At 42.9% G+C, this 110,213-nt stretch overlaps 3 protein-coding genes across 3 annotated transcripts in view; all 3 read right to left on the bottom strand.

Annotated features, from left to right (window-relative positions):
• Positions 1-5,144: 5,144 nt before the first annotated feature.
• LOC140070280 (receptor-type tyrosine-protein phosphatase eta-like) lies at positions 5,145-11,417 on the bottom strand. Its single transcript, XM_072116633.1, has 5 exons — positions 11,402-11,417; positions 9,767-10,042; positions 7,393-7,647; positions 6,867-7,133; positions 5,145-5,446 (listed from the first exon to the last, which is right to left on the bottom strand). Exons 1-5 carry the CDS (start codon positions 11,415-11,417, stop codon positions 5,145-5,147), a joined length of 1,116 nt encoding a protein of 371 aa, XP_071972734.1.
• An 11,835-nt stretch (positions 11,418-23,252) lies between these two features.
• On the bottom strand, positions 23,253-72,994 carry LOC140070279 (receptor-type tyrosine-protein phosphatase eta-like). Its single transcript, XM_072116632.1, has 8 exons — positions 72,650-72,994; positions 33,491-33,509; positions 32,360-32,590; positions 27,160-27,435; positions 26,171-26,419; positions 25,786-26,052; positions 23,329-23,604; positions 23,253-23,266 (listed from the first exon to the last, which is right to left on the bottom strand). Exons 1-8 carry the CDS (start codon positions 72,713-72,715, stop codon positions 23,253-23,255), a joined length of 1,398 nt encoding a protein of 465 aa, XP_071972733.1. The 5' UTR covers positions 72,716-72,994.
• A 16,058-nt stretch (positions 72,995-89,052) lies between these two features.
• LOC140070278 (receptor-type tyrosine-protein phosphatase eta-like) overlaps positions 89,053-110,213 on the bottom strand; it is a 114,431-nt gene continuing 93,270 nt past the window's right edge. Inside the window, exons 13-17 of the mRNA XM_072116630.1 lie at positions 92,111-92,245; positions 91,626-91,745; positions 91,083-91,243; positions 90,217-90,352; positions 89,053-89,322 (exon numbers count right to left, since the gene is read on the bottom strand). Coding sequence (XP_071972731.1) covers positions 89,200-89,322; positions 90,217-90,352; positions 91,083-91,243; positions 91,626-91,745; positions 92,111-92,245 — 675 coding nt within the window. The 3' untranslated portion in view covers positions 89,053-89,199. The remainder of the gene's footprint in view (positions 89,323-90,216; positions 90,353-91,082; positions 91,244-91,625; positions 91,746-92,110; positions 92,246-110,213) is intronic.

The following is a 110,213-nucleotide window of genomic DNA, read 5'->3' as shown; positions in this document are numbered from 1 at the left end:
TGATGGTGTAATTAGTCCCTGATGTCAGGTCCTGGAGGCTGATACTTGTTGTGTTACTTGTCACAGTCCAAGTGCCTGAAGAATTCCCATAACTTATATTATATGACTTATCCACACCGGTCATATCTACTGGCTCCTTCCAGGATAATGTCAGGCCGTTTGTCCCAATTACATTTATTGCCAAGTTTCTTGGTGGAGTTGGATCTGTGTAAAACAAAATGCATGTAATTATTCTGAAATACAGAGCATGAATATACAGTGACACAAAATTTACTGTAACAGATCTATATGATGTGACACAGTTACAATAACCGTCCATTAGATTGTATAAGCCAGCACAGAGAGTTACTGAAATATTGCCTTCTGCTCTCAAAGATGTGTTATACAGTCCAGCATGTAATGCTCACTATGTTTTTAATACAGTTTCTGAAGCCAAAACCATTATTATAAAAAGATCCATTAATGAGCAGATCCTGGTGATACTCACATGTGGCCTGTGTCACTGGAGCAGATATCTGGCTGCAGGTCCCACTGTTTGTCTGTACAGTGACTGAATATTCTCTGCCTGGTAGTAATCCTGGGATAGTCACTTGTGTAGCAGTGGTTTGTGTTGTGTTAGTGACGGCTCCTGTTAGACTGACTGTATAATTAGTGACATTTCCTGAAGGTTTTATCCAACTGACTCCAAGAGAATCCACTGACTTGTTATTATACAGTGAGATGGAGGAAACTTGTCCAGGAACTAAGGAGGATATAACAAATATATCAAAGGACGTTTAGTCATACAATAGGTAGAGATTATGGTCATATAAGAACAATAATAGATATTTGGCAGTAACATGAACAGTCCTGCAATGTCTAGCTTTATTGATTTTTATGCTTTAGGCCCTTTCACAAATATTTTAGAAATTCTTTTACAGATTTTATCACATTTGAAACAGACAACATCACATATAATACTATTTTTCCTGTAAAACAAGGATGTCCTCATTATAAATTTAAAGTCACTTTATACAAATGGTATATGTTATCCATTTCTTCATTGTCCAATAGTGAACAAACATTCATTAGCTACTGAATGTATGTAGTGGTTTAAAGGAAACCTACATCTTAAAAGTGATAGGTTCTACACACATATACATGGCACCAGCTCAGGGTACATCTTGGGGTTCATTTAATTCATTAATCACATTTCATTGATTTCAGTCTGTACTCACCTGTGCAGGTTGTATATGACACCGGGTCTGATTCAGTGATGTTATCGGCAGCTCTTGTATATACCAGGAATGTATATGTCTCTCCTGGGGTCAGATTCATTATTGTAGCTGATTCACTTGTCACTATTGTATTATATAACATTGTGGCTGATGAGGAGACATTGGTCTGGACTCTGTAGCTGTAAGACGTCTTATACTCATCAGGTTTACTCCACATCACAGACACAGAAGAAGAGGTGACATTACTGGACTGCAGAGATTTTACTGACATTGGTTCTGAAAATAATAAAAAAATAAACAACTAAACAAAACGTGTATATATAATTATAGTGTAGGCTTCCTAATAGTCTACAGACTAAAATCTTTGAAATTTGGAATTGTAATGTGAGTGAAAAAAAATTTGGTAGTTCCTTTTGCAATTGCTGACCAATGACATCACAAAATTTATTGATATTAAGCTACAGACAATCCAGCTGATGGTAACACAATTAGGAAGCTCATGGTAAAATGAGCAACATACAGTCTGGTGTGGTGTTGTTGATGAACCACTCCTGGCAAGATTTTGACATGTTGTGTATTTGAAAGCCTCAGAAAAAAAAAGTGTCTAGGCTATAACCAATTGAGAAAAATTGAGAAACTGATAGAGATAAAGGCTTTTGCCTAGATCACTGCTCCATTACATGGATCAGACTGGATGCATGGAAGGTTCAGATGGAAAGGCAAACCTACAAATGTAACTACTTAGCCTAGAGCTTGAGTGTAAGATAAGGCCAAACAGAAGCAAATCCAACACTTTTCTAATCCATATTGCCAGTCTCCTTAAAATTGCTAAATTAAAAATAAGAAAAAATTTAATTAAAAGAAAAACTTTACAACTGTGGAATTTCATTTCTGTATGGAGATATTTTAAGCTGGAAGATACCAGGGTTTACAAGAGGAGATTGGGAACTCGTCAGGTACAATGTGAAAACATTATCTCATCTAGAACTTATTTTTTTATTTTCTAGGTGACACATGTGCATGAGAAACAAACAACCACATTACCAGTGATCCTCTGTCACCTCTAATAACCTCTATTTTTCATTAGAAAACTCTCAAAATCATTTCCTCTCATGAAAACTTTAAAAACAATGCAAAAAAAAAAACATCTGTCCCAATATGTTATTCGGACTTTGCAGTTATATTAAACAGTGAATGTAAACCTACTTGTATAGACAGATGTGGTTACAGCTGAGCTCTGATACCCCCGGACTCCGACTGTAACCACAGTGATGGTGTAATTAGTCCCTGATGTCAGGTTCTGGAGGCTGATACTTGTTGTGTTACTTGTCACAGTCCAAGTGCCTGAAGAATTCCCATAACTTATATTATATGTCTTATCCACACTGGCCATATCTACTGGCTCCATCCAGGATAATGTCAGGCTGTTTGTCCCAATTACATTTATTGTTAAGCTTCTTGGTGGAGTTGGATCTGTGTAAAACAAACTGCATGTAATTATTCTGAGATACAGAGCATGACTATACAGTGACAATTTTAAAATTTACTGTAACAGATCTATATGATGTGACATTGTTAAAACAACTGTCCATTAGATTGTATAAGCCAGCACAGAGAGTTACTGAAATATTGCCTTCTGCTCTAAAAGATGTGTTATACAGTCCAGCATGTAATGCTCACTATGTTTTTAAAACAGTTTCTGAAACCATTATTATAAAAAGGTCCATTAATGAGCAGATCCTGATGATACTCACATGTGGCCTGTGTCACTGGAGCAGATATCTGGCTGCAGGTCCCACTGTTTGTCTGTACAGTGACTGTATATTCTCTGCCTGGTAGTAATCCTGTGATAGTCACTTGTGTAGCAGTGGTTTGTGTTGTGTTAGTGACGGCTCCTGTTAGACTGACTGTATAATTAGTGACATTTCCTGAAGGTTTTATCCAACTGACTCCAAGAGAATCCACTGACTTGTTATTATACAGTGAGATGGAAGCAACTTGTCCAGGAACTAAGGAGGATATAACAAATATAAGGGCGTTTAGTCATACAATAGGTAGAGATTATGGTCATATAGGTACAATAATAGGTATTTGGCAATAACATAAACAGTCCTGCAATGTCTAGCTTTATTGATTTTTATGGTTTAGGCTCTTTCACAAATATTTTAGAATTTCTTTCACAGATTTTATCACATTTGAAAAAGACAACAATACATGTACCGTATATACTCGTGTATAAGCCGAGTTTTTCAGCACAAAAAATGTGCTGAAAAACGTCCCCTCGGCATAATACACGAGTCATACAGTCATAAAAAATCTTTAAAAAATAATAAACTTATATACTCACAATCCGGTGGCCCCGACCTGCAGCGCTGCTCCCCCGATATCCGCGCGGGTCCTCTTCTGGCTCCCGCGGCCGTCTTCACTAACTTCGTGCCGCCGCGTCATACTAGGCGCCGTCCAGGGGAGAACAATGGCGGCGCCCGGCACGAAGTTAGTGAAGACAGAAGACGGGCGCCGAAGCCAGAAGAGGACCCGCGTGGACATCGGGGAGCAGCGCTGCAGGTCGGGGCCACCGGAGGGTGAGTATATAAGTTTATTATTTTCTTTTAATGCTGGGCTGGCTGTATATTACTGGGGGCAGTGCTGTATACTACTGGGGGCAGTGCTGTATACTACTGGGGGCAGGCTGTATACTACTGGGGGCAGTGCTGTATACTACTGGGGGCAATGCTGTACACTACTGGGGGCAGTGCTGTACACTACTGGGGGCTGTGCTGTATACTACTGGGGGCAGTGCTGTATACTACTGGGGGCAGGCTGTATACTACTGGGGGCTGCTGTATACTACTGGGGGCTGCTGTATACTACTGGGGGCTGTGCTGTATACTACTGGGGGCAGTGCTGTATACTACTGGGGGCAGTGCTGTATACTACTGGGGGCAGGCTGTATACTACTGGGGGCAGTGCTGTATACTACTGGGGACAGTGCTGTATACTACTGGGGGCTGTGCTGTATACTACTGGGGGCAGTGCTGTATACTACTGGGGGCAGTGCTGTACACTACTGGGGGCTGTGCTGTATACTACTGGGGGCTGTGCTGTATACTACTGGGGGCTGTGCTGTATACTACTGGGGGCAGTGCTGTATACTACTGGGGGCTGTGCTGTATACTACTGGGGGCAAGCTGTATACTACAGGGGGCAAGCTGTATACTACTGGGGGCAGGCTGTATACTACTGGGGGCAGGCTGTATACTACTGGAGGCAGGCTGTATACATACTGGGGGGGGTCTGTGATTAATGCATTTCCCACCCTCGGCTTATACTCGAGTCAATAGGTTTTCCCAGTTTTTGATGGTAAAATTAGGGGTCTCGGCTTATACTCGGGTCGGCTTATACTCGAGTATATGCGGTAATATTGTTTTTACTGTAAAACAAGGATGTCCTCATTAGAAAATTTAAATTCACTTTATGGAAATGGTACATGGTATCCATTTCATCATTGTCCATTTGTGTACAAATATTCATTAGCTACTTAATGCATGTAGTGTTTTAAGTGGCCGTCTTTAACCCCTTAACGCTAAATCAAGGGGGGTGCCTTGGGAGAGGAGGGTTCCTGATCTTCTCGTCTTGGTAAATTTATTTGTTGGCATATGGAAAAAATAAAATTTATTTTTTTGTTGTGTATAAGCAAGTATTTTAAAAAAATCTTTTTCATTTGGGTTAACAATAAAAAAATGCAAAAAAAATTTCCCATGTGTTAGGTAAAAAATAAAGGTTCACATTTTTGATTTTGAAAATTGATGCAGATTTTTTAATAAGTTTAAAATCATTTTTAGTAGGTTGTGTAGATTCAGGTATAGAAAAGGTGCAGAAGTAGGTCTTTTACCCCTAGTATTTCATCTATGCAGCTTTACATTAACATTAACAATTTACAGTTGTAATCTCACCTGTGCAGGTCGTATATGACACGGGGTCTGATTCAGTGATGTTATCGGCAGCTCTTGTATACACCAGGAATGTATATGTCTCTCCTGCGGTCAGATTCATTATTGTAGCTGATTCACTTGTCACTGTTGTATTATATAACATTGTGGATGATGAGGAGACATTGATCTGGACTCTGTAGCTGTAAGACGTCTTATACTCATCAGGTTTACTCCACGTCAGAGATACAGAAGAAGAGGTGACACTGCTGGACTGCAGAGATTTTACTGACATTGGTCCTGAAATAGAAGCAAAACAAACATTCACTGCTGATACAGACTAGCGCTGCATGCAGTATTTTCTATTAAATATGGCAAAAATTCCAAACCTGAAATGTGTGCCCTATCAGTTATAAACCACTCGCCTCCATATCCAGTTTTTAAGTTCCTAGTGACTTTATGTCATAACTAGTGATGAGCAACCAAACATTGCAGGTTCAGTCTAAAATTTTGGGGTCGACTCACGCCCCATTCGTTTGGCACCAATTGCACATAAAGGGAACCAGACACCAAATCTTTCACAAATACAGCTTGTGGCAGGTTCCTATAGAACTCTAGTAACCATCAGACACTCTGATTTTGCGGGGATCTGATGGGCTTCTTTAAAGCGAGTTGAGGGGTGTGCCCTAATGACATGTGACCAAGGTGACATAATCACAGGTCCTTAAGGCTCTTAACATTAGCAAGCATATATTTGACCACATAAAAAAATCACAGCATGCCTGCATGGGTGTCTACTTCTCTCCATGCAGGCTGCTGTGATATTATGTGACATGATATGCAGTGTTTTCATGAGATATATGCTTGGTGTACAGCATTCTAATGTTAGAAGATTAAAGGGCCTACGATGATGTCACCCTGGTCACATGGCATTACTGCTGCATGTAGAGATAGCAAGGGGAGGAGCTGCTGGATTCAGGCGTAGGAGGCCAAGCCCACCTCAAATCGCTGTAGCCATGCTTAGATACCAGGAAGAATTATAAAGTTGAATATATGGGAATCTGAGGGGAACCATTTTTAGCTAAATGAAGGGTGTCAGTTAGTTACTAGGGTTTTATGTAAACCTGCCACTAGCTTTATTTGTTAATAATGTGGTGACAGGTTGCTTTAACTCTGAGATGACCCTTTAAAAACCCTTTTTTTTTATAGATGAAATAAATTGTTCTTCCTCATTTTGTTATGTCCATCCTAAAAAAACGGTCCTTTTTCTCATAATAGAGTTGTCCTTTAGATGTTGATTATTTTATAGATTAATAGAGAAATGTTCATGTACAGCATCCATTTTCAGACAGATGAGACAAATGATGGATCAATTGGCCACTTAAGCAAACGAATTTAGGCCACATTCACACAAAGGCATGCTCGCCGGGCTGTAGCCGGGTGGGCATGAGTTCGCCGTGATGGACAGGAGGGTTGACCCCTCCCCTCTCCAGAGAAATGCATGGCGCAGTAACACGGGGAAAGATAAGACATGTGCAGGACCATACCGCTCCGTTCACCCATTGCCCACATCACGCTTGTGGCTGTATCTATGTCCCCCAACTGTTGTGTGAATGCAGCCTTTACTGGAACTCCATCCCAATTTTGTCTCCAGCAATTCCTTCATCATTAGACATTTTATTGAAAAGATGCAAATACTCTCAGTCAAAGCAATACCTACTTGTATAGACAGATGTGCTCACAGCTGAGCTCTGATACCCCCGGACTCCGACTGTGACCACAGTGATGGTGTAATTAGTCCCTGATGTCAGGTTCTGAAGGGTGACACTTGTTGTGTTACTTGTCACAGTCCAAGTGCCTGAAGAATTCACATAACTTATATTATATGATTTATCCACACCGGTCATATTTACTGGCTCCATCCAGGATAATGTCAGGCTGTTTGTTGTAACTGTGTTTATGGAAAAGTTTCTTGGTGGGGTTGGATCTGCACAAACAGATATAGAATACAGATGGTAACATAAACAGTGCACAAGGTAAAGGTGCTAGTATGAATGTGTTCACATGTTTATTAGGTTTTTAGGTTTAGTTTTGGAAGTAAAAAATATATGTGAATCATGAAGAGAGGTAACATTTTAAATACACCTATGGTTTGGCTTAAAAATGATTAAAACATAACATGTAAACACAATAATGATATGATGATTATAAGGATTCATTATTGGTCAGATCCTGGTGATACTCACATGTGGCCTGTGTCACTGGAGCAGATATCTGACTGCAGGTCCCACTGTTTGTCTGTACAGTGACTGAATATTCTCTGCCTGGTAGTAATCCTGTGATAGTCACTTGTGTAGCAGTGGTTTGTGTTGTGTTAGTGACGCCTCCTGTTAGACTGACTGTATAATTAGTGACATTTCCTGAAGGTTTTGTCCATGTGACTCCAAGAGAATCCACTGATTTATTATTATACAGTGAGATGGAGGAAACTTGTCCAGGAACTAAGGAGGATATAACAAATATATCAAAGGGCGTTTAGCCATACATTAGGTATATTATGGTCATATAGGAACAAACAATAATAAGTATTTGGCAGTAGCATGAACAGTCCTGCAATGTCTAGCTTTATTGATTTTTATGCTTTAGGCCCTTTCACAAATATTTTAGAAATTCCTTCACAGTTTTATCACATATGAAAACGACAACAATACATGTAATACAATTTTTCCTGTAAAACAAGGAGGTCCTCATTAGAAAATTTAAATTCACTTTATAGAAATGGTATATGGTGTCCTTTTTATTATTATCCATTAGTGAACACATATTTCATTAGTTACTGAATGTAGGTAGTGCTTTAAGTGACCGTCTTTAACAACTTTATTTGTTTTTCTTTTTTGTAAAACACTTAATTTAATTTTTCAACAAATAAACAAGAAACAATTCGATTACATCAATTGTTGCATCGTCTTATTTACCGTATATACTCGTGTATAAGCCGAGTTTTTCAGCACAAAAAATGTGCTGAAAAACGTCCCCTCGGCTTATACACGAGTCTATAACAAAAAAATTACCCACTTAAAAAAAAAATAAACTTAAATACTCACCCTCCGATGTCAGCGCAGCTCCCCGATGTCGGCGCGGCTTACCGATGTCCCCGATGTCAGCGCGTCCCGTCTTCTTTCTTCTCCGCGGCTCCTCTTCTCTCTTCTATCTTCCGGCATGGAGGCGGCCATGGTTTCTTAGTGGCCGCGCATACTATGACGTCAGCAGCGGCCGCGTCATAGTATGTGCCTGCTAGAAGAAGAGATGGCCGCGTCCATGCCGGAAGAATGAAGAGGAGCCGCGGAGAAGAAAGAAGACGGGACGCGCTGACATCGGGGACATCGGTAAGTCGCGCCGACATCGGGGAGCCGCGCTGACATCAGAGGGTGAGTATATAAGTTTATTTTTTTAAGGGCCGTGGGGGCAGGCTGGCTGTAAACTACTAGGGGCTTGCTGTATACTACTAGGGGGCTGCTGTATACTACTAGGGGGCTGCTGTGTACTACTAGGGGGCTGCTGTATACTACTAGGGGGCTGCTGTATACTACTAGGGGGCTGCTGTATACTACTAGGGGCTTGCTGTATACTACTAAGGGCTTGCTGTATACTACTAAGGGCTTGCTGTATACTACTAAGGGCTTGCTGTATACTACTAAGGGCTTGCTGTATACTACTAAGGGCTTGCTGTATACTACTAGGGGGCTGCTGTATACTACTAGGGGCTGCTGTATACTACTAGGGGCTGCTGTATACTACTAGGGGCTTGCTGTATACTACTAGGGGCTGCTGTATACTACTAGGGGCTTGCTGTATACTACTAGGGGCTTGCTGTATACTACTAGGGGCTTGCTGTATACTACTAGGGGCTGCTGTATACTACTAGGGGCTGCTGTATACTACTAGGGGGCTGCTGTATACTACTGGGGGCTGGCAGGCTGTATACCACTGGGGGCTGGCAGTCTGTATACTACTGGGGGGGTTTGACCAATGCATTTCCCACCCTCGGCTTATACTCGAGTCAGTAGTTTTTTCCAGGTTTTGGTGGTAAAATTAGGGGTCTCGGCTTATACTCGGGTCGGCTTATACTCGAGTATATACGGTAGCCATTGCATTTTAAAGTTCCACTTTAGCATTTACAGTACAATTATAAATAAATCAAGGGGGGGGGGGGGGTTCCTGGGAGGGGGAGGGTCCCTGACCTACTTTTCTTGGCAACTTTATTTGTTGGTATATGGATAAAATAAATAGATTTTTGTTGTTGTGTATAAGCAAGTATTTTAAAATAATTGATCTTTTTAATAAGGGTAAACAATAAAAAAAATGCAAAAAAAAATATTCCCATGTTTTAAGTAAAAAATAAATGTTTACATTTTTGATTGATACAGATTTTTTTAATGGGTTTAAAATATTTATTAGTAGGTTGTGTAGAGTCAGGTGTTTAGTTTCAGATGAATGAGATGCCAAATGCCAAGGGAAGGTGCAGAAGTAGGTCTTTTACCCCTAACAGAGTTAAGATGATAAAGTATTTCATCTATCCAGCTTTACATTAACATTAACAATTTACTGTGGTAAACTCACCTGTGCAGGTCGTGTATGACACCGGGTCTGATTCAGTGATGTTATCGGCAGCTCTTGTATATATCAGGAATGTATATGTCTCTCCTGGGGTCAGAGTCATTATTGTAGCTGATTCACTTGTCACTATTGTATTATGTAACATTGTGGATGATGAGGAGACATTGGTCTGGACTCTGTAGCTGTAAAACGTCTTATACTCATCAGGTTTACTCCAGGTCAGAGACACAGAAGAAGAGGTGACATTATTGATCTGCAGAGATTTTACTGACATTGGTTCTGTAATAGAAACAATACAAACATTCACTGCTGATACAGAGTAGCGCTGCATCCAGTATTTTCTATTAAATAGGCCAAAAATTCCAAACCAGAAATTTGTGCCCTATCAGTTATAAACCACTTGTCTCCATATCCGTTTTTCAGTTCCTAGTGACTTTATGTCATAACTAGTGATGAACGACCAAACTGCAATGTTCCGTCCTGAACATTGCAGGTTCCGTCGGAAATTTTGGGGTCGGCTCACACCCCATTCGGTCTGCACCAATTGCAGATACTAAAGGGAACCAGACACCAAATCTTTCACAAATACAGCTAGTAGCAGGTTCCTGTAGAGCTCTAGTAACTATCTGACACCCTTCTTATAGCTAAAAATTATTCCCTTCAGATCCCCGCAAAATCAGAGTTATAGACTTGCCTGGTGTCTAGACTTCCTTAAAGCGAGTTGAGGGGCGTGGCCTAATGACATGTGACCAGGGTGACATCATCACAGGTCCTTTAGGCTCTTAACATTAGCAAGCTGTATCCCATGCATGTATTTGACCACACAAAAAATAACAGCATGCGTGCATGGACGTCTACTTCTCTCCATGTAGGCTGCTGTAATATTATGTGATATAATATGCTGTGATTTCATGAGATATATGCTTGGTGTACAGAATTTTGTTAGAAGGCTATAGGGCCGATGATGTCACCCTGGTCACATGACATTACTGCTGCATGTAGAGATAGCAAGGGGAGAAGCTGCTGGATTCAGCTCTAGGAGGCCATGCCTGTCTTAAAATCGCTATGGACATGCTTTGACACCAGGTAAAATTATAAAGTTGAATATATGGGAATCTGAGGGGAACAAGTTTTAGCTAAAAGAAGCGTGTCAGTTAGTTAGTTACTGTAGTTACTATGGTTTTATGGAAATCTGCCAATAACTGTATTTGTGAATAATGTGGTAAAAGTTTTCCTTTATCTCTGAGATGACCCTTTACAAAACCTTTTGTTTAGATTAAATAAATTGTTCTTCCTCATTTTGTTATGACCATCCTAAAGCAAAACTGTCCTAATTGTCATAATAGAGTAGTCTTGTAGATGCTGATTATTTTGGTATCTACAAAATATAGAGAAATAATAGAGAAATGTTTATATACATCATCCATTTTCAGACAGATGAGGTGAATGATGGATCAAATGGCTACTTGAGCAAACTAATTTATGCCACATTCACACGAACGCATGCCCACCGGGCTGTAGCCAGGAGGGCATGAGTTTGCCGCAATGGAGAGGAGGGTTGACCCCTCCAATCTCCATAGGGATGCATTGCGTGGTAACACAGGGAAAGATAGGACATGCACGTGTGTAGCTCCGTACCACTCCGTTCGCCCATTGCCGGCCTATGAGGGACTTATATATGGCCTCAACAGTCGTGTGAGTGCAGCCTTAAGTGGAACTCCATCCCAAATTTGTCTACAGCAATTCCTTCTTCATTAGATATTTTATTGAAAAGATGCAAATACTCTCAGTCATAGCAATACCTACTTGTATAGACAGATGTGCTCACAGCTGAGCTCTGATACCCCCGAACTCCGACTGTGACCACAGTGATGGTGTAATTAGTCCCTGATGTCAGGTCCTGGAGGCTGATACTTGTTGTGTTACTTGCCACAGTCCAAGTGCCTGAAGAATTCCCATAGCTTATATTATATGTCTTATCCACACCGGTCATATTTACTGGCTCCATCCAGGATAATGTCAGGCTGTTTGTTATAACTGTGTTTATGGAAACGATTCTTGGTGGGGTTGGATCTGCACAAACAGATAAACAATACAGATGGTAACATAAAAAGTTCATAAGGTAAAGATTCTGGTATGGATGTGTTCACATGTTTATTAGGTTTTTAGGTTACACATTTTAAATACACCTATAGTTTGGTTTCAAAAATGATTAAAACATGACATGTAAACACAACCCTGCAAAGATAAATGATGATTATAAGGGTTCATTATTTTCAGATCCTGATGATACTCACATGTGGCCTGTGTCACTGGAGCAGATATCTGGCTGCAGGTCCCGCTGTTTGTCTGTACAGTGACTGTATATTCTCTGCCTGGTAGTAATCCTGTGATAGTCACTTGTGTAGCAGTGGTTTGTGTTGTGTTAGTGACGCCTCCTGTTAGACTGACTGTATAATTAGTGACATTTCCTGATGGTTTTGTCCAACTAACTCCAAGAGTATCCACCAACTTGTTATTGTTCAGTGAGATGGAGGAAACTTGTTCAGGAACTAAGGAGGATATAACAAATATATCAAAGGACGTTTAGTCATACAATAGGTAGATTATGGTTACGTAGCAGTGGTGGCGGACCCATGGCACAGGTGCCAGAGGTGGCACTCCAAGTGCTCTCTGTGGGCACCCAGGCCATCACCTCTGCACACAGTTTCCAGACAGGACTCAAAGCCTTCTCCTGCAGTTCCTTGGCCACCCAGGATGTGCTTTGATCAGTGCTATTTTAAAGCTACACATAGTTAGCTGCTCTGGACTACAGGAGGAGCAAGGAGGTGCAGACAAGGCTGTGTTATTATTGGAGCTCCTGCTATGGGCCCCACAATTCTTCCTCTACAGGGTACCCTGGAAGGAAGCTACAATTATAATCTGAATTTCTCCACTTGCTTTCAACTAAATTGGTGTCCTCAAGATGCCAATACAATTAAAAACCATGACAAAACAGGTAGTAACATGTTACTGTTTAAATGGCCACATTGGCACTTTCTATTTAAATTAGTGGGTTTGATTGTAGTTTGGGCACTTGGTCTCAAAAAGGTTCTCCATCACTGTCATATAGGAACAATAATAGGTATCTGGCAGTAACATAAACAGTCCTGCAAAGTCTAGCTTGATTGATTGTTAAGCTTTAGACCCTGGTCACACATATTTTAGAAATTCTTTCACAGTTTTATCACATTTGAAAAAGACAACAAAACATATAACACTATTTTACTGCAAAACAAGGATGTCCTCATTAGAAAATTAAAGTTCACTTTATAGAAATGGTATATGGCAGCGATGGCGAACCTATGGCACGCGTGCCAGAGAGGGCACGCAGAGCCCTCACTGCTGGCACGCGCCCCATCCTCCTAACCACTGCCAGGTGCGGACAACCACTGTCCACACCTGGTTGTCATGGCTGTTAGCAGTATCGGAGCTGCGCTCCGATACTGCTAACAGCCATGACAGAGCAGGGTGCTGACACTTCCTGCTCTGTCACTACGATCACATCAGCGCACAGGACGGTAAGCGTCCCAGCGCTGGCAGCGAAATGATGTCATTACGCTGCCAGCGCTGGGCACCTTACTCCGTTTGCGCTGCAGTGATCAGCCGGAGGAACGAGGTGAGGTTTTTTTTTTTTTTAACTCGCGCATCCACGGGGCATAGATCAGCAGGAGGCTGATTTCCTGCCCACTCCCGCCCCTCCCCTCCCCTAAGCAACCGGCCCGAAACTTACTGCGCCGCTACCACAAGCCCCTGCGCCCGAACCCCAGCCGCTATCGCACCCCTACCCCCCCGCCCAAACTCCGCCCACTACTGCAATTTGCCTGCACGAACTCCGGCCGCTCTCACTAACCCCCCCCCCCTCAACTCCGGTCACTGCCCCGCATCACCCCCTCCCCTGGAACTCATGCCTCAAAACCCCATTGCCCCGAACTCCAGATGCTGCATTACCCCCCCCCCACCCTACTGACCCCCCGGAACAACAGACACCTGAACTTCTGCCTGCCAGCATGGCCGCCACCTTGGACAACCAAAGAGTAAGTAACATATGTATTTATATGTATGTATTTATGTATATGCATATTATATTATATATTTATACCTGTGTGAGGGCTTATTTTTTGCGTAACATATTTTACTTCTCATTTATTATTCCATGTCGTGTACTGGGAAGCTGGATTTTAATACTTTCGCTGTGCGCTCCAAATCATTTGTCTCCTTTATTCTTTGGTTCGGTAAACTCACAGAAAATACCCGATTTGTAGGTTTTATTGTGTTTTAATACTTTTTCAAAAATTAAAACAGTATACGAAAAAGAAAATAGTTTCGCCATCTTGTGACGCTGATAACTTTAGTGCACGGAGCTGGGGAGGTTTGGGTTTTTTTGCTTTATGAGCCGTTGTTTTCATTGCTACCATTTTGAGGACTGCGTGACCTTTTGATAACTTTTTATTACTCTTTTATGTGATGTAAAATGGTGTAAAAGTGGCGTTTCAGTGTGTATAGGACTGCTGGAATCCGAGCTCAGACAGTCCTGTGTAAATTGATTCTAAACTAAACCGTCAGTTTTCAGGTTAATTTGCCGTACTGGCACTTTGCGATAAGTCATTAGGTTTTGGGTTGCAGTTTGGGCACTCGGTCTCTAAAAGGTTCGCCATCACTGGTATATGGTATCCATTTCATCATTGTTGTTTCAGCATTTTTGTTGTGTATAAGCAAGTATTGTAAACATGTCAAAAAAAATTCCCATGTTTCAAGTAAAAAATAAAAGTTTACATTTTTGATTTTGCAAATCGAAACAGATTTTTTTTAATGAGTTTAAAATAATTTTTAGTAAGTTGTTTAGATAGTTTCGGGTGAATAAGATGCCAAAGACCAAGGGAAGATGCAGAAGTAGGTCCTTTACCCCTGACAGAGTTGAGATGATAAAGTATTTCATTTATCCAGCTTTACATTAATATTAGCAATTTACTGTTTCTCTATACTCACCTGTGCAGGTCGTATATGACACCGGGTCTGATTCAGTGATGTTATCGGCAGCTCTTGTATATACCAGGAATGTATATGTCTCTCCTGGGGTCAGAGCCATTATTGTAGCTGATTCAATTGTCACTGGTGTATTATATAACATTGTGGCTGATGAGGATACATTGGTCTGGACTCTGTAGCTGTAAGACGTCTTATACTCAACAGGTTTACTCCATGTCAGAGACACAGAAGAGGAGGTGACATTACTGATCTGCAGAGATTTTACTGACATTGGTCCTGAAATAAAATAAATACAAACATTCACTGCTGATACAGAGTAGTGCTGCATGCAGTGTTTTGTATTAAATCAGCCAAAAATTCCAAAAATGGAAATTTACGCCTTATCAGATATAAACCATTTGCCTCCATATCCGTTTTTTCAGTTCATAGTGACTTTATGTCATAACTAGTGATGAGCGACCAAACTGCAATGTTCCGTCCTGAACATTGCAGGTTCCGTCGGAAATTTGCCCCATGCAGTTGGCCCCAATCGCAGATTTTAAACGGAACCAGACACAAAATTTTTCTCAAATACAGCTAGTGGCAGGTTCCTATATAGCTCTAGTAGCTGACACCCTTCCTATAACTTAAAATTGTTCCCCTCAGATCCCCACTAAATCTGAGTTATAAACTTGCCTGGTGTCGATGCTTCTTTAAAGCAAGTCGAGAGGTGTGGCCTAATGGCATGTGACCAGGGTGACATCTTCACAGGTCCTTCAGGCTCTTAAAATTAGCAAACTGTACCCCATGAATATATTTGACCACATAAAAAAATCACAGCATGCCTGCATGGGCGTCTACTTCTCTCCTGCAGGCTGCTGTGAAATTATGTGACATGATATGATATACTGTGATTTCATGAGATATATGCTTGGTGTACAGTATTCTAATGTTAGAAGGCTAAAGAACCTGCGCTGATGTCCTCCTGCTCACATGACATTACTGCTGCATATAGAGATAGCAAGGGGGGGGGGAGTTGCGAGATTCAGCCCTAGGAGGCCACGCCCAGCTCGAATCGCTTTAGACATGCTTATGTACCAGGTAAAATTATAAAGTTAAATGTATGGGAATCTGAGGGGAACAATTTTAAGCTAAAAGAAGGGTGTCAGTCAGTTACTAGGGTTTTATGGAAACCACTAGCTGTATTTGTGAATAATGTGGTGACAGGTTCCCTTAACCTCTGAGATGACCCTTTTACAAACCCTTGTTCTTCCTTATTTTGTTATGACCATCCTAAAAAAAAAGCTGTCGTATTTCTCATAATAGAGTTGTCCTTTAGATGCTGATTATTTTGTAGATTAATAGAGAAATGTTTATGTACAACATCCATTTTCAGAAAGATGAGGCAAATGATGGATCGATTGGCTACTTAAGCAAACTATTTTAGGCCGCATTCACACAAACGTATGCCCCCTGGCCATAGCCGGGCGAGCATACGTTCGCCACAATGGAGAGGAAGGTTGACCCCTCCTCTCTCCATAGCGATGCATGGAGCGGTAACAGGGGGAAAGATAGGACATGTCCTATTTTTCCCCGAGTATGAAGCGGGACAGTGCTGCACGTGTGCCAGCCTAAGGGGGACGTATTTACGGCCTCAAGCTTGCGCCCATATATACTTCCCCCAACGGTTGTGTGAATGCAGCCCAACTGGAACTCCATCTCAATTTTGTCTACAGCAATTCCTTCTTCATTAGACATTTTATTTAAAAGATGCAAATACTCTCTGTCATAGCAATACCTACTTGTATAGACAGATGTGCTCACAGCTGAGCTCTGATACCCCCGGACTCCGACTGTGACCACAGTGATGGTGTAATTAGTCCCTGATGTCAGGTTCTGGAGGCTGATACTTGCTGTGTTACTTATCACAGTCCAAGTGCCTGAAGAATTCCCATATCTTATATTATATGACTTATCCACACCGGCCATATTTACTGGCTCCATCCAGGATAATGTCAGGCTGTTTGTTGTAAGTGTGTTTATGGAAAGGATTCTTGGTGGGGTTGGGTCTGCAAAAACAGATAAAAAATACAGATGGTAACATAAGAAGTGCATAAGGTAAAGGTGCAAGTATGGATGTATTCACATGTATAAGTAAGGTAAAATTTTAAATACACCTTTGGTTTGGCTTAAAAATGATTAAAAACATGTAAACACAACATTGCAAAGATAAATGATGATATGATAATTATAGGGATTCTTTATTTTTCAGATCCTGATGATACTTACATGTGGCCTGTGTCACTGGAGCAGATATCTGGCTGCAGGTCCCACTGTTTGTCTGTACAGTAACATTATATTCTCTGCCTGGTAGTAATCCTGGGATAGTCACTTGTGTAGCAGTGGTTTGTGTTGTGTTAGTGACGGCTCCTGTTAGACTGACTGTATAATTAGTGACATTTCCTGATGGTTTAATCCAAGTGATACCAAGAAAATCAACCAACTTGTAATTGTCCAGTGAGATGGAGGAAACTTGTCCAGGAACTGAAGATGATATACACAATAGTTCTGTTATAATATCACAGATCACAGACACAGAAGGGAGAGCTTAGCATGGCCTTTCAAAGGTAAAACAGGCAGAATTTTTTCCCCCCATGCATTGCCGTTTATGCCTTATTTATGCAGTGTTAATGCCACTATTCTGGTGGTTTTCTGACACACACGACTTCTTTTTTTAGGTGATAAATTGTGGTGCCACTTGTGAATTTGTTACTTTTCTGGCCCTTCTAGTTTATTGACTACTTTTGTGGTGCAGTTTTTGGTACAGCTAAAAGCTGGTCTCGGGAGTTTTATTTCACCTTCATGAATGTTAAGACATTCCTAATCCTTTTTGTTTGTTTGCCAAATCATTAATCCCTTATGCCACAAACTTATAGCACTCTTCCTGCACCACCCTGCGCACAAATTAATAAAGCCCCCCATCCTGTTACAGCTTAGTGACCTAGTGACAGGATAGTATTTTCAGGACAATATTACAAAAGAAACCTGAAACATGTTATAAATACAACTGAATAGGAAACTGACTAAATTGATAGCTCAAAAATATATCAATATTGATTTAACAAGAAATCAGTTATTTTGATTACTCTATAAAAACCTTTATTGTCTGGTTTATTTTGAGGGACAGATTCAAAGGGAAGCAGCTTCATTTCATTCATAAACCATTTCATTGATATCAGTCTGTACTCACCAGTGCAGGTCGTATATGATACCGGGTCTGATTCAGTGATGTTATCGGTAGCTCTTGTATATACCAGGAATGTATATGTCTCTCCTGGGGTCAGAGTCATTATTGTAGCTGATTCACTTGTCACTGGTGTATTATATAACATTGTGGCTGATGAGGAGACATTGGTCTGGACTCTGTAGCTGTAAGACGTCTTATACTCATCAGGTTTACTCCACGTCAGAGACACAGAAGAGGAGGTGACATTACTGATCTGCAGAGATTTTACTAACATTGGTTCTGAAATAGAAGTAAAATGTAGTGCCCATTCAGAATGAGAGTGCAGAATGTAGTATTTTCTTACAGGTAACCAATGGCAAAACCCCATAAATTAATTTTCAACATTATTTCACCTAGAATAGAAATCAAATAGAAATGTAAGCGGCTCTGCATAGATAGTCTATGCAGAGCACAGTGCAAAGCTGCGCAGCCACGGCTCCAAAGCCAGAATTACTGAGCATCCGCAGATCTCCGGCTTCGCAGACAAGTGCAGGAGGCAGCGTGCTGAAGAGAAGCTGGTTGTCTGCATTGACACAGGCTACTGGGAGGGGACTAGCCTTTACTCCCGCTTTATGGTGCAGCTATCCCATGCCCCAGTAGTCTCCGGTGGTAATTTGCATAAAATGGATTGGGGGGGGGTGTATGTTGTAGTAGCAACCTACCATGGGATGTACCTTATTAGGTAGATAACTGATGGTAGGTTTCCTTTAAACCGCCCCTGATAGTCACACTGTTTCTGTGTTTTTAAATCAGACGATTTTTTGCTTTTTTTTAAAACTTTTATTCAACTTAATTAAAAGTTATGTCTTAATCATTCTTAGACCAGATATGGGCATCTATTGACGGTATTTTGACTGTTTTTTGTAAATGATCAACCTAACACAACCCATTATCATCCAATGGGAAATATTAAGTAACATTAAACTAATATATAACCACCTAGCTGTTCTGAAATCATGACAAGGCATTTCTTTCTTTAACTCCCCATATGTCCCATGAACACTTCATCTATAGTGTTGAACCTAAATGATATCTGCATTCATACGAATACCTACTTGTATAGACAGATGTGGTCACAGCTGAGCTCTGATACCCCCGGACTCCGACTGTGACCACAGTGATGGTGTAATTAGTCCCTGATGTCAGGTTCTGGAGGCTGATACTTGTTGTGGTGCTTGTCACAGTCCAAGTGCCTGAAGAATTCCCATAACTTATATTATATGACTTATCCACACCGGTCATATTTACTGGCTCCATCCAGGATAATGTCAGGCTGTTTGTTGTAACTGTGTTTATGGCCAAGTTTCTTGGTGGGGTAGGATCTACACAAAAAGGCAAAAATAGAGGAGAACATATAAAGAATATGTTTAACAAAGGTTCATTTTGGCAATAATAGAGGTAAATGTATAAATGATCCTGATGATACTCACATGTGGCCTGTGTCACTGGAGCAGATATCTGGCTGCAGTTCCCACTGTTTGTCTGTACAGTGACTGTATATTCTCTGCCTGGTAGTAATCCTGGGATAGTCACTTGTGTAGCAGTGGTTTGTGTTGTGTTAGTGACGGCTCCTGTTAGACTGACTGTATAATTAGTGACATTTCCTGATGGTTTTGTCCAACTGACTCCAAGAGAATCCACCGAATTGTAATTGTTCAATGAGATGGAGGAAACTTGTCCAGGAACTGATTGAAATATTAAAGAACAGGTTATTTATATAACAGGTAAATGGTTATTGATACATAATACTACTGATACATGATAGGGACAAGGAGGTTGCTGTTCATAATTCCATTATTTTTACAGTGATGGGCTGCAAACTGCGCAGTCCTTACCCCTAAAGGCAGGTGCGGCTCAATGATTGTGGTCACAGGTGGAGCAACTGAGTTCAGGGGTGGAGGGGACCAGCAGGTCTATGAGCGGGGAAGACGATCAACTGTATGTGTGTAAGACACGCACACAATTGATTACGAGTGCGCACAGGCAGAGACACGTCTGTGCCCTCTGCCTGTGCGCAATTTTTGATGTCATCATGTAGGGGCAGCTCCTCGTGCTACAACAGATGTAGAGTGTTACACTGCTAGCGTTATCAGTCACTGCCGCATTGTACAATAGGAACGCCGGACCAAGCTCACAGCGGTCCGGCGTATTCATGAGGGGGTGGAACTAGGAGGCGGTGACTGCCAGGCTTCATGCGGCAGCCTATGTAGTGGGAGGGGCGGTGCGGAGGAGAAGCGGACCATCCCCTCATGAATACCCCAGACCGCTGTGAGCTTGGTCCGGGATTCCTATTGTACAGCACGGCAGTGCTACCTTTATAGGAGGGTTCTGATAAAGCTAGTAGTGTAAAACTGCTACATCTGTTAGTTTAGTAAGCAGCTCCTAGTGCCTTTTTTATGGGTGACAGGTCCTCTATAATGAGGATGGAAGGACGCTGGACAATTTATTAATGAGAGGAAGCTTTGCTGATATGTATATATTCGACTGCCTGAGGGTGATGGCACACGTGGCATTCTGAACGTGTTTTTGGCCCGTTTTTAAGCAGTCCGTCAAAAAACGCATGCGTTTTTGACCAGTTTGAATTAAGATAATTGGTCAAACCTGTCATAAACAGATGAGTTTTCAAAAAACGCATGGGTTTTTTTTTAAACGGACTGCTTACATACCCATACAGTATACAGCCAGCCCATATAGTATACAGCCAGCCAGCCCCATATAGTATACCAGCCAGCCAGCCCCCTTTTGTATACAGCCATCCAGCCCCATCGAGTATACAGCCAGCCAGCCCCCTTTTGTATACAGCCAGCCTGCCCCCTGTAGGTTAAGCACATAAAAAAAATAAACTTAATACTCACCTTCCGGCCCATATAATATACAGCCAGCCCCATGTAGTATACAGCCAGCCAGCCCCAAATAGTATACAGCCAGCCAGCCCCATGTAGTATACAGCCAGCCCCATGTAGTATAAAGGCTGCCCCAAATGGTATACAGCCAGCCTGCCCCATATAGTTTACAGCCATCCAGCCCCATATAGTATACAGCCATCCAGCCCCATATAGTATACCAGCCAGCCAGCCCCCTTTTGTATACAGCCATCCAGCCCCATCGAGTATACAGCCAGCCAGCCCCCTTTTGTATACAGCCAGCCTGCCCCCTGTAGGTTAAGCACATAAAAAAAATAAACTTAATACTCACCTTCCGGCCCATATAATATACAGCCAGCCCCATGTAGTATACAGCCAGCCAGCCCCAAATAGTATACAGCCAGCCAGCCCCATGTAGTATACAGCCAGCCAGCCCCAAATAGTATACAGCCAGCCAGCCCCATGTAGTATACAGCCAGCCAGCCCCAAATAGTATACAGCCAGCCAGCCCCATGTAGTATACAGCCAGCCCCATGTAATATAAAGGCTGCCCCAAATGGTATACAGCCAGCCTGCCCCATATAGTTTACAGCCAACCAGCCCCATATAGTATACAGCCATCCAGCCCCATATAGTATACAGCCATCCAGCCCCATATAGTATACAGCCAGCCGGCCCCATATAGTATACAGCCAGCCAGCCCCCTTTTGTATACAGCCAGCCAGCCCCATATAGTATACAGCCAGCCTGCCCCCTGTATGTTAAGCACATTAAAAATATAAACTTAATACTCATCTTCCGGCGATACTCACCCCCGATTCTCGGTGGTGGCTCCCGATCCCCGGAAGTGGCTCCCGGTGGCTTCTGTCTTCTTTTTTCTCTTGCCGGCGGAGTCGCGTCCATGCAATCTCCCCGCCGGTGCACACTGTGATGCGGCGGTGTCCCCACTGATGACGTCATCAGCGGCGACACCGCCGCATCATAGTGAGCGCTGGCCGGGAGATCGCATGGACGCGACTCCGCCGGCAAGAGAAAAAAAGAAGACAGAAGCCGCTGCCGGGGATCGGAAGCCAGTGCTGAGGATCAGGGGTGAGTATGGCCGGAAGGTGAGTATCAAGTTTATTTTTTTAATGGACTTAACATTGGGTTCGGGATCGGGGATCCGGGCACCGGAGGGTGAGCATTAAATTTTTTTTTAAAATTGACTCGGCTTATACACGAGTATATACGGTAATAGTTAAATAGAATGTTACAGGCAAAATATCTGATAATGTAAATGTAGTATAAAAAACATGCACTATAAAAATAAAAATGTCATTAATAAAATGTATCTGTATCCTGTAGCGAGCGATAAATACTGTTATCATCTCATAGATAAAATTCTCTTCCAATAGATACAATGACATTTCACTAACGAGTTAAAGGGGCAGTTTTTGAATGTTTATGTTTAATGCTTGCAAAAAATGAATGTGTTTTCATTCCATTTTACATAAGTACTGTATCCGCATCTGTTTTTTCATATCCGACGCGCATCTGTTTATTTCAAAACCACAAAAAAAAATTATTTGGCAAGACAAACCATTGATATCTGAGAAAAAATGGAAGACACGCAGATTTTTTTGTGAACTTCTATGGACGTGCTATTGCTGTCTATATTTGTAAAAAAAAGGAAAAAAAAATAGTGCATGCTTATATCTTCATAAGGTCAGTGACAAAAACTACATCCGAATTAGCACATAGAAAAAAATGGGTCAGCATGCCATTGATGAAAATCACTGCTAGCATACAGACATTAAAAAAATGCTCATATTAATCGTTCCTAGGGGGATCTTTCAAACTGCAAAAAGAACCCAGTGTAATGTTCAATACCTAATCACATTATTGGAATTGTTCAGTGGAGTGGAGACAACCTTTCTGTGAGACAGAGTATCATGGAAGCCAATGGGGCAAATTTACTTACCCGGTCCATTTGCAATCCAGCGGCGGGTTCTCCGACACTGATTCATGTCTTCCGGCGATTCACTAAGGTAGTGCGCCCGATGTCCACCAGGTGTTGCTGCTGCGCTGAGTTCACTGAAGTTCACCAAGCTATCCTGGGTCAAGCGACACATTTTTTAAAAAAAACCCGAATCCGACGCGTGCATGCCGGCACCAAAATCCAATCGTGTGCGCCAAAAACCCGGGCACAAAATGGTAAAATTCGGGTAACCCGACGGAAAAAGGCGATTCGGGCCCTTAGTAAATGACCCTCAATGTGTTATTGTTTTCATAGTAGCATCATATTAAAAAAAGGTTAGAAAAAGACATCAGTCCATCAAGTCCAACCTAAACATTATATCATTATATCTGCCCAAAGCAGAAAAGTGTCAGTCACAAATAGAAACACATGGTCACTCTCTCATACTCACCTGTGCAGGTCGTATATGACACCGGGTCTGATTCAGTGATGTTATCGGCAGCTCTTGTATATACCAGGAATGTATATGTCTCTCCTGGGGTCAGATCCATTAATGTAGCTGATTCACTTGTCACTATTGTATTATATAACATTGTGGCTGATGAGGAGACATTGGTCTGGACTCTATAGCTGTAAGACGTCTTATACTCATCAGGTTTACTCCACGTCACAGACACAGAAGAGGAGGTCACATTGCTTATCTGTAGAGATTTTGCAGACATAGGTTCTAAAAAAAAAAAAATATTTGCTGTCAATACAGATTGAGAGAGCATGATGTAAAAATCCATAGCTGTTATTTCAGCTGCATCATTTATCAAACCTTAATGGGAACCCCCTAAACAAAGGTCCCAAAAGGTACCAAAATTCCTTAGTGAGGAATATGAATGATATGTGCAATCATCATGCAGAGACACCCATTACTGAAAATGCGGTAGGACCCTTAGTTTGGCGGGCTAGATGTGCCTGACAGGTTCCCTTTAAGGCAGCTTCACTCTGCCACTTTTTAGTCCATGAACCACAGATGATGCCGAGTCCTCTGTCACAGACCAATAAACCTGCTGTAGACATTATTAAAACATTATTAGATACAATGGGCTATATTACCAAAGAAAGTCTATTAAGTTAAACAGTGCAAAATCAGACAAGCAAGGGGACATTTATCAGGGTGTCTTGTGTAGAACCATCAGGCATTGCGATTATTATCCACTTTATGCCAGCTCCACATCAAGGGGGCATTTAGAGGACGAAAAGGGGTGTGTCGGCAGAGAGTGGGCAGGCATGAGAGTTTTGCCCCATGCGAGCCCACTACCTAGACCATGCAAATGTTGGGAAAATATGCAAAGTATTGCAGGATGGGATACGGAAAATCATGCTTTTTTTTAGCTACCTTCTTAGGCAGCTACCCTGACATTAAGTATGACCTTCAGAAAGCCGAATGACATGATGTGGCATTACTACCAAGCCAGTATATCTATTCCAGAAGGAACAGACTCCCAACTGTAGGCACCGCTGTTTTGACCTGGTTGGGTCTCTTCAGTACAGTGTAGGGAACTGGTTTGGCTGAGTGAGAGGCTTGTGACAAGGGTCAGTGCCAATTAAGGCCACCGTGTGAAGTCTTAAAGCCAAGGATGCTCCACTAGGGGGATTCTGGGAAAATATGCAGTTTTCCAGGATGGTATAAGGAAAACCACGCCTCTTTTAGATATCATGTAAGGCAGCTCCATTGAGACCCAACCAGGTCTATAGTTTAGAGTCTGTTCCTTCTGGAATAGATATACTGGTTTGGATTTAATTCTGTGTCATGTCATAGGGCTTCCTGAAGGTCATGCTTCATGTCAAGGGAGCCTCCTTACAAGGTTACTAAAAGAAGCGTGGTTTTCCTAATCCCATCCTGAAAAACGTTGTATACTTTCCCAGCATCCATGGTTAGAAGACTCCACAGGCCTACACGGTGGCCTTGATTGGCAGTCTCCATAAAGGAGAACTCTTGCTTCCCATATCTTGAACGTTCACATTATGGCGTGTGACAAGTCCCCCACAAGTGTCAGATGCCAATGGTATACGTGTTGTACACTTGCACTTTGTTGGCTAAGTTTGCATGCCAACGAATAAATTTCTTGTACAAATGGTGAACATTGAAGGCCAAGTAATTCTGAATCATTAAAGATGTTTTCCCATCAGACAAGTTAGACTCTATTCACAATTTGCTGATCGGTAGGGGTCTTAATGATGAAAAATCCACATATCATTAGAGCAGGGGGTCCTACAGGGTACCGCCAGTGGACCCCTCATCGCTCCCCGAGATGAGTGGAGCAAACAGCCATGTATGTCCATTCTGCTTCATTTATCTCTATGGAGCTGAGGAAAATTGACAAGCGCTACTGCACTACTCAAGATAACAAAATAACACATTCTCTAATTCAATGTTATTAACAAAAATACAGCATTTCAGAGATGCAATTCCAAACTGTCTCCATCAGCCCTGGTGTTTACAATTTGGTGTTTACAATTGGTGTAAACAATGAGTAAAATTGTAAAGTAAGGGGGGTTAAAAATTATCTTCATTGTGTGAACATCCCTAGGGGATTAAAATTTGAGAACTTTCTTTCATGGGCAAACCTCTTTAAGATACAAAATGCATGGTCAAATAGCAGTAAGACCAAACTTGTTTCAAAATTGTACACTATGATACTTTGTGGGCATCAACTCCTACTCATATGCATTTGAACCTAAATGCTTGCATACTGGGAAGTAGCAACTGTTTACATTAACAGGAAAGCTTTTAATGAAAGATACTTTCCTCCCCCCTTTTCAATCACCATTTTATCTACAGCCTTCCTTCCATTATGTGCTTATGTTTTATTTTATGAAAAAAGGTGTTGTAACATACAATTTGGAAAAAACCTACTTGTATAGACAGATGTGGTCACAGCTGAGCTCTGATACCCCCGGACTCCGACTGTGACCACAGTGATGGTGTAATTGGTCCCTGATGTCAGGTCCTGGAGGGTGACACTTGTTGTGGTGCTTGTCACAGTCCAAGTGCCTGAAGAATTCCCATAACTTATATTATATGACTTATCCACACCGGTCAAATCTACTGGCTCCAACCAAGATAATGTCAGGCTGTTTGTCCCAATTGTATTTATTGTTACTTTTCCAGGTTGGGATGGATCTGCAAAAAAGTAGTACATACACAGCATGTATTTAATAAGGTAAATTGTCTTTATCAGGTGAATAATGATATGATAATAACAATGAGTCAAAACTGATCAGATCCTGATGATACTCACATGTGGCCTCTGTGACTGGAGCAAATATCTGGCTGCAGCTCCCACTGTTTGTCTGTACAGTGACTGAATATTCTCTGCCTGGTAGTAATCCTGTGATAGTCACTTGTGTAGCAGAGGTTTGTGTTGTGTTAGTGACGGCTCCTGTTAGACTGACTGTATAATTATCCACATTTCCTACTGGTTTTGTCCATGTGACTCCAATAAAATCCACTGACTTGTTCATTGAGATGGAAGAAACTTGTCCAGGAACTAATAGATATAATAATAAATCATAAATTCCCAACATTTTATGTACATAAAATGTTTTCAATATTTGTAATATCACAACGGAGAGTGATGGATATATTATGAGTTTCCTATTAACTATTTCAAATGTTATTTTCTAGTTTGAAACAAATGCAAATCTTTCAGTTTGGTTATCAATTAGTAAGGGACATGGTGTGCTCAGGTTTATGCAGCATGCAGTAATTAACTGTTTGCACTTGCATGTTAAAAGCAACATTTATACTCTCTATCCTGGAGGCCAGGTTACACAATGAACTTAAATTTCATTTTGAGGGTGCATTCACATCTGGTGTTTACATTGTGCCTTAAAACACAATGCAAATTCAGTTTTGCAGAGATTCGCTAATCGCATAGAGCTTATGTTAACACAATGTTAACACAATGTAATCAAGGAAATCTCAAAACAGCCTTTGCATTTTGTTACAAAAATGCAATGTAAACACACGTCTGAATGCACCCTGAAACGCATTTCAAGCTCATCAGAAGTAACTTCTCCCCAAATGCATACATATTTTTGTATTACAGTGCCGTCACACGTACCACTTGTGCTGCATGTACGTGTTTCTATGCGTTTGTAAACTCAGGGCTAGCAGTACGTGTCACCGCATCCTTAGCTTGTTATATACCGGAACAAGCCCTTTAAATTACAGGTGTCAGTGTCTGCTGCCATCACATTCTACATGTCTCAGCTTCTCTGTACTCACCTGTGCAGGTCGTATATGACACCGGGTCTGATTCAGTGTTGTTATCGGCAGCTCTTGTATATACCAGGAATGTATATGTCTCTCCTGGGGTCAGATTCATTATTGTAGCTGATTCACTTGTCACTATTGTATTATATAACATTGTGGCTGATGAGGAGACATTGGTCTGGACTCTGTAGCTGTAAGACGTCTTAAACTCATCAGGCTTACTCCAAGTCAGAGACACAGAAGAAGAGGTGACATTACTGATCTGCAGAGATTTCACTGTCGTTGGTTCTGAAATATAAAATAATGTAAAATGCAAAATTAAGAAGCATGACGCCTGTCCTAATAAACAGCTCATAAACCAAAACCAGAACTCTCTACTTCTGTTTAAATGTAATGTGGTTAACCATGTCCCTGAGGCTGCGGTCACACGTGGCGTTTTGAACCCGTTTTTGGACCGTTTTTAAGCAGTCCGTCAAAAACCGCATGCAATTTTTGAAAAAAACATGAGTTTTTGACCAGTTTTAATTAAGATAATTGGTAAAACCTGTCACAAATGCATGCGTTTTTTGACGGACTGCTTAAAAAACGCCACGTGTGACCGCAGCCTTAGGCTGGTGCCACACGTAGCGCTTTGTCTGCGCTTGCAAAGTTAAATTAATGCAAAACACCGGTGGCTCGTCCCCGATCGCAGGCATTTCCATAGAAACGCTGATGCGATCGGGCCGAGGCCCGGCGGGCGCAGCTTTGTCTGCGTTTGCAAGCGCAGACAAAGCGCTACGTGTGGCACCAGCCTTAGGGTGAAGACACACATGGCGTTTTTGGGCCGTTTTTGCTAAGTGCGTTTTCAGATCGTTAAAACCGCATGCGTTAAAAAACGCATCCGTTTTTTGAAAACGCATCCGCTTTTGTCCGTTTTTCCGAAATTGCGCAATGAAAAACGGACCAAAACGCATGCGTTTTCAAAAAACGCATGCGTTTTTAAAAAACGGATGCGTTTTTTAACGCATGCGTTTTTAACGATCTAAAAACACACTTAGTAAAAACGGCCCAAAAACGCCATGTGTGTCTTCACCCTTAGGGTGAAGGCACACGTGGCGTTTTTAGGCCGTTTTTGGGCCGTTTTTAGTTTTAGTTTTCAGATCGTAAAAAACGCATGCGTTTTTGACAGGTTTGACCAATTATCTTAATTCAAACTGGTGAAAACGCATGCGTTTTTTCCGATCTGAACACGCTCTACTAAAAATGGCCTAAAAACGCCACGTGTGTCTTCACCCTTAGGCCGGCGCCACACAGGGCGCTTTGTCTGCGCTTGCAAACGCAAACGCAGACAAAGTCGCGCCCACCAGGGCGGGCCTCGGCCCGATCGCATCGGCGTTTCTATGGAAACGCCTGCGATCGGGATCTAGCCGCCGGTGTTTCGCGTTAAATTAACGCAAAACACCGGCGGCTAGTTCCCGATCGCAGGTGTTTCCATAGAAACGCCGATGCGATCGGGCCGAGGCCCGCCCTGGTGGGCGCGACTTTGTCTGCGTTTGCAGGCGCAGACAAAGCGCCCTGTGTGGCGCCGGCCTTAGGTTAAATTCACACTAATGGCGCCGGGGAAAGGAGGAGGGGATTAGCGTCGCTCACCCTTGCTCCTCTCCATAGAGAAACATGTCCAATCTTTCTCCCGGCTACAGAACGTTAGCGCTCCTGTTCGGCGCTGTGGGCCCATTGCCGTCTAAGGGGTAAGCATATATATGCCCATACAGCAGTGTGAATGTAGCCTTAATTAAAGGGGTTTAACAAAATCAAAGGGTCCGATGGGGTCCTAGGTACCTCAGTTGGACCCCTTGTCAGTAATAGAGCAGACGGCCTGACTTTGATTTGTGGGAAACCCCCTTTAAAGGGCACCTACCACCACAAATCTACCTATAAAGGTAGATCGGGTGGTAGGTGAATCAATGGGACGTGAGGATAGCCCTTTTAAGGGCTAATCCTCACGTCCCCGCACTGTTTTATAAACTTTTATTACCCTAATATGTTAATTTACTTATGCGGCTACTGGGGCGTGGAGTAGCCGCATCTGAGATTACACGAGGCGGCTACTCCACGCCCCGGTAGCCACATTACCCCTCCTACTCACCATGTTCGGCCCTCGTCCGCCGATCCTGACGTCTGCGCATGCGCAGAACAGCAGGCCCGCGCCTGCGCGGTCACTGCTCTGAAGCCGGGGCTGCGCAGGCGCGGGCCTGCTGTTCTGCGCATGCGCAGACGGCAGGATCGGCGGACGGGGGCGCGCAGCTACGAGCAGCTGCGCGCCGAACATGGTGAGTAGGAGGGGTAATGTGGCTACCGGGGCGTGGAGTAGCCGCCTCGTGTAATCTCAGATGCGGCTACTCCACGCCCCAGTAGCCGCATAAGTAAATTAACATATTAGGGTAATAAAAGTTTATAAAACAGTGCGGGGACGTGAGGATTAGCCCTTAAAAGGGCTATCCTCACGTCCCATTGATTCACCTACCACCCGATCTACCTTTATAGGTAGATTTGTGGTGGTAGGTTTCCTTTAAGTATTATTACTGTACACCCCTCACAATAAGCAAATCAATATGCCATTCAGTAGCAATCCATAATCAAACGGCAATGACAAACCTTCATGGAAAAACATTGTAATATGAAAATTTAGTAAGAAAATTTAGTAATAAAGCCCACAACAACACCATACAGATTATTCCCTATATAGTGTTCACAATTTCACATAAACAAAATCCCAGCTGCGCTTATGTAACCTAAAAAAAAGCTAAATAGTTGATTAAATTTTTTTTTTTGTGTTTAGTATTAAAATTTTTCCTCAAAAACCTCAAAAATGTTTAAATGTTGTTAGTACCACATGTTACCTATTTTGCCTTTTCTTTTTCCATTTTATGTGAGTTTTCATCTTCCCCCGTCTTTTTACTCTCTTTATGCCTTCAATTGACTCTAATACAGGCGGTCCCCTACTTAAGGACACCCGACTTACAGACAACCCATAGTTACAGACGGACCCCTCTGCCCACTGTGACCTCTGGTGAAGCTCTCTGGATGCTTTAAAATAGTCCCAGATTGCAATAATCAGCTTAAAATTGTCTGCAATGAAGCTTTATTGATAATTCTTGGTCCTATTACAGCAAAAAAATTTGAAACTCCAATTGTCACTGGGGCAAAAAAAAAAAATTGTCGGGAACTACAATGATAAAATATACAGTTTCGACTTACATACAAATTCAACTTAAGAACAAACCTACAGTCCCTATCTTGTATGTAACCCGGGGACTGCCTGTATTTGATATTTTCCTGTCAGAGATCAGTTTTCTCCATGTCTGACAGAAATTTCAGTCAGAAATCTGTTCAGTCACAGACTCTGGCCCCGCCCCCAATACTCTCACTGAGGAGAATCTGTCATGTCACACTCCCATTGGCCGCTCTAGCTGTCAGTCATCTGGCTTTTGAGAGATCATACTTTACTCATTGGCTGCGCTACCTGTCAATAACCTGGGTTAAGAGTTCTGGCTGAGGGGATTGGGGAGGGACTTGTTTTCCCTCCATTGAGAAGCTGACAGAAAATTCTAGAAATGTTTCTGCTGCACTACTCCACCCAGCAATCCTCCATACAGTCCCTGTCACCTCTCTGAACCACCAGTACAGCAATTAACACACCATTGCTCCATTGTAAAACAATACAAATCAATATGACTGCAATTTTATATTTTTACAAGTTATCACTCAGCTTTTCCAAACTTCCTATTAGCAAATATGTCTAATTATGCAGCAACACAATATTTGTCTCTATATTTCCACATAAATACTGTATTTAGAATACAAGTCTACGAAAGTTAGTGAAAACCTCTGATTGAGAAAATAAAGGAGAAAGGAGGGGGTTTTCACCCAGCTTTCCAGGAAACCAGATATAATCCTATGTATTACAATAGGTGACATAAATGTTACCCTTGTTAACAAATTTTTCCCTTCTTTTTCCATTGTATGTGAGTTCTCATCTTCCCAGGCCTTCGTCCTCTCTATTTGCCCTCAATTACCCATTATATTTCACATTTTTCCTCAAAAACCTTCTACCATTTGACATTTTCCTGTCAGAAATCAGTTTTCCATATCTGACAGAAATTTAAATCAGAAACTTTCAGTCACAGCCCTTAATCAACACGCGCCTATTTCTGTATTTTTACTGCACAAATCTCACTGCGTGCAAAACAAAGCTAACGTGCCATTCAGAAGCTAGAAAAGCTGGGTAGCAATCCCTATCCTTGGCGCGGACAGAATGTGGCCATCTGCAGTTATAATGCGACTTGTCGCATCCAATTAACGCATTTGTCCGATAATTCATAACAAAATTATAATTTAGTGACTGCATCATGTACTGTTTACATGAGCCAATACCTAAATAATTTTGTAATGGATTGTCGGAAAAATGTGACTATTGGATGCACTAGTCGCATCCGGCCACTCCACGGCAGCACGATGCATTGGCTCCCTTGGTAATGGCAGCCATGTTAATACACCCAGCTTTTCCAGAATTAGTTGAAAATGAAATTATCTACATAGCTAAATGTGACTAAATACAAACCACAAATCACAACCTGAATTTAAAGTGGGGTCATAAAAATGTATGTAAATGGCTATGAATGGGACCATTAACTAATAATACACCTAATGCACCATGGATCCGTGAGACAAAGGCCCCATTCACATGAACGTATGCTTTTATTAGTCATATATTTCAGTGCTGTATTCGGCTGTATGTAAATTCGTGCACATATGTCACGGTATCCTTATTAAATATGGTGGGTTGGCAAATGATGTTACTAGCTGAACCCCAAAATCCCTGGATACTACATGTATATAGGCGCTTTAGGCCTCACAACCGTAAGTAACGCATATTTTAAACGTTCCCATAGACTTCTTTGGGGCTTTAGGCCCATAATACAGGACATGCTCTATATTTCTTTATAGCTCCCTCTGGTACGGTAAGATGGGCAATATGGATCATGTAAATGGATGACTGTATTGCCCATTGTAGTGAATCTGGCCCTCTGCGACCCGTATCAAAAATGATACGGTACGGGTAGCACACGGCCGTTTTTATACATTTTAACATCATGTTGTAAACGCAACGTGTGAACGAGGCCAATGCTACACAGATCCTTTAAATTTGTGAGAATACTGATCTTATACGTACTGGTGGTGACATTGCGGCAGCAGCTGGTTGTGCTGTTCCCATACTGGATCACATACTGTGTACCAGACCCGAAACTCATGAGTGATGTGTTATTATTGCTGCCATCAGACACTTGGATAACTTTCCCATCTCCATCAGTTATATTGTGCAGCACAAATCCATCATGGAGTCCTGAGATATAAATCTGGGAGGTGGAGACCTGGACGCTGAGTGTCTGGCATTGAGGTATATCTGTAAAGCAAATAAATCATCAGCCATAATAATAAAACTAAAGCAGCATAGCCGACAACTTCCAATTTCCAAGCCCTCTGTATCTAAAGCTCTTATGCAGACCTGTGTGTTTCCATGATTACTGACTACAAACACGTGACAGATCCTTTCGATCTCACATACAGAACCTTCATAGATTAGTAGATTATCAAATTAGAACAAAGAAAAATAAAAACACACAACTGCCGGATCAGACTACATCAATTCATATGTCATAAGTCTGTGACCATGGAGACACATGGACCTGCTGTATGCACAAAAAAAAATAAAAGGTTTTAAGCAAAATAAACTTGTTAATTAAAATTAATTTAAAAAAAAATTAATAAATAAATAATAAAAAGTTAGTTACTGTTATATCTTTGTTGCACATAGTAATAATATGATGACCTTTTTCAGGGACCAGTACATGGGGGACAGTATTAGGGACAATATGATTCCAGCTGCATCACAGTAGCTGAAATAGTAAATGATCAAAGAGGGATATAGCAGCTACTAAAGGGTTAACAGAGGTTATTGAATGTAAATGAAAAGAGAAGTTTAAGTTTTGGAAAAAAATCTGCCTTTTTTTCAGGTAAGAGCAAGACAAATCAGCTTGGGCCCTCATTAAATTCGGGAATGTTTGGTAGTTTACTATCACATCTTTAATTGATCAAAGTGCGGGAGCTGACTGTGGGGGTGAGGTAAGTTGCTTCAATAGGAAAATAGCAATAATGGCAATAAAATCTGACATGAAAGCATGAATCGGCTTATAAAGCTTCAAGAAATCTCTAAAGGAAAATGCAATACATTAAACAGGCCACTAGGAGGCTCCACAGCACAAAGAATACAGCCAAGAGGAACATAAAAGTAAAAGCTTCTTACCATCACAGGAGGAAACAACCTGAAATAAAGGGGATACAAGATAATTAGCAAATTGGGCTCAGGTAATTATTTTAACATAAGATACACATATAAAAAAGTTTTATTATTACATTAAAAGTAGATACTGTCACAGCTGTATTTAAAGTAATCGCTGAGTTGGTGTATCCTAAACTTCTCATGGGGGAAACTGTGTTTTATGTCTTGTGATCTATGTCTCTTATTGTCTGCTAAGATGATGTATCTAAGCCTATCACATGTAATACTGTCTAATGAGCCACTGTGTCATATAATCTAAACATGTTGTCTACTAGGATGATGTATCTAAGCCTACTATGGTTCTTCAGTTATCCACTATCCATTGGATAAATAATAAGTCTCTGATCGGAGTGGGACCCCTAGCAATCACAAGAATAAAGGTACCCTGCGAATTGAGGAGCGGGTCACATTTGTATATTAACTATAAGGGACAGGTAGATACAGTTGTGAGCTGCCCCCAGTTATCTCTGTGCTATGAAGAATGAATATTTGAGATAAGGTGAGGGGTGTAACCCTCATTTCATGATTAGTGGGGTCTTAGCTGGTGCAACTCCACAATCATGTGATTATTTAATTGCCATTCCCATTATAGATACTTATGGCATAGCTGTCTCCGTTTGGAGAAATCGAGGTTTAATCACCGGAGGCGACAGGGCTTTTCTTTACTATGAGAACTGTCAATCTGTGGAATAGCCTGCCTCAGGCGCTGGTCACAGCAGGAACAGCAGAGAGCTTCAAGAAGGGTCTAGATGCCTTTTTACACCTAAATAACATTGATGGTTATGTTATATAGAATTGTTTCCCCTAAATCTCTTCCTCATCCAATTCCTTCCCTTCCTTGGTTAAACTTGATGGACAAGTGTCTTTTTTCAATGGCACAAACTATGTACAAGATGTACAAGATGGGATAACCCCTTTATAGAAAATCTACCATCAAAATAAGACATGATAAACCAGGGACATTACTCATAGATCCAGGCACCGGGACTGTGGTAATCTTTTTATATTAGCTATGGCTATATTTTTATATTATCTATGGCCTCCTTCCTTCTAAAATTAACATTATGGGGCACATTTACTTATCCATTCCAGTCGCGATCCCGCAGCATGTTGTCCAACGCTGATTCGGGTCTGCCGGAATTCACTAAGGTCGTGCACCCGATATCTAGCATGTGTCGCTTCTGCGCTGAGGTTCTGTCGCGTGAAAGCCGGCGCTGATGCGACACAAGCCGATCGTGTGTGCCAAAATCCCAGGGCAATTCGGCGCAAATCGGAAATATTTGGGAAACCTGACGAAAGTGCGGTGTTCGGACACTTAGTAAATGAGCCCCTATACTTATGAAAGGGCTCCTGGAGAGTAATCCCAGAGCTTCTCTGTGCTGTAGCTTCACAGACTGTTAGACTGTTTCTCTCCCTCTTCCTAATGCAACCTTCCCTGCAATTTAGGAGGTTTTAGGACACAGTTAGGGGGGGGGGGTTCTCCTTCACAGTGTAACAGCATGTGACGCTAAAGCAAGGAGGTGCTCTGGTAATACTCCCCATGAGCCCTTCTGGCTCATTAGCATAATTGTAAAAGTCAATTTTAGAACGAAGGGGGCCACGTATAACACATATAAGAAAATACCGCAGTCACAGTGTCTGGATCTATGAGTAATGTCCATGGTTTATCAGGATGGATTCTGATTTCCTTTAATGTCATTCCAAGACCTGATAATTCCAGTATATTCCCAATGAATATCCTAATACATAAGGAAGGAATATTCCGGGATGTATAAGTACTTGCTGTTCTGTTATCATCTATAACTGTAACCACTTGACATCACTGCCGAGTCACACACCAGACAATCGCATTGATTATTTATTTTCCTGTCCTGTCACTTCCCTCTTTTCTCCTACATCCTGTTCAGTTACCGTTTCCCTCCTTATCATCGTCTCAAGTATCTGCCCCCCTCTGTGTATTGTGATCTGATGCCACGCTGAGCAACAACAACATTTCTCACTTTCTTCACTTTTCATTTACAGACTTTTAACTGTGATCTTTTCTTCTTTTCTTTTCCATTATTTCAGCAAAGAAATGTTATTGTTTGAATGATGAAAAGTGATACAATTTTCCAATATACTTTCTGTATCAATTCCTTACAGTTTTCTAGATCTCTGCTTGCTGTCCTGCTATAGAAATCTTAATTTTTTTCCTTCCAGTGGACAGAAATCAGTCCATGGTCACACAGGTGCGCGGCTCGTTAAATCACACAGCTCTGATTACTCTCTCGATACTAATGAGCCGCGCCCATGTGTGACCATGGACAGATTTCTGTCCTCTGGAAGTAAACATAGAAGGACAGCAAGCAGAGATCTAGAAAACCGCGAGGAATTGAAACAGAAAGTATATTGGAAAATTGGATAATTTCTCATTATATAAACAATAACATTAATTTGCCGAAATAGGAACACCACGTTTTCCGGCTTTTGAATTAATGATAAAATTTATTAATTCCAAGGTAAATTTTGGAGTTACTTGTACATTCCATGAGAACAACCAAAACCATATAATACAAATGTATTAGTGTAGATTTTATTACAGAAGCTTTTCTCTATTGCTCTTTGGGTTTATTATCATGACATTCACTGCATAGTAACGTTTTGGTTTGGGACATCATGATTATATGATACCATATTTGAATAGTTTTTGTTTAGGGTGGCATCTTCATTATTTTCCAGGCACAGCGCCACACATTTTGTAGTGGCTGTGTCGGGTACTACATGCACTTGAAAAGGACAGAGTTAGTAAGCCGTGCTACTAATATAGAGCATGCAGCGATGAGCATAGCTCCCTACTTTTGTAGAAAAGATTGAGGGACAAATAACGCACCACAGAAAACGCTCTACCCCTTACTAAACCCCCACATAGTGTAATTTCCCCTTTAGTACCCTCTATATCCCCCACACATTGTAGCCCCTCTGATATTGTGCCCCCAACTCCTCTCCCCTTATATTAAAATCCCTTATGCTCCCCCTTATTTTGTGCCACCAGCAGCTCCCCCTCATATTGTGCCACCCCCAGATATTCCATCTCTTATTGTGCCCCAGCAGTTTCCCCTCTTATTGTGATCCCCCATCATCTCCCCCCCCCCCAGCAGCTCCTTCTCTTATTTTACCCCCCAGCAGCTCCTTCTCTTATTTTACCCCCCAGCAGCTCCTTCTCTTATTTTACACCCTCCAGCAGCTCCCCCTCATATTGTTCCCCCCCAGCAGTTTCCCCTCTTATTGTGACCCCTCAGCAGCTCCTTCTCTTATTTTATCCCCCAAGAGCTCTCCCTCTTATTTTGCACCCTCCAGCGGCTCCCCTTCATATTGTGCCCCCACAGTAAAATAATAAACACAGATACTCTCCTTTCCCCGTTCCACAGCAGCAGCTCCTCTGTTCTCTCCTGCTGTGTGTAGCAGTGAAGCCGACAGGCAGATGAAATCATCCCATAGCAACTTCCAGCTCTGCTACAGTCAGTAGTAGGATAAGAGGCACAGTGATAGTGCAGGGAGCTGATGTACCAGCACATACCTCCCACCCGAAAACTGGGACTGTCCTGCTGGATCTGGAATGGTTGGGAAGTATGTTTAAGTAGCTGATCTTAGGAGCGGCAGGTGTATACCCCCCACAATACCTTAACAATATGCCCAACGGTACTGAAGTCCTGGGAAAACCCCTCGTAATGGCATGTTATTTTTAGGTGTAAGTTATTACGGTAATTGGAATATTTAACTTCAGGAATTGAAACAGATCACTGACAATCTCTCCTCTAGATGAAAACAATCAGAACGCCGCTATATATTGTAATAATAATCACATATTCCAATGAGCCTGTACACACATCATTTTCTAGCCTGCTCCACACTCGCTGCAACCTGACTTCTCGGAATGTAAAAATTCAGGTAAAGCGACTTTAGAAATTCCCACTATTGTTTTGCAAATACTTAGATGACGAAAATTTCACATATTTCCTGGTAGGACTCAAGTGTGAAATACATTATATTCTTATATATATATATATATATATATATATATATATATATATATATATATAAGTTATCCTGAAATCACATACATATGGATAGCTATAGGGTCTTCTGATGTCTGAAGGAACCTATGGTCTCTTTACTACAGCATCAGCCTCGATGTGTACATCCCCATATACTAAGGTTGTTATTAGGCTTGACCTTTTTTTGTTGTTGGGGACAGGGTGTGTCTACATTTGCCTCCCATGGATGACACAGTGACATCTTACACATATATATACCTCTGCACATTCTCAGCCTTCATTCTAGATTCCATGTCTATAGCTGAACCTGTTATAATTTGCATACGATCAAAAACTCCCAGTGATGTTGATGACAGACAGCAGATAATAATGTCAACCTAAAGGTCCTTAGGTCCTTTACAACCATGCTATACCAGACGTTCAGTAATACTCTTTTCCGAATAAAAGTTATCTATATGGAGGTCATTTTACAGGCAGGGGGAGGAGATAAGTTGTGACATCATCTATTGTCAGTAGTGATGTAATGATGGGTCAGTGTTATCTATATGGAGGTCATTTTACAGGCAGGGGGAGGAGATAAGTTGTGACATCATCTATTGTCAGTAGTGATGTAATGATTGGTCAGTGTTATCTATATGGAGGTCATTTTACAGGGAGGGGGATGAGATAAGTTGTGACATCATCTATTGTCAGTAGTGATGTAATGATGGGTCAGTGTTATCTATATGGAGGTCATTTTACAGGGAGGGGGAGGAGATAAGCTGTGACATCATCTATTGTCAGTAGTGATGTAATGATGGGTCAGTGTTATCTATATAGAGGTCATTGTACAGGAGGGGGAGGAGATAAGCTGTGACACCATCTATTGTCAGTAGTGATGTAATGATGGGTCAGTGTTATCTGTATAGAGGTCATTGTACAGGGAGGGGGAGGAGATAAGCTGTGATATCATCTATTGTCAGTAGTGATGTAATGATGGGTCAGTGTTATCTATATAGAGGTCATTGTACAGGGAGGGGGAGGAGATAAGCTGTGACATCATCTATTGTCAGTAGTGATGTAATGATGGGTCAGTGTTATCTATATAGAGGTCATTGTACAGGGAGGGGAGGAGATAAGCTGTGACATCATATATTGTCAGTAGTGATGTAATGATGGGTCAGTGTTATCTATATAGAGGTCATTGTACAGGGAGGGAGAGGAGATACGCTGTGACATCATCTATTGTTAGTAGTGATGTAATGATGGGTCAGTGTTATCTATATAGAGGTCATTGTACAGGGAGGGGGAGGGGATAAGCTGTGACATCATCTATTGTCAGTAGTGATGTAATGATGGGTCAGTGTTATCTATATAGAGGTCATTGTACAGGGAGGAGGAGGAGATAAGCTGTGACATCATCTATTGTTAGTAGTGATGTAATGATGGGTCAGTGTTCTCTATATAGAGGACATTGTACAGGGAGGAGGAGGAGATAAGCTGTGACATCATCTATTGTCAGTAGTGATGTAATGATGGGTCACTGTTATCTATATAGAGGTCATTGTACAGGGAGTAGGAGGAGATAAGCTGTGACATCATCTATTGTCAGTAGTGATGTAATGATGGGTCAGTGTTATCTATATAGAGGTCATTGTACAAGGAGGGGGAGGAGATAAGCTGTGACATCATCTATTGTCAGTAGTGATGTAATGATTGGTCAGTGTTATCTATATAGAGGTCATTGTACAGGGAGGGGGAGGAGCTAAACTGTGACATCATCTATTGTCAGTAGTGATGTAATGATGGGTCAGTGTTATCTATATAGAGGTCATTGTACAGGGAGGGGGAGGAGATAAGCTGTGACATCATCTATTGTCAGTAGTGATGTAATGATGGGGTGATTTTCTATTGTAATCCTGTTTGTATGTAAACGAGGTGACTGCTGCATAGAAACACAAACAAAATATAAAAAAATATTAAAAGATTTAGTAACCATAGCCCCCTACCGGCCCCCATCCCCTACCAACCCCTACACCCCCCACAAGTGACATCCCAGCTTTGACTAGTAAAATGAGTGTTTTCCATTTCCATGCTGGACACATACAGGAGATTACAATGAAGTCCTGTCTGGGAACAGTCATTGTTCGTTACCTGTCTAACTGTGACACATCCACAACCACAGGATGAAACATGCAAAACCTACACAAAGGACAAACAAAACACAACCTCCTGATAGATCTATATATAAAGCACAATGTAAACTAACTGTTCACTGGTGCACGAGCCAAGGTGGAGGTCCAGCATCACTGTATCAGGATGAAACCTTCCCTCTTTTATCTTTATACTCTGCAGTTTTTAAGAAGGCACGTGACCCCCCAAGCACAACCAGAGCACCAAACAGCTTGGGTGTATTTGAGGGTTTGTCCACTTTCAGCAGATAATTGATATTAGTTGTGCTATGAAAATTTATACAATTTTTCAATGTACTCTCTGTATCAAGTGGTTTTCTAGATCTCTGCTTGCTGTCATTCTATATAAAGTTTCATTGTTTACTTCCTGTGGATAAACACTGGTCTCTGATCAAGTGATGTCACACAGGTGAACGGCTTTTTATATCCCTGGTCATGTGATGTCACACAGGTATAAGGCTTATTATATCCCTGGTCATGTGATGTCACACAGGTGATCGGCTTGTTATATCCCTGGTCATGTGATGTCACACAGGTGCGTGCCTCGTTATATCCCTGGTTCGTGTGATTTCCAACAGGTGCACGGCTCATTATATATCTCTGGTCATATGAGGTCACACAGGCACACGGCTCGTTATATATCCCAGGTCATGTGATGTCAAACAGGTGCTCGTTTTGTTTTATCCCTGGGCATGTGATGTCACACAGGTGCACGGCTTGTTATATATCCCTGGTCATGTGATGTCACACAGGTGCACAGCTGTGTGTTATAATGAGCAGTGCTTCTGTGTGACATCCCATGGCCAAGGATATAATGAGCTGTGCGCCTGTGTGACATCACATGACCAGGGATACATAACAAGCCGTGCATCTGTGTGACATAACATGCCCAGGGATAAAACAAAACGAGCACCCGTGTGACATCACATGACCAGGGATATAACGAGCCGTGCACCTGTGTGACATCACATGACCAGGGATAAAACAAAACGAGCACCTGTGTGACATCACATGACCAGGGATATAACGAGCCGTGCACCTGTGTGACATAACATGACCAGGGATATAACGAGCCGTGCACCTGTGTGACATCACATGACCAGGGATAAAACAAAACGAGCACCTGTGTGACATCACATGACCAAGGATATATAACAAGTCGTGCACCTGTGTGACATCACATGACCAGGAATATATTACAAGCCGTGCACCTGTGTGACATCACATGACCAGGGATATATAACAAGCCGTGCACCTGTGTGACAGCACATGACCAGGGATATATAACAAGCCGTGCACCTGTGTGACATCACATAACCAGCGATATATAACAAGCCGCGCACCTGTGTGACATCACATGACCAGGGATATTACAAGACATCACATGACCGGAGACGGGTGTTTATCCATATCTATCCACATCTAGAAAACCATGAGGAGTTGATACAGAAAGTATATTGGAAAATTGTATACCTTTTCATTACACAAACAATATCAACTATTTGCTGAAATTGGACAACCTCTTTAAGATAGAACCTGAATTTTTCGATTTCGGGGCCTGGTAAAGCTGCATTTATGGACATATATTGTGTCACTGCTTTTCTTGTGATGTCCCATCATTTCTACTCTGAGGCTTTCACTTTCTATTCATGTATTCAGCAGACGAGATGATCTAATATGTGGTGACGTCACTGATTCAGTGATGAGCCGGAGTCATAACAATGAGCGCTTTGATATATTTCCAGGCCGGTCTGTAGTTATTTGGGTTATTACTTGGTATCCCACAATGTGTCCTCTCATAGATCCCCCCCCCCCCTCATATACAGTCATATACTGGGCGGCCTCCTGTATTTGCATAAAAAGCCATAAAAACTGACACACAGGATGATTTTATATCAATGCACAGTCTTTCATCTGTCATAGTTTACATCATATTTTTTGGAATAGGTTATAATAAAATACTGAATACAAAAATTGCTATTTCTTAGGGTCTCTCCGTCTTGTGTGTATGATGTATCCTGTGGATACTAAGAACAGTGCAGTGTGTACTATGTGCAGTTACCTGTGTATAGTGCAGGGGGCGCCAGATTCATGATTTCTGGCGCTCGTTCTGCATTAATCTGGCGCCCCCTGCACTGCCCCGGCAGAGTGCACTACTTTGTTTTTGGTGCACCTTTAACATAGGCGCAGACACTTCTTAAAGGAATCCTTCCATCTCGGATTTACCAATTAAGGTATTAAGGTATTCAACTAATGAATGACATGGGAGCCCTTTTTAGGGCTAATCCTTGAGGGACCCATAATTTTATAAATCTTTTATCACCTAATATGCAAATATCTGAAAGAGGCTACTGGGGTGTGGAGTAGCCGGAGCTGAATCTACACAGCGCGGCTACTCCACTGCCTAGTAGCCTCTTTGGTTCCTCCTACTACGAAATCCTTAGCGCGCAGCTACCAGGAGAGAGTCTATGCAGAGCTGGCGGCTGCACATACTTGGCTCTGAAGGCGGAGCTACCCTGCATGCGCAGTTGCTCCGGCTTCGCAGCCGAGTCCGCACAGTGCATGCAGCGAGCTCACTAAGAAGAGCTGTAATTACTAGAGAGCAGCCTCTGTTTACAGTTCATGATCTTCTATTTACAAACAATCTGCAAAAGCCTCAGCTCAGTGCAGGAGAGAAGAGAAGTTTGTAGGATTTTGCAGATATTACAGAGAAGTTTCCCTGTGTAGCAGGATGACCGCACTGGTGTCGGAGCATGATACTGGACAGGGGGGCAGCAGTAGATCAGAATTAGAGGATCCCATTCAGGAGAAGCCACTGCTGAGGAGGTCACTGGGTGCAGGGTGTCACACACCTGGGCTCTGCTGCGAGGCTCATTCTCAGGCTGGGGTGTGGGAAAGAAGCAGAGAGAAGCCTGTAGGAGGATCACATGTAATGTAGCAAATAGAAGTGACTATAAATAAAGGGCTAGACTATTATCCAAAATTATGTTTTTCTGAAAATAAACACTGCCCGAATATAAGCACTAAGTACAAATGGCCCTATCTTTGAAAATTGTGGCACCAAGAAATACATTTCTGATGTCATTTTTAAGAGGATAATCTCATCTTTAATATTACATAAGAATTGTTACAGTCAGGAATGTGATATTTACTCACATCTCCCACTCTTAGCTCTAACTTTAACAGTTTATATCTCTGCCTCTGTGGCACCTTGAAACACAGTCCATTTGCAATATTAAAGGAGAGAACCTCTTTAAAATGACACCAGAAGTTATGGTAGAGAAAGTTATAGCTGTTTGATCTCCGTCCCAGCTGAAGAATGGAGAAGGAGGAGGGAGCTACAGGGAAGAGGGAGCTGACAGATGTAATGGGCTACAGGAGAGGGTCATGTAAGGAAAATGCCACTGCTAGATTGTTAGAGAAATTGGGGCAATGATTCAAATTGCAACACGATCACAAGGAATTCACAATAGAATTCCAGATTTTTAGATTTATGATGATGTTCCAAAAAAGACTAAATTTGTATTTTTCCTTCAAGGAATAAAATAAGACATCCCCTGAAAACAAGTCCTAACCCATATTTTGGATCAAACTATAGTATAAGACCATTCCTTATTTTCGGAGTAGCTCTGACGACACATCAGTAAGCACAGTAGCTGTGTACACAATACAGTAAAAAGTTTTTCGAAAGTTGCTTCATTGTTTCTAATATTTAGACACATAAGACCAAAATAACAATCGAATGGGAAAGTTTACATTCCCTTAAATTGTATCATTACCCAGAAACCCCCAGCTCTTGTGAATGACATGTTTTTGTAAGAGGGGAGCGAGTATTTCTTATCTGGATCGTGAGGCCATTTCACTGTAATTTTTCTCGGCTACTTCCTGTAGCAGGACAAGAGCAAAAATTTCTTGTATTGCTGCCAGAAAGGAAACGGTACAATGAAAAGCTGTGAAGAAAAACTTTTCAAATATTTTTGTGAAATTGCATATTTTTTATTAACGTCAAGTTTCCTTGGCAACTGGATAATTTATTTTTTCCTGTAGAATAGTTCCAGGACATCAAGTGTCACTAGAAATGGTCAAAGCTCCGACAAACATTACAGAATATAATGTAACATACCCAGACAAAACTTCGAACCAATTACAATCTGTCTCTAGACTAATAATATTTCCTTTACAGGCAGTCCCCAGGTTACATGCAAGATAGGTTCTGTAGTTTTGTTCTTAAGTTGAATTTGTATGTAAGTCGAAAATGTATATTTTATAATTGTAGCCCCAGTCACATTTTTTTGTGACAACTGAATTTTAAAAATGTTGGATTGTCTAAGGAATCAGGATTGACAATTGCAGACACCTGTGATAACTGTTACAGCTGTTTATTGTAGCCTAGGACTAAAGTACAGTAACTTACCAACATCCAGAGGTCCATTTGTAACTAGGGGTCGTCTGTAAGTCTGGTGTTCTTAAGTAGGAGACCATCTGTATTTATATAGTGCACACAGATTACGCAGCCCTGCACCATGTCGCGACCCCTGTCGCCATGGGGACACAATCTAATCAACCTACCAGTATGTTTTGGAGTGTGGGAGGAAACTGGAGGCCCCAGAGGAAACTCACGCAAACACGGAGAGAATATACAAACTCTTTGCAGATATTGACCTAAATGGGACTTGTACCCAGGTCCCCAGCAATGCAAGGCTGTAATGCTAACCACTGAGCAACTGTGCTTTCCTAAAAACTAAGAAGATACTGGGGGTCATTTACTAAGGGCCCGATTTGCGTTTTCCCGACGTGTTACCTGAATATTTCCGATTTGCGTCGATTTTCCCTGTATTGCCCCAGGATTTTGGCGCACGCGATCGGATTGTGGCGCATCGGCGCCGGCATGCACGTGACGGAAATCGGGGGCGTGGCCGAGCGAAAACCCGATGGATTCGGAAAAACCGCCGCATTTAAAACAATAAAAGTGTCGCTTGGGACGCGCCCGGTGAACTCGAGTGCGTTCAGATGCTTTTCAGCGCAGCAGCGCCACCTGGTGGACGTCGGAGGAACTACCTTGATGAATCCCGGCCGGACCCGAATCCACCGCAGAGAACGCGCCGCTGGATCGCGAACGGACCGGGTAAGTAAATCTGCCCCACTATGTCCTAACATATAATTGTTAAAATAGTTTTTATTGAAGCAGGTTTCTGATCTGTATACACCACTGCCTTTTTATTCACTTTATGGGCATCTTCAGTTGATAAAGTAGATTTTCCAGATACTGGTAACCACTAAGTATCAGGTATAAGACTTGCATAAAACAAGGACTTTCTACCCAGAAAGTAGAGAAAACAAATTCTTCTATAATTCTTTCATTCATGTAGAAGCATCATTAGGACCATAAAGGACATTATAGAGAATACACTCACTCAGCCCTGCCCTCTCCATAGACTTACATGGTGAGCTGTAATATGATACTTCAGTGAATTGCAGGATTCAGCCAAAATTACTATGTTACTACTAGTCAAGGAAGTGTTATTGATGCACTCAATGTATAAAATGTATATAGTATACAGTGGTGGTTGCTGGGATACATTTTACCATGTTTTTTGGATCACATGACCATATATCCAATGTACAGCAGATTATTAAGGACCACCTTTAGGACATAAAGTCACCTGCAGTTTACAAAGGATATTTTGTTTCCATTCTCATCATTATAGTTTAATCCTTATAAGGTATAATGTGTAAGTGCAGAAAACTATTGCAACTTTCGTCCAGTACGTGACTCACACACAGACCCTGCCATTAGGACATCTATAACTCATGGAAAATCCACAGCAAGGACATTCCAGGCCGGGACCAAAAAACTGAACTCTGATGTCACAGTCTTCCTCCAGTGACATCTGCTGACATCCTGTCCTCTTCCTCTTTTTGTTTTTAAGACATAAATTATCCCCATGCAACCTTCCTTTTCTCCCACACGTGTTCTTTCCGATGTTCCTTGAAGAGATCTCTATGGTAATATGTGTACATACATGACATTACTTATCCTGTACTGATCCTGAGTTACATCCTGTATTATACTCCAGAGCTGCACTCACTATTCTGCTGCTGGTGCAGTCACTGTGTACATACATGACATTACTTATCCTGTACTGATCCTGAGTTACATCCTGTATTATACCCCAGAGCTGCACTCACTATTCTGCTGCTGGTGCAGTCACTGTGTACATACATGACATTACTTATCCTGTACTGATCCTGAGGTACATCCTGTATTATACCCCAGAGCTGCACTCACTATTCTGCTGCTGATGCAGTCACTGTGTACATACATGACATTACTTATCCTGTACTGATCCTGAGGTACATCCTGTATTATACCCCAGAGCTGCACTCACTATTCTGCTGCTGGTGCAGTCACTGTGTACATACATGACATTACTTATCCTGTACTGATCCTGAGTTACATCCTGTATTATACCCCAGAGCTGCACTCACTATTCTGCTGCTGGTGCAGTCACTGTGTACATACATGACATTACTTATCCTGTACTGATCCTGAGTTACATCCTGTATTATACCCCAGAGCTGCACTCACTATTCTGCTGCTGGTGCAGTCAGTGTGTACATACATGACATTACTTATCCTGTACTGATCCTGATTTACATCCTGGATTATACCCCAGAGCTGCACTCACTATTCTGCTGCTGGTGCAGTCACTGTGTACATACATGACATTACTTATCCTGTACTGATCCTGAGTTACATCCTGTATTATACCCCAGAGCTGCACTCACTATTCTGCTGCTGGTGATGTCACTGTGTACATACATGACATTACTTATCCTGTACTGATCCTGAGTTACATCCTGTATTATACCCCAGAGCTGCACTCACTATTCTGCTGCTGGTACAGTCACTGTGTACATACATGACATTACTTATCCTGTACTGATCCTGAGTTACATCCTGTAGATCTTTTATTTTATATAAAAGTAAAAAACATAACACAAACAAAACATAATATACACTATATACAATATCTTACCTGCTGGTCCAGCCCCATTCATACCTAGCAAAAATAATAACTTACAATACACCAAAATGAATAAACACCAATTACCACAACCCCCACCCAACCGATTATTACATCCTAAACCAAACCAATAAACAATAAGACAAGCCACACCCACAAATAAACATAAATGACCATAAATATACATAAACCCACCCCACACCCTCTAATAACAAACCACCCCACACAGATCACATCCCACACCCTTTTTTTTTTTTTTTTTTTTTTTTTTTTTTTTAAATATACAGAATACACACAACACTACACTAAACTAAATCCCTCGCCCGCACCCTCCCCTTCCCCCCAGACACTGGTCTAACGTCCAAAGTTTGCGTTAAGTAGTCCAGACCAGTGTCCAGGGTCAGTTCATAAGTCCACCACTATCACCCCCCTCCCAACCTAACACTATGTCCCAAACCCAACTATATACAATATATACAGTATTTACAACATAACATAAAGAAAACAGAATACAAATAAAGTCTAAACAACATCAATCAAAACCACATAAAGCCCAGGTTCGGCGCCTGCAAGCCCAACATCACTACATGCTCAGATATAAAACAAAAATCTACAGTGCAGCATCAGCCCAACACCAGGAGAGGAGATGACAGACTAAGGGACACTAAAGGAGAACCCCCTCCAAAGGAGAGAGGCCCTCCCCGTGCCCAGCCTCTCATACTCCAGAGAGCGCACCTTCACCAGGTCACCCAGAATGTTCCTAACCACCTCATCCACCGGGAGGATTTTACGCTGCGTCGACACTAAACACCGTGCGTTCCACGTGTGGTACCTGACCACTAGGCTAACTAGGAATAACGTGCAGCGGTCCCGGCCACCCAGGCCTCTGAATGCTCCATAGGCCCACTCCGCATAGGAGAGACCGGCCAACCCGGACCAATGGATGGAAGCGCCCACCCGGTTGTACACCTCTGTGTTAAAGGGGCACTGAAGCAGGAAGTGGTCCATGCTCTCCAGCAGGCCACCGCACTCCTCCCGGGGACAACCCCTTTCCTCAGAGCTCCTACACTTCAGATTGTCCCTCACACACAGCTTTCCATGGAAGCAGCGCCAAGTCACGTCCCAAAACTTCAAGGGGATCCTGATGGAATTCAATAAACTCAAACCCACCCTCAGATCCCGACTTGGGCAATCCCTGAGGGCCAGAGGCTTCTGGAAATGGGTCAACAGAACCCTTTGGTCAAGGATTTTCCTCGACATGGTCCTGATCTCCCACATTCCCAGACCCCACCGGCGAATCACCTTCAGAACCGGGGTAGCGTAAGCCGGAAGATGCCCATGCGGTGTACGAAGATCCTTCACTTGCCCTCCTGTCTCCCATTCCTGGAAGAAAGGCCGAAACCATCCCCTGCAGGAGTATACCCACGGAGGAGCCCTCTCTTTCCAGAGGTTTGCTACATTGATCTTAAGAAAGGTATTCACTACGAACACCACAGGGTTGACCATACACAACCCTCCTTGTCTCCTCGTGCGGTAAGTAACCTCCCTCTTGATTAGGTTCAGCCTATTCCCCCATAACAGCTGGAAGAACAGACTGTAGACCCGAGTCCAGAGGGGTTCTGGCAACATGCACACACTGCCCAGATAAATCAGTAACGGGAGCAGGTAAGTTTTGATCAGATTAACCCTTTCTCTGAGGGTCAAAGACCAACCCTTCCACTGGTCCACCTTCTGAGCGGCGATCTTAAGCCTGCCATCCCAGTTTTGCATGGGGTAATCCCCCTGGCCGAATTCGATGCCGAGAACTTTGGCGGAGTCCTGGGGCCCTGGAAGAGTGTCCGGGAGATCAAAGCCTGGATCCCCCTCTCCCAGCCAGAGACTCTCACACTTATCCCGGTTGATCTTGGACCCAGAAGCCTCTGAGTAGCGGTCAACCTCTGACATCACCCATTGCGCCTCCCCTCCCGAGGACACGAAAACGGTGACATCATCAGCATACGCTACCACCCTTAGAGTGGCTTCCGGTGCTGCCCGATCCATCCCGACTCCCACCAACGGCCCACGATCAACCCTCCTAAGGAATGGGTCAATCGCGAACACGTATAAAAGTGGGCTCAGAGGACAACCCTGGCGAACACCAGACCCGACCTCAAAAGAGCGGCCAATCCAACCGTTCACAAGCGGGAAACTCTCTGCCCCTGCGTACAAAACCTTTAGCCAATTGACAAACCCACCCGGCAGGCCATACCTCAGAAGGACAGACCAGAGGTACTCGTGGTTAACCCGATCAAACGCTTTTGCCTGATCCAAGGACAGCAAGTACCCCTTCCAGTTACCAGCCCTGCCCTGCTCCACTGCCTCCCGGACACAAAGCACAGCACTAAATGTACTGCGGCCTGGAACAGAGCAGTGCTGGGTCCCCGAAAGGAGCCGGGGCGCAAACTGCACCAGCCGATTAAACAGCACCTTTGCCAAAACCTTCCTGTCCGTATTGAGAAGCGCTATGGGACGCCAGTTCTCAATACGAGATCGGTCCTTACCCTTTGACAGGATGATCAGGGCAGACCTCCTCATTGACTTCGGCAGAGCGCCCGAGGAAAGACACTCATTGAATACCTCAGTCAAGAGGGGAACCAAGGCGTCCTTAAAGGTCTTATAAAACTCGGATGTTAAGCCATCCGGACCCGGCGATTTCTTGAGGGCGAGCCCTTCAATCGCTCGGCTGACTTCCTCTTCCCTTATCATCTCTGTCAAAACATCAAGAGAGGGGTCTACTCCTGGCTCAGGGACAGCTTCAGCCAGGAAACCCGACATCACATCCCGATCTAGATCCTTCCTGCCCAAGAGGTGCGAGTAGAAGGATCTGACGACCTCCAGGATCCCTGATCTGGACCTTTTCAGGGACCCCGTACTGTCAACCAGTCCCGTGACAACTTTACCATTCACTGACATCTTGCAGTTTCTGTAAGGGTCGGGCGAGCGGTATTTCCCGTAATCCCTCTCAAAAACCAAAGATGCGTGTCTATCGTACTGACACCTCTTCAGCAAGGATTTCAATCTGGAGATGTCCTCACGACTACCTCCAGTCGAGACGAGATGCTCGAGCTTCCTCCTCAGGCCCTGATACAGGCGGTACCTGTCCAGGCTCCTGAGGCTCGAGAGCTGGCGGAAGAATCTCGCCACCCTTTTCTTGAGCATCTCCCACCACTCTGACTTACTGCTACAAAGGCCCAGCAATGGTACCTGGCTCTGAAGAAAGTCCTCAAAGGATTGTCTTATCTCCGCTTCCTCCAGGAGAGACGAATTGAGCTTCCAGTAGCCTCTTCCCATCCGGGGGGTCTCTGTAACATTCAGAGAAAACAAAATTAAACAGTGGTCGGAGAACTCCACCTCAACAACGGACACTGCCGAAGAAATGGCTTCCTCCTTTAAATAAAACCTGTCTATTCTAGACCTGCAGCTACCCCTATAATAGGTGAACCCCGCGTGGCCTGGGGTGTGCCGGATGTGGACATCCACCAGGCGAGCCTCACTAGCTATGCTATTAAGAGCGACGCTATCATAAGTCAGCTTGTCTCTGGAACCTCCCCTATCCTGGGACCTCGTGACAGCATTGAAGTCCCCTCCAAAGACCACCTGCCGACTTGTAAAAAGGTAGGGCTTGATCCTCATAAAGAGACACTTCCTGTCCCACTTGGACTGGGGACCATAGATGTTAATTAGGCGAAGTTCTTGTCCCTTCATGAGGACATCCAGGATCAGGCACCTCCCCATTTCTAACTCAATAACTCGTCGGCATTCTACCGGTGCGGTAAAAAGGACCGCCACTCCGCTATACGGCTCGGCCGCAAGAGACCAATAGGAAGGCCCGTGTCTCCATTCCCTCTTAGCTTTAAACACGGCCGCCAAATCTGGCAGCCTGGTCTCCTGCAAAAATAAAATGTCGGCTTCAACACGGCCGAGAAAATCAAAGGCCGCAAATCTAGCCGCATCAGACTTAATGCTGGCGACATTAATGGACGCCAGCGTCAACGGAGTGGGTGCCGCCATCATGAGTGATTGAGTTAGACGGCTTTCTTTTTACCCATCTTACCACCACCCTCGGGAAATGAACACCCCCTTTTTAGACATATTGTGGTGTCCATCTCCCGCACCTCTGATGCTTCAGGGGCAGATCCAGGACCTGCCCCCTCATCCTCGTCTCCAGACTCTGGGCCAGTCTCCCCTCCTGAGGACCCTGACTCCCCAGGGGGAGACTCGGCACCTCCTGCAGGCTCCGCCACCTCTGGCCCTTCACCCTCAGCCCCTCCATCGGCAGGAGGCGCTCCATCCAGGGCCAGGAATCGATTTGAAAGTTCGACCAGCGGGGGGTCGGTTGCACCTTCCTTGGGTACCTTAGGGAGGGAGAAGATCTTACACCTCCCTTCTTTTTACCCTTTTTCTTCTTTTTGGCGCCACGCTTACGCTTTTCCTCTAGCCACGCCCTATTATCCTCGTCCATACTCTCATAATGGGAGGAGTCTGAGGACGTGGCACCTTCCTCTCTCTCGATCCTCCTGACCTCCTCATCCAGTACATCCTCCCCTGGGGCCTCAGCGACAGGTGTGGTCTCTAGGAGAGCGCCAGAGGTTGTCCCAGCAGCCCGAGACTCCCCCCGCTCTCTCTCCTGTTGACGCTTCTCTAGACGCCTTAGCTGGGCAGGCGTCTTTTTCCTGTCTTTCTTCCCTGGCCCCTCCATTCCTCCGCCTCTGCTAGTCCCCTCCCCAGCAGATTCAGCCTCATGGCTTTCATCCGCTGAGGCTGAGCCTGCATTAGCGAAGGAAAGAGGACAACGACTGTACGGGTGACCGAGATCACCACACAGGTTACACCTAATCTGCCCTGTACAGGATGCAGCGAGATGGCCGACACCCCCACACAACGCACACTTCTGCACGGTGCAGTTTGCGCTGAAATGTGTGGGGTCACCGCACCTGTGACACAGCCTAGGCTGCCCCCGGTAGAAGATCAGGATCCGATCCCTCCCCAGGAAGGCTGATGAAGGGATGTGGGCGACTGAGTTACCTGAACGCCTCAACTTCACCATGAAGGTCCAGGCCCCTGACCAGATACCATACTCATCACGATTTTTCTCGGGTACTCCCAGTACCTCTCCATAACGATTCATCCAGGTCATGATGTCAAAGCAAGATAGTGATTCGTTACGGGTAAGAACGGTCACTTTCTTGAGTTCGCTCTGGCGGGACACTGCTTGCACAGCAAAGTCCCGCCACTCGGGCTCGTTGTATCTCAGCTCATAGTTGGACCAGAAGAGCTCAAGCCCCTCTGGCCGAACAAAGCTGATATCAAACTCAGATGTACCATAGGGATGGATCAAGGCAAAGATGTCAGCCGCCTTGAAGTCCATCTTCAGCAGCAGCTCAACTACCCGTGCCCGAGGGGGACACACATCACTGCCACGCCACCGAAGACGGACCACATTCCTACGGTTAGCACCCGGCCCGGTTGTCGGGAGCGACCATGATGTCTCCCTGCCTCTTTGCTCTCGGAAGGCAGACAGGCCGTGCCTCTCTATCCAAAACGACAAATCAACCTCCTGCCCCGCTACATTGATCGTCCTTTCACCCTTCTGTAAGGCCTGCAGGAGGTGCCGTTGCAAAAAGCCGTCCCCAGAGCCCAGAGACGAGGATGATGGAACCCTACTTCCCCCAGCAGCGACACTGGCATAGCTCTTAATAGGGGCCGCCACTGGGGGAGCAACCGGACCAACCCCTGCACCCACCACATTAACACTACCCACCTGCATGTTACACTCAGCTGCGCCACTCACACCACCAGTCACTCCATCACCCACCCCCAAAGCTGGAAAAGATTCAGCACCACTCACACCATTCACATTATCCACCACAATATTACTGACTCCACTCACACTGGCTGGACCAGCAACAACATTAGCAGACAAGACCACCTCCGCATCTTCAGGCACAAGGGACGGGGGTCCCCCCGCAGCGCATCGCCCAGAGGGAACCCCAACTTGTGTCACACTTGTGCCCTCCGCATCATCGGTAGCAGATGTTATTTTACTTTTCTTAGAGGAAGGTAGGAGTCGCCGCTGATCTTTGGCTGGTATGTGGCACCGCTGATCCCCACCTTCCTCAGCACTCCTCTGCAGACTGTCTCCAACACCAACACAAAATAGGACTTTAGGTTTGGGAGGTCCGGAGCCCTCAGCCTCAGCGACCCCTCCACACTGCCGCCGCTCCATAACCGAGTGATTAGCGGCAACAGCATGAAGAGGCGCCGAGGCACCGGAAGCTGCCACCAGTGCCGGGCTATCCCCCCCTCCCACTGGGGGACGCACCACAGCACTGGATTTGGATGGTATCGCCACTGCCGAGTCGCCCTTACTGTCCGGCCTCGCGGCCGATGCCTCCCCTGCTCCCCCACTGTTACCACAAACAGAGACGGAGCCCATCGCCACATCAGATGTCACACCTGTAATCTCCCCACTCCCTGGCACTGAGTCCACTGCAGGACCCGTGCTGGGCTGGGTAACGGGGCTCGCACAGTGAGCTGACCCTGCGGCCGACTCGGGTTTTACGGGGAGGGGGCTGTAGACTAGACTCACCACTTCCACGGATTTGGTCTTCTTCTTTCGTGGTTTGCTGCCCCCCGGTGCATCCTCCGGCAGATCGTCTCCAAAAGTAAAGTCCTGGAGGTGGACAGGGGACTCGAGCCGTCGGATCTCCTCCATCAGCGCCCCTCCCTGGTGGCTGTCACTATCCTCACCCGGGCCGGCAGAACCGCAGCCAGATGACATAGCCAGCTTTCCCGAGGTATCCAGCTTTCCTGAGGTATTCATCTTTTCTGAGGTCTTGCTGCTTTTTGAAGCCTTAGCTGGCCTGGGGGTACTTGGAGCAGCATTGCTGCTGTTCCTTGCAGATCTTCTCACCCCCAAGGCTTCCGCAGCGCTGACCGGTTCCTGGCTACCCCTGCCTCCCGCCGGCCTAGACCGGGAAGCAGGAGCCTGGGACTTGCTGCCCTGGCTCATGCCTGAAAACCCACTCCCTCCCTGGGAGAGGAGAGAGCAGGCCCCAGGTGGAGGTGGTTTTCCCTGGAGCTCAGGAGCAGCAGCAGCACACAGCCTCTCACAGCAACAGAGAGTTAACGAGGTAACGAGCAACACCAGAGATGCACTCACTATCTGCTGCTGGTGCAGTCACTGTGTACATACATGACATTACTTATCCTGTACTGATCCTGAGTTACATCCTGTATTATACTCCAGAGCTGCACTCACTATTCTGCTGCTGGTGCAGTCACTGTGTACATACATGACATTACTTATCCTGTACTGATCCTGAGTTACATCCTGTATTATACTCCAGAGCTGCACTCACTATTCTGCTGCTGGTGCAGTCACGGTGTACATACATGACATTACTTATCCTGTACTGATCCTGAGTTACATCCTGTATTATACCCCAGAGCTGCACTCACTATTCTGCTGCTGGTGCAGTCACTGTGTACATACATGACATTACTTATCCTGTACTGATCCTGAGTTACATCCTGTATTATACTCCAGAGCTGCACTCACTATTCTGCTGGTACAGTCACTGTGTACATACATGACTAAAACCATTTCCCTCACTTTGCCACTCATGCGGTATAAAAGTTTGAATAACTTTCAGTACAGGTTTACCTTTGACAAGTTACAAGACTGATGGAATGAGGAAAAAGACTGCATCTCCCTCTGGCAAGTTTGCCTTGTTACATCAGTATTCTGAGGAGGCTACTATTACAGTTATGATCCTAGTACTGTAGGGTGAGGCTGGTGTATATGACCTAGTAGTTAGGGATAAAGTAGCTATACCCAATGCAAAAATCTCCCCATATATAAGCAAAGGAGGAGTAAGTTTATTTAATGGAAATCTGCCATCAGGATGAAAGATTGTAATATATTCTTATGGCAGCATATTGTGAAGAAATGCTGTGATTATTAACTTAATTTTATTATTTATGTCCGTTATTACATTTGCAAAATATTCCTAGTTTAATCCATATGCTAATCAGGCATTTCATGCATCCAAGATAAAACCCCCAGGTCCATATACACTATTAGCACATATGAATTAAAAGTTGAATACAGAGTGTCCATGTTTTACAATGATACATTTTCTCTACCACATAGTAGAACCTTTACCCCATTACACTATAGATAGAGCTTAAAGAAACCCCCTTTAAATAAAGGCTGTTACACTATCTGTTACGGTTCATGTAACACTGGCTGTGATTGGAGGATAAGGATTTCCATTGATGTGCCACCTGTACAACTGCTGATACAATAGCAAATCCCTGTATTGTGAGGATAATGGACCCCTATATTCTCCAGCATCTAGATACACACGGTATACACTGCCCCGTATCTGCAGGCAGCTCAGATGTCACATGCAGAGTCTTATCTCTTTTGTTTGATGTTACAATGTATTTATCAGACCCCCATTGTCTGCTTATCTCAGGAGAATCCCACCAGTATCCAGTCTTTATTCTGTAAGATCCACTCTTGTCTAAGCCTCCGAAACTACAGGGGAATCCAGGACACTTTTGTAGTCACTGAATGAGAAGATCCTTAGAGCAAAATTATAGTTTTTAGTACAGTATAGTATAGTCTGAGATCCTGCCCACACAACATCTTGTAACTTTGTGATCCGCATATTATCATTACAGATTTGAAGTCTTTAACATTCATGGATGTCCAGGAGGCTCAATGGAAAACTTTTGCAGTAACTGTAACGGCAGCTTATCCCCCAAGCCCAGCATAATGTTAGTAAGTTATTATGTAATTTGGGCACATTGGGGCTTATTTACTAAGGGTCCCATGGCCGCATTTTCGGCGGGTTTTCCGACTTTTCAGGGATTGCACTGGGGATTGTGTTGCACGCAATCGGATTTGGGCGCATTGGCGCCGGCTTTAATACGACAGAAATCTGGGGGGGTGGGGGAACAGGCCGTCGGACGATCCGACGGATTCGGAGAAAATGCGGGATTTAACTTTGAATTTGTGTCACAAGATCAAGCACTTACATGCACCGGGAAGAAGATGGTGAATTCCCGCGGACCTGAGCAGGGAAGCGACACATGCAGGAAATCGGGCGCACGATCTTAGTGAATCGCGGCAGCTGCGCATTGGAGTCGGGGAACGCACCTCGGGGATCTTGCAGTGACGGGTAAGTAAATCTGCCCATTATTTGCCAGTCTTGAAAAAGAGGTACAACTGGCATGTCGAATGTGCATATCACAAAAAGTAGTGTAACTGGTATGTTAAATGCCCGCATGACAAAGGGGTATAACCACTATGCGGAGTGCCTTTATCACAAAATGAGGAGTAATTGGCACGTTGCATGCCCAAATCAAATAAAGTGGTGTAATCAGCATGTTTAGTGCCCATATCACAAAAAGAAATGTAACTGTCATGTTGAGCGCCCACATCACAAAAAAGGGTGTAACCAGTATGTTGAATGCCCTTATTACAAAAAGTGGTATAACCAGGACGTTGAGAGCCCACATCACAAAAAGAAGCATACACAACATGTTAAATGCCCATATCACAAAAAAGGGGTATAACTACCGTATTGAATGCCCTTGTCACAAAAAGGAGTGTCACTACCGTGTTGAATGCCCACATCACAAAAAGCACAAAAAGAAAAGTAACTGTCATGCTGAGTGCCTACATCGCAAAAATAAGTGTAACTGACATGCAAAACTCCTGCATCAGAAAAAGAGGCTTTTTAAGTGCCTACATCATGGGCGTTAACCAGCAAGTTGAGTGTCCACATCTAACAAAAGTGGTGTAACCGGAAACAAAAAAGGGCATGGTTTAACAAAGGGAGCATGCATGCCCCCCCCCCAAAAAAAATAAATAAAAATAAAGTGGCATATAAATAAGCTAGTAAAATGGCAGTATGAACTTTAGGGGTTCTGACTTCGCCCTATGATCCTCAGAACGGGGAACCACCTTTACCTGGGTTACCCTGCCTAGTTCTGTCCTTGGCTCGTCCTGTGATCTTTAAAAAGAAGGAAGGATGGAAACTCTTTCTTTGCTCCAATGACTTTTATGGGGGCTCTGGCTTGGCCGATGCTGGAAGTCACCAATACAAGGAAGTTATGGGGAACTTTTCGTCAGGTTTTGCAAGTTTTTTTTTTATTAAAACCACCATGTTTTTATTTTTGCTAAACTTTCATGACCACATGTCTTAAAATATCTAAGGGCGGCACGGTGGCTGACTGAGTAGCATTTCTGCCTTGCAGCACTGGGGTCCTGGGTTCAAATCCCACCCAGGTCAACATCTTCAAAGAGTTTGTATGTTCTCTCCGTGCTTGCGTGGGTTTCCTCCGGGTACTCCGGTTTCCTCCCACACTCCAAAACATTCTGGTAGGTGGATTAGATTGTGAGCCCCTTGGGGACAGGGACTGATGTGACAGCGCTGCGTAATCTGTGTGCGCTATATAAATAAAGAATTATTATTATTTTATATCACCTATTAATAGCAGATTTCATCTATAAACAGCATCAACATATTTGATGGATATCGGCCCTGGAGATACGTGATCTACAATACAGTAATAAACCTAAGGGATTTATCAGGACTTCCGATCACAGGAACAATAGAGCAGATCCTATGTAGTCATTTATTAATACACTTCCCCTAAATAGAGAAGAAGTTGTTGTAGATCTGGCTCCTTAGAGGAAGTAACATAAGTTATATAAACTGTATTCAGCCAAAAGTTCACCTGCCAATCCGGTTGTGTAAAACGTGTGTAGATACTGAGCCCCTGATGTGGTATAAAGGTCAAGGATTAGGGACGAGGAAGTAGTCACCTGCGAAAAATGTACCACGACATCACCATGAGGGATGACGGGCGCCTCGCAGAAGACTGGCGCTCATTGTGACTATGGTTAATAATTATCACCGCACAAAACTACCGAACGATATCAAAAGCTTCTCTACTCTAAGCCCCTATGACAACACTTACTGCCTTGTCTTTGGGAATTGTGCGACTTTCTGTCCAGCTATTTCGGTGGAGTTTGATGCAGAAGTTTTTTGGTACTTTCACGGCATAAGATTTGGCGTCTACAACTTTCGGCCACCAAAAAAATAAGTTAACATTGAATTAAAACAATTGCTGGTTGTTATATGTAAATGCTGCTATGCTTTCAGGCCCATCATGGGACACTTTGAACAGTGTCCCATTTCAGGGGATGGTCCTATAAATGAGGTCACCTAAAAAAGGTCAACTTTATTTACATGAAAGTGATGGCTGTTGGAAGTTGGGGGTGGGGCTTAAAGGGATTTTCCAGGATAGGGATACTAATAACTTATCTATAAGATAGATCAGGGAAGGGGGGCTAGTAGTAAAGCGTCCATACCTTATGTCAAACCGCCCATTTCCTGAAAGTGACAGGTACCACGCCCCCTTTGATTCAGAAGTGCACGCTCCTTTGATTTAGTCCTATTTTTTATGGGGTTTCTATAATATGAGGGTACAGTGTTGTAGGTGCCTGAAGGTTGTGCAGAGTGAACCCCATTTTATGTGATCTGTAGCAGATTCATATTATATTGGATGTGACACATAGTTTAATTTAACTTTAATTGGGGCTTGTATAACATTTATATAAAATGTTTAATCATAGATTAAAGGGCGGCTGCTGATGTGCAGAGAGGCTGTGCAGAGTGAACCCCCTTTTATGTGATCTGTAGCAGATTCATATTATATTGAGTGTCACACATAGTTTAATTTAACTTTAATTGTGCGTGTATAACATTTATATGCAATGTTTAACCTGTTAACGCTCAGCGTCCAATATATCGGACGCTGAGCCCATGCCGGTTCAGCTCAAGATCTGAGCCGAACCGGCATCGGGAAACACGGGGTGCCGGCTGTGACTGATAGCCGGCACCCCAGTGTAACACCCGCGATCGGAGTTGACTCCGATCGCGGGTGCTTAACCCGTTAAATGCCGCGGTCAGCGCGACCGCGGCATCTAACATGCATCTGGGGGGTCTTTCCTCCACGATCGGCCCCCCGGAACCGTTTTCGGGGGCGCCGATCGTTGCTATAGCAACTCTGGGGTCCGATCTGGACCCCAGAGTTACCTGCAAGAATTGCCGGTAAGATGGCGTCTGTGACGTCATCTTACTGGCACAGTGCCAGCCTATGCAAGTGTATAGGCTGACACTGATAATACTCTGCAATACATGAGTATTGCAGAATATTATCATGAAGGATTTCTTGTTCATGTCCCATGGTATAAAAGTGAAAAAGTAAAAAAAAAATGTTATTCAATAAAAAAATAAAGTAATAAATCACTAAAAATGCCCAAAACCCCCAAAACATATAAAGAGACATATAACTAAAAAAAAAGTCTAAATCATAACACAAACCCCACATATATAGTATCACCGCGTCCGTAACAACCCGTAGAATAAAAGTAAATCATTATTGAACCCCCACGATAAACGCCGTAAAAAAAACTGTTATAAACCTTCCAAAAATTATGATTTTTAGCTATTCAATCCCACAAAAAATGCTATAAAATGTGATCAAAAAACCATGTGTACTCCGACATGATACTGGTGCAAAGTACAACATGTCCCGCAAAAAATAAGCCATCAACCAGCTCCGTAGCCAAAAAAGTAACAATGTTCTGCCACTTGGAAGACGGCAATACATAAATGATAGATTTTTCCCCACATTAGGGTTTTGTTTGACAAATTTAGTAAAACATAAGAAAAAATATTCATGTCTGGTATCCCCGTAATCGTATCAACCCATAGAATAAAGATAACATGATTATTAGTCTATACGGTGAACACCAAAAAAAAGAGTAAAAAATCCAGTACAGCATTGATGCTTTTCTACTCCTGCCCTCAAAAAAAGTTCCTAAATTTTCAACAATAGGTGATACCAACCCCAAAATGGTAACAATGGAAAAAGCATCTCATCACGCAAAAAAAATGCCGTCACATGGCCCAAATAACGAAAAAGCGAAAATTTTATAGCCTTCAAAAGGGGCCAATGAGGAAACTAAAATCCTGGCAGCTGCAGGGCTCTCCTTCCCTTCTGCGCCTCGCTGTGCCCCCATAACACAAGTCACAGCCACATGTGGGGGGTCTTTGTACTCAGGAGAAATTGCAGAACAAATTGTATGGTGGGTTTTCTCTTTTTATATTTTGGAAATGTGTAAATTTTAGTGCTAAATGAACGTATAGGGGAACAATTTGACCATTCTAAATTTCACCTCCATTTTGATTCAATTACTATGAAGATCTCAAGGGGTTAACAATCTTCGTAAAAGCGGTTTCTGATAGCTTGAGGGGTGCAGATTTGAAAATGGGTTGGTTATATAGGGGGGTTTTGATGCTAAATATGTAAAATTTCATTCAAAACTGTATTTATCCCCAAAATAGTCAATTCTGAAAATCCGGAAAAGCGATATTCTTTTTGTAAGCCGCGTGACATCAAAATAAATTATCCAAACATTTCAGAAATTATGAAAATGTAAAGTAGACAAATGGGAAATGTTATTCAGCAACTTATTTAGGTGGTAAATCTATCTGCCTGAAAACGCAATGATTTTGAATTTCGAAAATGGCAAAATTTTAAAAAAATTTATCATATTTTCTTTTTTTTTTGTAAATAAACGCAAAACTTATCTGCCAAAATTTACCACTAAAATGAAGTACAACATGTGGGGAAAAAACAATCTCAGAATCGTTTTGATAAGTAACAGTGTTCAAAAGTTATAACCGTATAAAGCGACGCAGGTCAGAATCCAAAAAATCGGGCTGAGCCTTAAGCTACAAAATGGCTGCGTCCTTAAGGGGTTAATCATAGATAAAATGAAACAAAAATGAAACAGACGCCTCAATGTTTAACGTTTTATTGAGCAAAAATTGTATACAGCAAAGAATAATAAAAAATGTATAAAAATTCAGACAATTGCATTAATCTGATACAAAAACAATGAGTTTAATTTATACAGCAAAGAATGTTAAAAAAGCCCTTATATTCTCTGCTTTTAGCTGATAAGATCCCATTAGCACATTAGTTAATACGCCACATCCGCAAAGACAGCTAAAACTGTACTAAGATAAGTAGGATGTATCAGATTGCGATATTACACAAAGAAAGGACATTTTACACACAAAAAAAGCAGAAGTTGGAATTTGTCTGGACTAAGATAAGTAGTTTGTGTAGGGTTTACACAATTGTTTAAAAGTACATTGCGATATACAGCATTAATCTGATACAAAAACAAAGAGTTTAATTTATACAGCAAAGAATAATAAAAATGTATAAAAATTCAGACTATTGCATTACAGACTTAACCAAGCAGTTTGTAGTAAGGGGAGCCCCCTTTTCTTTGGGAGTAAACTTCCCTGTGTTATCCCCGTTGGGGTGGATGAAATAGACAGTCCTCTGCGTGTGGGAGTGAATGATTCGGATGGTTCAATCAGTGACATTTTTATTTCTTCCAGATTCTCTCGCGTAGTTGAATTACCCACAACTGTAGAGGGGATATTTAGTTCAGCCATGGCTTGCAGAAATATGTCCCAGCCAGTAGGTATTTTGTTTTTTAGCAGACTGTGACTCTGGGTCGTATTGCGTATCAGGTCTATCATATTAGAGCCCGGGACCACATTACCTTTGTAAATAAATTCACCTTTATCATTCCATGTAGTAATGTCATGGTTTTGGGACAGTTTGTTTAGCAAGAGACCTGCATTTTTCCTAAACCGTGGGTTGACATGACTAGTAATTTCAAGGATATCAGCGCTTTTAACAGACATTGTATTTGGCTTATGTTGATGACCAGGAGTAGGAGGCGTAATAAGGTTCAAAGTCCCTAGTTCTCGTATATCTTGTTTAGCATGTACCAAGTATCTTTGTAGTAAGTCACTGGGGGTCATTTACTAAGGGCCCGATTCGCGTTTTCCCGACGTGTTACCCGAATATTTCCGATTTGCGCCGATTGTTCCTGAATTGCCCCGGGATTGTGGCGCACGCGATCGGATTGTGGCGCATCGCCCCGGCATGCGCGCGACGGAAATCGGGGGGCGTGGCCGAACGAAAACCCGACGTATTCGGAAAAACCGCCGCATTTAAAAACTGAAAAAGTGTCGCTTGGGGAGCGCTTACCTTCACCTGGTCCGAGGTGGTGCATTCCGGCGCGATGAGATGACTTTCAGCGCAGCAGCGCCACCTGGTGGACGGCGGAGGAACTACCTTCTTAAATCCCGGCCGGACCCGAATCCAGAGCAGAGAACGCGCCGCTGGATCGCGAATGGACCGGGTAAGTAAATTTGCCCCACTGTATCTTTTCATGTTCACATCATCCTGCAAGTCATTCCTGTGTAAAATACCAGCAATTTCATCTTCCAAACGATGAATTACACTCTGACGAATGTTATTTGCAGGGGTAGAAGACTGACTTATCTTGGTAAGCTCATGTTTTGGAACCAAGTACATTTTAGTTTGCGTGTTCCATTACTTGTTAAAAAGTAGACTAGATATTAATGGAATTGCAAAGCCTAATAGCGGACCTATGAACCCTCCGGATTGATTTACTAAGCGCTTCTTCTTCCTTATGCCCAGTGTTTTATCACTCAGCTTCCTGATAGCTCTACGCCACTTCTTTAATATGTTTTTCTGCCTTTCTTTTAGAGGTATTCGCCCTTTTAAGATATTCAAAGCGATTTCCCCTATGGCTGAGATTAAATCATCACTCGCCTGGCGCAAAATAGATTTTCTGACTGAAGGGGAGGACTTCACCAGTGTTTTTAAGAGGGCCCAGTTGCGTCTCAATCTCTCTGACATCTTGTCACAGCTATGCACAAGGCCTGGAATGACCAAAGGTCCTAGATAATTTCATTTTGAGTTATTTTTTCTTTTGAATATCCACAGCCGGTAAAGCTGGTGGGAAGAATCCCGAGCGTAACCGAAGCTGCTCTGGGCTATTACCCCTTAAATCCACTAGTAAATGGCCAAAAGGTTCACTTGTGGCATCTTCAAAAGCTTCTAAGAAGAAACGCGTTTTCCCGGGGTACATTTGTCGCGCTAATGTTAGAATTTGCAATTTATCACGCGGATTATTAAAAAGGACCATGTACTTGGTATTTAAATTTATTGTTCGACTCTTTTTACCCTGACAAAATGGGGGACATTAATCATAGTCAGTTAGACTGTTTTGAGCGTCTTTTAGCGCAAAAATCTTGCGCATCTCGTTAATTAGGCGCATTTATGCGCCATTTTCTGGCGCACGGCAACGTCCGGCACTTAGTGGTTCTGAGTCCCTGCGCCTTATCTGACATAGTGATTGCGTCCTGAACAGATGTTTGCACGGGATCTATCACTATTTTGCGCCTAAAAAGGCACAAAATAGGCGCAGAAAATGCACCTCCTCTGAGCAGCTGCACTTCCAAAAAACTTCCCTTTTCATTACTAAAAACATACATTTTAGGTTCCCAAATGACAAATTCCCTCTGTGCAACATGGAAAATACTTCAGAGCAGTTTTATAATGTAAAATTTCTCCAGTAACGACTTCATCATTGTCTATGGGATCATCTCTGGGAGTGATTATTGTCTTATTGTACAGATCTGAGAATATTATCAGACTCCATTACTGGACATTATAATAACAAAGGAAAAGACTCATTTCAGCAAGAATTTTTTTTTTTTTTTTTTTACATTTCTGTAACTTTTAGTCCCTGCAGTTACATCACAATGTTTTTTTTGAGCAGAGATGACGCCCTGAACGTTCTGTCACATTTTCTCAGTCTCCTTTCATTATTGCTCACAAATGAGATCTAACAATTGCGCCAAATTTGGCGCAAATTTAGGCGCAAATGAATGGGACATGAGACAAATCCAAAGTGCATTTACTAAGGCAGAACCAGATCCATCATAGATCAGGAGCCAAAAAGAAGAACAAACCAGGTGCAAAAATAGGCGAACCTGAGACCCCACTATGATTAATGTCCCCCAATATGTTTTGCACCAAATACAATATACTTAGATTTCTATGATGGACGTACTTGGTAAATGCTTTCTCTATTTCACTATTTTCACTAGCGCTCTCCATGAGGTCATCAACAATAGTCAAATTTACCTTGTCGGGTGGAAATAATTCATCATCTATGAATGTAGGCGGGAGCCCCTCAATAAACCTGATGTTAGGAAAAGAATCATATAATTTTTGCCAACACGCATAAAACCAAACAATGTTCTCGGGTTTGTGTGATAAATGAGAAGCCGCATTCTGTAACAACTGTTTTACAAAATAACTTTTTCCAGAATTGGACGGTCCTGCTAAAATACAGGAAAAAGGATGTCGTAGTCGAGTGTCCATAATATTAGAATCCTTCTCTCCTGATGCTGAGATTTTCCCAAAAGAATTTATACAGTTTTTAAAAAGAGACTGCATAACATACACTTATCAGAACAAACAATTACAGGATACCATGAGCTCTTTCTGCGGGAATTATTGCATTTCTATGCTTTATAATGTAGCTAGGGGGTCTATCTTACAAGCAGGCTTTACAGTTTTTTTTACAAATGATTATAAAAATAACGATCGCTTAATATATACGTTTGTCCAAAAAAATCTAACTACTGTGATGCGTAACTGTATATCGCAATGTACTTTTAAACAATTGTGTAAACCCTACACAAACTACTTATCTTAGTCCAGACAAATTCCAACTTCTGCTTTTTTGTGTGTAAAATGTCCTTTCCTTGTGTAATATCGCAATCTGATACATCCTACTTATCTTAGTACAGTTTTAGCTGTCTTTGCGGATGTGGCGTAATTAACTAATGTGCTAATGGGATCTTATCAGCTAAAAGCAGAGAATATAAGGACTTTTTTAACATTCTTTGCTGTATAAATTAAACTCATTGTTTTTGTATCAGATTAATGCAATTGTCTGAATTTTTATACATTTTTTATTATTCTTTGCTGTATACAATTTTTGCTCAATAAAACGTTAAACATTGAGGCGTCTGTTTCATTTTTGTTTCATTTTATCTATGATTAAACATTGCATATAAATGTTATACACGCACAATTAAAGTTAAATGAAACTATGTGTGACACTCAATATAATATGAATCTGCTACAGATCACATAAAACGGGGTTCACTCTGCACAACCTTCAGGCACCTACAACACTGTACCCTCATATTATAGAAACCCCATAAAAAATAGGACTAAATCAAAGGGGCGTGCACTTCTCAATCAAAGGGGGCGTGGTACCTGTCACTTTCAGGAAGTGGGCGGTTTGACATAAGGTATGGACGCTTTACTACTGGGGCTCTTTCCCATTAGCTAATTCTGGCCTCCCAGGTCTCTCTTGTTCTTCCAGGGCTTGTAGGCTCTCAAAATCAGTAACATTGGTACCTGTTATATTGGGAATTTTGTTAGTTTTATAAGTACATTGGCTGTGATAGGTAAAATATGCAGTAAGGTTGGTGATATAAGCAATATAGCTGATAAAATAAGAAATATAGCTGGTTATATGTATATAAGACTGGTAATATGAGCAATATGGCTGGTTATGTGAGCAACGTGGCTGGTTATATGAGAAATATGGCTGATAATATAGGCAATATAGCTGGTTATAAGAGAAATATGGCTGATAATATAGGCAATATAGCTGGTTATATGGAAATAAGGCCGGTAATATGAGCAATACAACCAGTTTCACAAACAATGCGGCTGTTGATACGGGTAATTAAACCAGGTATTTGCACAATGTGGTTGGTAATATGAGTGATGTTGATGATAATGTGGGCAATAGGGTCAGTTATATAAGCAGTTTGAGTGGTTATATGGGTAATAAAGCCAGTTATATGAGCAATGGAGCTGGTAATATGGGTTATAAACCAATGAAATGAGCAATAACAGTAGTAATATAAGAAAAGCCACAGATTATAGGCAAGAAGGACAGATTTATGAGGAGTCGGGCTATACCTATTGGTATGAAAGCCAGTAATTGCTGCAATTGGGCAGGTTATAAGAGTAATTTCAATGATAATATAAGGATGATGGGCACTTATATAAGCAATGTGGATGGTGATATGGATAATAAAGTGAGTAATATGAGCAGTGTGGCTGGTGATATCGGCAATAGGGCCAGTTATATAAACTATGGAGCTGGTAATATGGGTAATAAATCAGTGAAATGAGCATTTTGTAGTAATACAAAAAAAGCCATAGATTACACAGGCAATAGGGCCAGATTTATGAGAAGTGCCGCTCTACATATGGGTATCTAAGCCAGTTATTGCACCAATTGGGCAGGTTATATGAGTAATGTTAATGATAATATAGGGTTGATGGCTAGTTTTACAAGCTATGTGCATGGTAATATGGATAATAAAGTAGATATATGAGTTTTATATGTGATAAGGCTGATAATAAGAGTAATGCTGCTGATCCCTGCACTTATAGAATGAAGTAATGTTACTGTTTGGCCAAGTATTTTATAAGTGACAAAATGTTGCAAAGTAAAACTCTCAAAATTCCAAGTTCTTTAAACAGATGGAGCTCGCTGGAGGCCTCTAAAGGTAGAAAATCGTGTGGTTGGTCTAGTACAGTGATGGCTAACCTATGGCACTGGTGTCAGAGGTGGCACTCAGAGCCCTTTCTGTGGGCACTCAGGCCATCACCAGAGATGACTCCAGGCATCTTCCTGCAGTCCCAGACAGCCCAGTACTTGCTGTGCACAGAGCTATTTTAAAGTGACAGCTCTACCTGGAACTATTTTCTGCTTTATCGGTGTCCTCAGGTGCTGGTATCAATGAAAACTGTGACAGAGAAGGGAGTATAAATCACAAATTACATTTCTGTGTTGGCACTTTGGGATAAATAAGCGGGTCTTTGTTGTAGTTTGTTGAGACTTTCAGATCACTGGTAATACACAGATGCCAAATATTGTTCCCCTTTCAAACATCTCAACACGTTTAAGCTTAGAATGGAACTTTATTATAGCTATAAATAGGATTCCAAGATCATGGACCAGAAATGTTGCAAACTTTACAAGTTTGTTCTAATGTCCTCTGAAATTCCAAGGGCTGGATCATGGGAATTTGTGAATCTAGATACCATCACTCTCATTTCCCTCCATGGCAAAACAGATTTTCCGTGGACTAGCACCAGTATGCCACAATATGGTATCTACGCCACCAAGAGGCCCACATGGTTTGAGCTCTGATTCATGGCGGATGAGCAGGTTGTTTTTGGCATCTGTTAATGGAGATTTTTCTGGAAAAAAATGGCCACTCTCATCTACATCTGCTGAATATTATCAGATCATTTTATCAGCGCAAGAATGTCGGGTAAAGAGGAAGGAAAAAACTTCACTTAATGTTATGGAAACGCATAAGACAATAATAGTAAAAATATCTCACGACAAAGCATCGAAGATCAACATCAGTCACTGAACAACAGGAAGTCATCACAAGTCACAAGTCAAGGTCTTTCATTGTTAGGCTTGAGGCTACTAGAGACACTTGGGGCAAAGAATTGGGGCCGATGTATATTCCAAAAATTCCGCACAGCCGGCACACAACATGCCTGAGTTACTAAGAGGATTCAGCCTCCAATAATCTGACGCTACATTGCACTACCCCAGTGCTACCTGTCCCATTTATCTGATGCCCCACCATCACCCAGATTGTTCTCTGCCCCATCACCACAATTTTAAAAAGTAGGCAAAAAAAAGGGGCAAAGAGTTGCAATTTTCATGATGTGCACTAGAAATTGGGACTTTTGTGATCTTAATGACTCGATGACTTGACGTAAAGGATGCTGTCACACAGACACTTTGGGGTGCTGGACAGTGACACTTGGGGTCCATGATAGTTAGACGCTGACAATTGGGGGACAGGACAGGGACACAGTGACACTTGGGGTACAGGACAGGGACACAGTGACACTTGGGGGACAGGGACACGCTGACACTTGGGGGGCAGGACAGGGACACGCTGACACTTGGGGGGCAGGACAGGGACACGCTGACACTTGGGGGACAGGACAAGGACACGCTGACACTTGGGGGACAGGACAAGGACACGCTGACACTTGGGGGACAGGACAGGGACACGCTGACACTTGGGGGACAGGGACACGCTGACACTTGGGGGACAGGGACACGCTGACACTTGGGGGGCAGGACAGGGACACGCTGACACTTGGGGGACAGGACAAGGACACGCTGACACTTGGGGGACAGGACAAGGACACGCTGACACTTGGGGGACAGGACAGGGACACGCTGACACTTGGGGGGACAGGACAGGGACACGCTGACACTTGGGGGGCAGGACAGGGACACGCTGACACTTGGGGGGACAGGACAGGGACACGCTGACACTTGGGGGACAGGACAGGGACACGCTGACACTTGGGGGACAGGACAAGGACACGCTGACACTTGGGGGACAGGACAAGGACACGCTGACACTTGGGGGACAGGACAAGGACACGCTGACACTTGGGGGACAAGGACACGCTGACACTTGGGGGACAGGGACACGCTGACACTTGGGGGACAGGACAAGGACACGCTGACACTTGGGGGGCAGGACAGGGACACGCTGACACTTGGGGGGCAGGACAGGGACACGCTGACACTTGGGGGACAGGACAAGGACACGCTGACACTTGGGGGACAGGACAAGGACACGCTGACACTTGGGGGACAGGACAGGGACACGCTGACACTTGGGGGGACAGGACAGGGACACGCTGACACTTGGGGGGCAGGACAGGGACACGCTGACACTTGGGGGGACAGGACAGGGACACGCTGACACTTGGGGGACAGGACAGGGACACGCTGACACTTGGGGGACAGGACAAGGACACGCTGACACTTGGGGGACAGGACAAGGACACGCTGACACTTGGGGGACAGGACAAGGACACGCTGACACTTGGGGGACAAGGACACGCTGACACTTGGGGGACAGGGACACGCTGACACTTGGGGGACAGGACAAGGACACGCTGACACTTGGGGTACAGGACAGGGACACGCTGACACTTGGGGGCACGGGACAGGCTGACACTTGGGGTACAGGACAGGGACACGCTGACACTTGGGGGCACGGGACAGGCTGACACTTGGGGTACAGAAAAGAGACACGCTGACAATTGGTGGACAGGACACGGACACGCTGACACTTAGGGTACTAGGAAACTATGTTATCAATATTTTCACTGTTGTTCTGTCCCCCAAGTGTCACTTTGATGATGAAGCCTCAGGTGTTGGCCGATCTTTAGGCTCAGAAGTTCTGACTCCTTTCTCTGCTCAGGATGGGAACAGTCCCAGCTGGTGACACTGCAGTAATAATCTGGCACTTCCAACGGTCCCTGTGACAACACTTCTTTGTCTGATTGTGTTGGATAGTGTTTATATTAGTTTTTTTTTATTAATAACTAACCAGGAAATCTTCAAACATAAAATTATCCAACAGGAGAGTTTTTTCTCTTCTTGCTTGGCCTTAGACATGGTAGGTAGGATAAGATTTCATATTAACCCTGTGAGTCATGAACTGGTTAGTCACTAATAAGCCGCACGTACAGTATACAGGTATGTTCACCTTCCTGAATTGGGCATTTGCCAAAAGCTCACATTTAGATCCTGCCAAAACTTTCACTATATAAACAAGAGTAATGGACTCCAAGTGATGTATCATCCAGTCCCATAGTCACTAGTATAGGAAATCCTTTGCAAACATTCAGGTATATAGATAAATATATCAGGGGTCTATTATATCATCACTATACAATACAGCTCTTTTTTTTTGCTAATTAATGTGCACTCTGCTTCCATCTTGACAGAAAAAAATGAAATTTTTGCTAATCTATTAAACAAGAAAAACTGAAATATCCCTTGGTGATAAGTATTCAGACCCTTTGCTGTGACACTTATATGTAACTCGCATTCCGTCAATTTCCTCCTGATCCTCCTTGAGATGATTCTACTCCTTTATGGGGGTCCAGCTGTGTTTCATTAAACTAATTGGATTTAATTAGGAAAGGCGCACACCTGTCTATATAAGACCTCACAGTTCACAGTACATGTCAGAACACATGAGAATCATGAGGTCCAAGGAACTGCCCAAGGAGCTCAGAGACAGAATTATGGTAAGGCACGATTATGGCCAAGGTTATAAAAGAATTTCAGCAGCATTCAAGGTTCCTAAGAGCACAGTGACCACCACAATCCATAAATGTAAGAAGTTTGGGGTGACCACAACTCTTCCTCAACCTAAGCAAACGTGGGAGAGGAGCCTTGGTGAGAAAGGTAAAGAAGATCCCCAAGATCACTGTGGCTGAGCTCCAGATATGCAGTAGGGAGATCTATACAGTATATATATATATATATATATATATATATATATATATATATATACATTAGGGGCCATTATATCATCATTGTGCAATACAATATATATATATATATATATATATATATATATATATATACACACACACACCAGGAGCCTATTTCATCATCACTGTACAATACTGTATATAGATATATACACCAGGGGTCATTAGTTCATCATTGCGCAATACATTATATAGATATATACACCAGGGGTCATTATATCATCATTGTACAATACATTATATAGATATATACACCAGGGGCCATTATATCATCATTGTACAATACATTATATAGATATATACACCAGGGGCCATTATATCATCATTGTACAATACATTATATAGATATATACACCAGGGGTCATTATATCATCATTGTATATTACATTATATAGATATATATACCAGGAGCCAATTGTATCATCACTGTACAATACAGAATATAGATATATACACCAGGGGCCATTATATATTCACTGTATAATACAGTATATAGATATTAACACCAGGGGCCATTATATCATCATTGTACAATACAGTATATAGATATAATGGCCCCTGGTGTATATATCATCATTGTACATTACAGTATATAGATATATACACCAGGGGCCATTAGATCATCACTGTACAGTATATAGATACAGATGCTAAACCTGTGACAATGACACAAATCACACTATCATTACATTTACAAATCCAGTACTGCTACATCAGAAGTCCTAGGACGTCAGCTCTGCTACAGGTGACAAACCAGAAACTCCAGTTTATTACATCTGAAGAGCCGGTAATGGTGTCCATACTACATCTTAGTAACTACAATACTAGTAATCCTGCACAACTTTATATTTCATAAATTAAACTCTTCTATATCAAACATAATTATTCTCATATTATGCAAAAAGTTAGATGCCCATGTCTACTAAATGTCAGCTCTTCTGACAATCCAGGAAAAGTTTTATTAGAATTGACAAAGTGATCGCTGCTACACTGGACACATTCATTCCTGCAGATCTAACTCACTCGGCTCTGCTACATCTGTACATAGCAAGGTTTATAATGGTCATGTTATGACTTGAAGAGTCGGCTTCTCAGTCGCACACTTCTGGGCTGGAGGATATGAATCCTGTGAAGTTTTATCAGTCCCTGGCAGGATATCCTGAAGATGTGGATCCAGAAGCCAGCAGTGAATTGGAAACTGATAATGAGGGGTTAATAACTTGTGGGGCAGAATAGTTTCCCCCATATGATAACCCTATACGTGACGTGATACATTATTACCATATCCCAAATCCAGCCGGAAGCAATCACTTCTCATAGGCAAAACGCACAATAATCAATGTATAATCAGGCTGCCCTGTGTATGGCACATTAAAGGCATTTTATACTAAAATCCTCATCCCTTTAATGTGCCATTAAACAGGTTTAGCAACACTTATCCCATCAGTTGTATCCCACCAATCAGATCAGCTGTTAAAGGGATCTGTACAATAATGACAATAATGGGGGTCCCCAAATTCCCAATTTTTCCGTATGAATAGAGAGATAATTTACACGTGTGACCTATATCAGTCCCATAAAAGTAAAAGAAGGGGTGGAAATAAATCAAAGAGGAGACTATGGGACCCCCAATTCTTGTGGCTATTGGGGAGACACCATAGCAATCACTTATGGGCATAAGACCATCTTTTAGACACCCCCTTATTGATTTCATAATCCAAAAAATTCTAACACCCCATTATTTTCCAATGCAGAACAGCGACCTATAACCTATAGTTCAGCACCAGAGCCGAGTACCCAAAACAAGACATCTCTGATAATGGGGGCCCCCAAGCCCCCGGAATAAATGGAGCGGTAGATTACATGTGTGACTTTCATCAGTCCTATAACAGTGAATACATTTACATAGGAGACTATGGGACCCCCAATTCTTGTGAACACTTGGGGTCAAGGTTGGGAGCTCCCATGCAATCCCCTGTCCTTCTGATGCATGGACTAGGACTATTTACACTATTCCATACAATATTTGATAATCCGTAAAATCTGATACTCCGGATCCACCTATAATTCAGCACCGGAGCTGAGTACCCATAACGAGACATCTCTGAACTTGATGTCCCTAATAATCCAGAACATTTACTGATCTGCCATCTAGAAAATGTCACAAATGACAATCCACACAGACACCTATATACTACACCTGCTCATACAAACGCATGATAAGCAGGTCATAAAAGTATAGGACTGTCACAAAATACAGGGATTCCATATATATAGCACCATATAACTACGTATATACTTATGGAAATGTAGCAGGGCTGAGATAGTTTTGAACTTGTACAGTAAAGAATGGAGTGACACGTTCAGCACTGCTACATCCATAGATGTAGGGAGAGGAGCAGCTGTCACTGAGGGTCTCACCTTAGGCAGGGGCAGTGCTGTGATGATGAGCAGTAGCTGCAGCACAGGAGGAGTCAGACCCCCCATCTCCACTCCTCAGTCCCACTCTCAGGCTGTAGTGTCCCCCCAGGACATGGCAGAGGCTGTGGATCCTGTCCCACTCTCAGCCCTTCTTCTCACTCTCATGCTCCTCAGTAATGTGAGATCTGGAGGGGAAAACACAAACTCTTTGGGTGGAGCAAACTCCAGTGTCAAAATGCAGGGCCCATTAACACCTTCAGGCCTGGCTGGGGGACCTCTGCTGGCAAAGGGTTGTAGTGTGAAGGGTGAAGAAAGGGTCAAGTCCCTGCTTGTATTGTCACCCTGTAGTCAGTGGCTGCAGATGATGAGGGGTCTCCTGTCCTGCATTCCTTCCCACCAGGACTGTGAGGAAGTAGTTCTCCCTCTCCCCCTCCCAGTTCACATTCCTGTAGAATTTGGGTAGAAAGCAGAGAATCTGACTCCCTCCCTGACTATAGCGTAACAATGTACAAGAGACAGGGAAGACCCCCTCTTACTATGTCCTCCCATTGTATCACTCCATTATTACACCCCCCCGGCCCTTTAATAGCATTGGACCCCCATCATTATGGTTTGCAGTGAATTCCACCTAAATGTCCTACTATAGGATACAAAGTTGCGGAGAACCCGACCACTGATATAATGAAACAGTTACAGAGTCTTTGCAACTTTTATCACTTGTGACTTTCTTTCCCATAGAGAAGCAATAGATGCATTCAGATAGTGACACAGTTTTACAGTGTATTGTGGGTACAAGCCCAAAAAGAAATATACCATCATGATAAACCAGGGACACTTACTCATAGATCCAGGCATTTCTGTTATCCATGGCTTCTGCCTTCTAAAATCAACTTTTACATTGATACCAAGCCTGAAGGACTCTGGGGGTGTTACCAGAGCCCCTCTGTGTTGTAGATTCACAGGCTGTTACACACTCTCCCCAGGTATGAACAGGCAAAGTATTTTGCTATAGTCTCTGCCGGTTTTCAGGTGGAGACTATAATAAATCAGGTGGAGGCATAATGAACCTCCCTTAATGTATCCTTTATCCCCAAAAAATAGAGATAGTTGACAAATTTCTTTAAATAAGTTAGCTATTCATATATTTTAGTTAATTATTACAATATATAAGGTTTTGTTCAGATCTATCACTAATATTCAGCATATATTAACAAAAACAAAATTAAATGAGTGCACAGTGGTTCTAAAAGTCAACGGGGGTCATTTACTAAGGGCCCGAATTGCGTTTTTCCATCAAGTTACCCGAATATTACCGTTTTGTGACGATTTTTCCTGAATTGCCCTGGGTTTTTGGCGCACGCGATCGGATTGTGGAGCATCGGCGCTGGCATGCACGCAACGGAAATCGGATTCGGAAAAAACACCGTTTAAAAAAAATGTGTAGCTTGACACGCACTTACCTGCACCCAGGCTAGCTTGGTGAACTTCAGTGAACTCCGATGGACTTCAGCGCAGCAGCGACACCTGGTGGACATCGGGTGCACTACCTTAGTGAATCGCCGGAAGACACGAATCAGCGCCGCTGGATCGCGAATGGACCATTTAGGTAAATCTGCCCCTATGTCTTTATTACAAGTTGATGCACAGTCATAGTAATGAATAATAATAATAATTAATTGCCGAGCGCCGCACTCACCGATCTCACTGAGACCCAAACTGATCAGCATGTTAGGCCCTATCCTATAACTTACATTCGTGGGAAAACCCCTTTAAGGCCAATTGTATCCAACATGATGCAATATTTTTTAACTTAATTCAACTTAATCTTACCCATAGTATGGGGTTGATGGTAATGGAAAGAGGCACCCCGATGTGTCCCAGGGGTGTCCCTGTGTTATCCAGCTTCCTCAATGGGATGCCTCTGTCCCACTACCATTGATCCCATACTATAGGTAAGATTAGGTTTGTCATGTATCTACAGTATATGTAGATATATTTGAGCTTACCTGTGACAATGTACTTTTCTATATTGGCTGCTTTCTGTACCCCCTTTGCCACCATTATTGTAGCCCCTAACTTATGCCTCCCTTGATGTAGCCATCTCACCATATTTCCCCTTTGTGTTACTCCTTCCGCCTTACGCATGCCTTCCTGTTGCCCAATCACCTTATGCTTCCCTTGATGCAGCCCCCTCTTTATTGCCCCTTTCTTTAGCAACACACATTACATCTCTCTTTCTAAAGTTGCCCAACTAATGGGACATCCTCAGAAGACCCCCACTGATCTAAAACCTATGCCTATTTTTTGGGATCAGCTTGGTTCCATTCTTTACTTGAGGAAATTTTGGTCAGTATTCCAGAATCAGAACAGATACTTTTCTGGCTCGGGTTGTATTTCGATATTGTAGCTATGTCATCAGTCGGTGCAGTTTTGACACCTGGGACCATCCCGAATTACCTGTTTAGCTGCCTAAAGCAGGAAACTCCATACAATGTGTATCATCAGTGTTGGGGAACTTCAGTAGCCTCAGGGGCTGTATCAATCAGTATCAAAGTCCAATCCGGGACCAAAAAACCTCCTTTAAAGAGTTTGGGATAAGACATAAGCATCTAGGAGCAACTTCTCCGATCTTGTGGATAGAGGATGTGTCTGGTTTGTGGGAAAGTCCCTCCTGGTTCCTTAGTCTCATAAATATCTGTTGACTTCTGTTGTAGTTAATGTATCACTTATCTGTGAGCTCAATTCCTTCTTCACCTCTGAATTGTTTTTACTCAAAAACAACAGAAAAATTCCTATGATGAAAATGAAACAAGGTTTGCAGAGACAGAGGGGGTGGCGTTCTATCCCACTGCACTTCCTTTATACAATCCAAGGGCAATAAGTGATCAATAATATAGAGCTGAACTTCCAGAACTCACACTGTAGTCTGCAGAGTCTGTATTTCTATGTGGTGCAGCTTAGGTATCCCCTGCCTCCTGTTTGTGATGGATTTCTCCCCCGTCAGCTCTTACAAGCAGGAGGCAGAGGGGGAAGGAAGATGCAGCATTTCATGGGATACACTGGATATTCTACACATAGATAGCACTGAGTAAATAAGATTATATTAGTGTAGTCGGAAAACCAAACTTCCAACTTCGACTCCCACTCCTCAATTTTCCTAACTCCGACTGCTGAATTTCCCTCACTTTCACTCCACTAATGACCGTCATAAAATTCTGATACGTTAGTCATTAAGGAGTTAAAAGCTTGGAAGAGGAGTGCACAATCTATGTGTGGTACAGGTAGAAGGGAAGAAGCTGTAGTGTGCGATGTAGGGAGGAGAGAAGAAGCTGCAGTGTGGTGCAGGGAGGAGAGAAGAAGCTGCAGTGTGCGGTGCAGGGAGGAGAGAAGAAGCTGCAGTGTGGTGCAGGGAGGAGAGAAGAAGCTGCAGTGTGTGGTGCAGGGAGGAGAGAAGAAGCTGCAGTGTGGTGCAGGGAGGAGAGAAGAAGCTGCAATGTCTGGTGCAGAGAGGAGAGAAGAAGCTGCAATGTCTGGTGCAGGGAGGAGAGAAGAAGCTGCAGTGTGTGGTGCAGGGAGGAGAGAAGAAGCTGCAGTATGTGGTGCAGGGAGGAGAGAAGAAGCTTCAGTGTCTGGTGCAGTGAGGAGAGAAGAAGCTGCAGTGTGTGGTGCAGGGAGGAGAGAAGAAGCTGCAGTATGTGGTGCAGGAAGGAGAGGAGAAGCTGCAGTGTGTGGTGCAGGGAGGAGGAGAAGCTGCAGTGTGGTGCAGTGAGGAGAGAAGAAGCTGCAGTGTGTGGTGCAGGGAGGAGAGAATAAGCTGTAGTGTGTGGTGCAGGGAGGAGAAAAGAAGCTGCAGTGTGCGGCACAGGGAGGAGAGAAGAAGCTGCAGTGTGTGGTGCAGGAAGGAGAGGAGAAGCTGCAGTGTGTGTTGCAGGGAGGAGAAAAGAAGCTGCAGTGTGGTGCAAGGACTAGAGAAGAAGCTGCAGTGTGGGGTGCAGGGAGGAGAGAAGAAGCTGCAGTGTCTGGTGCAGTGAGGAGAGAAGAAGCTGCAGTGTGTGGTGCAGGAAGGAGAGAAGAAGCTGCAGTGTGGTGCAGAGAGGAGAGAAGAAGCTGCAGTGTGGTGCAGTGAGGAGAGAAGAAGCTGCAGTGTGTGGTGCAGGGAGGAGAGGAGAAGCTGCAGTGTGTGGTGCAGGGAGGAGGAGAAGCTGCAGTGTGGTGCAGGGAGGAGAAAAGAAGCTGCAGTGTGTGGTGCAGGGAGGAGAGTAGAAGCTGCAGTGTGTGGTGCAGTGAGGAGAGAAGAAGCTGCAGTGTGTGGTGCAGGGAGGAGAGAAGAAGCTGCCGTGTGTGGTGCAGGGAGGAGAGGAGAAGCTGCAGTGTGTGGTGCAGGGAGGAGGAGGAGAAGTTGCAGTGTGGTGCAGGGAGGAGAAAATAAGCTGCAGTGTGTGGTGCAAGGAGGAGAGAAGAAGCTGCAGTGTGTGGTGCAGGGAGGAGAGAAGAAGCTGCAGTGTGTGGTGCAGGAAGGTGAGGAGATGCTGCAGTGTGTGGTGCAGGGAGGAGAGAAGAAGCTGCAGTATGTGGTGCAGGGAGGAGAGAAGAAGCTTCAGTGTCTGGTGCAGGGAGGAGAGAAGAAGCCGCAGTGTGTGGTGCAGGGAGGAGAGGAGAAGCTGCAGTGTGGTGCAAGGAGGAGAGAAGAAGCTGCAGTGTGGTGCATAGAGGAGTAAATAAGAGCAACATTATTTTTTTAATCAGATCATTTTTATTTAACTTTTTGCACAAAGAAGACACAGGACTCGCACATTGCTTCACACGGTGACAAGAACGGGTCACAACTAGCCCTAAACAAGTATTTATTATACAGAGGTTAGAGCTATATACATTGTATGCTAATAGTGTATATAACACTTACAGGGAAACTGCAGATTTATAGATTTCCTTATTCTGTATATATTTCTTCTCTTTCGGATGAAGATTTGCTTCCTCCTCTTCCTTCTGATTTGCCACAGTCTATTGTGCAGATGTTTAGTGTAATGTGCGGGGGTCCTCACATTGACTTGGGTGGGTTTCTCATTGATTGGGGGTAGTATAAGAGGATCTTTCCCACACTTCTCACAGCTGAACTTCAAAGTTCCCTGTAACATAATTGCTTGCAGTGACATTGGGGACAATGATGTCTATGTGACCAGATCTACTCAGGGCTCGGCTCAGTAATGCCTGGTGCACAACTAAGCAAAACTTCTCTTACTCGCTGAGGATGTGCCCCACTACCGCTGTATACCCTCTAAGCTTACATGCCCCCCCCCCCCATAACTTCCTTCAAATCTTGAATTTTTTGCTACTGTAGGACAGGAAAGTTGATACCATCATTATGGCTGCCAGACTGGGGATGGCCATTGTTGTGGCTGAACCTTGTGCTCATGTCATGTCTCTCAATGGGCTGCTTCATGCCGAGGATTAGACAGAATGACATGGTAGTTTATTGTATCCATTGTATTTTTGTATTGTAAGACCTGTCTGTGGTATGTGTGTGTTTTCTGCCTTTTGTATACGTTATACTTGGTGACACATGATCACATAAGTGTCCGCACTGGTGAATGTACTGTATGCAGCTGCTACACAAGATAAAGTAGCTATATAGAGTATAAGTGTCTCTTTAAGTGCCCTATTGAATTGTATAAATCCTGATATAATAATGCTGGAGCAGCGGATTACAATATAGGCGATTTGGGCTGTAGCCTGGGACCCAAGCCTTCTAGGGGGCCCATGGCAACCCAAACCACCTGACAAATATTATTCTGAGAAAATCCTTCACCCATGGAATCCTTGTTCATATGTTCCTGCTCTCAATACACACGTACACAAGAGCCATTTTAGGACCTTTGAAGGTCCTCCAAAGGTCCTGAAACCACAGATTGAAAGCAGCATAAGGGACACATCCTCCATTCCCCAAGAAGCTGATTCTAGTACCACATGTAGGAAGTGATTCCAAACTTGTAGGGGACATAATATTCATACAGCCCGGCTTACTACAACCCTATAATTCGTGTATTATAATATGGAGCACATCAGTTTGAAAGGCTGAGAAAGGCTCACTGTTTGGAGCCGAAACGTTGCTCTTTCACATGGAATAAATCCACTAAGGTATTTTTTCACTACAATCTGGTGTGCTGCCTTTTTTTCCTTTCTATCTATCTATCTATCTATCTATCTATCTATCTATCTATCTATCTATCTATCTCCTATCTATCTATCTATCTATCTCATATCTATCTATCTCATATCTATCTATCTATTTATCTATCTATCTATCTATCTCCTATCTATCTATCTATCTATCTATCTATCTCCTATCTATCTATCTATCTATCTATCTCATATCTATCTATCTATCTATCTATCTATCTATCTATCTATCTATCTATCTCCTATCTATCTATCTATCTATCTATCTATCTCATATCTATCTATCTCATATCTATCTATCTATTTATCTATCTATCTATCTATCTATCTATCTATCTATCTATCTATCTATCTATCTATAAATATGGCAGTGGATGCTTGTGTTCTCGTGGCAGCCACCACTCTTTAGCGCTGCCTGTTACCTCTGTGTGGCTCCTTCTCTCATACAGTAATTCATTAAACAGAAAAGGAAGTGTCTGCTCAATGTCAGTGTGCGCCCCCCACAGAGAACAAGTCACTGCTAGTAATTGTCCTTCATGTGACAGGACATCAGTGTGATTTATAGGTGTGCACCCACATCAGATCATATTTACACCCTGCACTCAAATCCAGTATTTTTTTCCTTCACTTTAGCAACAAATACAACATTTTATTGCAGTTATTTGCTGATACAGGCGGTCCCCTACTTAACAACACCCGACTTACAGACGACTCCTAGTTACAAACGGACCTCTGGATGTTTGTAATTTACTGCACTTTAGTCCCAGGCTACAATGTAACAGTTATCAAAGGTGTCTGTAATGAAGCTTTATTGTTAATCCTGGTTCCTATGACAACCCAACATTTCTAAATTGTCACAGAAACCAAAATTGTGACTGACAAAAAACCCCACTGACACTGTGCCAGTATTGTGCACCTAAAGGGGCATTCTGGTGTCGCTTCGGACCATGCGTTAAATGTATTACAGCGACTAGACAGAAATGTGGCGAACAATCGTTTAACTGAGTACACCAAAAGAAAGCTGGTACACGGTGCACTATCGGCGCATGCACAGAGCATTGGTCTTCAATAATCTGGCACAGTTTGCACATGGTACACGTAGGGCCAAAAGTATCACTCGTTTTTGCGCAACCTTGCCACGCAGCAAAAATAACCATGTTTTCCTCATGTATCCTACCAAATCCAGATGTTTTATTGCAGCTAATAATCATACATCATTAGTGACCTGTTCATTTAAACGCAATTTAGGCGCAAAAACACTCCAGCCTGATGGGGGCGTAAACTGAGAAGCAGCACTGAGCTCTTGTGCAGAGCAGCTCATTCCCAGCAGCAGAGCCCAACAGACACTACAGACACTACCTGCAGCCTCTGTTTACATTTCATGACCTTCTATTTCCAAATAATCTGCAAAAGCAGCAGCTCAGAGCAGGAGAGAAGAGAAGTATGAAGGTAAGTATGTAGATTTTGCGGATGCTACAGAAACTGTCCCTGTTTAGCAGTATAGAAGAGATGTGCCCTGCATAGCAGGATGACCACACTGGTGTCTGAGGAGGATACTGGACGGAATTACAGGGGTGCAGCTGGAGATCAGTACTGGGGGATGCCCTCCAGGATAAGCCACTGCTGAGGAGATCACTGGGTGCGGGGTGTCACACACATGGGTGCTTCTGTGGGGGTCATTTTCGTGCTGGGGTGCGGAGAGAAGCAGAGAGGAGCTTGTAGGAGGATTACATGTAAGAGGCCGAATCTGACATTGCGACTATATTGCTCCTAAAGTAATGTGATAAATAAGAGACAGGAACTCAACTCGTCACAGATTGTTGTAGCTTGTGATAATTCTGGCGCAACAATGCACCAGAATAAAGGCGCAACAACTACACTAAAGCTCAAAACAGTGATACATCTGGCCCCTTGTGTTGTTTGCCTCACTATAGATAAATCTGACCCCTTGGTTTAAATATGCAATTAATGTAAAATGGAATGACTTAGGATTGTCCTTTGTGTTGAAGGAAACTTAGGGGATAGATATGAGGTTTTGAACTTGGTACAACCCCAGGGCACGTTGGCCAATTTTGTTTTTGGAATTTTTTTCTAATGATAATTAGGGTATTATGATATTAGGGTGTTCCTCTGTTAAATCTGTAGTTATAACTTGTAATCTTGGGGTTACCTGATAACAAATAATATAACTTTACCTGCAGTGCCATCGTCATTGCTATCAGACCCAATGGGCTGTCTGTGTAATGAATGTATGTACTGGGCCATGCAGAGGGAGACACTTTGGCCCAGATGTACTATGGCTTCTCTGGCAGTTTTCTGGGCACTATGACCTCTATGGGTGAACTGTAGGAGCAGACAGAACACATTTCCTATAGCTACATTCAATACATTCTCCCCTGGAGTTCCGGCAGAGACTAGAGCCAGAAACTTTACCAGTTTGGACCTGGTCTACAGGTCGGAACTGGTGGAGTTTGCACCCATATTTACTAAAAGGCCAGACCCCTGGCTAAACCCCAGTCTTAAAAAAATCCCCCTTCAATGTAGATAATGTATACTTTGGTTAATAAATGGGGGAATCCAGAAATCTGAAACTGGTTGACCACATAATAAGGGCGTTTTTACACCCGGCGCGGTTGGTCTGTGACATGGGTGACTGAGTGTGAAAATGCCCTAACTAATAGCATTTTTCTGAAACATTTGTATTGTGGGGAAACCAGCAAGAAGTTATTTCAGGAAGTATCAGAATTATGTGAGAAACTTCCTTGTTTTCTCTGATATGTCTGGTGGGGTGAGCCCTGGCACTACGGGTAGCACGTATAGACAGGAGGAGCTCAGATACAAACCTGTTTCTCTATTCTCCATTTATGGGTTATTTCTCAAAAATTACAATCAAAATATTTTACAACATTGTATACTGTATGTTCATGGTTTGTAATCTGCGTGATTAAAGTGGCTTAAAATGTACATAAAATTCTATACAATACCATGCGATACTATGGATAATAGTGCAATGTTTTATACATAATAGTGCACTATGCCCAGGGGTGTAACTACAGTGGTAGCAGCCATAGAAGCTGCTATGGGGCTCACTTAACCCCAACCCTAAATGGCTCACCTCACACCCTTTAACCGGATAAAATCACTTTGGGCTGAGGCTCGCTATGATATATTTAATATGGAGCAGTTCAGGAGCCAGAAGAGCCGGCTCTCCTAAGAGCCTAATGATCCAGCTCACTAAAGAGAGCCGGACCTCCCATCACTACTACTCACTTCTATCCTACTCTGAGCAGCTGCTTTTACAGATTATTTGTAAATAGAAGGTCATGAACTGTAAACAGAGGCTGCAGGTAGTATAAACATTGGCTAAGCTCTACTGCTGTACTATACAGGTGCTACACTGCTCTGCAGAGCTCACTGCTTGCTTTTCAGTCAATGCCACCTTCAGGCGAGAGTGTTTTTGTGCCTAAATTGCGCCTAAATAAAAAAGTAAGATGTAGCCAAATTGATAGGATAAATGACGAAAACATGGTTATTTTTGCTGCGCGGCTAGTTTGGTGTTTTCGCTAAAAAGTGGCGCAAAAGCACTGCAAAAATATGAAAGGGCGCAAAAACAGCACAACATACAAATATGTATATATTTTTAAGGGGGCCCAATTCAGAAGTCTGCTATGGGGCCCTGCCTCTCCTAGTTATGCCCCTCACTATGCCATATAATAATACAATGGAGGCCAATTATAATGCTGCCCATACATTGCCCTGATAATAGTGACCAGGTTGTTGCGGTACATTACTGGTCTGTAACTAGAGGTGCATCTTCATAGAGAGCAGAGGGTGATGGAGCTTTGGGGCCTTTATTATAGAAGTTATGCCTCTGCCTACAACTTGTGTGTCTCAGTCTTTTGAGACAATATAAGCTGCAGGGTTTGTGAGAAATGGAGAGTCACAGGTTGGAACTGGCTTGTGCCGACATTTGCAGTGTGACTATGTGCAGGAGAAAGGCCATGTTAGCCATAGGGCAACGGTTGCAACTCCACTAGACCCTGTGGCATCAGTAGCCTCTGTGACAGTACAAATTGTAACTGTATTTACATCATTAAGACACAGATACATTTCAGTTACAAAAATGTCTATGTGTATATCTGTCTACTTCTGTCATGCACATACAGTATACTACAGTATACAACTCCTGTCGTGTATATATATATATATATATATATATATATATATATATATTTATATATATATATATAGGAACAGTACTACTACTCCTATCCTGTATATATGGGCACAGCACAGTACTACTACTTCTATCCTGTTTATACAAGCACAGCACAGTACTACTACTCATATCCTTCATATATGGGCACAGCACAGTACTACTACTCCTATCCTGTATATATGGACACAGCACAATACTACTACTCCTATCCTGTATATATGGGAACAGCACAGTACTACTACTCCTATCCTGTATATATGGGAACAGTATAGTACTACTACTCCTATCCGGTATATATGGGCACAGCACAGTACTACTACTCCTATCCTGTATATATGGGAACAGCACAGTACTACTACTCCTATCCTGTATATATAGGCACAGCACAATACTACTACTCCTATCCTGTATATATAGGCACAGCACAGTACTACTACTCCTATCCTGTATATATGGACACAGCACAATACTACTACTCCTATCCTGTATATATAGGCACAGCACAGTACTACTACTCCTATCCTGTATATATAGGCACAGCACAGTACTACTAGTCCTATCCTGTATATATGGACACGGCACAGCACTACTACTCCTATCCTGTATATATGGACACGGCACAGTACTACTACTCCTATCCTGTATATATGGGCACAGCACAGTACTACTACTCATATCCTGCATATATGGGCACAGCAGCATACTACTACTCCTATCCTGTATATACAAGCACAGAACAGTACTACTACTCCTATCCTGCATATATGGGCACAGCACCGTACTACTACTACTCTTAACTGGTATATATAAGCATAGCACATACTCCTCCTCCTCCTCTGTATTTATGGCCGAATCACAGTACTACTATTCCTATCCTGTATATATGGGCACAGCACAGTACTACTACTCCTATCCTGTATATATGAGCACAGCACAGTACTACTACTACTCTTAACTGGTATATATAAGCATAGCACATACTCCTCCTCCTCCTCTGTATTTATGGCCGAATCACAGTACTACTATTCCTATCCTGTATATATGGGCACAGCACAGTACTACTACTCCTATCCTGTATATATAGTCACAGCACAGTACTACTATTCCTATCCTGTATATATGGACACAACAAAGTACTACTACTTCTATCCTGCATATATGGGCACAGCACAGTACTACTATTCCTATCCTGTATATATGGGCACAGCACAGTACTACCCTGTTTCCCCTAAAATAAGGCCTCCCCTGAAAATAAGACCTAGCGGCAGTCTTTGCAGCAGCTCCCCCCACGCCTTACATTAGAATTAGGAAATCTTTTAGATGCTGCAGAAGGTTGTGACATGGGGAAGAATTTATGGAAGTAAATCACCGGATGTTGTGCTGTAAATGTGATACCAGCAGCTACCAGGATAAGAAGGGTCATCTATGGAAAGTGCTTTTACTAAACATGAGAGATTGGGGTCAATGATTCTATTAGACATGGAGTCACAAGAAATACAGCAGTTAGGATGTTAGAGAAGTTGATTTTTTGATAATGTAAAACCTTGTTCATAGAAAAATAAGACATCCCCTGAAAATAAGACCTAGTGCCTCTTTAGGAGCAAAAATTAATATAAGACACTGTCTTATTTTCGGGGAAACAGGGTACTACTTCTATCCTGCATATATGGGCACAGCACAGTACTACTACTCCTATCCTGTATATTTGGTCACAGCAGTGTGCAAACACATATTTGGTTACAGCATGGTACTACTACTCCTATCATGAATGTTTGCACACTGCACAATTTTATGACACCGCAAAGAACTACTTTTCCTTTTGTTGTGTATATGGACACAGCTCAATATTATTACTACTCATTGATAAGGTAAAATAACAGGTGCTAACTAGTATTGGAACAGAAGGGTCTTTCCCCTGTCACAAGATTTAACAAGTGCACCAAAATGGTGCAAAAAAATGTCAGAAACAGTAAAAAACTTATGATCAATGTCCCCTAGTAACACTGAACGACCAATCAGTATCCAGATGTTGTGCCCTGCCTTTCTAAAAATTGAAAGGCAGTCCATTGGCTTGACCAGATTATTTCAAACATCTGGACCAATCAGCATCAAGGCATTTAAAACCAAACTATCATTAAATTATTATTACATATATTAACAAATGTGAGAATAGAAATTTAAAAAAAAACTTTTAGAAATAATCAATTCTTTCTATTCGGGGAGGTGGAAGAGAGCTTAGAAAAGCCTCACATTAGATATCTGGATAATGTCAGAAAGTAGATATTGTAAACTTCTCAGGCCAAGGTAGGTCAATGTTGAATAAGCCATTTTTATTAACACCAATTGCTATAAATTAAAAAAAACATAGGAAGACCATAATTTACAGATCCTATACAAATAATAATAATTCTTTATATAGCGCACACAGATTACGCAGCGCTGCGCAATGCATGTCAAATCAGTCCCTGTCCCCATGGGGCTCACAATCTGATCAACCTACCAGTATGTTTTGGAGTGTGGGAGGAAACCGGAAGACCCAGAGGAAACCCACGCAAACACGGAGAGAACATACAAACTCTTTGCAGGTGTTGACCTGGATGGGAATTGAACCCAGGACCCCAGCACTGCAAGGCAGAAGTGCTACTCACTCAGCCACCATGCCGCCCTACCGCTTTACCTTTGGTATAGGGTCATTCACTATTTTTGGTATTTTCTATTAGTCAGTCAGCAATTACCAGGTAATATTCGTAGATCACAGCATTGCTCTTCTTCTCTAATAATACCTGCAGCGGTGCTGAGAACACCCCTGGCCTCAGACGTGACTCTACGACTGCTTAACATTCCAAACAAAGACAGCAAATTCTAAGAATGTCGCTATAAAGTTCAATGTGAACACTTTAAAAAGTAAGTCAAAGTTACAGACCATCTGCCATGACAAAGCTAGAATCTCATTCGTATTGGAGCCCGGGTGCAAATCTCAGTTCATAACAAAGTTTTGATGGAGTTCCCCTTTAAGAAGTTTTCCAATCCTTTTGGTTTAAACGCAGAGACAGTGCGTAGTGCTACTTATGGGACAAAATATGATGCAAGGAGTCCCTGCTTCCCTGCAAAACAGCTGAGAACATTATTACAGTTCAGCGCTGCTGTCCTGCAAATAGGGACTCCTTGCATCTAATTTCAATAGATGTATACTATGCTTGGTCGGTGAAATCCTTGCAATGGACGACACTTTTTCACGGACCGAGCATGGTTTGTGTTAGTCCATCAGACTTAAAGAGTAACTTTCATTTTCAGATGATGCTTTGAGTATTATTTTGAAAGATCAAAGTCTTTAGTTTGTAAAGAAACAGACTGCAAAGTGCCTCTTAGTTACAATGTTACTTCTCCGTTGCTATGGTAAATCTGTCTACAGGATTGAAGACAGGTCTCCATCACCTCTATTCTCCACTTGTTTACACAGCTGTAAAGGAGTGTTAACCCTTCTTAGCCTCACCCTAACTGTAAACTGTAGTATGCTTTAAGCTCTAAATTCAAACATCAAGCAAATATCGACCTCCCTTCTTAGAGCTGTGTAACCAAACACAGGGAGATTAGATGTGATCTCATGCAGCCTACATAGACACACACTATACAGGCTGGAATACACATCTCTATGGGAAGGAGAAGCTTGATTGTTTTTTTACAAATGAAGCTGAATTTGTTAATGAAGTATATTAGAAAAACGTTCACCTCATCTCCCCGTACACAATATAAAATATTAACACAAATTACGCTTACGCCTTGGCTGCTGCAAAACTGCTCCTAGCTTACCTGCAGCAAAGTTGATGCAATTTCACAGCTCCCGGACACCCACCGAAAGACACCCACCGAAATAGTTTACATGGATTTAGGAATCCTTTGTAATCTTTGCAATGCGAAGGTTGAAATCAATCAGTTTCAGAGAAATTGGGGCACATTTACTAAGGTCCTTGCGCCAGTTTTATGTCGGACATTGCATGATCTTTTCAATGCAAACTGCTTGCACAGATATTTAAGAAGGGTCTGCACCACAAATATGTCACACGTGACCCTTTTGTGGCGTGGCTGCACCAGTCTTCATGCAACACAAATCAGGAGGCGTTCCGGTGCACAGTCGTTTATCATGCAAAGTCTGTCGCACGCCCCATGTTAATGGTGCAGCAAAAAAAAAATGGTGCACTCTGCCGGAGCAGTGCAGGGGGCACCAGATTCATAAAGAACGTGCACCAGAAATCCTGAATTTGGTGCCCCCTGCACACTACACAGGACACTGCACACAGTACACACTGCACTGTTTTTGATAAATGTGGGCCAATGGGGCTCATTTACTAAGGGCCCGAATCGCTCATTTTCGTCGGGTTCCCCAAAAATTAACGGTTTGCACCGAATTGCGCACGCGATCGGATTGTTGCATGCGACGGAAATCAGGGGCATGGCCGTCGGAAACCCGACATATTCGGAAAAATTGCGGAATTAAAAAAAAAAAAAAAAAAAAGTGGCGCTTGACACGCACTTACATGCACCAGGAATAGGAGGGTGACCTCGGCGCAGTAGCAATACCTGGTGGAAATTGCGTGCACGACCTTAGTGAATCGCGGGAAGACCCGAATCCTCGTCGGAGAACGCGCCGCTGGATCGCGACAGGACCGGGTAAGTAAATGACCCCCAATGTGTCGGTAGTGTTAGTGTTTTCACTTGGTTTTTGCTGCGTTTGGATCGGCTGCAGAATTTCCACTCCGTGATGACCCTTGTGTCCCTGGCCTTGCAAAGTTTTTATGGGATTCTATAAAATAAACCTTTTATACAATCTGTTCAGCATAACTAGCGGGGGAATGCCTTACATGATGTCACGTAACCAGGTGGAGTCACTATGTGATATTTTTAGATATGTCACAAGGACCAGTTATTTTGCCCTTCAGATACAATTCTCAGTTAGTCCTGCTGACCCGTATCTTCCCTGTCTCCCTGTATATACGATAAGCCACACTGAATTTTATTTGTATGGAGGTCACTGAAATAACAGGGTTAAATAAAACACAGATTTTGGACAGCCATCTGACAGTAAGTAGTGGGGGCCTCTGCTGCTACTGATAAAGAGACTGAGAAACAGAGACACTTTGGGGGTCATTTACTAAGGATCTGAACGCCGCACTTTCCTCGGGTTTCCCCAATATGTCCGTGAAAGCCGGCGCATGCGCCAAAATCACGGGTCAATTCGGCGCACGCGATCGGATTGTGTTGCGTTGGCACCGGCTTTCACGCGACAGAAATGGGGGGGGCCTGACCGTCGGACAACCCAACGGATTCGGAAAAAAAAACTGAATTTAAAAAAGAATTTTTGTTGCAAGATCAAGTCCGAATCAGTCGGATCGTCCGATGGTCCACCCCCCACATTTCTGACGCATGAAAGCCAGCGCAGCTTTGATCACGTCAAAGCTGCTCAAATCCCGAAAACCATGAACAGTCCGACGAAAGTGCGATCCGCGACCCTTAGTAAATAAGCCCCATTGATTATAGAGAACTATGTGCATTTTATTGGAATGAGTGACATCTAGTGGTAAGCGAGAAAATTACAAGTTATACACTATTCTCCCTCGGTGCGTAAACTATGTGCATCTTTACATCTCTTTATGTATTCAGGACATTGTTACATTGTCTTTCATTAAACGAGGGGCACCAACAATATTGTCTACGTGTGTACATATTATAACATGTTTTCAAAGAATACAGAATGATATTTTTGCATGTGTCATGTCAGGTAGAAAATTATTATTTAAATAAAATCCTGAAATCCTAATCCCTGATCTTTACAATCTCTGACACTCCCTGTTCTCTAGTTAGCAGTCATTTTATTATCAGTAGGTTATTACAACCTACCTTTTAACACCCAAATAGAATGAAAAATCTTTATTTATTTATTTATTTATTTATTATCTATTATTATCTATATTTATTAAACACAACAAATGAGAAAAATACTTTCCTCGGATGCACCATATTTAATGAAAGAACACAACATGACAGCAATGCTTACGTACAATAGGTGATGTAATAAAAAAGTTTGTAATGTAATGAACATTCACTGCAGACATTGATTCATTTTCTATCCTAAATTAGAAAGAACAATACTCTGCATCTACTCTGGGAGAAGTTGATCGCAGTCCTGGGTCCGGAGTACAAAGCTATTTGTATCAACCATTTCTACTATTATTTCCTCCACGATATCTAGAGTGCAGCGGTGCAGGAATATGTACTGGGCCTGAATGGAGAATGAATAGAAGACCATTAGACTAATAGATCATTCAGTGTTTTACTTCTAATGACCTATCCATAGGTATATTATATCTTCCCTCTGAGTCCGACAAGTGCAGAAAGGTTATTACAGCAAGGAGAAAACTTCCTTTCACTCAAACTACTGGCCCCAATTTGGAGTCAGTAGTGCAGCCCCTGGCTTTGGGACGATTCTTCTCAGAGTTAATGGCAGCATTTATCATGTCTTGTACACAGGTTTTCTCATATACAAAGCATGAAAAAGTTGCAATTAATGGTGTGCGGCAATTGGGATTTTTTTCCTCCTTGCCTCGCTCAAGCCACCTTTTTGAAAATGGGACATTCTGATCCAGGGCCGGCGCCAGCACTGGGCGTACCTGGGCAAGTGCGAGGGCCCAGAACTGCAAGGGGGGGGGGGCCCACATAAGGCTGTATCTAAGGAATCAATGGGGTGAGGAGGGCTGTATCTAATGAATCCATATGGAGTGAGTGGGATATATATAACATAACCATTAGTTTATGATAAACTAGGGAATATTTTAGGGAACAGGAGACTGCACTTGAGTTCTCTGCAAAGGGGCCTATGGAGGCTCTGTCGCCCAGGGGCCTATTGAAACCTGGAGCCGACCCTTCTCTGAACCATTATGTTTACTATAGCCCCATCCCAACATAGGTTATAGTAGTGTCAGAATTACTGAAATGACAAAAAAGAGTAATTCGAGTTTGTTATATGTCAAGTATTAAAACCGGTGCACAATATGGCAGTATAAATACATTCCCTTCTATATCTCAGGATCAAAATATTTCCATGTTATGATTTTTTAAACTTACATTTCCTCTTTTCTTTGAGCTGTTATTTGCTAGTATTTATATGAAATCTCACCTCTGTCTGCACCATTAAGGGTCGGTGTAATAGCATCTTATGGACTGTCTCATAAACATTCACAGATTTTCCATCTTCCAGCTGGTTCATAATACAATCAAGAGCGATGAAGATTCCGGATCTTCCTGTCCCGGTCCTAGACAAGACGTCATATATTCCATTACACAAAGGAATTAATAACAACTGTGATCTATCTATGAGGACTATATATGATGTCAGGACAGACTTTACTATAATGATGTTCTATGACACCTTCTTACTACTGTAGCATCAGCAAGACAATAGTTATATACAGTGGTGATCCTGACCTCTCAGCTGCCCTAGGTGAATTATTGAAGGGTCACCTCCCTGCAGGAGGTCTCAGTTGTTGGACCACCCGCAATCATCAATTCCCCTCATGTACCCTCATAGTAAGCTCCTCCATGTTTCCTATTCTCCACAGAGTATGCGTCCCTCAAATCTTCTTCTACAGCCGTACGCCTGTACAATGCATTTTCCATGCAGATCATGTGATCATGACATCATCGCAGGTCCTTCATTCTTCTGCATATAGGACATTCCTTTTGTATATTTGAGAGTAACGGACCTGGAATGATGTCATTATAGTTCCTGCAGGGAAATGTAGTTTGCTTTCATGGATATGAAACCAGCACAAGGGGGTTCAACATCAGCCCCATAAATGCTGCCTCTCCCCTATCATCAAGCAGTGGACGCCGCCTGAGGTCGACTTTCTCAACTTGCCTTGAGCTGGGAACGCGCCTGGTTATATAGCAACCATTCTTACAGCTGTGGAGCTATCACTCAGTCATATAGGCCCTATAGAAAAATAATGCTTCAAACAAAGATTTTCCTCAGCATCCTCTTACCTGCAGTGGACCAAAGTGGGGGATCTGGAAGATTTCTCCTTCTTGTACTGGCGGACCTGTAGTAGAAACTGTATCAGGACGTCTCTGTTATTGATATCACCGCTCTCCTGCCATTTAGTATAATGGAACTGTTGTACTCGACGACTCGCTTTACTCCTAACCTGATATAGAAACAGCACAATATATTACACAATGGGGCACATTTACTAAGCGTTTTTCCGCCGAGTTTCCCGAATTTTTCCAATTTGCGCCGAATTGCCCCAGGATTTTGGCGCACGCGATAGGATTGTGGCGCATTGGTGCCGGCTTTTACATGACAGAAATTGCCAAAATAGAACTCACATACACCAAGACGAAGGAGGTGAATTCCGGCGGACTTCAGCGCAGCAGCGACACCTAGTGGACATTGGGCGCACGGACCTTAGTGAATCCCGGCAGAACCCGAATCAGCGTCAGAGAACGCGCCGCTGGACCGCGACTGGACCGGGTAAGTAAATCTGCCTCAATATATTACAGGACATCCCACTCATGTCTTATACTTACATTTGTCACCATAAACTCTCTGACAGACCAACGGCTGTGATAAATTTCATAGATTAGAGTTGCTATGATGTGACCGCAAGTGATGCCTCTAGTAGTCGGCCAATACTCCTCACCTCGCCCCTAAAAAATATCCAAATCAGAGCAAATGCTGGCACGCGCCATGTGATACCTTTGTATCCCAATATTTTATTTAAGCTGCTGAAATTTTCATTTGCAACAATTAAACAGAATAATTGACTAAGTGGTTTAATCAGTGATGACAAATTCAGTTTTTATTCATAAACTACAAAAAATTTGGAAACCCAAATAATTATAGTAGTGTCTATAATGCAGTTACAAACCCTCGTACATAGGACCAATCTGTGCAATAAATGTTCATTTATATCTTAGATATAGAATTTTTTGTTCTGTTTCAATTAAGTGATATAATTGTACGACAAAAATACTAATAATGAAAATGTGAGAATCAGGATAAGTTACTGCACCTTGAAATCTTCTTGTTTACCAGACAACATTACAATAGTGTTAATGCGTTTCTCCCAGATCTTGTACCAGAAGTCATTCATGGTCCCTGGTAATGGGTGCTGAGCAACTATATATTCCTTCTGTGATCTGTATCCCTGGAGCAGGAGAAGAGAGAATGAATCAGCACCTCCATCATCCATCCACAGTCACTATTAGCACCTCCATCATCCATCCTCAGTCACTATCAGCACCTCCATCATCCATCCTCAGTCACTATCAGCATCTCCATCATCCATCCTCAGTCACTATCAGCACCTCCATCATCCATCCTCAGTCACTATCAGCACCTCCATCATCCATCCTCAGTCACTACCAGCACCTCCATCATCCATCCTCAGTCACTACCAGCACTTCCATCATCCATCCTCAGTCACTACCAGCACCTCCATCATCCATCCTCAGTCACTATCAGCACCTCCATCATCCATCCTCAGTCACTATCAGCACCTCCATCATCCATCCTCAGTCACTATCAGCACCTCCATCATCCATCCTCAGTCACTATCAGCACCTCCATCATCTATCCTCAGTCACTATTAGCACCTCCATCATCCATCCACAGTCACTATTAGCACCTCCATCATCCATCCTCAGTCACTATCAGCACCTCCATCATCCATCCTCAGTCACTATCAGCATCTCCATCATCCATCCTCAGTCACTATCAGCACCTCAATCCTCAGTCACTATCAGCACCTCCATCATCCATCCTCAGTCACTATCAGCACCTCCATCATCCATCCTCAGTCACTATCAGCACCTCCATCATCCATCCTCAGTCACTATCAGCACCTCCATCATCCATCCTCAGTCACTATCAGCACCTCCATCAGCCATCCTCAGTCACTACCAGCACCTCCATCATCCATCCTCAGTCACTATCGGCACCTCCATCATCCATCCTCAGTCACTATCAGCACCTCCATCATCCATCCTCCGTCACTATCAGCACCTCCATCATCCATCCTCAGTCACTATCAGCACCTCCATCATCCATCCTCAGTCACTATCAGCACCTCCATCATCCATCCTCAGTCACTATCAGCACCTCCATCATCCAGCCTCAGTCACTATCAGCACCTCCATCATCCATCCACAGTCACTATCAGCACCTCCATCATCCATCCTCAGTCACTATCAGCACCTCCATCATCCATCCTCAGTCACTATCAGCACCTCCATCATCCATCCTCAGTCACTATCAGCACCTCCATCATCCATCCTCAGCCATTATCAGCACCTCCATCATCCATCCTCAGCCACTATCAGCACCTCCATCATCCATCCTCAGTCACTATCAGCACCTCCATCATCCATCCACAGTCACTATCAGCACCTCCATCATCCATCCTCAGTCACTATCAGCACCTCCATCATCCATCCTCAGTCACTATCAGCACCTCCATCATCCATCCTCAGCCATTATCAGCACCTCCATCCTCAGTCACTATCGGCACCCCCATCATCCATCCTCAGTCACTATCAGCACCTCCATCATCCATCCTCAGTCACTATCAGCACCTCCATCATCCATCCTCAGTCACTATCAGCACCTCCATCATCCATCCTCAGCCACTATCAGCACCTCCATCATCCATCCTCAGTCACTATCAGCACCTCCATCATCCACCCTCAGTCACTATCAGCACCTCCATCATCCATCCTCATTCACTATCAGCACCTCCATCATCCATCGTCAGTCACTATCAGCACCTCCATCATCCATCCTCATTCACTATCAGCACCTCCATCATCCATCGTCAGTCACTATCAGCACCCTCATCATCCATCGTCAGTCACTATCAGCACCCCCATCATCCATCCTCAGTCACTATCAGCACCTCCATCATCCATCCTCAGTCACTATCAGCACCTCCATCATCCGTTCTCCTAAAATGTCAGGTACACATAATTAAAATAACTAAAAAAAAATGACATACAACATGATCACATTGTCAAAAATTGATAAATAATGGAAGTAATATTATTATAAATCATAATTACCGTATTGATAATAATAGTTCAATCATAATGATGATGAGCACAATGCATTTTCTCATTTCTGCTGCTGGTGATGACTTACATGGGTGGGCCGCATCGGGGCGGTTCTTCTGTACATTGGAAAGACTAGAAGCCATCGACCTCGATTGTGAGACACCGACATTCTGTAGCCTCTATAATGTGCAGAAATTACAAAAAGAATTTTTAGAAAAAAGTTTGGTTTTGTGAGTATTTCTCAGCAGCACCACCACAGGGGAAATGAAGTATTACACTGGGCACTTCAAAACTGAGGAAGGTGACCATCAAATTGTACAAGTAAAAGTTCTTGGAAAAGACTCACGGTCAGTGCCCTCTCCATATAATGTAGGTGTTTGCTGCAAATACCTGCCGATAAAACCCGTGCCTATTGGTTCTGGCACTGATTTACAATGTATCCATGCTCTCCTTCCTTTTCACATCAACTTTTAAAATTATGCTTATGAGCTTGAAGGGCTATTAGGGGGTGTTACCAGAGCCTCTCCTTTGTGTAACTTCCTGTTACACTGTCTCCCCTCCCATGCTCCATCATCACTTCCTCCATCCTCTTCCTGCTGTAACGGCATCAGAGGAAGTTTCAGCAGACAGTGGGAGGGGGGAAAGTGCAGACGGAGCAGGGAGAGACTGAGACAGTTTAACAGCTTTTGAAGCTGCAGCACAGAGCGACTCTGGTAAATGCCCCCAAAGGTTTTCTGGCTCATTAGGACCAGAAGTAAGAATATTGTGGAAGTAAGAAGGCCATAGATAACAAAGGGAAAAAGATTAACAAAGTGCATAAACATAATCTAACTAACCCAAAGAATAAGGAGGAGGTGTTATTTAGAGCTGTGAATATAACCCCCCCCCCCCAAAAAAAAATGTGTTGTACTTGAACTGCAATAGTAAATGCTAAAACAAGGAATTAAATTTGTCCTCTAGAAAACAAGCCCTCATACAGATCTGTACAGGAAAAATGGAGTGAAAAAAGAAATGTAAAAATTAAAAAGGACAAGGGGCTAAAGAAATAGGGGGGATATAGGGACATTTTTATAATATACTTCAATATTAACAAATTCTCGATACTACCTTCAATAGAGATGCATATTTCAGCCTGTATAGTGTGTGTCTATGCAGACTACATGTGCTCACACCTTATCTCCCTGTGGGTGCTTAAACAGCCTTGAGAAGGGAGGATTAACCCCTTCACTTTCAGCTTGATTTTTGAATTTAGTGCTTAGCATAGCATACTACAGCCAGGGTGAGGTGTGGAAGGGTTACAGCTGTGTAAACAAGAGGAGAATAGAGGAGAGAGAGACCTGTCTTCAATCTTGTAGACAGATTTACCTTAGTAACGGAGAAGTAACATTGTAACTAAGAGGCACTTTGCAGTCTCTTTCTTTAGAAACTAAAGCCTGATGCACACAAACAATTTCACTGCTCCCCTAGAGGTCTATGGCAACCCGGACAGCCACTGGGCTTTCAATGGAAAATGGAGAAATGAGGGTCCCTGGAGCTCCAGCTGCTTCCATTATGTGACCTCTGACCTTACCTCTCTTACCTCCTTACATTATAATACTCTCCCCATCACATGCAGCCCCCTCTTTGCTAACTTCATCGCATATGTGGTCAGGTCACTCCTCACCCGCTGTTGTCTTTATTTCTCATTGTTTTATTCATCCCTTATGTGAAAAATATGCATAAAAAATAGTTTATATAGGTTTTTTTTTCTGGTTTTACCTCCTTTTTCTCTGAAAATACACTCTGACACCAATGAGGACACAGAGGAGGCCTAGAAGACCCCCTAATACAGCTCCTGCTATGGCGTCTGAAATGAAAATGCACAGAATATGGATTAGTGACATGTTGTCCAGGGTGACATGACATGACCCTCCTATTATAAAGCAATGTGATGGCATCATGTGACCAATGGTCATATTTATTGGGGGGAGTCATGTGACTTCTGGCCGTGACAATGTAACAAAATTGATGTAGACAAATCTTCTTAACCGTTTCCTTACCGGACCCTTTTCCGTTATTGTGTTTCCGTTTTTTAACTCTTTCCATAATTCATACCTTTTTATTTTTCCGTTTACAGAGACTTATGAGAAATTATTAACTATGGGACGAATTGTACTTTCTAGTGGCTCAATTTTACGGTTTGTTCGATGCACAGGTAATTTTCGTAAGAATTACGAATATAGTAGAGTTGCCAAAAGAGTTTCCTATGGTTTTGTTTTTACATCTTTTCTGGGGCCGTACAAATGATTCCTCCTCTTTATTAATTGAGTAGAAGATACCAAATTTATATAGTTTTTATTAAGTTTTAAGTACTAAAAAAAAAAGTAAAATCTTTTGTACAAGAAAAATATTCTGATGCCAATAACTTTTTCAAATTTTGGTTTATTTAGGGATTCGGTAACATGTTTTAAAGTTTACTTGTTCATATTTTTTTTTTAATGTGTTCTGGGGAAAGGGGGTTGATTTGAGTTTTATATTTTTTTTATAATATGTTTTTTTAAAATAATTTTTTATTATATTTTTTAAATTCATTTTTTATAATTATATCAGCCCCTTTTACGGTATGTTAGCCCTAAGTGGGTCCGGTCACTTCTAAAATATACTGCAATACGACCACATTCTACCACAGCTCCTAAGAGGTTTAACTGGTTTACCAAAAAATGATCTATTTTTATCATGTAATAACCAGATCTCCTGTGGTTATCAATTACGCACCATGTATATAAGTCACAATGGGGCACATTTACTTACTTGGTCCAGTCGCGATCCAGCGGTGCGTTCTCCGACGCTGATTTGGGTCTGCCGGGATTCACTAAGGTCCATGCCCCCGATATCCAGCAGGTGTCGCTGCTGCGCCGAGGTCCGCCGGAGTTCACCTTCTTCTTCCCGGTGCATGTAAGTGCTGATCTTGCAAATTCCTTTTTGAATTCCACGGTTTTTCCGAGTCCGTCGGGTTGTCAGACGGCCACGTCCCCCCCATTTCTGTTGTGTGAAAGCCGGCACCGATGGGCCAAAATCCGATCGCGTGCGCCAAAATCCCGGGGCAATTGGAAATCTTTGTGAAACCCGACGAAAGTGTGCGATTCGGTCCCTTAGTAAATGAGACCCAATATCTGGATAATCAACGTATGAGAACATTTGGGTGCAGCAAATCGAATGCAATGAAACATCTTGGAGAGCCACATGGACAGATGTGTCTATCTGTAATATACCTGTAGAAGAACCTGTAGTAAAATCTGTAGGAGATGCTGATCCAGTGTAACTTGTGTAAGACACTAGAGATTGTTCCTCGATGATCTTCCTTGTGTCAGGGTCATACTTGATAATATTGAAGCCCACAATGCTCACCCTGAAAAGCAGAACAATAAAGCTGGTGACACAGTCCATATCCCTCTACTAGTTACGTCATCTGATGTTTTTAATGATAGGGATTTAGTGGGGTACCTGTACTGTAATTGGGGGTCCAGTGGTCCATTGACATAAGGACCAGTCGTTGCTCCATCCCCCACATAAACATGCATATAACTTGACCATCCAGATCTCTCTTGTTGCTCTATAATACACATGACATAAGTGTTGGTTAGATTGTTCTTAAAATCATTGTATGTTTTCGATAAAATTCCCCAAGGCGGATGACTACCTAAAAGAATTTTTATGTGAATTACAGACTTCCAGTGGCTTAGCAAGTTGCAACATTGTATTGAATGGTTTCCATAATAAGTTAACAGTGGACACATCCAAATATAATAACTCCCAATATCAAATAATAAAAGAAAAACTCTTCAAACTATGGACCACTTGTTGCCATCAGTCATGTCCCATGGTGACTAGTGGCCAATACTGAGTGGTCACAGTCGTTTGCATGCCCATAGATAAATGAATCAATAGACAAAAAACTGCTTTTCTCAGAATTCCCACTTTGTTAATTCCTATTTTTCGTTATCCCATCCTGAAAAATGTGTTTTTGGGTCATTATCATATCTTCTATATATATACAGGCAGTCCCCGGGTTACATACAAGATAGGGTCTGTTGGTTTGTTCTTAAGTTGAATTTCTATGTCAATCGGAATTGTATAATTTTATAATTGTAGCCTTAGCCAGAATTTTTTGGGTCTCTGTGACAATTGGATTTAAAAAATGTTGGATTGTCATAAGAACCAGGATTAACAATAAAGCTTAATTACAGACGCCTTTAATAACTGTTACAGCTCTTTATTGTAGCCTAGGACTAAAGTACAGTAAATTACCAACATACAGAGGTCCGTTTGTAACTAGGGGTCGTCTGTAAGTCGGGTGTTCTTAAGTAGGGGACCGTCTGTATACATATATATTCTATATCCTACAGGAATTTTAACAAAGCATCCTAAAAGACACCGCTTTGTGCCCTGTGTCTCTGGTATGATGTATAAATGACAGGGAGATGCCTCCATTCCACTATGAAATATGGAAAGAGGTTGCTCAAAATTAGCCCGGCATAGTAAAATATGGGTTCATACCATTCATCTCTGTTGTTATTTAGACAGCATAGACCACTATGGGTCCATTCGATATATCAAAAGGTGTGAAAGTAATGTCCATGAAACCATTGGACCAAGTGATCTGAATGTTGCTGGATTGATCTGGTTTTCCCATGGAAGGATCATAGAAAAGACATATTGAATTGTATAGCAAATAACACTGTAACATATCAATTGTAATTTATATTTCCAATGTATTTAAAATGCAAACGTATGTTCGAAGGCTACTCCACTTAAAGGAAAGCTGTCAGCAGAAACCGACTTAATATATTTGAAGTGAGATGCAAATTGGTTGTTTAAAGTCTTGGAGGTGGACAGTTTAGAGCAGAAGTCAAGCTCTCCCCACCTCAGGACACTCCCTCTGCTGACATCATTCACCACACTTCAGGAGAGCAGGTTAGAGTTGTCCCTTACAATCAATTACAGTTGTTAGGGGATTTATCAGCTTTATTTATTGAACAATGAGTTAATTGTGCGATGTTCTGCAGATACTCTGCAAAGTCTGGGAAACCAACCAGTAGGTGCCATGTGCAAACTTACGAGATCTAACTTAGTATTTTCAGCACATGTAGCTGTGACCCATGTATGTTTAATCTCTGTCCACAGAGAATCAGACCCAGTGTTATGGATATGACTATGTTTTCCTAGATGAGGTTATTCAAGAATTCCAAGATGGCAACACAATCTCAGCACCGGACAAAAGTGTGTGCGGGACCCTTAAAAGAGTAAATGAACCCCTATAAGTTGAAATCCCATATGAAACACATTATAAAAACTTCTCTGTTAACCCCTTAACGCTGAAGCCACTTTTCACCTTCCTGACACGGACCATTTTTTAAAATCTGACATGTGTCTATTTAAGTGGTTATAACTTTGGAACGCTTTAACATATACAGTTGATTTTGAGATTGTTTTTTCGTGACACATTGTACTTCATGCTGGTTTAGAAATTTAATCAATATATTTAGTATTTATTTATGAAATAAATGGAAATTTGGCAAAAATTTTGAAAAAAACAATGTTTTCCAAATTCAAAATTTTCTACTTTTTGGAAAGTTGGTCATATCACTAAAATAACTTGATAACTAACATTTTCCATATGTCTGCTTTAACTTGGCATCATTTTTCAAACATCTTTTCCTTTATTTTGGATGTTAGGAGGCTTATAACTTTAGGTGCAATTTTTCAGATTTTCACGAAAATCATCAAAACCTACTTTTGGAGGGTCAATTTAGTTAGAAGTGACTTTATAAGGCCCACATGACAGAAACCCCCCACAAATGACACCATTTTAGAAACTACACCCCTCAAAATATTCAAAACAACCTTTGGGAATTTTGTTAACCCTTTGAGCGTTTCATGAGCGTGAAAGATAAATGAAAGTGAAATTAGAGAAATGTAATTTTATCTTACTATAGATTCATTGAACACTAAAATTTGCACCTTCACAATGGGTTAAAAAGGAAAATGCATTTTACAATGTTGAGGGCAATTCCTCTTGAGTATGCCAATACCCATTTTGTCACTGTACCCTTCTGTACGGGCACAGGGGGGCACTTGGAATGGAAAGAGCGTTGTTTCGTTTTTGCAGGGTAAATATGGCTGAAAAAGTTTACATGTGTCAGGATGCATTTGGAGAGCCATAGTGGTACCAAAACAGAGGAAAGCCCCAACATGAGACACCATTTTGGAAAGTACACCCCTTGGAGAGTTTAGCAACGTGTAATTTGTGTATTTTCCCCAACAGGTGTTTGATTCAATTAGGCCCCAAAAGGGAAAAAGGGTGAAAATTTTCTCAAAAAAGTCACTTTTACCCCAAATTTTTGTAAGCCACAAGGGATAAAAGATGAAACAACCCCATAAATGTGTAAAACTATTTCTCCTAAGCACAGAACTGCACCACTTTTGCATATAAAGTGTTGTATGGGTGCAAAGTAGGGCTCAGAAGGGAAAGAGGGGCTTTGGCCTTTTAGAAGCCAGATTTGACAATCATCCTTTACATGTGTCAGGATGCATTTGGAGAGCCCTAGTGGTACCAAAACAGAGGGGAACCCCAACAAGTGTCACCATTTTGGAAAGTTCACCCTTTGGAGAATTCAGAAAGGTGTAATATGTGTATTTACCCCTACAGGTGTTTGCTTCAATTAGGTCCCTAAAAGGAAAAAGGTGAACATTTTCCCAAAAAAGTCACTTTTACGGCTAATTTTTGTATCCCATAAGGCATTAAAGATGAAACAACCCCAAAATATGTGTACTAGCATTTCTCCAGAGTATAAAATTGCCCCACACATGCAAATAAAATGTTGTATGGGTACGCAGTGAAGCTCAGAAGGGAAAGAGGGGCGTTGGCCTTTTAGAAGCCAAATTTGACAGACATCCTTTACATGTGTCGGGATGCATTTAGAGAGCCGTAGTGGTACCAAAACAGAGGGGAACCCCAACAAGTATCACCATTTTGGAAAGCACACCCCTTAGAGAATTTAGCAAGGTGTAATATGTGTATTTGTCCGTAAAGGTGTTTGATTTAATTAGGACTTAAATAGATAAAAGGTGAACATTTTCTTATAAAGGTCATTTTACTCCTAATTTTATATAGCCACAAGGGATAAAAATATGTAATAACCCCCCAAAATGTGTAAACCTATTTCTCTCAAGTGTAGAAGTACCCCACATGTGTATATAAAATGTTGTATGGGCGCACAGTAAAAGGAAAGGGGAATGTTTGCCTTTTAGAAGCCAAATTTGACAGAAATGTTTGACATGCATTTGGAGAACCCTAGTGGTATAAAACAGATAAGAATCCGAAAAGTGACCCTAATCTTTGAATGCACACCCCTTAGAGAATTTTGCAATGTGTAATATATGTATTTGCCCCTACAGGTGAATGATCCAATTAGGCCCGAATCATTAAAAAGGTGAAAATTTTCCTATAAATGTCACTTTACCGCTAATTTTTGTAAGCCACAAGGGATAATATATTAAATAACCCCAAAAAAGGTGTAAAACTATTTCTCCCGAGTGTAGAAGTACCCCACATGTGCATATAAAATGCTTTATGGGCGCACAGTAGAGGAAAAGAGGGATGTTTGTCTTTTAGAGGCCAAATTTGTAAGAAATCCTTCACATGTGTCAGGATACATTTGGAGAGACGTAGTGGTACCAAAACAGAGGAAAACCCGAAAAGTGACCCTAATTGTTGAATGTACACCCCTTGGGGAATATAGCAAGGTGTAATATGTGGTGTAGTGTAATACACGTGGTGAAATGAGCATTTAGAACATACAGGTGGTTTCCAAATATGATGTGCAATGGAGTCCAAGATGGAAATTGCAATTATTTCTGGAAAGTTCAGTGCCCGTTATGTGGCGCCCCTTATGAAATAATGGAGGGGTATAGGGAGCAACGGGACATAACAGTTGTTACAATTATTCATTTTACCGAAATTAATTCACAATAGGTTGGGCGTGAATTGTGAATGTCTAGTGTATAAGGAGGTAGAATATACCAGGGGACCAACTAAACTTTTGTCACTCTGGAGTTGTCGCAGGTCTCTTAGTAGTATGTAGTGTCCATCCTAACTTCTCTTTTGGAACAGACTCTTTATTGAGTCCTACCATTAGAAGCAGCAGAATTCACCGGGAAAATGCTGTCCTGGCAAAACACAGGAACATCTAAACCAGAGGTACTGGGGCCCCGTCCTTCTTGTCCCAATATTAGTTTCCTAATATCTTCCTCTTGAAAACAGAGAAATGATACGGCAGGACCTGCACATTGGAACAGCACGTAAGAGTTGTACAGCGTAATCTGTACAATGTGCATGGCCAGCACTTTTGTACCATATCTTGGTTTTTCGTAGGGAAATTATCGCCAAGTGTTGCTCTTATTCACCCTAGCGATGCCCATTGTGACAAATATCCCTATAGGTGTCTCACCCTCATTTTATACGGTGGCTCATTACAAATCATTTCTCCTCATCTATCTGCCTGAATCCAAGATTGCCTCCTGCAAAATACCTCCGATCCTATCTCTGAGTGTAGCCTTACCTTATGAAGGTCAAGATATGTATGGACTTATTGACTAACTCCAGTACCTTGGAGTCCTTTAAAAACCATGCATCTATCGTACATTTTGTCATTACCTTGAATTATTCTTGCTAGCATGTGGTGGTGTGTGTGCGGTATGAGTGTGCATGGGCCCATGCGGGGATTTGTTTGAGCGTGGATGTGTTGGTGTCTGGACCATTTTATTTTTGGGATTAATATTGTGTTTTGGTTCTGCGTTATTGCCTATATAGGCATCTCAGTTTTACACTACATGGGCACATTGCACTTTATTATATGATCTATACATGCAATTTTTTCACACTTTTGTACTTGCATATTGTATAACAACATTTTTGTTCCTTACTATTTCACATTTGAATTGGCTCACAGGTATTGTTACAGAACACATTATATGCAATCCTATTCCAGAAATATGCCAGCACTGTGTAAAGTTCGTTTTAAAATTTGTTGTAGACACTTTATATGTCACTTTACTCCAGCAATACGCAGTACTCACCTCATTCCCGATAGTATCGGAGCGTTGCCTGGATACGGGTTGAGAGCATGCACGCATGCGCGGCGGCCCGCGTCAGCGGAAGTGACGTCGCACGGCGGCATGCCCCTCCCCGACAACGCGCCCGGACGCCACACACCGGTCGCACATCTGCGGCTCACCATACAGGTACATATACCGAGGTATTGCATCAGTGAGGCACCCCTGAAGAAGCTGCGACCCGCAGCGGAACGCGTGGGGCCTTCAGTCCTGGGTTCTCACCGCCGTCTCACACCTCACGGTAATTATTGCTTGGGCACTGTGCCTTGTTGGTTTATTACTGCACATTATATTTCCAGGTACAGAGAATCTCTTGCACATGCGTGTTTTTCACCATTTATTCACTGACTGGATTATATGTTGGATTGGCTATCTAGCTCTTCACCGCAGACACATGTCCCATTCGTGTTATCTATATTCATTAGAGCTGTGAGATGGTGTTGTGAGACTCGGGTCCGGGTACCCCGACATTATCAGGTGTCGGGCTCCGGTTGTTCATTCACGGGTGCACTAGGGTGCATTTCTTTTTAATTGTTTTTATATACTGTTTGTCTTGCTGATGTAGTCTTTTTGTCCATTTTTCAATAAAGTGATTTTTTGTTTGCTACTGTACACATGCTCTCTTGTCCTCTTTGCTTAGATTTGTTTGCATGTGTGTAGCTTCACACTGGATGTTATTTTTCAAACACCAATCCCAATTCTGTTCACATTGTGACAAATATTGCTGCTTTTGGCTGGACCATATCGACCAGCAAATAGCGGCAAACATGGACAGAGGGGGGAACAGCCGCCACCCTGCCCCGATCACCGTGTCTATAGACATGGTGACCGGTATTACTGACGTCATAAGTAAATTCACTGCTATCGGCTCGTCTGAATTGATGAGCCAGTAGCAGCGATAATAAACTGGGGGTGTGTGGGGGGGACGTAACCCTTCTGGTCCATGGGGCAGGATGGATGGCTGTCAGGAACAGCCGCCGTCTTACCCCGATCAGTGAACAGCCGCCATCTTACCCTGACCGGTGTTGGAAAGTCACTACCCGCCGCACCGTTCTATAACAACGCTCGTTGGGAATAGGCTATACAATCTTTATTTATTTTTTAAGCAATTTAGACAAATAAGGGCTTATTTTTTGCGAGACGAGATGCACTGTAAAAAAAACCTTTATTTTAGTGGGTTTTTAGCTTATTGAAGAAATTTTATTAACTTTTTACGTGTGGAGGAAAATAAAATCATCAATTCTTGTTTTGGATTTTTAGCATTTTTTTGGGGGGTTGTTCACTGTAGCATAACAATAATATATTATCTTTATTCTACGGATCACTACGATTACGGTGATACCTCATTTATATAGTTTTATTTATATTTGTCCAATTTTATTGAAGGAAAACTAGAATAGAAAAAATTGCATTTGTTTTAGTATTGCCATTTTTATAGTGGCATAATTATAGTATTTTTTGGTTTACGGAGCTGTTTTTAAGCTTTTTTTTTGCATGACAAGTTGCTCTTTTTATCGGTATCATTTTGGTGCTTGTAACTTTTTCGGATCACTTTTTAGAACATTTTTTGTAAAGCAATTTGATAAAAAGTTTTAATTTTTGGCACGTTTTTGGTTTGTTTTTTTTTTACCACGTTCATCGAGCGGGTCCAATTATGATTAGGATTTATTGTACAGATTGTTACGGACGCGGCGATACCAAATAAGTGGGGTTTTTTCGTGATTTAGTGTTTTTTATACTTTATTACTTGTGTAAAGGGAAATGTGGTGTTTGGGGGGACTTTCACTTTCTTTTATTATTTATTTTTACTGTAAAAAACCTTTATTTATTTATTTTTCCTTTTTTTTACAGTTAATGACATCTAAGCTTGAACAAGTGATCTTCTGATCACTTGTTCAAGCTTTTCTACAGGTTACACAGTGCAATACAGATGTATTGCACTGTGTAATGTAAGACACTGAGCATGCTGCGCATGCCCAGTGTCTTACAGCCGGGTCCTGCCAGGAGGCACGGACCCGGCACCGAGAGGAGGATCGCGCAGCCCCGGGCACCGGCAGTCCCGGGGCTGCGATCGGAGGAGCGGACCCCCCCGGTAAGCGCCGTGGGGGGGTCCGATTCGCATTTAAATAACTTTAAATGCCTCTGACACGCCGCGGTCAGCGCGACCGCGGCGTGTTAGGGGTTAACACCCGCGATCGGAGAAATCTCCGATCGCGGGTGTTAGAGGCGGGTGTCAGCTATAACATATAGCCGACACCCGCAGCTTCTGGCCCCGGCTCCGTTCAGGAGCCGGGGCCAGAAGCTTGACGTAATAGTACTGCATTTTGCGGGAACGCACCTCCCGCGATGCAGTACTATTACGTCAAATGTCGGGAAGGGGTTAAACTTTGCATTGCGGTAATTATACAGAAAGGATGAGTGGAATTGCAGGGTCCCCCATTTTATTAGTGAGTATGGGACCCAGTGGTCAGACTAAAGGTATTCCACAAACATTTTCCTCGGCAACATGGTAAAATGTTAATTATTATTCCAATTATTTCAATCCTTTAAAATACATCATGCGGGTGCTAGGATTAAGGGCTCTTTGTTACAGCCCGAAAATGTGTAATCTTGACTTTGTCATTCCATCCGCACATGATGTATTTTATTGGATCAAACTAAAGAATTTCCATCTTATCATGGTACCGGGGATAATGTTTATGGTTTACCATTATTGGATAACTCTGTCGTCTATGGAACCATCTACTGTGTATAACGAGAGACTGCAGCCAATGGTGATCCATGTGGACTATATCATAAAGGGGGTCAGACTATTACTGATCTAAAAATGTATCAACATCAATACACTAGATGCATGAAGCATCGTTTTTCAAAATCAGCCTGTGTAAATGGAATATTTCATGCTCAGTGAAATCTTGTCTATAGGAAAAGTAACCTACTTGTATAGACAGATGTGGTCACAGCTGAGCTCTGATACCCCCGGACTCCGACTGTGACCACAGTGATGGTGTAATTAGTCCCTGATGTCAGGTCCTGCAGGGTGACACTTGTTGTGTTACTTGTCACAGTCCAAGTGCCTGAAGAATTCCCATAACTTATATTATATGACTTATCCACACCGGCCATATTTACTGGCTCCATCCAAGATAATGTCATGTTATTAGTTCCTATATTTTTAAAGTTGATCGCGCCGACATCAGTGGGATCTGTGAATCAAATAAATATACATTGACAACATATATTACACATGATAAAAGTCAGAAACCTATGGAAATAAAATCCATACTCATATGTGGCCTCTGTCACTGGAGCAGATATCTGGCTGCAGGTCCCACAGTTTTTTTGGCTACATTCACACACCCGTATGGGGGACGTATATACGGCCGATGTATATACGGCCGATTTACGCCCCCCATAGACGGCAATGGGCGCACAGCGCCCTATGGGGGCGGTATGGTGCAGCACACGTGCGACACCGTACCACACCGTACCCGGGAAAAAGATAGGACATGTCCTATCTTTTCCCGTAATACGGCGCCGTGTGCTGTATCTTCCTATGGAGAGGGGCGGGGTGAGCAACGCTCATCCCCTGCTCCTCTCCGCAGCGCCGATGTATACCCGCCGTACTACGGTACGGCGGGCATACATCGTGTGAATGTAGCCTTTGTCTGTACAGTGACTGTATATTCTCTGCCTGGTAGTAATCCTGTGATAGTCACTTGTGTAGTAGTATTAGAATATGATGGGTGATTCCTGTCTCCTAAAATACCAAGTGTATAACGATCGGCTCTTCCTTCTGGCTCCCACGTGACTCCAAGAGTGTCAATTGACTTGTAATTGTTCAGTGAGGCATAAATCAGTGCAGGAGCTAAAGAAAATAGATAAATACATATGTACATATGTGTATAAGAATCTATATGTATATATGTGGAATATATGGAATGGATAAGGTCCAATAACCGGACTGTCCAGCTGTCACGGCTGCCCCTGTGCTAATAAACTCACCTTTCTTGGCTCCAGCAGCGGTCCCTGCGATGTAGGAGCCTCCTAGGATGTGTGCGTGCGGGCTCTGAAAAATTTAATAGGCCAGTGCGCCGATAATTGGCGCTAGCCAGCTGTCTGCCCTGATAAATTCCAGCCCCTTCCTGTGTCCCCTGCCGGATCTTTGTGCTTCCATGCCTCAGAGAAAGCTATATTCCAAGCCCTCTGCGATTATCCTGATTTCCCGTTGTGACCTCGATTCTGTTCCTGACTCCGATTCCGTGCTGCCTGTCCTGACCTACTACTACCTCCCCAACTCTGATCCTGTGTTGTCTGCCTCGACCTTCTGCCTGTCCCTGACCATGAGTTTGCCTGACGATTCTGTACTATGCCTTGGCTGCCCCCACGGACAAGTGTTGGCTTACATCATCGTCCGCGGTGGTCCAGAGGATCCACTACCTGCGTTCCTGACAGTAAGATCCGGCCATGGATCCCGCCGAGGTTCCGCAACCTGTTCTGGCGGATCTTCCCACCATTGTGGCTCAGCAGACCCAGCAAGTTGCCGTGAAAGGTCAGCAACTCAGACATGTCTCCGCTAGGCTGCAGCAGTTATTGCCATCCCAGCGGCAGCAGCAGCATCTGGTTCCTGCGGTACCCTCCGCTACTGTGGTCAAATTCTCTTCTGCAGAACCCAGACTGCATATATCTATGCCATCTAAATATTATGGGGATCCCAAGTTGTGCAGGGGCTTTATCACTCAGTGCTCCTAGCACATTGAACTCATTTCTACGCAGTTCGTCACATATTGGTCTAAAGTGGCTTTCATCATCAGCCTCCTCTCCAGGAAGGCCATGGCATGGGCTACTCCCCTCTGGGACAAGAAAGACCCGGTCACGGCTAACATCACCACCTTCTTTGCCGAGTTCCGGTCCGTCTTTGAGGAACCAGCCCAGGCTTCTTCTGCTGAGACCGCCCTGCTGAGAAGCGCCTGCTGAACTTGCGTCAAGGGGACTCATCTATCGCTGACTATGAGGTTCAGTTCCATACCCTGGCTTCTGAGCTTGCCTGGAATGAAGCCACTCTGAATGCAACTTTTAAAAAGGGATTGTCTGGTCAGATCAAAGATGCCCTGTCTGTACAGGACCTTCCATCTAAGCTGAGTGAACTAATCTCTCTGGCCACTGAGATAGACATCCGGTCTACTGAGCACTCTGAGGAGTGACGTCTGGAACTACCGCAAGTCAGGACCCGTTGTCTGCCCCGCTTGGCTCCAGTCTTCCAGAGACCACTTCAGCCGCCTTCCTGTTGAAGAGGAGCCCATGCAAGTGGATACAGCTCGTATGTCTCCCCAAAATGTTCCTGACGAAGACGGGGGAATCTCTGCTTCCATTGTGCCAGCCCAGAGCACTTTCTTACGTTTTGTCCAGTCCGTCCACAGCGTTTGGGAAAACGCCCACACCTACACTCTGGCTCTGCAGGGAATTTCGTGGATGCTGCCTTGGTCTCCCAGCATCACTTTCCTGTGGTTTGCCTATAGAAGCCGCTGGCTATCTCTTCATTCAGTGGACAGATTCTCCATGACCCGGTCCAGTATCGTACTGAGCCCCTGTCTCTGCAAATTGGGGCATTGCACAAGGAGAGACTGACGTTTTATGTGTCCCCCCGCTCTACATCCTCAGTGCTTTTGGGCCTCCAGTGGTTGTAGCAACACGCTTTAGTGCTCGATTGGCAGACTGGGGAAATCCTTCGCTGGGGACCGGAGTGTCATTCACGCCGTCTCATGGCTCTTCATCCGGGGTAAATAGTGTATTCTGTGGACTCTCCCAGGCAGCTGGCAGGTCTTCCCACTGCTTATAAGGATTATGCAGATGTTTTCTCTGAGAAACAAGCTGAGATTCTGCCACCCCATTGCCCATCCGAGTGTCCCATAGACCTGCTGCCAGGCACATCTCCACGAGGTCCAGTATATCCATTGTCTGTGCCCAAAACCGCTGCTATGTCAACCTACATCAAGGAGAATTTGCAGAAGGGATTCATCCGCAAGTCGTCTTCCCTTGCTGGTGCTGGATTCTTCTTTGTGGCCAAGAAGGATGGTTCCCTCTGTCCGTGCATTGATTATTGCGTCCTCAATAAAGTCATGGTGAAAAACCGCTACCCTTTGTCTCTCATCACTGAACTTTTTGATCGGAGTGCCAAGGTTTTCACCAAGCTGGATCAGCGGGGGGCATATAACCTCATCCGCATCCGTGAAGGCGATGAGTGGAAGACGGTCTTCAATACTCATAACAGGCATATTGAGTCCTTGGTAATGCCCTTTGGACTCTGCAATATCATCAGAGACCTGTTCTACATTTGTGTGGTTGTCTACTTGGACGATATTCTGGTGTTTTCTCCTGACCTACAGTCTCACTTGATCCACGTCCAGCAAGTTCTCAGGCACCTAAGAGCCAATCACTTATATGCCAAGCTTGAGAAATGCCAATTCCATCAGAGTAGTCTTCCATTCCTGGGATACATCATTTCTGACAAAACACTACAGATGGATCCTCCTAAGATGTCTGCCGTACTTCAGTGGCCTTGCCCAATGGGACTACGTGCCATATAGAGATTTCTGGGCTTAGCCAATTATAACCGGCAATTTATTCCACATTTCTCTTCTCTTGTATCTCCTATTGTGGCTCTGACCAAGAAGAACGTCAGACTCTGACCTCCGGCGGCTGAAGAAGCTTTCACTAGCTGAAGTCTGCATTTGCCTCTGCCCCAGTTCTCACACGGCCTGATGCGGAGAAGTCATTCCAGTTGGAGATTGATGCCTCATCTGTTGGTGCTGGAGCCGTCCTCACACAGAAAGGGCCCAGAGGGCCTCTGCCAGATCTGCCATCAGCTTCACGTCTTGCATGCCTGTTCTTCCTGCACATTTTCCGCTACATGGG

This window comes from Engystomops pustulosus, chromosome 7, assembly GCF_040894005.1.
Source record: "Engystomops pustulosus chromosome 7, aEngPut4.maternal, whole genome shotgun sequence".
NCBI lineage: Eukaryota > Metazoa > Chordata > Amphibia > Anura > Leptodactylidae > Engystomops > Engystomops pustulosus.
Note: the sequence above shows the minus strand (reverse complement) of the source record. Positions and strands in the feature narration are given on the sequence as shown.

Excerpts from the sequence above, each read along its gene's own strand:
- LOC140070280 (XM_072116633.1), bottom strand. Across the intron at positions 7,648-9,766 it reads GTCATACACGACCTGCACAG|TTCCTGGACAAGTTTCCTCC; the intron begins GTGAGTTTACCA and ends TATCCTCCTTAG. Across the intron at positions 7,134-7,392 it reads TCCAGTGACACAGGCCACAT|ATCCAACCCCACCAAGAAAC; the intron begins GTGAGTATCACC and ends CTGTTTGTGCAG.
- LOC140070279 (XM_072116632.1), bottom strand. The coding sequence starts at position 72,715 with ATGGGGGGTCTGACTCCTCCTGTGCTGCAGCTACTGCTCATCATCACA. Across the intron at positions 27,436-32,359 it reads CTGCCGCAATGTCACCACCA|AACCAACGACAGTGAAATCT; the intron begins GTACGTATAAGA and ends TTTATATTTCAG. Across the intron at positions 23,605-25,785 it reads GACCACATCTGTCTATACAA|AACCTATGTCTGCAAAATCT; the intron begins GTAGGTTTTTTC and ends TTTTTTTTTTAG.